Source organism: Patagioenas fasciata, chromosome W (assembly GCF_037038585.1).
Source record: "Patagioenas fasciata isolate bPatFas1 chromosome W, bPatFas1.hap1, whole genome shotgun sequence".
In the NCBI taxonomy this organism is placed as follows: domain Eukaryota; kingdom Metazoa; phylum Chordata; class Aves; order Columbiformes; family Columbidae; genus Patagioenas; species Patagioenas fasciata.
The window spans coordinates 62,026,068-62,170,246 of NC_092559.1; the positions used below are offsets into that span (position 1 = coordinate 62,026,068).

Genomic DNA, 144,179 nt, shown 5'->3' on the forward strand with positions numbered 1-144,179 from the left:
GGTCCCTTCCACCAGCCCATGGAATACACCTATTTTTACTATCCAGAAGAAATCAGGGAAGTGGCATTTGTTACAGGACCTCAGGGCAATTAATGCAGTAATGAAAGATATGGGGGCACTGCAACCAGGTCTTCCTACCCCAACCATGCTTCCAAAAGATTGGGATATAATTGTCATTGATGTGAAGGATTGTTTTTTCATGATCCCATTACACCCAGAAGATTGTGAAAAGTTTGCCTTTACTGTTCCAGTGCTTAATCATCAAGCTCCCATGAAAAGATATCATTGGGTAGTGTTACCTCAGGGAATGAAAAATTCTCCTGCTATTTACCAATGGTATGTAGATTTGGCTTTAAAGTAATTTAGGCAACAACACCCTCAAATGATCATCTATCATTATATGGATGATATCCTTTTGTGCAATGAAAAGGAAATGAGTGAGGATACAATAATTCAGTTGACAAAGCAATTAGGTCAGTGGGGTCTGGCTGTGGAATCAGAAAAGGTACAGCGAACCGCACCACGGAAATATTTAGGATATGAACTAACTCAGGCCATGACTAGACCTCAGAAACTTACTATGAAAGCAAAGGTAGTAACCCTTCACGGTGCAATTAAGTTGGTAGGGGACTTGCAGTGGATAAGAAATGTTGTGGGAATTACAAACCACAGAATCACAGAATCACAGAATGTTAGGGATTGGAAGAGACCTCAGAAGATCATCTAGTCCAATCCCCCTGCCGGAGCAGGAACACCTAGATGAGGTTACACAGGAAGGTGTCCAGGCAGGTCTTGAATGCCTCCAGAGGAGGAGACTCTACAACCTCCCTGGGCAAGTTGTTCGAGTGTTCTGTCACCCTCACCAAGAAGAAGTTTCTTCTCAAATTTAAGTGGAACCTTTTGTGTTCCAGTTTGTACCCATTACCCCTTGTCCTATCATTGGTTGTCACCAAGAAGAGCCTGGATCCATCCTCGTGACACTCACCCTTTAAATATTTGTAAACATTAATGAGGTCACCCATCAGTCTCCTCCAAGCTAAAGAGACCCAGCTCCCTCAGCCTTTCCTCATAAGGGAGATGCTCCACTCCCTTAATCATCTTTGTTACCCTGCGCTGGACTCTCTCCAGCAGTTCCCTGTCCTTCTGGAACTGAGGGGCCCAGAACTGGACACAATATTCCAGATGTGGTCTCACCAGGACAGAGTAGAGGGGAAGGAGAACCTCTCTCGACCTACTAACTACCCCCCTTCTAATACACCCCAGGATGCCATTGGCCTTTCTGGCCACAAGGGCACAGTGCTGGCTCATAGTCATCCTGTTGTCCACCAGGACCCCCAGGTCCCTTTCCCCTACACTGCTCTCTAATAGGTCATTCCCCAACTTATACTGGAACCTGGGGTTGTTCCCACCCAGATGCAATACTCTACACTTTCCCTTGTTATATTTCATTACATTTTTCCCCGCCCAACTCTCCAGCCTGTCCAGGTCTCTGAATGGCAGCACAGCCTTCTGGCATGTCAGCCACTCCTCCCAGTTTGGTGTCATCAGCAAACTTGCTGATAGTACACTCTATTCCCTCATCCAAATCATTGATGAACACATTGAATAATATAGGCCCCAGTACTCACCCTTGAGGCACTCCACTAGATACAGGCCTCCAACTAGACTCCACCCCATTGACCACAACTCTCTGGCTTCTTTCCTTCAGCCAGTTTGCAGTCCACCTCACTACCCGATCATCCAGACCGCACTCCCTCAGTTTAGCTGTGAGGATGCTATGGGAGACTGTGTTAAATGCCTTACTCAAGTCAAGGTAGACCACGTGCACTGCTCTGCCATCATCCATCCATCTTGTTATGTCCTCATAAAAGTCAATGAGGTTGGTCAAGCATGACTTACCCTTGGTAAAGCCATGCTAAATGCCCCTAATGACCCTTTTATCCCTGATATGCCTTGAGATGGCACCAAGGATAAGTCGTTCCATCACTTTCCCAGGGATGGAGGTGAGGCTGACCGGTCTATAGTTACCTGGGTCCTCCTTCTTGCCCTTTTTGAAGGGCAACCGTTGTTTAGTCTCCTTCGTGGGGGATCAGACCCGCAAGAACTACGGTGCCTTACACCAGAAGCACAAAAAGTGCTTGAGCAAATTGCAAGAAAAATTTCACAGAATACTGCTCAGCGGATAAGATCAGAATTGCCCGTTACTCTTTATGTCTATAATACAAATAAGGAGGTGGCAGGACTTTTGGTCCAGTGGAGTATGGAAGAAAAGGATTCGTTGTTAGTATTAGAATGGATATTTTTAAACAGTCAAAAACAAAAAACCATCATTCAGTTGTGGGAAGCCATTGCCCAGGTGATAGTGAAAGGACTAATCCGATATCTGACCTTGTCTGGATTGTATGTTGCTAAAATTGTGATCCCTATTTCTCTCAATTTGTTTGAACAGATCCTTCTCAAACATGATGATCTTGCTTTAGCTTTAGGTGGACAGTCATTATCCATTGCATCCCATATTTAAAACCAACCTCCCCTTGGAGCCTATGTCAATTGTTAGTGAGCGTCCATTAGATGCGATAACCATTTTCACGGATGCAAGTAGTCGATCACGCAAAGGAGGTTTTGTATGGTTTGAGAAAGGTCAGTGGCATTCACAGATTGTTGTAGCTGAAGGATCAGTTCAAATTTTAGAGTTGCAAGCGGTGATAGCGGCATTACAAGAATGACATAACTGCCCAATTAATCTGGTAGTAGATTCTCTTTATGTTGTGGGAGTTGTACAAAGAATACATAGAGCGCTTTTGCAGCAAGTTTCCAACTCCTTGTTGTTTGAGGCATTATTAGATTTGTGGAACGTGTTAGATTATAGGACAGTGCCAGTATTTATAATGCATATAAAAAGCCATTCTAACCTACCAGGTGGGCTAGTAGAGGGAAACAACATTATAGACAAACTCGTGGCAGTGACAGATGTATCTCCTTTTGAACAAGCCAGACAAGCTCACAAGTTCTTCCATCAGTCCTCAGCATCACTCCAAAAACAGTTTGGCCTTATCAAGGAACAAGCTCGATCCATTATCACAACTTGTCCTGATTGTGCTCGCATAGTGCCTCTGCAACAAAAGGGAGTGAATCCTTGGGGCTTGCAGACAGGTCAGTTACGACAAAGTGATATTACTGAATTTGCACCATTTGGCCGACAAAAGTACATTCATGTGTCCATGGATACCTGTTCAGGACTGTTGTGGGCTACAGCTTTGACCTCAGCAAATGCAAAAGCGGTAAAGTGTCATTTATTACAAGCTTTTGCTGTCGTGGGTGTTCCTACACAGATTAAAACAGATAATGGTCCTGCATACTGTTCTGTACACTTGCAACCTTCCTCGTCCAGTGGAAGGTACAACACCTGTTCGGAGTCCCTTATAATTCTACTGGCCAGGCAATTATTGAGCGTGCACACCGCACCTTGAAAAATCTTTTGTCCGTTTTGAAAAACCAAGGGGGAATTGGTGTGAGCCCAGAAGAGGTATTGATGAAGGCACTGTATGTGCTGAACTGGCTTAATCCTAAAAGTGAGACTGAAATGGAACCTGTTGTTATGCACCATATCAAAAATGTCAAAGATTTTTCCAAAAATGTACCTAAGGTTAGTGTGTTTAATCCGATAACACAACAATGGGAAAGTCCTATGTCATTAATAACCTGGGGAAGGGGATATGCTTGTGTTTCTACAGGTAACCATAAAAATTAGTGGATCCCAGCAAAGTGGGTGAGACCTTGGCAACCTAACAAAGAAGAAACCAATTGCAATGATGACAACCCTTAACCTCAGAGGTGTTATCGCTTTTAGCAACGGATGTAGCCAAAGTTGAGAATACCACTTTGTAAAAACAGAGCAGCAATTAATTTTTTGTTTTTTGGCCATGGTCACAGTTATGAAGAGTTTGATTGTATGAGTTGTTTAAACTTAAAAGATAAAAAGATAAAAGATTTGCAGAACATGAAAATAACAGAAGATGTTGGGTTTTTTGGGGTTGGATGCTTTGTTTGGTTAAAAGGAATATTGAAAACAGGTCTCTTCTTGTTAACTGTAATTGTATTAGCCTTAATGTTCTTACCCTGTATTTCGCACTGTCTTCAAAGTATGATACGGCGTATTGTTAACATTATATTAAATGAAAGAGGGGGAGATGTAGTGGCAGAGCCGCCCCCACCCAGGGGGATGGGGTTGTTGCCAGTCTGGCTGAGAGGTGAAGCCAGAGACAAAAGAAACAAAAGGAGCCCCATAAGAAGGTAACAATGAATGAGCAATCGCCGGACACGCACGTGCAGAGCGCGTGGACAGTGCACGCAGCCTATCGCGTTATTGTATAGCACATGTTGTAACCAGTCACAATGTTGCAAGGCACGTGGACAGGGCAGCTTTGGTATAAAGCTAGCCCGGTCTGACAATAAAGGAACTCTGTGAACATCACATTGGTGTGTCAGGTTCCATCTCTCGCATGGAAAAGCAACAACATGTAAAGAGAAAAAGAAGGGTAATTGTCATAGGCGACTCCTTTCTGAAGGGAACAGAGGGCCCAATATCCCAACCTGACCCAACCCACAGGGAAGTCTGCTGCCTCCCTGGGGCCAGGGTAAGAGATGTGGCTCAACAAATCCCCAGGCTGGTAAGGTCCTCTGATGACTACCTGCTATTGGTTTTTAATGTTGGCAGGGAAGAGATAGGAAAAAGTAGTACTAAGCAAATCAAAAAGGATTTAAGAGCTTTGGGGCAGCTAGTCAATGGCTCAGGTGCTCAAGTGATTTTTTCCTCCATCCTTTCAGTTGCGGGCAGGAATACAGAATGGAACAGACAGGCACAGAAAATCAACACATGGCTAAGCAACTGGTGTCATGGATGGAACTTCAGGTTTTTCGACCATAGGAAAGTCAGTCCTTCTCCAGCTATCTTAACACCTGACAGAACGCATCTCTCACAGAAGGGGAAAAGGGTGTTTGCTCAGGGGCTAGCAAGGCTGATTGATAGGGCTTTAAACTAGACTGGAAGGGGGAAGGGGGCAGTAGCAGGTGGGTCAGTGATGAGCAGTGGGATGGCACAGCAATGCTAGAGGAGGTGCTTGGCAGTGAGATTCCTCAGACTGCACCATGAGGTGAAGGACACAATCAGTCACACTTGAAGTGCTTCTACACTAATGTGCACAGCATAAGGAAAAAGCAAGATGAACGAGAAGCCTTGACCCAGTCCCAGTGATATGATGTAATTGGCATTAGTGAAACCTGGTGGGATGAATCCTGTGACTGGTGCACCATGATGGATAGCTATAGGCTATTCAGAAGGGATAGGCAGGGTAGGAGAGGTGGAGGGGTGGCCCTGTATGTAGCGAAGGGGCTGGAGTGCATGGAGCTGGCAGTTGGTGACAGCAAAGTTGAGAGCCTCCCAGTAAGGATTAAGGGTCAGACAAATAAAGCAAATGTTGTCATGGGTGTCTACTATGGGACACCCAGCCAGGATGATGACACTGATGAGTTATTCTTTAAAGTGAAACCTCCAAATTATCTACCCTTGTCCTTATGGGGGGCTTCAACTTGCCAGATGTCAACTGGGAATATCACACAGCTGGAACCAACAGGTCTAGAAGATTCCTAAAGCATCTGGATGATAACTTCTTGGTGCAGATAATAAGGGATCTGACCAGGAAAGGTGTCTTCCTAGATTTGATTCTCACTAACAGAGCTTGTGGGAGATGTGGTGTCCAGTGGCTGCCTTGCTCACAGCAACCACAAAGAAGGCAGGTTTAAAACCTTTGCTAATGGGAGGAAAACTTCCAGCAAGACCTTAACACTAGATATGAGGAGAGCAGACTTCAGGCTGCTCAGAGAAGTACTTAGTAAGATTCCCTGGGAAGAAGCTTTTGAAGGTTTTGGGGTCCATCAGCGTTGGTTGTTTTTGAAGTTCCACCTACTAAGAGCACAGGACCAGGACATTCCTAAATGCCAAAAATCTAGTATGCGAGGCAAAAGCCATCTTGCTTGAGGAGGGTTCTTCTTGAAATACAGCGAAAAAAGAAATCACATGGTCATTGGAAGCAAGGTCAGGCACTATGGGAGGACTACAGAGATGATACTCACCATTGTAGGGAAGAAATTTGCACTGCCAAAGCTTAATTAGAATTGAAGCTGGTCAGTACTGTGAAGGACAATAAAAAAGGCTTTTTAAAATATATTAACAGCAAAAGGCAAACTAGAAATAACATTGGCCCATTACCTGATGAGCATGGTCACCTTATTAACAGGGACATAGACAAAGCTGAGACATTTAATCCTTTCTTCACCTCAGTCTTCAATGCCGATGATGGACTTGGGGGTCCCCATAACCCTGGGCTAGAAAACCATGGCTGCAAGAAAGATAAACTCTCAATCAATCTGGATCTGGTATGGGATTTGCTACTCCAGCTAGATCCCTGCAAGTCCATGGGGCCTGATGGGATTCATCCAAGGATGCCGAAAGAGCTGGCTGACGTCATAATGAGACTGCTCTCCATGATTTTTCAGTGCTCTTGGGAATCTGGAGAGGTCCCGAAAGACTGGAAGCTGTCAAATGTTGTCCCAATCTACAAGAAGGGTACCAAGGATGACCCTGGCAACTACAGGCCTGTCAGCCTCACTTCTGTTCCTGGCAAAATCATGGAGAAGATTGTTCTGGGAGTTATTGAAAAACATCTGAATGACAACATAGTCATTGGTCCCAGCCAGCACAGGTTCATGAGCGGAAAATCCTGCTTAAGAAACTTAATTTCTTTCTATGACAAAGTTACCCACCTAGTTGACCAAGGGAAGCCTATCGATGTGATCTTTTTGGATTTCAGTAAATCCTTTGATACTGTCTCTCACAGTATCTTCCTGGACAAAATGGCCACCATACAGCTAGATAAATACACAATGCAGTGGGTGAGCAATTGGCTGACGGGTCAGGCTCAAAGGGTTCTAGTAAATGGGGTTATGTCAGGTTGGCGACCAGTCACTAGCAGGGTTCCACAGGGATCCATCTTAGGGCCAGCACTCTTCAGTGACTTTATAAATGACTTAGACTCAGGACTTGAGGGATTGCTTAGTAAGTTTGCTGATGACACAAAATTGGGAGGAGTTGTTGACACTCTCAAGGGCAGAGAGGCCCTGCAGAGGGTTCTGGACAAATTGGAGAACTAGGCAATCACCAACTGCATGAAGTTTAACAAGGGCAAGTGCTGGATTTTGCACCTGGGACATGTCAACCCTGGTTGTACATACAAACTGGGGGACAAGATGCTGGAAAGCAGATGTGTGAAGAGAGATCTGGGGATTCTGGTTGATGGCAAGTTGAACGTGAGATAACAGTGTGTCCTGGCAACCGAGAGGGCCAACAGTGTCCTGGGGTACATTAAGCACAATATTGCCAGCCTGTTGAGGGAGGTGATTGTCCCACTCTACTCTGCACTGGTGCAGCCTCACCTGGAGTACTGTGTATAGTTCTGAGTGCCACAGTATAAAAAAGATATTAAGCTACTAGAGAGTGTCCAGAAGAAGACTAGGAAGTTGGTGAAGGGTTTGGAGAGGAAGCCGTACGACGAACAGCTAAAGTCACTTAGTTTGTTCAACCTGGAGAAGAGGAGACTGAGACCTCATCGCCGTACACAGCTTCCTCACAAGGGGAGGAGGAAGGGTAGGCACTAAACTCTTCTCTTTAGTGACCTATAACAGAACCTGAGGGAATGGCTGGAAGATGTGCCAGGGGAGGTTTAGGTTGGACATTAGGAAAAGGTTCTTCACCCAGAGGGTGGTGGAGCACTGGAACAGGCTCCCTGGGAGGCAGTTATGGCTCCAAGCCTGACAGTATTGAAGAAGAGACTGGATAACGCCCTCAGACACATGGTCTGAACTGTGGGATTGCCATATGCCGGGATAGGAGTTGGACTTGATGATCCTTGTGGGTCCCTTCCAACTCAGTACATTCTATGATTCTAGGCTTGAAGCCACCTACGGAACTATCAGAAGAGAAAGCAAAACCAAAAAAAGTAAAAAATAAGGAGAAGAGGAAATTGTAAGGAGTTATTGAAGGAAGAATATTTTTTTTTTCAACTGTGAATCTGAAACCTGACCCAGCAGATAAGGACTGAGACACATCCAGGCTGTCAGACCTTGAATGTAGAACAAAGCTTCTTTGCAGAAATTGTGGAAATGTACTAGTGCAAACCAATTTCCGTGGTTAAAGTTTAAGCTAGGGGGCAGGTAGTAGTCAGAGGACTGAGGAATCATACCTTAAATGGAAATAAACAAATAAGGGGAAAGGGTCGTTAGAATTAGATTAGTGGGAGACGTGACAGATGCACTCGACCCCCCCAGCCAAACCAACAGCAGTTTGGTCCAGGCTCCAGAGGAGGTAAAGGTCTGAGCTGCAGCCGGGCCAAGAACTCCTTTTAGGAAACCCACAAGGAAGCAGAACAACACACTGAACACCAGTAAGTTGAGGGTGCAAGAAGTCTCGTGCATACTTTTCCTACTGTATGCAATTTGACTACGAGTCAACCACTTTATTCCATAAATACAACAGCCTGGGTGAGCCTACTTTGAGCTCTTTCTGCTAAATAAGCTGGCTGTATGGCAATGGTTTTACTACTCACAGGTCAGTGGATGAGCCAAATTTAAGTTTCATATTGATCATTTAGTTTAAATAAATGCACACTAAATATAATGAATCATCTGGAAGTATAAGGTTGTGTGATTTTTAATATACTCTCTGCTTCATGTTAGATTGGCTGAAATCTTAAACTGTGAAGTTCTGCTCATATTTACCGAAAGCAACTACAAACTACACTGAACACCTGCAAGATAAGATCTAGTTTGCACTTTGCTGGGAAGAATGGAATTGACTGGGGAAAAAATAAATAACTTAATGAATAATGTGAAGACATTACAGACATCTGCAAAATGGGGCCTGTTTTGCACTTTGATAAGAAAAGGATTTATTCAGGCAAAACAGCACCTGCAAGGCTATGGAGTATAAACAATATCTGCAGCTAAACAAAATATGATCTTGCATATGAGATCAGAGAAAAAGATCCAATGAGTAGCAAGAAGACCCCAAACTGAAATATTGCTATTGGACTGAATCATGGTATGAATGATCTGTAAAGACAGAAAAATCTATGGGTTTTTTTTATGTTTGGGTTGGACCTCTGCACAGGTACCCAGCTTGATTCAGCCCTCCCACTGTTCTACTCCATTAATTTTCTTTTTTTTCTGTGAATTTTGTTTCCTGAAAGTTTGCTCTGCGAACAGATATCAGGCTCCTGGAGAGAAGGTAAGCAGCATTTGCTTTGCATATTTCCTCCATGCAGTAAATAATGGAGTGAATCTGCCACCAAACCCTTTTAAGCCGCACTTTCCTTTGAGAAATCTAAACCTTGTTCTGCAGTAAGCAGAACTCTAAATCACTCCCTCATGACACAACTTAATGGACATCCGAGAAGTGTCAGATAGGCTGTAAACCCTGTAGTACCTAACCAGTGGGGAAACAGGAGAGGGAATTTGTGGCCGGGACTAGGGGAATATAAGCAGGGGCTTTAGCCCTGTTTGGGGTATTTGCCTTAGGTAGAACACCCAGTCTTGCAAAATTGTTAATAAAATATGCTTTGCTAAGGGATCTTGCCTGAGCCTATTATATTGGCAAGATAATAGTTTCTTACAGGTGGGATTTACCAGCACAGCCATGAGGATCCATCACTGCCCTTTCTCATACATCGCCTGTATGCAAGTAGCCTTTCATATGCCCTCAGTCAATTCCAAGAATCCTCTTATCCTAATGGTGGTGCACTCTCCACATTTCTTGATATCCACGCTGTTGTCCCAAAAGGTGGGATTGTTACCTGGCTTGCAGATACCCATTCACTCACAGGGTCGAGGTATTTGCTTTATTTACAGTTCTGCACAGAAAAGGGTGCAACATGATCCTTCACAAAGCTAGCACACCTGAAGTAGGCTAACTTACATATCTATACATTTCAACTTCTAACCACTCCTAACATCTTAAACATATTTATGCCTACTCAGAGTTCATTGGTCTAAACTTTGTTACTTCGGTTTAAAGGTACAGTCTGCTGTTATTCTTCTACACATGCTCAGTGAGTAGTGGGCTTTTCTGAGTAGGGGGCATTTTTTGAGTCAGAGGTGGCGATCTCCCCCTGCCACCTTTACCTTTCCCCTAGTTCCTAAACCCTTTGTTTCGATTTTGGCAATCTTCCATCCTTTGGCCACCAAAACTTTGAATTCCTCATTTATCTTCCTTTTTATCCTTCAGGGTTAAATTTCAACCGAAGGCCCAACCAAGCAAGCATCTCCACACAATACTAATCCTAAAGTCTAGGCAATAAATCATTGCATTTACAATCATATAGCAGCAAAAACAATTCAAATTACTTATTCAACTATATCAAAATTCAAGAACCGAGACATCATTTATATATCAATATTCAAGAACTGAGACATCAATGCCACCAGCCCAGTAAGCCACCCAAGATGTTATGGACTGATCACCAGCCGGTCTGTCACTTAAAAATACACTGGGCCCCCAAAATCCCCTAGCTTCATCATTACTCAGTAATATCTGATCACCCCCCATAAGTAAAACACGCCAAAGATACTCAGTTGCCATTTTGCCTGTCATGTGCAAGAATTTAGTTTTCAAGTCACTCTGCGTGGGTCCCATCCATGGAGTGGTACAAATGGCAGTTCAGGGGTTTCTGTGCTGTGGACATGTATATGTGTGCATTTTAATGAGACGTCTTACATCTTTTGCCTCCACCTCCTCCATTTCATCAACACTGTTTTCATCAGAATCTCCCCAGATGTCCCTATCCCAGTCCTCGGGGTCTGTGCCTGCAATTAATTTTCAAATTTGGGCAACGCTGCAGGGTGTTTTCAGTCAGATTAACATGAGGTCTATCTTTTGTTCTCATAAAAGCATCTGCTCTCTCTCTTACTGTAACTCCACTTTGAAACAATCTGTTTCCAGTTGTTTTGTAAGTCATGCCTCTCCGACTGGTTATATTATTTGCACTGGTCCCGTGCTTGCTTTGAGCAGATGTACAGGATGGCATAGAGAATAGTACAAACAATAGCCATGTGGTTATGGCCACTTCAGAACCGAACCACCTCTCTCCTACCCTTTGTGTGCAGGTCAAGGTGGAAGGATTACAGCTGTACCCCCATAATAATTCCTTCATATCCCATATATTGCTGACTATGCCAATTTAAAAATGTCACAGAGGCACCCTAAAATGACTCCAAGCAAATAAGCTTAAACCAACTTTAATTTGGAACTGAAACTGAAACCAAACATCAGACTGAAACCAAATACCAGAAACCAATGCAAGTGGGGGAGGAGGGGAGGGGTGTAATGCAAAACTAATCAGCACTCTGGCAACATTTAATAAACTGCAGGTTTTGTATGGCATTTGAGGGTATTATTACCATATGACCACACAAGAATAATCATTCATAGTGTGCACGCACTCACTCAAAAGAAGAGACCTCTTTCACTCAAGGGCACCCAGAAGAAATAAGCACTTGCCCAGAGGGGAGCAAGGGCTCACTCAAGGATATATCCAGAAGAAATAATCATTCACCAAGGAGAATGTGAGGGCTCTCAGTCCTAGGAAGTCTCCTTGGATGGCATCCCTGATCTAAGGGGAGGGCTCTGTTCACAGTCCCTCTGCTCTGAGAAGACCACTTGTGACAGATGCACTCGACCCCCCTCCCCCCCCATCCAAACCAGCAGCAGTTTGGTCCAGGCTCCAGAGGAGGTAAGGGCCTGAGCCATAGCCAGGTCAAGACATCCTTCCAGGAAACCCACAAGGAAGTAGAAAGGCACACTGAACGCCAGTAATTTGTGGTGCAGAGAGTCTCGTGCAAATTTTTCCTACTGTGTGCAATTTGACTACAACCCAACCACTTTATTCTATAAATACGACAGCCTGGATCATCTCACTTTGAGCTCTCCCTGCTAAATAAGTGAGCTGTATGGCAATGGTTTTACTACTCAGAGGTCAGTGGATGAGCCCAATTCAAGTTCAATATTAATCATTTAGCTTCAGTAGATGCACAACAAATGTAATGGATTATTTAGAGATATAAGGTTGTATTTAAATAAATAACTTACGCTTTTTCTATGGATAAACAACGTTTAATCCAATTCCTTAACTGTATTCCTTAAACACGTATTCATTAGAGCGTAAGCAAAACAGCGCTGGGTGCGCAGGGGATTCGCTCCGCCCAACACGCACACCTTTTAACAATAAGAAGTGTGCTTAAATACAGTAAGGTATTACATATTCACAATAACCCCAGGAATGCCTATACATATTCATAACCTTTCCCTGCTTCTTATTAAAATGAGTCTCAGATAACCATTTCCATAGTCTCCTCCTTGACCCTCCCCTGTTGCGCCTGCGCAGTGTCACTTGGTGATTTTGAGGAGGGGTCTTTGAGGGTCTTTGGATGAAGGCTCCTTCAGCTTCGTCACAGTGAACTTTTTACCTTTGGCTCATTATGATGAATTGGTTGGAACCCAAGCTGCCAAGTCGACCGAAACCAGACTGGCACTCCCTTTTTGCTGTAAATCTTGGCTATCTTGTCTCGTCAAGGTTGCAGCTGGTGCTGTAAAACTTCTTATCTCGGTATTCAATGAAGTCCTGCTTTTTTCTTAGCACAATTGGTTACATACAGCTCTAAACTAGATATTAATTATGTGGCTTAAAGTGTTAGCTTGTTAGTAGGCCCTTATTATGCAGTTGCTTAACCCTTAAAATGTTAGTTCCCTCTGTCAGTATAACTTCATAAACAAGTTTCATAACTTTTTACATAGAACTTAACCACCTTTTTCCTTTTTCCAGGTTCAGAGTTCGTGCCTCATTTGGTTATATCTGTAAACATTAAACATCTTAGTACGAATCACAACTGCATTTTTCACACCGCTAAAATTCAAAGAATGCTTGTAGCTTGTGTAAGCTCAAGTGAAGCTCTAGTGATATCAGTCACCAACATCTGGGACCAGGTCTGCAGTGTGCTCAGGCAACGCCTGCCACCAACTGCCATAAAACGCACAGGTTACGACTTGCGATTGTGGCCAGCCACCACCGGGACCAAAACCTGTAACCTGAGACTGGTGGACCTGAGACCAGCGGACCTGAGACGAGCCCTGTCAGCACTACCAGGACCTGGACTCTGATACCGGCACAACCTGAGACCTGCAAACTAACTGCCAGCACTACCGGGGCCTGAAACCTGACAGTTGCCTGATGGAAGAAAGTGTTTGGATCCCTGGTGGTAACAATCTCTTGCTTGTCTCTTGCTTATCTTCTCGCATACTTGCTTAACTTTCCTCCTAATTTTCACCCCCCTTTATTCTGTTGCTCTAGCTTTAGGTGTAAAAATAAAATAGATTGTTTAGCAGCATCTGACCTCATTTGTGTCTTAATCTCACTCTTGGGATCATTTTGAAACCTTCTTGAGCCCAAAATCAGATCAAGATCCCAGAGGGGGCCCTATTTTATAGTCTGGTCGGATCTAGCTGTGGTCATTACGAGCATGGTCCAGAAGCTTCTCTCGGCCTGGGCACCCCATTGGTTTAGGACCCTGTCTATCCTGTCTATTGACCCAGGGTCCCACCCCTCCTGCTCCCCCAGACAGGAATGTCCTGGTTTGGACTAGGACAGAACCAATTCTCCTTTCAGTAATTTTTCCTTCATTTAAGTTTCTCCTAAGTAACTGCATTTTCTGAAGTTAACTACATGTTTTTCAGGCAGTGTCTGTTTCTAGAATTGATGTTTATAGTTGTTACCAAGGTAACAGTAGGATTGGTATGCAGAGAGACTCATATTTGTACTTATCCCTATAGAGACCAAGGTCACTACTAAGTTTCTTATGTTCCACAAGTGAAAGGGTGTAAAAGGGTCGCACTGTGGGGAGAAGTGGAAAGAACAGGTGACCCAAAGTTGACCAACAAAGCATTCCATCCCATACATGTCATACTCAGTTTAAAGCTGAGGGATCACGAGGGTCGTGATCTCTTCTTTCATGGCCAGCATCTGAGGAAGACTTTGCTTTTCTGCCTCTGATCCCGATCCTGATCTATGCATTCCTGAATCCAGATCCCGTCTGCTGCTGAGTCCAGTCAGGGACTTCCCGGTGCCTGCCCTGTAGCATCAGTGGTGCAAGCCACGTGGCACCCAATTCCGTGATCATACTGTCATTGGGGAAGCCAATATATCTCTGCCACCACAAGAAACACCACACAAACAGCCGCTAGCCTCAGTCATTCACAAGATGGCGACCCCACTGATACCTAAAATCAGCAATTAGTAATAAAATAAGTCTATATGAATAAGGGTCATAGATTTTAGGCATTTACTAAGTTAATAAGAATAAGCTACACAGATGTTAGATTTCAGGCACTTGTTAGGCATTAAGTCACAAGAATGGTATTTGTTAAGATAAGCAGGAGAAGGGTAGGAGACAATGCCTTTGCTCTCAGAAGATAAGGTGGTGACACCAGCCACCAGCACCAGCGCAAACATGTTACAAGCCAAATAACAAAGGAATGTAATGCATATGCAAAACATTTCTTGGAAATGTAATTAATATGTATGAGCTGTGTGGATATAACCTGTGTCTGGAGCCCTCACTAGGAATAACGCTCTCCGTGGGTGTGCTGACACGTCAATAAAGGTGATGTTTGCTTTTAAAATTGCAAATTTTGGTTTTAGAAGTTTCTTCAATTAGCTAATTTATGGTATCACCACAACACAAGGCATTTCACATTCTGCAATCCATAATTGTAACATGTTGTCATCATTAAATATACTGCTTTGAAATTTGGTCCATCTTTTTGAAACACCCTGTATATTTTTCATGATTTCTATTATTATTATCAGTATTCATTCTTATTGTTTTATTAAAGCTGGTTTAATTTTCCAACCCATAAGTCTCTCTGCCTTTTCTCCTTCCCCTTTCTCTTCTGGGGAAGGAAAGGGTTAATAGAGAGCATCTGTTGTTCTGTTTAATTGCCTGCCCAGTCTTAAAGTGTGACAAGTCATTAGCTAAATCAAGGGCTAAATTGGCTAAGAATCTAGACATTTAAGAGCCGCTTACAAAATATAATAAATGGAATAAATAACCAACTATATTTCCAGACTTCTTGTTCTACTCATTTGATCCTGTGAAACCAGATACCAACTATAATAGTTTTCCTGAAGACAGCAGTGTTTCTTTGTAGATGACTTTTTAAATCTAAGGCTTAAAAAGGCAGCCAAATTGTGTTAACTGACATGACACTGAAAAGAACCCTGTGGTCAGAATAAGCTGTGAGCAGAACTGTCAGCATAAATATCCTATAAATATCTAATAACCTTCCCCCCTTCCCGATCCACATGGAAGGAATAACAGAGACCTTTCTCTACAAGGTTCAGGACCAAAACCCCATCAGAATAAAACAAGTTCTGATTACATCTTCTAACTATGATTAAGGGGAAGGCAGCAAGCATAGCTGCTTATAACCCAGCTTGAACAGCTAGAAAAACTCTAGAAAAGCATCATTCGTTGACCAAGCTGGCATAACTTGACATAATGACAGTTTTACCGTATTACACTGAATTTCTGACTACAGTGACAAGTTCTGTATTCTACCTTGGAGTAGTCTTGCCACAATAGAAAAGAATTTAGTGAACAACACTGAAAAGTAGCCTGGAAATGTCTCTTCAAAGATAAACTATTTTCTTAGAGGCAGAGAGTTATAGATTTTTGTTCTCTTTAAACACTATCTTCTTTTTCTTATAATTTCCCTTCTGTTCTCTACTTCAGACATGAAATCTTTTCAAGATAGGAATAAATATGGAATCTTGTAAACCTCACTTTTTAAGCTATTTCCACTTAAGAACAAATAGCAAAATGATTGTGTTTCTCCCCTGTGTTTGAAATCAACAGTACATGATTAATACAGATTTGCTTAATGAAAAAAACACTAAAACTGCTGGGGTAAATAATGAATAATCCATAGGAGCTGTTTAAAGCTGGGTGAATATATATAAAAATGTTATTAATATTATTTTATTTTTTTAAATCAAATCTGTTTCCACTCTGTTCACACCCATTTTTTCTTTTATTAATTATTCCCTTCGCTTTTTGGTTGATGAAAAATATTTGGTTTTTTTCATACTTGACCATTCCTTCTGAGTTTGTGGCAGTTGTATCCACTCTGATAAAGTCCAGAGTTTTAAATATGACAGCTGATGGCTCTTTAGCACTTTTCATGGCCCACTGTGGCTGTCCTCACATATGCACCGGGGTTAGATGCTGACTGTCACATCTCCCCCACACCGGGGCATGGTGACTCCAGTCAGGTATACCCCCTCTGGCTGGGGGTGCAGTGGGGAGGGACCCTGGTCAACAGACAGGGTCCTCAGCCAACAAGGCGTCCCGGGCCAGAGAAGCTTCTGGACCATGCCTATAATGACTACAGCCAGATCTGACCAGACAGGGGGCCCCTGAACAGAGAACCCCTTTGAGTGGTCTTCTTGGAGCAGCAGGACTGTGAATGGAGTCCTCCTCTTAGATCAGCCACGCTGTCTAATGAGACTTCCTGGGACTGAGAGTGATTTTCCTTAGCGAGTGATTATTTCTCCTGGATATATTGTTGAGTGAACCCTTGTTGTCCACCCTCCCCCTCATCCCGAGCAAGCAATTATTTCCTCTGAGTACCCTTGAGTGAGAGAGACCTCTTTTCTGAGTCAGTGCCTACACACTGTGGATCATCATTCTTGTGTGCTCATATGGTAATAATATTCCCAAATGGTATATCGAACCTGCAGTTTATTAAGTATTGCTGGAGTGCCGGATTTTGGATTACCCCCCCACCTGCATTGATTTGTCATTTGATTTTGATTTCTGTTCCGAATTAAATTTGTTTTAAGCTTACATTTGTTTGGAGTCATTTTGGAGTGCCTCCGTGGCAGTTATATTACGGTCATTACTAGTATTGCATTAGCACCCAAAGCCTCTAGCCTGGATTAGTGCTGACTGCTAGGCATTGTACCGACAGCCCGAGTCCTCTCCTGAGGTTTGAGAAGACAGGTTTGCTGAAGACTGACGGGAGACGAGTGTGATTAAAAATCGCGATGGTTAGAGACGGATTATAAACACGTTAATTCTATGTTTATTGTTTCAGTGGGCACGCATCCTCATCTATAGGACGGACGCGGAGGCAGGCAGGGGATGGCACTCTGGTAAGCATGGGCTGCCTGATTTTCCTGCCCGGGGATGGAGTCGGGGTGCCGCTTGCCGACGCCCACTCTCAGCGGCGGGTAGGAGCGCACCCGCCGCGGGGGTGGAAGGGCGCGGACGCAGGCAGAAGGGGAGCTGCGAAGGAGAGCCGCAGGGGGCCGGGGAGCTGCGGAGGAGGAGAGCCGCAGGGGCCCGCCCGCAGCGCCCGCCCCGCTGGGATCCAGACGGCGTGTCCCTGGGATAAAGGGCGAGCCCCTTTGCCGAGCCCCGCGGGGCCCTGCCCGTACGAGAAATGTCTCCCTCCCCCGTGTCCCGTCGCCGTCGGCCTTGTGCAGCACAGCGCTGCCCGCTTCCTCCCCGATGCTGGCTTGGGAGCCACCCTGCTGCCTAGATCACTTGCCATTTGCATTCCTCCGTTGCTCGTTAGGAGGCGAAAGCCTATGCCCGGGACCGGGGCGGGGGGAGGAGGCAAGGGCCGGCAGCGGAGCCGGAGCCATCGAGCCGCTGCCTCATGGGGCTGCTCGCAAGGCTCTGTGCATCCGGCTCTTCCTTCCCCCGCGCTGCCTCCGCCTGGGGAGCCGGCGGGGGCCGTACGTGCCGGGTCGGGAGCAAGGGGAGGGTCTGCGGCTCGGCGTCGCTGCAGCTGTGCCGGCCCCGCCGCACCGCCAGGGACCGGGTGCGGGCGCCGCTACCGGCTCTCCGCGCTGCTGCTGAGCGGCGATCGCCGCTACTGGCGGGAGGGGCAGGGATGTGAGTGGTCGGGTCGGCTTCCCCCACCTCTTTATTTTTTTTTCTTCCAAAAAAAGACCAAACCAGTCAACCAACCCCCAAAACCTAGAGGACGTGAGGGGCGAGGGGAACTTGTTTCGCCGCCACCACCCTTCGCTGGATCTATTGTGAGGAAATCGCCATTCGCCGGCGGCACATCTTGGTGGGCACATCTGGGGATGCAATATCGGCTCCCGCCGCCTTCCTTCCCAGTCCTCCAGCCGGCCGATCGGATCCCGCTGGGGCGCGGGGAGACTCCTGCTCGCCAGCCCCAGGGTCCGTCTTTCGGACTGAATATTAAAACTGGCAGCGCGGGGGGTGGGGTCGAAATAAAAGCTGCTTTTTATTTTTTTAATTTTTTTTTTTTTTTACCCTGGGATTTATTTCATGGGGATGTATTCAAGACAAGAGAGGATTCAGAAGGATATTAACGTTGTGATCCAAAAGTGCAAGGCGGAGAAGGACTGCCTGTTTGCAGGTGAGTTTCTGTCTCGGGCTCCGGGTTGGCGGCGCGGAGGCTGCCGCCGCCCGTCTGTCTCAGACACCGCTCCCGTTGCGGCGCGGCTTCCCGGGCTGTGCCCGTGACCTTCGCCGCCGTCCCCGGGATCAGGGGCCGTCGCCGAGCCGGCTTGTGCCTGCTCTCAGCTCCCTTCTTCCTCTTCCTCCTCTCCTTCCGAGGGTATTTGAGGGCAGATGAGACCAGGCGCCGGCTGGGAAAGGAGGAGGCACCCCGAGTCAGGGAGCGTGGCAGTGGCCACACGCAAAACCGGGTGGGTTGTGTGCGAGTGTGTGTGCTCCCCGCTGTCTGACGCAGCCCGCAGCTGCTGGGGCGAGCGCCCAGCCGAGCGCAGCCCTGATGCTTTTTGGTCCAGCGGACGCTACGCGGCTATTTTCCGGGCGGCCGGGCTTCTGCCATCCTCGGTGCATGCCTTTATCCCCCCACGCTCGCTTCAGGGCTGGGGGCATGGCAAGCGGTAAACGTCCCCCCTTCCGTGCAAAAAAACCGTTGCAGGAGCCCGGCTTGTGGCTGCCTGTTGCTGTTTCTGACGATGGAAATCCCTGCCGTTGCCATAGCACCGGACACTTGTTGCGAGGGGATGAGGGGGAGTTGCTGCATTTTCTTTCATTCATTATGACCCACACCACACCCCGTTTCGGTAGCAGAACGCTGGTCTGCAAAACCTCAACTACTTCTGCCAAAATAAAGACAAGTTGTAATAACGAAGCTCGTTGTATTTCAGATTTCAGGTACTCAGACTCCACCTTTACCTTCACCTATATTGGAGGCTCCAAAAGGTACTTTTTTTTACAGTAACAACTCCCTTCATTTCCTGCTGGCAGTGAGGTGCAGTGGTTCAATACTGTGTCAGTCCTTTTTGTTTCCTTTCCTTTTGCAAGGAGGGTCAATAAATCATCTGCCTTCACGCAAACATAAACTGAGGAGGAACTGTCGAGGGAGGTGATCAGAAAGGTGATCCTAGTTGTTCCTCTGAGTGCTGCCCTGTGGCCCTTCACAGTTTCCTTTTTTAAAATGGATGTGTATATGTACAATTTCTACTCTATGTAAACTTAACAGAAACACAGCAAATGCATCAACATATGAAATATAAAGCTAATTCACCTTAAAAAACTGATAGAAGTTATGATTTTAGTAACAAACAGGCCAATTTTCACATCAGCACCTTATTCTCTTTCATTTGAGAGCCATATTTAGTGCCATGACAGTTGTGAGACTGCCTGCAATTAACCACATTAAACTACTGAGACATTAAGTGAAATGTCAGTATAACTTCTAAGGCTAAAAAAATATATAGCAGTTTAAATATAATTTCTAAGTGGTTACAAGTTTTTGGTTATAAACTAGATTGTGCATGCACACATTTTTTATTATATTTCACCATTTGTTGTGTTTGTCTGTTTTCAAAAGGAAATATATGCAAAAGCTTGAACACACATCCTTTTTGTTTCCCTGGCTCTTAGTTACCTTTTACATAATATGGTATTTATAGTATATGCTAGGTTGCTAGGTCATCCTCTTTTAGCTGAATTTTATTAGACTTGGCAAGATGTCTTCTTTTTTTTTCCCCTCTTTTTTCTCAAACAGTTCATCTGCTATCTTTGGTGATTCTTTTTCTTTACTGGGGTGCGTCAGGTTAAAGTATTCTTTGCAAGCGAACCTTTCAGTGCAGGCAACGCTCCTACAGCCATTGGTTCTCCCCTGTGCATGCTTTGGGGTCTGGCTACAGGATCAGGCTCCCAGATGGTCTCCAGGCTGTAAGACTGCTCAGAAAAAATGCTTTCCTACCTCACCACCCTGCCTCTTCCTGCTGAAGGAAAAGACAACTTCTGTCATTTTTAGTGGAGTAGAATAGTTCAGTAGCTGAAAGTCAGATGTATTTTCAGGTTGCTTGTAGAATACTCTTTAATTTAGGGGTTGAATATATGTTTTGTTTTGATCTTGTTTTAAAAGACAGTTTTGAAAGGCTTGATACAGTAAAAACAATCTGACAAATATTATTTATCATGCAGTTAAAACAATCAAATTTGAAAGTTACTTTGCACTGTTTTCTAAACCAAATATTGCAGCAAGAAAATAGGAAGTGAAACCTGTCTATTGTTTCCATTTTCCAAGCTGAATAAAGTAAAAAGCCTGAAGGCATAACTGATGTAAAACGAACAGGTTTATAAATGTTGAAACAAAACAAAACATTTTCACTTCTACAAGGAGAGATGAAAGATGGCCTTACATCCCACAGCTTTGAATTTTATATGGAGTCAGCATTTGCTTAAGGAAACTGTTGACTGGAAACTAGTCTCAGGATCTTGAAAATTCAAACTGAATTGAGAAATAAAAGTTAGGCTTAGAGAAATTGGTGAAAGTGAGTTGTTACTTAGAGCATACTCAAATTTTACTTTCCTTTTGACATTTTAAGGACATTTAAAAAGCATCCTTTAAGAAAAGGGTTTCATGTTCTCTGCTTGTTTGTCTTTTGGTTTAGAAAGATATTTTACAATATTCTTAATAAATAGTAGTGCACTGAGTGTCAAGTTTATGGTAGTGAACTCTCTTGTGAAGTACATAAAATGAAAACCCTAAGCCTTGACCATTAAGGGCCAAACTTTTCTTTCTCACATAGAAGAAGAGTTAGCGGTTTCTTCTTAGAGAAGGTGCTTGCTGAGCAGCGGCTATGCTGTACTGTGTGCATTGTTCAGGTAGGTCTCCAGTACAGGCTCTACGAGGGTCAACAACAGTGACATGTATGTGGTATCAATTTAGGAGAGCACAAGGCTATCTAAGGATCTTTTTCTTGCATTTGGCCATGATTTTTTTCCTACTTCCGTTACTGCATCCATGGACTTCCTGAGTAGTGACCCCATTTTTTTACTGTTGCACTCAGGAATTGTCCCTAAATGACAAAACCTCTATCTATTAGCTTCTGATCATAGACTTGAGTATCAGCTGACAGGCCTTGTCCCGTTACTTCAGGTATTTAAGCCTGATGACTTTGTTTTTCGAACCAACAGGAACACAGGCTTTCGAGTAATGGGCAAAGGGGATGGATGTTCACTGGATGGATGTTCAAACCAAGAAACATATTTAAATGAGTAAGAGTTGAAATGGCATATAAGGAAGATTACAGTACTTTAGCACTCGCTAACCATGCTTGGAATGAAGTCTTTTTCATGCTTTATTTCCTTTAGACATTCCTTTAGGTCAGTGTGTAGCATGGCTTTATTTTAGCCATAGTGGTTAGATACAAGAGTAGAGACCTCTGAAAGAAAATACGTTTTCTATTTGAGAAGGAGGATTCTTTGTCTTACCCTTGTATAAAGGAAGGTTACAATACTAGCAAGTTAAACATCACAGGGGGTTTTCCTCTGTACACTGTAGTTGCCCCTAGTGCCCATTAAGTCCATTTATCAGTGGTCTTAATTTATAAACTCAGAGCCAGATTCTTAGCAAATCAGTGTAAGTCCATGGAAGTCAGTGTACCAGTATTATTTCAGATACAATGAGGAACTAAGATTTATTTGTGTTTTTTCTTTAAACTCATAAGTTTATCTGTGTGAGATTTTTCTTCTTGGGGCCAACTTCTGACTATCTGATTTTTCCCTGTTGCTTGGATCGATTTCACAGACCCTTCTTATGTTAGTACTACTCAATTATTGAAGTGGTACATAACCATGCTGCAGATCAATCCAAATAGATAGGTCTGATCTGGAGCACATTTATCATAGTTTCAGTGGAGTTAACTTGTATTCTCACAGTAAAGTCCTGAACCAAACACTGAGGGCGTGACTTTTAGCTTTTGTTCAGGTACAGAGGTTCCAGTGAGACCAACTGAGAACTATTATTTTTTTATTCATTATATAGACTTGTTCCAACATTTGACCTTTAGGTGATATTAAGCTATTATATTGTGTAAATAATATATGTGTAAATGTTTACTGGATGGGAATAAATACGCTTCAAGGAGATTCTGCGTTTGCAGGATTTTTCTTGAAATGTTAGAAGAATCTCTTTAAGTACCAACATATTTGTATTGTGTGAATTATCATAAGTAATCCTTTACCTATGTAGTTCAGTTATCCCTTTTGGACTGTATTTCATGTTCAGACTGTACTTTTTTTTTTAAATGCGCTCTGTTCACACATCTAAATTATTAGAGGTGTTTGACGCTGCAGAGATGCTTCCTGGTTTGGGAAGGCTGTAATTAGAAATTTATTAGTGAAGCACATCTTTGTGCATAATGTGGGCACTAAATATGGGGTAGATTGTTTATCGATTTAATAATTTTTAATTTCATTGTCAGAAAGCAATATGTAGGATGATAGATTTCTTATAAAGTGAGATGTTCATTTAGGTGCTGTGACTGTGCAAGATTTATTCTTTAACTACATCTGGCAGAATATCATAAATGGCTGGGTTCTTTATGCTTTTTACTGCAGGGTCTAAAAAGGATATTACAGTGTGAACACGTATGAAACATTGCTCTTCCAGAAACCCTGTAGACAGAACTGCTGAATCATCATCTTTCAAATAGATATGTGTGATGTCCTGAAGTTGATTTTACTTTATATGTACTTTGATATGGTTTACATAAAAACATTGCTTGGTTGTCCTGAAAAAAGATGTTTCCTTTTTTTAGTGTTTTCCTTGCCTTTTTTTTTTTTTCCCTGAGACTAAACAAGGGGATCATATCAGTTCTGAAATACCTCTTTAATCAAATATGTACTTAACTCTCGTTGGCAGTGAGGGACAGTGACAATAAAACTGTGCATGAGAACAGATCTAATACTGCAGCATATTGTAAAGAAACTAAATAAGACCTGTAAAAACTAAACACACAAATTAATTTTGTCAGCAAAATTCACTCTTGTGTTCTGCTTTCCTTACATGAGCACAATTATTATAATAATGGCAGTTCTACAGATGCAAGGAAAGTTGAATTTTAGTCTAAAGTAATTGTTTATATTTGCTTAAAATAATGACAAATAGTTAACTTACACTGTTTTTATTTTGAATATTTGGCTGTTTTTTATTCAAGGGGTTATATACATAGTGCTTAATCAGAAAATCTCATGTAAAATGATTGATTAATTAATTCCCACCTCGCTGTAGCAGTGACATATTTCACAGCTTGGGAGCTGTGCCACTGATGGGGTAATTAAATTGCTTGTGGTTTTCTACATTTAGAGATGAAAACCACTGTCTGAAGTCCTAGTGCATTATGTCCACCAGGTGTTTGAATCACTTGATGATAAATACATACAGATAATGTTTTTTTCCTCTTTAGTGGTATGCCCTATTGCTTCTTACATGAATTTAATAAAACTCTGCTTACATCAGAGATTCCATTTGGTGAAGAATTTAGAAATTCTGATGTCACTCTGATAACACTGAAAGTCTTCAATACACAGAAATGGTGAACAAAAATTGTTTCAGGCTAATTGATGTGTGTTTTGTTATTTGAAATTTGATGTTCAGTTTATATATACTGTAGCAAAAAAGGAGTGAGAGAATTGAAAACATTTTTTAAAGTGAAACATAAAAATGTTTCCATCTGAAAATATCAAAATTGAACATTTTCCTGAACATTTTCATTTTTTCTTTCCAAAATGAACAAATTTAAGACCAGCCTTTTTGGATAGTTTTAACCTGGCTCCTCTGTCTGGTTCATTGCATAGTAATGTGTTTACTGGCCATGCAAGGTTTGCAAAGAGAAGGTTGAACCGCTCCCTTTAGAAACTGTGCTAGCTTACATAAGATGAAAGTGTCCATGAAAGTATGACTTAAAAAGAGAAAACAATTTTTATGGAATCCATTGCTCTGAATGGTTTTAGTTTAGCTGGAATAATTTTTTACAGGGCTTAGGAAAGACTGGTGCAAGTACAGGTTATCTTCTGTTGCTGATGGCAGCACTTAACTGTGTTCAGGTTATTAAGTATGTAATTACATTCCCAAAACCTACTTTTACTACAGTAATATAGGGATGAAAACTAGATACACAGCTTGTACTTAGCCCTCTGTTTATTTCTGTTTCAGAATACCTGGAAGACTGTACATTGTCTTTCAATTTTAACTTCCCTATCAAATAGGGCTTAACAGTTTTGTGAAGATAGCACCATTTCCTTGAAGAGAAATCTGTGATATGAGGCAGGAATGCAATTTAGATACAACATGGAAAGCATTGTGCTTTTAATTTCTTCATTAAAGATTCTGCAGATGAAGTAATGTTGAATACAGCCTTGGGTACTTTTAACAAAATAAACAATGTTGAGGTTTTGTGTAAAGCAAAATCAATGCCATTCCACTCACAGTCTCACTGACATCACCTTTTTTGATTATCTTCTTTCTGACACATCTTTCTTGCCTTCCTGTTAGAAAATCAGCAGTGTCTGAAATAAACCCAGTCCCCATCAGTGCATCTTGTAAAAATTATATACTCTAGGAATATTAAGGACATGTGGAAATCTCTTTCCAGTCTGGTGAAGTGACGGGCTATCCTTGTTCAGCTGCATACTGTACTGATACTACGAACAATAACTTCAAGTTGTGAATGTCTACCTTTCCGGGAGAAAAATGGGGTTTTAGGCACTTAAATGAATGGCCTAGTTTTCGGAAGTGCTGAACTCCCACATCACATAGTGGTCTCAGTATTACTGTGCATTGCTTAGCAGTTTTAAATGTATGCAGAGCATCCTGATATGTAGGAAGTTAGGGAAGGGAGCCAGTAGAACTGCTTGGTTAAACAGGGAACTACTAGGCAAACTCAAGTGGAAGAGGAGAGTTCATAGATCATGGAAGGAGGGGCTGGCCACTTGGGAAGAATATAAGGCTGTTGTCAGAGGATGTAGGGAGGCAACTAGGAAAGCTAAGACCTCCTTAGAATTAAACCTTGCGAGAGGGGTCAAGGACAACAGAAAGAGCTTCTTGAAATACATGGCAGATAAAACTAATGCTAGAGGCAATGTAGGTCCACTGATGAACGAGGTGGGTGCCCTGGAGGCAGAAGACACAGAGAAGGCAGAGTTACTGAATGCCTTCTTTGTCTCTGTCTACTCTGCCGGAGGCTGTCTTGAGGAGCCCCATATCGCTGAGGCCCCAGAGGAAGGCAGGACAATGGAGGAATCTGCCTCGGTTGATGAGGACTGGGTTAGGGAGCAGTTAGGCAATCTGGACATCCATAAATCCATGGGTCCGGATGGGGTGCACCTGTGGGTGCTTCGGGAGCTGGCTGAGGTCATTGCTGGACCGCTCTCCATCATCTTTGCCAAGTCTTGGGAAACAGGAGAGGTGCCCGAGGATTGGAGGAAAGCAAATGTCACTCCAGTCTTCCAAAAGGGCAAGAAGGAGGACCCGGGTAACTATAGACCAGTCAGCCTCACCTCCATCACTGGGAAACTGATGGAACAACTTATCCTTGGTGCCATCACAAGGCATATCAGGGATAAGAGGGTCATTAGGGACAGTCAACATGACTTCACCAAGGGGAAGTCATACTTAACCAAACTCATAGCCTTTTATGAGGACATAACCGGGTGGACAGATGATGGCAGAGCGGTGGATGTGGTCTATCTTGATTTCAGTAAATCATTTGACACAGTCTCCCGCAGCATCCTCACAGCTAAACGGAGGAAGTGTGATCTGGACGATCAGGTACTGAGGTGAACTGTGAACTGGCTGAAGGAAAGAAGCCAGAGAGTTGTGGTCAATGGGACAGAGTCTAGTTGGAAGCCTGTATCTAGTGGAGTGCCTCAAGGGTCAGTACTGGGACCAATACTATTCGGTATATTCATCAATGACTTGGATAAGGGAATAGAGTGCACTGTTGGCAAGTTTGCTGATGACACAAAACTGGGAGGAGTGGCTGATATGCCAGAAGGCTGTGCTGCCATCCAGAGACCTGGACAGGCTGGAGAGTTGAGCAGGGAAAAATTTAAGGAAATATAACAAGAGCAAATGTAGAGTCTTGCATCTGGACAAGAACAACCCCAGGTACCAGTATAAGTTGGGGAATGACCTATTAGAGAGCAGTGAAGGGGAAAGGGACCTGGTGGTCCTGGTGGACAGCAGGATGACCATGAGCCAGCACTGTGCCCTTGTGGCCAAGAAGGCCAATGGCATTCTGGGGTGTGTTAGAAGGGGGGTGGTTAGCAGGTCGAGAGAGATTCTCCTCCCTCTCTCCCCTGGTGAGACCGCAGACTGCATCTGGAATATTGTGTCCAGTTCTGGGCCCCTCAGTTCAAGAAGGACGGGGAACTGCTGGAGAGAGTCCAGCGCAGAGCCACAAAGATGATTAAGGGAGTGGAGCATCTCCCTTTACGAGGAAAGGCTGAGGGAGCTGGGTCTCTTTAGCTTGGAGAAGAGGAGACTGAGGGGTGACCTCATTAATTTTTGTAAATATATAAAGGGTGAGTGTCACGAGGATGGAGCCAGACTCTTCTCGGTGATAACCAATGATAAGACAAGAGGCAATGGGTGCAAACTGGAACATAGGAGGTTCCACTTAAATATCAGAAGAAACTTCTCAGTGAGGGTAACAGAACACTGGAACAGGCTGCCCAGGGAGGTTGTGGAGTCTCTTTCTCTGGAGACATTCAAAACCTGCCTGGAAGTGTTGCTGTGTAACCGCATCTAGGTGTTCCTGCTCTGGCAGGGGAATTGGACTAGATGATCTTTTGAGGTCCCTTGCAGTTTCTAACATTCTGTGATTCTGTGAGTGATTCACCAACACGGAGCTGAGAAGAGTGCTCGAATGTCTTTACAGAAAATGTTTTCAGTAACTTCCTCTATTTCTGCTTTCATTACATATTTTAACATATTAAGTACCTAAAAGTAGCCCTGTAGGCTGTCATTGTTAAAGTGTTAATGTGATAAGAGAAATACATTTGAAAGCAGAGTTCACTCTGACAAAATTAATTTACATCACTTTTCTCTGTTTTGGGCCTAATGATATTTCTAATTTTTTTTCCTGTTAGTCTGTAACAATTTCCCATATTTTTCATTGCTCATAAATAAAGAGCTTAAGATACCTGTTGGCATGTTTTTTCCATGGATTACTTGCTGTGCAGAATATGAATTCTCATTTGAGTCAGAGTCTAATCATTCAGAGTCAAAATACTTTAATAAGCTTCAGCACCTAGAGGGAAAGTAAATTTTAAACTGCTGGGAGAGTTCAGTTTATTTACAATTAAAACTAAGAATGGGATGAAATGTGAGTAAATAATTAAAAAAAAAAAAAGTCTAATTTATAGTTCTGCCTTGGCATTAAAAAAATCCCACTTAACAGGACAGGACATTAATGTGAATATTTTTACAGATATTTCATTGAACTGGCCTCATCTGATGAAAAGTAGCTCATTTTAACAAGGTAAAAATGACTCATAAAGATAAGCCTACTATCCTGTGCAGCAGTAGCTAGAAAATCTCACTGAAAGACAAGGGACTAAACAAGGTACAGAAATACGTCTCCTTCCTGTGACAGCCTTCTGAATGCTCACACAAAATTGCATCCAGCCTATTTCTATGGGAGGAAGAGCAGGAAAGAGCCTTGCCTAAGGACTGTGAACAATTATAGCTTTTATGAGTCAGACTTCTGGGAGGACCCATTATCTCCAGGGAACTTTATGTCAGACATTGTGTTCCCCTACTGCAAGGGCTGAACATTATCATACGTGCTTTTGGCATTATGTAATCCTGTGGGAGTAAGTCATGGTCTTGCACATGGTCACACGAGGTAACAGGGAGAAAACAGTCTTGGGTAAAAGTTGAAGGGTAAGCATCTTTCTGTAGCTTAATTCAAGGCAGAGAACTTGCATGAGCCCTGTAGCAGGCTTTGGCTTCTCCTGGCTGTTGTAGAAGACCATGGAGTGTCCTGACAATTAGGACTGAGCTGAATCCCTTTGATGAAATTCTTCTGAGGGAGATTTCTGTGGTGTTCAGTGGGAGCCTGTCTAGAGCAAAGAACTGAGGGCAAAGAGGAAGATCAAATAAACTAGCAAGCCCTCTGGACATCTCCTTCCAGCCTCAAGGTGTTGATCAGAAATGTAATAAAAGGAGCAACAGCATGTCTCCTGTGTAATGAAATGTAGTGTTTGCCAAAAGAGAGTGCAAAAATGGTGATATACCATTTGTAAAAGGAAGTATATGGTTGTCCTGGTTTTGTTAAAAAGAGATTTCTCTTTTAGTGAATTTTCCTTTCAGTTGAAGTCTTCTTACTAACTACACTTTTCTGAGAGCTAGATACATGTTTTGGTAGACAAAGCAATGGAATGCAAGGTCACTGATAAGGATGCACATGCAAGCAGTGAACTGAACAGGTGACCAAAACTGACCAACTAAGTATTCCATCCCATTCACGTGATGCTTATACAAAAGTGGGAGATCGCGAGGATCTCATCCCTTTTCCCTATGACTGACATTAGGAGAGGACCTTACGAGTCGTCCCTGAAAACTGAGGCCCAGTGATAGAGGCTGCAGAGTCCAGTCCTGGACTTCCGGGTGTCGGCCCTACATCTGCTGGAGCAGTTGCCGGGATTTTCAAGATTGGTTTTGTATATTTTGTATTATTTTCTCTATTTTATTAGTAACATTAGTAAAATGTTTTTAATTTTTTCCAGCCTTTCCTCGCTGTCCTTCTTTTGCCTTCCAATCGCCTGTCCTTAGTGGGAAGAGGGGAGAGGGAGGGCTAAAAGGGGAAAAGGAGGGGAGAGGGAGGGCTAAAAGGGGAAAAGGGGGGGAGAGGGGGTTAACAATACATCTGCCATGGTTTATTGTCACCCTGCAATCAAACCTTGGCAATGGTTAAAGAATAAGTTCCTTCAAACTGTGTAGCATTCTTCATTTTATCTCATATATCACAGATTGCCATCTTGAAAACTTGTTGCTTTAAGTGAATGTTCCCTTTTATGTTTATAGGAATTTTTCATATTTTAAGAGCAAAGCTAGAAGTCAGGATAACTTTACACCGTTCTGCTGTCTGGTTTCTACCCAATAAGGTATTTGTGGCAGACAGCATCTACTGTCAAGTAGAAACAATAGCCTATGGTTTAGAGATGGCATTCCAGGTCATTAGCTTTTCTGCAAATTATAGATTTTTTTTTTTTGGGGGGGGGGAGAGGGAGGGGTTTTCTCATTGTTTTTCCTTTAATTTTGAAAAGTCCATCTTTGATGGGGAGTTCTCACCCCATAATAATCGTACATACAGCAAGATATGAAAATAATTAGGATGCATTTCTGTCAGATTAGAACCTGGGGTTGATAAAGGTATCAAAACCAGGAAGCACTTTATTGTCATAAAAGTACTTGCTGATAGTCAGTTGTTTGATTTTAACTACAGCTGTATAAATCTGGAGTAATTCCACTGATGTGATGGACTTACTTGGGTCCTCAGGGATATTGATGAATTTTTGATTTGGCCTTGACTACTCCTAGTGAACGGCAATCCAGGTGATTATTTTTTTTTTTCATCTGGGGTCAGTTACTAAGATCAGAGTTTTCTTTTTTGCCGTCTTTGCAGATATATTCTCATTTTGAGTACTTTCCCGGATGGTAGGAGAACTGCAGTTTATCCAAGGAAAAAAGCTTGCTTTCATGCATTCTTATCAAGTTGTTAGTGTTGCAAAGGGCAAAGACAGAAGGCCAATTGCCAAAGCCATGTTTTTCTTCCTGTGACATTTTAGCCTTAGCATCTGCAAACCTGTTTTTCACAGTCCTCTTTTAAGAATGCAATTTGCTAGGCCACATTAAAACCTCTTTACCTGTCACTCACTCAGAGTCAGTACTGAGTCCCAAAATGGTTTCAGAGCTTTTTGTAGATATAACCGTTAGTTCAAATAAAAATGGTGATTTCTCCAAGAGGAGTATTCTGTGAAAACACCTAAAAAGATTAAATTAATTTTGTCTGGATTAAAACTGTGGAATCTGGTCATTTCAATATATATTTGTATAAAACAGTGGGAATATTAAAAACAAACAAACAAAGCAAACCCAAACAAATGAACAAAACCACAAAACAAACAAACAAAATAGTTTTACAGTACTTTGGACCAAAAAATATAACCTTCAAGTATTAAAAACTTCTAGAAAACATATATTTGGTTAATGTCTTAGTATGTCAGTTATGGACACTATCAACAGCTTTCCCTTATAGATAGGGAATTATATAAATTAAGGCTGTCTACTGGCTTAATATAGTTCTGTGAATGACTTCTCTCCTCCCACATCAGGAGAAGAGTAACTCATGGCAGGCTGAAAGATAACATAGCTCCACAGGACTGTTTGGTAGGATTTAGTCAGGCCAAATAAATAATTAACTACTTTAATAAAATAATATGAGGGGGAAACCCTTTGTTGACAGCAAAAAGATCATCAGGCAAATTGAAGGAATTATGCGAAAACTGGAAAAAAAGAACTGAAGATGGATCACAGACCTTTCTCATTGCCTATGCTTCCCAGAGGCTCAGAATCCTTCAGGTTGAGCATAAAATATTTTCTCTTGGAGAGGAGCTAAGCAGAGAGCATTTCTTTTCCATTGCTGATTTTATATAGTAGTCTAGTGTGCAGAAACCTGCAGCATATGCAGTTATTTCAGATCATATTGAAACAAAGAAATAAACTTAACAGCAGAGTCAATTATACTGTTAAGCAGGCATTCTTTATTTTATCAGTGCTGGAAAACACTGGGGATCATCCTCCATAAGTGTGTAGGAAACAATTCTTTTGCAAATGTAATAGGCCCAGACAGGATCTCTTGGCAAAACATTTTAATAACTATTTTGCAAGACTGGGTGTTCTACCTAAAGGTAGGCACACCTAATAGGGCAAAAAGCCCCTGCTTATATCTCCCCAAAATCCCGGCCGCAATTTCCCTCCCCTGTTCCCCATTGGTTGGGTACTTCAGTGTTTACAGACTATCCCAACACACACAATACCCTTCCCCTTATCAATCTATTTAAGATATGGGTTCCTGGTACTTTGGCTACACTTCTCCCTAAATTAGCTTGTAAATACAGGTATCGGTATGTATACAGGTGTCAGTACATATTCTGGGAAAAGACTGTGTATTACATTAAGAATTCATAGTCTGATGTCTCTCGGTCCTTCCCCCCTGCTGGGGTCAGGCGCCAGGTCCTCAGTTATGTAAAAACAACAGTTCTTCGTTAAATGTTCCTCACAAGTGTTTCAATGACTGGACGCTCTTGCGTTGCTTATATTCACACAATTATTACACATACATTACGTTTTTTTAAACATACATCTGTACTAACAAATAATTGATGAAGTTAGTTATAATTGTTCAGTTTCTTACTTACAATACATCTATTATTAGTAAAATATAAGCTAAGCACTCTGCTTCTAAACAATGTATTACTTAATCTTCTGTCTCCCTATTGTAATGAAGAAGGATGTAAAACTTAAAAAATATCCCCTCATTTTGCAGGTGGTTAGAAAACATTTATCATGTCAACTGGTTAGTGATGGGTATGTCTTTTGTAACTTAATCACAGTATACATTAATTTAGCAACTTCAATATCCAGTGCATGCATGCACGTTTATTTTAGAGAAGTGGTGTCAGCTTTCTTTTTAGCATTCTGTCCTTCTTTCTCAGAGGTTTTATATCTGAATACATCTGTAGTGTTCCGTAATGAGAACTCTCTATTTGTCTTTTTGCTTTTTTTTTAAATCTAGTTCAAATATGTGTGCATTTTTAAAATATACATGCAAATGAGTTTTGCCCCTCAGTTTCCTGGTAAGTTGCCACAATGGCCAGGAGGGTGGCAGAGGTTCTGCACCATTGCTGGGGGGGAGGGGGGGGTGCTAATGTGTGGCAGAGCTGTGTCACAGGATGAGGTTAGCTGTTTCCTTTTTCTTGTTGCTGCTGTTGCATAAAGGACTATAGAAGAGAAATCTGGAGGGAGTGGTGAAAAGAAAAAGCATGGGTTGGCATTCGGCTCTGAGTTATATCACTGCAAAGTGGAAGTAATGAGATTCAGTTCAGCCTGACTGTGTGTGAAACATCTTTACTAAAGAGATTACGTGTTAAACACTGAAGACAGGATGTTGTTTATAGCCATCTACTTTCATCTACAATTAAAATATTTTAAAATACAATAACTACAATGTAAATATCTGTTTTCTCATTATCTGTTTACCTCTGTATTTCCTCCAACAGGTTTTTATCATTTATTTTTAATGACAATGAATAATTCTGCCAGGAGGTTGAACCTGGGCATGTTACATATTATGGTAGTGTTATTTCCTTCAGAAATACATTGCCAGGTTTTCTTTAATTTTATTTTGAAGGGCTGAGGATGATCAATACCATATCTTATTCTAATTTTCTAAATAAAATTTAAACCAATAATTTATGCATGTGACTGACATGCATTCAAGGCTCAGGCAGGTAACAGAATGAACCTGTTCTGCCCTTAGTATTTTGACGTTCCTTGTTGGATGCTATTCATGGCTCTGCAGTGATAGTACATCGATTGGGACATTAGCTGCTTGTCACCATTTATTGCAGGGCGACAATAAACTGTTGCAGATGCACTATGTTAACCCTCCTGCCCTCCCCACTAAGGAAAGGGAATAGGAGGAAAAGGGAGAGAGGCAAGTTGTAAAGCTAAAAATGCTTTACTAATTATACTAATAATGAGAGAAAATAATGCAAAATATACAAACCCAATATTAAATTTCCTGGTATAGTGCAGCGTTGCACTGGAGACTGAAGGGCAGGCACCTGGAAGTACTGGACTGGACTGGTCAGTAGACAGGAAATGGATTCTGGGATGCATGGATTGGAACCAGGACTAGGATTGCAGGCAGAACAGACAGGGTCCTCTTCAGATGTCAGCCATGGACAAAGAGACTGAGACCCTCGTGACAAAGGAAGGCTAAGGAGAATCTCCATCCTTTGTTTGATACAGGGGGAAACATAGTAACAGAGGCTGAGGTACTAAATGCTTTCTTTGCCTCAGTCTTTAAGAGTAAGACCAGTTGTGCTCTAGGTACGTGGCGCCCTGAGCTGGAAGACAGGGATAGAGAGCAGAATGAAGCCCAAATAATCTAAGGGGAAATGGTTAGTGACCTGCTACACCACTTGAACACACACAAGTCTATGGGGCTAGATGGGATCCACCCAAGTATATTGAGGGAGCTGGTGGAGGTACTCGCCAAGCCACTTTCAATTATTTATCAGCAATTCTGGCTAGCCGGGAATGTAACAGTTGACTGGAAGCTGGCAAATGTGACGCCCATTTACAAGAAGGGACGGAAGGAGAATCGGGGGAATTACAGGCCTGTCAGTCTGACCTCGGTGCCTGGGAAGGTCATGGAGCAGATCATCCTGTGTGCCATCACATGGCACATAAAAGACAACCAAGCGATCAGGTCCAGTCAGCATGGGTTTATGAAATTCAGGTCCTGCTTGACCAACCTGATCTCCTATGACAAGGTGACTCGCTTAGTAGATCAGGAAAAGGCTGCAGATTTTGTGTACTTAGACTTCAGTAAAGCCTTTGACACTGTTTCCCACAGCATTCGCCTGGAGAAGCTGGCAGCTCATGGCTTGGACAGGCATACTCTTTGCTGGGAAACAAACTGACTGTGTGGTCAGGGCCAAAGAGTTGTGGTGAACAGAGTCAAGTCCAGTTGGTGACCGGTCACGAGTGATGTTCCCCAGCGCTCAGTATCGGGGCCAGTTCTGTTTAATATCTTTAGCAATGATCTGGATGAAGAGATTGAGTGCACCCTTAGTAAGTTTGCAAACAACATTAAGTTGGGTGGCAGTGTTGATCTGCTGGAGGGTAGGAAGGTTTCACAGAGGGATCTGGATTGGCTGGATTGGTCAGCTGAGGCCAATTGTATGAAGTTCAACAAAGCCAAGTGCCGGGTCTTGCACTTGGGTCACAACAACTCCATGTAATGGTACAGGCTTGGGGAAGAGTGGCTGGAATGTTACCTGGTGGAAAGGGATCTGGGGATGTCAATCGACAGCTGGCTGAATATAAGCCAGCAGTGTGCCCAGGTGGCCAAGAAGGCCAACAACATTGAGGCTTACTGTCGCAGGGGAGTAATTTTAGGGTTCTGCTTGCTGCAGGACAATGTTTAGATTTCTTAGAGAGAAGCGCGACTTAAAAGAGTTCAGTGGCAGGTTCACTCTATTATTTACTGCATGGGGGAAATAGGCCAAGCTGAATGCTGCTTACCTTCTCTCCAGATGCCTGTATCCATTCACGAAGCAAACTTTCAGGTGTCTTCCCTCCCTGATAACCGTTTGCTCCAAGGGCTGTGTCTCGGAACTCCAGAGACAAACTTTCAGGCGAGGTCTATATCCATCACGGTGCAAACTGTCAGGATTCCTCTTTCCCTGATAACTGTTTGCTCTGGAGTCTGTATTTTAGAAGTTTAGCAGCAAACTTTCAGGTAAGGCCTGATAACCGTATGCAGAGCAGACTTTAAGGAAACAAAATTATCAGAAAATAAAAAATTTAATAGAGTAGAATAGAAGAAGGGTTGGCTCAAGTTGGATACCTGCACAGAGGTCCACCCAAGCATAGAAAACTACAAACGTTTATATCTTTACAGACCATTCACACCAAGATTCAGTCCAGTAGCAAAATTTCACCACCAGGTCCTTTGCTCCCTATTGGACCCTTTTTCCCTGGCTCCACGTGGGCCTCTGTTTTGTTCAGTTGTAGACATTGGTTTTGGTCCATATCCTTGAAGGTACCGTTTTGTCTGGATAAATCCTTTCTTCTCAGTGAAGTGCAAAATAGGCCCCGCTTTGTAGATGTTTGTGATGTCTCTGCGTTAGCTTTGTATCGTTGTTTTCCCAGTCAGTTCCATTTTTCCCAGCAAAATGCAAACTAGACTTTATCTTGCAGGCGTTTAGTGTAGTCTGCAGTTGCTTTTGGTAAATACGAGCTCAAAATTTTAGCAAATCTAGTCTACCAAGTAACATGAATCAAAGAGTATATTAAAAATCATACAACCATATATCTCTAAATAATCCATTACATTTGGTGTGCATCTATTTAAGCTAAATGACTAATATTGAACTTGAATTGGGCTCATCCACTGACCTGTGAGTAGTAGAACCATTGCCACACAGCTCACTTATTTAGCAGGGAGAGCTCAAAGTGAGCTCATCCAGACTATCGTATTTATAGAATGAAGTGACTGACTCATAGCCAAATTGCATACAGTAGGAAAAGTCTGCACGAGACTCCCTGTGCCCACAAGCCACCAGCGTTCAGTGTGTTCTGCTTCCCTCTGGGTCTCCTGGAAGGAGTTATTGGCCTTGGTCATGTTATCTGCTTCTTTATTGTTTTGAGACTCAAGTGAATAAACTTTATTGTGCTCTTCTATTAACCCTTCACAAGGGGAATCCTCCTCCACAAAAGGTGTAGGGATAAAAGTTCTCCAGTGCTCTAAAAATCCTAAAAAGGCATATAGTTGTTTTACTGCAGCTGGTACAGAAAACTGCTGGACTGTGTGCTGTACCTTATCTGGTGTTTCTCTAAGCTGTCCATGCCAAACTATTCCTAAAAATAGTACAGTAGCACTAGGGCCCTGCATTTTAGTCAGATTAATTGCCTGGTCCTGTAAATGCACCTTCAGAAAGTCGGCAGCTGCTTCATTTTCCTGTTGTGACACTGCCATAATCAACAGATAATCAATACAATGGCAATCAGAAAGGGTACCAACCATAGTGCTATATTAGCTACTATCATTTGGTGGCAAACAGAGGGAATGTGTTTGTATCTCTGAGACAATACTCAGCAAGTATATTGCTTTTGTTGCCAGGTAAAGGCAAACTGGTTTTGACTCCCTGGGGCAATGGTGACTGAAAAGAAAGCATTAGCAAGATATAGTACCACCTTCCATGGTAATAAATTTTTGCTAGTTTTTTCTGTAAGCGTAACCATATCCGGCACTGTAACTGCAAGGGGGATGGGGGGGGTAACTTTGTTCAGTTCTCTGTAATCTACTGTCATTCTCCAAGTGCCATCTGGTTTTCGAATAGGCCAGATAGAATTATTGAAAGCAGTCATGGTTTCCTTAATGATTCTCACTTGATGAAGTGCCTGAATAGTCTGGGTAATTTCTTCCTCCCCCCCGGAATGTGATATTGTTTCACAGTCACCACCTTGGCAGGTACAGGCAGCACAACAGGATCCCATTTTGGGAATCCATGCAAGAGAGTTATAGATCAGATAGCACATCCTGCTTGCTAAGTACCAAAAGAAAAACGACCATTTAAGGTTTCAGCCATCTGTCCTGCCAAGAGATCAATAACGAAGATATATTCTTTAATTGGGGCAATTAACACTGTTGCGGTAAACGGCTTGACATTTGTGATTTTTAAGTTAACATTAGCCTGGAGAGCAGGGGTCAGGTTTCCCCCCATCCACAAATCTGTGATGTAGTGTCTTTGTTCTTAATATCACTATGTAATACCGTAACCTCAGCCCCCATATCCACCAGAGTTAATACATGTAAAATCCCCCCGGACTGCCACTCTATAGTTAAAGGAACATAAGGGCATTGGTCCCCCTCACAGTAAGAAGCTACAGTGGCGGCAACTTCGGGGGACCTGTAAGATCTTCAGTCCCGCAACTGCCAAGCGGCACCTTGCTTTGAAGCAGCAGGTGGGTTGGAGGGAGGGTGTGGGAGGGCCAACGGGGCTTGAGGCAGCCAACTTTTTACCATAGGCATTAACTTTTGCCACTGGCAAAACATTTCTGATGTTGTAATCCCATTTAATTCTGATCGTGGAATGCCAGCTTGTATAAGATCATTCCACATTTGTTTCCTTTGTTTCTTATCAATACATGCTAGCAACTGGTCTACATTATCTTGCAGCTCATAACACCGCTCTGCTTGAACAGTAATTACTTCTTGCGTGATCACCTTGCATCCTGTAAAACCCCAACCTCCTTTTCCAATTCTCTTATTTAACTCTGCAATGCAACAATTTCATGATCAAGAGCTCTAAGACTGGTAACAAATAACCATCCCAATCTCCCCGCTAATTTGCAAGAAAAAGTAGATGCTGCGCTCCATGGAAACTTTAGCGAAGCTGTTTCAATTGCCTGGGGTGTAATCACTGCCCCACCATCAATCTCAGGCCATGCCTCCAGAGGAGCCAATTCAGACAGGAGAGCAGTCATGGGGGCCAAACACTCCATACTGGGCCATCCCGGAATATGGGGAGTCACCCTTGAGGCTTCCACTCTCCCCAGTGTTTTTGCAAACCAAAGCATGGCTGTTTCCAGCAAGTGCCAACCACTCCAAACGTGTGAGCCAATGCAGGCAGGTTGCAAGAAACAACCAGAGGCCATGAATGCAATTGCAAAGAGCAAATTATTTTAGTTACCTCGCTACTGGGGGATCTCCGAAACAGCATCTAAGCTCCTGGGCAGAGGTGGCAGAAGTGGAGATGCAGGCGCTGCAGAATTCAGCCCTGGTATCAGATCACTGGGCCTGTTGTGTTCTGTATTTCAAGTCTTCAAGCAGGCACAGCCGTGTGCTGTGCTCTGCTCTTTCTCACAACAAAGCAGGAATCTCAGGCATAATGATAAGGTGCCTTAGAGTCTCTCACAGGCCTGTGTTATCTAACATGGAGGTTCTACTTGTCAAGCACACAAGGTCAGTAAAACAATTAGTGTGATGTATGTGCTTTTTCTACACCCCAGCTGCAGTTTCTTGTGCGTATTTACAATGATCCTCCTTGCCATTCTTCCATTATATTCCCATACATCCCACCCCCTTGTTCAAGGGACTGCTTCTGCTGGGACCAGCAAAGCCAGAGTTTTTCATTTGTGCTTTTGAGTTATAGTACAGAGCAATTTACAGGGGTACACAATAAACACATACGGAAAAAGGAAAAAACATATTTCTACAATAATCAGGTGTCTCATTCATCTTGTCAAGGAATTAAATGAGTCATTCAGCCAGGCACTAACAGTAGATTACTTCACTTGCTGCATTACTCCCAAACATGTGAAATGTCATCTTCCATGCTGGCTGATTCATCATCTATGTTGAAGCAGCAACACATGCCTTCAAAATCAAAGCAGCATTTGCACCCACTACCTACTCAGAGGAAACAACAATAAGAAACATTAATGTCAGAATCCCTTAGCATAGCACAATTCTGTAATACAGATTCAGGGGTTGTCATGCTAATGACAAAAAGAGATCTGCAGCTGTTAATTTCTCCTAAACATCAAAGGCAAATTATTTTAGTACAGTAGAGGCTGAACAAATCTAAGTTCACCAGGACAAATGTAATTACATCAACAGAAGCGTTGTTGCTTTCAGCTAATACAGATGCTGTTGCTCCAGCTCCTTCAGCTGATATTACTCCGGGTTTAACAATCTGGTGTGGGTGTCGCTGGGGAGTAATTTAGGGTTCTGCTTACTTCAGAACAGTGTTTAGATTTCTTAAAGAGAAGTGTGATTTAAAAGGGTTCAGTGGCGAGTTTATTATTTACTGCATGGGGGAAATATGCCAAGCCAAATGCTGCTTACCTTCTCTCCAAGTGCCAGAAGACAGGGATGGGGAGCAGAATGAAGACCCAGTAATCCAAGGGGAAATGGTTAGTGACCTGCTACACCACTTGGACACCCACAAGTCTATGGGGCCAGATGGGATACACCCAAGGGTGCTGAGGGAGCTGGCAGAGGTGATCACTAAGCCACTTTCCATTATCTATCAGCAATCTTGGCTAATTGGAGAGGTCCCAGTTTACTGGAAGTTGGCTAACATGACACCCATCTACAAGAGGGGCTGGAAGGAGGATCCGGGGAACTACAGACCTGTCAGTCTAACCTCGGTGTCGGGCAAGGTCATGAAGCAGATGATCTTGAGTAACATCACGTATAGCACTTACAAGAGAACCATATCATCAGGCCCAGTCAACATGGGTTTATGAAAGGCAGGTCCTGCTTGACCAACTTGATCTCCTTCTATGACAAAGTGACCCACCTAGTAGATGAGGGAAAGGCTGTGGATGTTGTGTACTCAGACTTCAGTAAAGGCTTTGACACTGTAATCCATAGCATTCTCCTGGAGAAGCTGGCAGCTCATGGCCTAGATGGGCGTACTCTCAGATGGATAAAGAACTGGTTGGAGGGCCTGGCCCAAAGAGTTGTCATGAATAGAGCCAAATCCAGTTGGTGGCCAGTCACGAGTGGTTTTCCCCAGGGCTCGGTATTGGGACCAGTTCTGTTTAATCTCTTTATCAATGATCTGGATGAGGGGACTGAGTGCTCCCTTATTAAGTTTGCAGATGACACCAAATTGGGTGGGAGTGTTGATCTGCTGGAGGGTAGGATGGCCATACAGAGGGATCTGGACCAGCTGGATCGTTGGGCTGAGGCCAATTGTATGAGGTTTAACAAGGCCAAGTCCTGCATTTGGGTCATAACAACCCCAGGCAGCGCTACAGGCTTGGGGATGAGTGGCTGCAAAGCTGCCTGGCAGAGAGGATCTAGGGGTGTTGATTGACAGCCAGCTGAATATGAGCCAACAGTGTGCCCAGGTGGCCAAAAAGGCCAACAGCATCCTGGCTTGTATCTGGAATAGTGTGGCCAGCAGGACTAGGGAAGTGATTGTGCCATTGTACTTGGTGCTGGTGAGGTCCCACCTTGAATACTGTGTTCACTTTTGGGCCCCTCATCATAAGAAAGACATTGAGGCTCTAGAGAGAGTGCAGAGGAGGGCGATGAAGCTGGTGAGGGGCCTGGAACACAAGTCTTATGAGGAGTGGTTGAGGGAGCAGTTTTATCTGAGTAAATCATTTTCTTTTCAGCGAAGTGCAAAACAGGCCTTATCTTGCAAGTGTTCAGTGTAGTTTGTAGTTGCTTTTGGTTAATATGAGCAGAACTTTACAGCTTAAGATTTCAGCAAATCCAGCTTACTAAGTAACATGAAGCAGAGAGTATATTGAAAATCATACAACCTTGGACTTCTAAATGATTCATTATACTTAGTGTGCATTTACTTAAACTAAATGATTAATACTAAAATTAAATTGGGCTCATCCACTGATCTGTGAGTAATAAAACCATTGCCATACCGGTCAATTATTTAGCAGAGACAGCTGAAAATAGGCTCACTCAGGCTGTCATATTTATGTAATAAAGTGGTTGATTTAGAATCATAGAATGTCCTGAGTTGGAAGTGTCCCACAAGGATCATCGAGTCCAACTCCTGTCCCTGCATATGACAACCCCACAGTTCATACCATGTGTCCGAGGGTGTTGTCCAGTCTCTTGAACACTGTCAGGCTTGGAGCCGTGACTACCTCCCTGGGGAACCTTGTAGTCAAATTGTATACAGTAGGAAAAGTATGCACGAGACTCCCTGCACCCACAACTTATCGGTGTTTAGTGTGCCGTTCTGCTTCCTTGTGGATTTCCTAAAAGGAGTTCTTGGCCTGGCTGCAGCTCAGGCCTTTACCTCCTCTGGAATCTGGACCAAACTGCTATTGGTTAGGCTGGGGGGGATAGAGTGCATCTGCTACACAGTACTGGCCAGCCTCAATTCTAATTTAGCTTTGGCCACACAAATTTGCTCCCTATAGTGGCAAGCAGCATCTCTGTAGTCCTCCCATGACACCTGACCTTGCTTCCACTGTCCCTATACTTTCATTTTTCGCTGTATTTGAACAAGAAGATCTCTGCTCAACCAAGCTGGCTTTTTGCCTCACCTGCTAGATTTTCGGCATTTTGGTATTGCCCGATTCTGTGCTTTTAGGAGTTGGTACTTAAAAAGTGACCAACACTGGTGAACCCCAGCACCTTTGAAGCTTTTTCCCAGGGGACCTTACTAAGTAGTTCTCTGAGCAGCCTGAAGTCTGCTGTCCTCATATCCAGAGCTGAGGACTTGCTGGCAGCTTTCCTCCCATTAGCCAAGATTTTGGAGCCACCAGTTGCCACTTCCTCCACGAGACCCTCTTTGTTAGTGAGAATCAAATCTAGGAAGGCACCTTTCCTGGTTGGTTTCTTTAGTATCTATACCAAGAAGTTACTTTCCAGATGCTTCAGGAATCTTCTGGACCTGTTTGTGACAACTGTGTGATATTCCCAATTGACATCTGGCAAGTTGAAGTTCCCCATAAGGACAAGGGCAGATGGAGTGATTACAGGAGATGGAGTGATTACAGTGCTCATTGTCGGGATTGCAGTGACTGCTGTGTCTATAGTGGGGGGTGAGGTGACTGCAGTGCTTGTCGCAGGGGTTGCAGTAGCTGTTGTCAGAATTGGCATGACTGCAGTGCCTGTTGTCAGGGTTGCATTGGCCTCAGTAGCTGTAGTCAAGGGTGGCATGGCTGCTGGGCCCACGGTCAGGGTTGCAGTGGCTGCAGGGTCTATCACGGGAATTGCAGTGGCTGCAGGACATGTTGCTGAGGCTTCAGTAGCTGTAACACCTGTCATGTTCCACCCAGAGTATGGATGGGGGGACAGGTGACTCAGATTTGTTGGTCCCTTTGGTTGGAAAAGATTATACACAATATTTAAGGTCCGTAAACAAATACTTTTATTTTCTAACTTGGCCCAGTTGGCAAATGATTTAGTGGCAGAAGGATTTATGTTACTTTGGTTCAATTGGTAAACAGTTCAGTGGTAAAAGGGTTTACATAAAAGAGTTTTGGGGCACATGTGGGGCTTTAAACCTTTTGTTACTATATTACTTACTAAAAGAAAAGCAAGAGAATAGAAATTAAGGAAGGAAGGAAGGAAGGAAGGAAGGAAGGAAGGAAGGAAGGAAGGAAGGGAGTCTTGAAGAGTCCCAGGCGACCTTGAAGGGTCTTGAGCAGTCTGGGTTCTTCTTCCTTACTGCCATGCTGGGCCTATCACAACACAGAGCTGCGTGTTCTTCTACATGTCCCCCCCTCCTGTATCAGCTGGCCTTTTGTCTGTGGCTTGTTAGCATGTAAATCGCAATTCACCTTATCATGATGTCCCATCTCCTGTGACTGGATGTTGCAGAACTGTTTTTGCCAGTGTTTGAGACATTACCCTTTCAGTCTCTCACAAAACATGTCACATAAGTTAGAATACCTGCAAGAATAGCTGCAGTCCTCCTAAATAGTTTTACCATCAGCAAGGACTGACACACATTCCAGAGACTCAGTAACACCAACAATCTTTGCTCGATCTCCCAGGGATTTTCAAAATTCTCAAAAGCATCTGTAATTTGCCCTAATGAAAAAGGCAAGGTGTAGTTGGATAGCTCTTCTAAAAAATGGTTGCTCTGACTGAAAAAACAAAAAGGTACTCTTTAATTTCTCTAATTTCCACTGGAGAGCTCCAGAGATACTCCCAAATACACCATCGGCTTAACTATGTCTATATAGAGCAATGCTACACAACCCAGCAACAAAGCGATTATACCAACTTTATACCAACTTCTGGAGATGATGCGCTGCACATAAACACTAACAAGAAATATCCACCCCAAAAAAGGCATCACTGAATACAACCGAGAAAATAATACAAGTAATGCAAAATTTGCAACAGCATCATTCAAATCAAAATAATAACTGCAATCTGCTTTAATACCACCAAATGGCCTGTGAAACACACAGATTTGTTGTTTTCTCACCTCTCTGAAACTTTCAAAGAAAAAGCTGATACTCTCTTGAGTGAGCTTTCCGAGGTCTCCTTCCACCAGAAGCAGGATTAGAACTCCGATGTTCTCCCACTTGCACTACCCGGGAAGCTGTTTAGGCAGATAGTCAAAGACCCCTCTTAGCCCTCATCACTCGCCTCACATTGGGCGCCAATAAATCTGTCACTGTTTATTGCAGGGCAACAATAAATTGTGGTAGATGTTCTCTATTAACCACCTGCCCTCCCCACTAAGGAAAGGGAATAGGAGGGAAAGGGAGAGAGACAAGTTGGGAAGTTAAAAATGCTTTACTAATAATACTAATAATGAGAGAAAATAAAGCAGAGAGCTGGTGTTGTGCCAGAGGATGCAGGGCAGGCACCAGGAAGTCCTGGGCTGGACTCAGCAGTAGATAGGAACTGGATTCAGGGATGCACAGACTGGAACCAGGCCTAGGATTGCAAGCAGAACAGGCAGGGTCCTCTTCAGATGCCAGCCATGGGCGAAGAGAGAGAGACCTTTCTAATCTCCCAGTTTTATGCAGTGTATGACGTGGATGGCGTGGAATACCTAGTTGGTAAATTTTGGTCACCTGTTCTGTCTGCCCCTCCCTGTGAGTACACCCCTCTCACTTATGGGACATACAAAATTTATCAGCGACCTTGGCTGTCATAGCAGTAAGTATAAACCTGAGCCTTTTCTGCATACCATTCCTACCATTATCAGCTCCGGAGCAAACAGTGTCTGAAAAACATGCAGCCAACTTCAGAAAAATGCAGTTACTTAGAAGAACTTAGCTGAAAGGAAAATTCACTGAAAGAGAATTGTTCTTGTTTTAAACAAAACCAGGGCACTGCTACTGAGTGAGAATCCTTTACACCTCTCAAACTTCAATGTTCTCAGTGTCTAATGATTGCAATATGCTTGCTGTTAACTAGATCATATACTCTAGTGAAAAATTCTTGAATTGTGAGGTGAAGGTTGAGTGGGCTGTGGTGATGTTGGGACTTTCCTGTGCAGATTATTTCTATTTTGAAGTCAATTGGTCAGAATTGCTGAGGTTTTTATTGTTGTACTTGATAAGTTTGAGGAGATTATTGCATAAAGATTTTAATTTTGCTGCTGATTGGTATTTGGACTGAAATTAAATATATAAAAGGTTTCTACATTTAGGCTCTTCCTCTCCACCTCAAGACTATGTAAATTGATGAGATGACATAAGCCTAATAAAGAGAAAATGCAGTATAATTTTCTTTATATGGTCACTGATTTCAGTTAGACATTACTGGAGTAACTGAGGCAAATATTTAATGCTCGGCCAAATTTCATTTTGAAATAATTCTATTCATACTTTGAATTGCTTTGATGCATTTTGCTGTTTTAATACCTGTAGCTGCAGTCATCTGCATAAAACTGAAGCAATTATACTGGTGTTATTTACACTTGAAGAACTTAACCCTATGTATCTGCCTGGCCATCTAGCTACATATGTAATATTTATTTATTTACAGAGGCTTCAGACACTCAGTAATTCCTTTGTAAGTATTATTTTCATTAACATTGACTGTCTCACATGGTCAATGTCATGGTCAATAGCATTTTGAGAGAAGGATAAGTGGTCAGGGGACTATCCATTAATTAAACTTGTGAGGGATTTTACTTTATCTGAGATTTCTGTAAGGATTCTCTAACATGTAATGTCATGTTTATGTTCCTGATACAAGCATATCGTGTTGATAACAGGAAGTTGGATCACTGAATTTTCAGCTTTCATTATTTCATAACCACGTACTTCACAGTTAAACTAGTAAAATGGCAAATTATTCTGCAGAGGTGTAATGAGAAATAGCTTGGTAAAAACATTCATCTTTAAGAATAAAATCTAAAAACTTTATTTTCCATTGAAAGTGAAGATGGATGAACATACCAAGCAAGTGCAAGTGTACTAGTAAGAATGCAGTGGGGCATTTGCATCAGAGAAACTTATACTTGTTGGCCTTTTTAACCATTCTCAAAGTATCTGTGAAATGAAATTTATTCATTTTTTATAGCACCATTCTCACAACACGTACTGGCCCTGGATCTGGCTTCCTGTGCATGGGAGCCTGCCAGCTCCCGGGAGGACTGGCAGGCTGCTGAGAAGAGGCTTTGCAAAGCCTCAGCAAATGAAAAGGGAATGTTCTGAGGTGCCTGGTAGGAAAAGCTGCTAGACTTGTGTTGGGACATGCACTCTCAGGGAATTTAGGTACTTGCCTCCTCTCCAGAGTCTTGAAGCTCTAGCCCTTTTGTTCCAAAATACAGCTAAATATTTTGGGGCAGTGCTTCCCTTTCCTTTGGTAGTGTATTATCTGCTTTGAGAAGACATTCCTGCTCTAGTCCCTAGAATAAAGATATCAAGATGTTCAACTGTGAGACTCCACAGTGCTTCCAGATCCAAAATTAGGCTGCCCTGGCCTGAAAACAGAGCTAGAGGAACCCAGCACCTAAAAGTTCCTTAAAATCTCTGCATTGTCCAGACCCCTTCTCATTTGTCATTTAGCTGTGGAGGTTTCTAAAATTTGGTGTCACAATCCCCAGATCTTTTTGTATGCCTGTGACTAATTGTGTAAGACTGCTTGGATACAGGCTCTGGAGCAGAAATGTAGATGCTATGGGGACACAGCTGGTTAGGAATGGAGATGTCAAAAGACTTTATAATTAACATTCAATCTTCTGTCAGCCTTTTGTGAAGTGAAACTCATCTGATGTCAGCTGACATAGCTTCATGTATTTTTCAAAAGAATTTTGCTCTAAATCCATCTTTTAAAACAAAGCAGTTGTGAGATTCTTGCTTCACTCTGGTGTTTCAAATAAAATGACAGTTGTGGTTCCAGTGTACTGTCTGTGAGAGATTCCAGAGCCACTGAATTGTGAAGGATACATCAAGCCCTTGGCAACTAGGATATATTTCATCAGTAAAGAAAAATAACAGATTATTTTTTTCACTGGTAAAGTCTGTGTATTCTGATCCCTAAATAAATATATTTCATTCTTACAACTTAACCTCAAGGTGCCTTGGTGCAACATGGTTTATAACCAGTTTCTGTTCTTATGTGTTCTCCTTCTCATATGATATTTTTTTAAAAAGGTTAGAGATAATGGAGGAGAAGGTCTAGATTAGATTATTTTATCTTTCACAGATGGGTATTGCACTGATGAGACAATGTAATCCAATCATGATCTTATGAGCCCAAGGATCTGTACTGTATGAATGCGCATACTTGCATTCAGATATTTGAAATCATGTTTAAAGTGTTATTTAATGGCCTTGGGGAGGGTGACATATAGTTGCAGCAGCATGGACATTTGTGGATTTCAATGATTAGAAATGCTGTTAGGTCAATTTTAAAGCAATATGATTATGCAAATCTTTCCCTAATGTAGCTTTGGTGTATGTCTCGCAACTAAATGGATGGTGTTGTCATGTTTCATTATGAAGTCTACAAATGCAAAGGTTTTGTGACATCAGAGGAAGTCACTGGCTTCACTGGAATGCTTTGGGACATTGCAGGAATAATGCTTTCTCAATGTCCCTTGTCCAGCTTCATGCCTTCCAGTAGCTACATGGATTGAAAAACCAACTTCAGCCATATCTCAGCCAATATACAAAAAAACAATCCTCAGCTGGGTGTGCTGGAGCTGTCTTGCTCCAATCAGAGTCAGAATGGGTGTAGAGAAGGGTCTAATGAGGAGACAGTGGTGGAGAAAATGGTGGAGAACGGGGAGCAGAAGATAGCTGGATACTGATAGAAAGGACAGAGGAAGTGACAAGGAGATACACATGTACATTGGAAAGGGAAATTAAAAGATGTGTAAGAGCTTGAGTCAGAGATAAAATGCTGCCAATAAGAGCATGTGAGGAAAAGATCGTGTCTGTAATTAAAAAAAAAAAAAAAGAAAAAAGAAACCCTCTTAAGAAAAAAATAGAGGATTTTAAAATGTGTTATATTCTAAAGAAATGTACCATTCCACATCAAAATGATTGAAATAGGATAGGAATAAGAGTAAAGGGAAAAATACATTTTCTTGCTACATTTACAGGGGCAAAACAGGTTATAGAAAAATAAAATAGAGTGAAAATCCTCAGAGCTAGTATTTTTGTTTCAGGCAAACAAATTAAAACTGTGTTATAGAATAGCTTTTGGACATATATGTCCTAGGTTTGTTATCAGAAAACTTTTTGGCTGCAGTCTGAAAACTAAATACTTGCATACTTCTGTGTGTAAAGATGGAGAAGTTTGTAGCATCTGTCTAATTGTCAATGGGATGTTAAATAAATTTAAATTTACATAAATTTACTTGTATAAAGAAGTTACAGCAGAGGATGCTCAGATAAGGATTCAGAATGAAGTCTGCAGAAGTATGTGGGGACTGTGGTAGGTAGAGTTACTGACAGGAGCTGCAGTGAAGTATGGGTCTGTTGCTGGTACAGTTATGCATATTTTAAAAGCAGCTCATGGTATTCCAAAAGTAAAAACCTGAGACAAGACTGGGGAACCATTTAAAAGTTCCTTTTAAAGGGGAGATGTACAGTCTTGCTGGGACATATATGAATTAAAATGGAGAAGAGAGATAAGAAAAGTGGATCTGGATGAATTTGAAGATTTACAGAAATGTTTGAGCTTGGAGACATTTGTATTGCTACAAGAGATCAAAGTTCACAATATATACTGTTATGACCTGTCTCCTACCATTGTACCTGTTGTGGGTTAACCCTAGTGGGCAGCTCATCCCCACACAGCCACTCACTCACTCCCCCCCAGTGAGAGTCCAGCTGTCCCAGCTGTGTCCTCTCCCAATTTCTTGTGCACCCCCAGCCTACTCACTGTCAGGGCAGTGTGAGAAGCAGAAAAGGCCTTGATGTCATGTAAGCACTGCTCAGCAATAACTAAAATATCCCTATGTTATCAACACTGTTCTGGTCACAAATCCAAAACACAGGACCATACAAGCTACTATGAAGAAAATTACTCTATCTCAGCCAAAACAGTACAGTACCGTACTTTCATACTGATAATTCAAGAAATATCTAACACCTAAACTAAGATGATGTGTGCCAGTATGCACTGACACTGGCATTTATGGGAATTTTTCCCCCTACAGGAAGAAGGAAATAAGGAAATAATCTCTCACTGCTTACTGCAGCAGCAGGAGCAGGCACATCCTTGCTACATGCAGACCAGTAAAGGATTCAGGAGCAGTTATGCTCCTACTGGGCTCTGGTTATAGCTAGCAGGTTGAGAATTAGCTATCAGAAAAATTTCTTAGCCTTAATATTAATGACTGTAGAGCAGCAATGATGGTATTATGACTTAAAACTATCTGCATCTGCTAAAGCAGGTAACTGTGATAACTAGGCAGCCACTTCCTCATGCTTGAAGAACTGGGAAAGGAATAGGCATGTGTTAGACATGCTTTGGGGTTTGCCTACCAAATAATACTGAGAATGAAATGGACTTACTGAAGATGATGTATTCTGGTGAGAGACCTGGCTGAAGCTTTGAATATAAAATTGAACAGATTTTGTAGCATTAAATCCAAAGTACTTCTGACTAATCCTGTTGTAGAATCCACTTGGTAGAAGTAGAAAGGTCAGCACCCACCACAAGTGATGCAGCTGTCCACACCGAGACCCAGTGGGAAGTCACTGCCACCTAGGCACCAGGCTGCAGGGTGTGCCCTGCTCTTACATCAATACTGGATGGCAGCAGCAATCACAGATGTGGGAGGCATGCCCAGGTGGAGGAACTCCTCCACTTAGTGACAGAGGTCTGGGAGGAGATGAGTAGGTTGAGGAGAATCAGGGAGTGTGAGAGGGAGATAGACTACTGGAGTTGTACCCTACCTTCTGAGGCAGGCCCAACAGGTAGACAGGGCACATGGTTCAGAGGACTCCCTACCCTCTCTCTGCATCAAGGGGTAGGGGGAAATGGCAACATGTTCCTGCCCAGTGCAGAAGGAGGAGGGTCTCTGCTGTGACTATCCCAACCTACTTCTTAGGGAAGTCTGCTGCCTCTCTGGAGCTAGGGTTAAAGATGTGAAGAGAAATCTTCCTGCCCTGGTAAGGCCCTCAGATTATTATTCATTACTAATTTTTCAGGTAGGCAGCAATGAGACAGAAAAAGGAAATGCAAAGGCAATTAAGAGGGACTTAAGGGCCTCGGGATGACTGGTTAAGGAATCGGGAGCACAAGTAGTGTTCTCTGTTACCCCAGTTGCAGGATATGATGAGGACAGATGCAGGAAGATCCAGCAGATCAATACCTGGCTGTGGGACTGGTGTCACTGGCAGAATATTGGGTTTTTTGATCATGGGTTGGTTTACATGACACCTGGCCTGCTGGAGACAAATGGGACACACCTGTCTCAAAGAGGGAAAAGGATCCTGGAGCACAAGTTAGCAGGGCTCATTGAAAGAGCTTTAAACTAGATTTGAAGGGGGAAGGGGAGAAAACCAGGCACAGCTGAGACAAACCCAAGGGCAGCATGCCAATATTTGAGGGGTGGGCTGCTAGTGAAGCTTTTTGGTCTGCCATCTCAGTGGAGGCAGGGAAGGGAGAGCTGTATGATAGAAAAAACACAATGTTATAGATGCGTTAGAAACCACGGAAGCACCTGAGAATAGCCACAAAGGAATTAGGGCTTCTCACTGGAGAAAAGTGGTGGGATCAATAGCCCCACCGACATGCATTTATAGAAATGCATGCTGCATGCGCAACAAACAGGAGGAGCTGGAAGCCATTGTGCAGCAGAAAAACTACAATGTCGTTGCCATCATGGAAACATGGTGAGATGACTCTCATAACCAGAGTGCTGTATTGGATGGCTATAAACTCTTCAGAAGGGATAGGCAAGGAAGGAGAGAAGGTGGTGTAGCCCTCTATGTTAGGGAGTGTTTTGACTGTCTGGAGCTTGATGAGGGTGATGATAGGGTCAAGTGTTTATGGGTAAGAATCAAGGGAAAGGTCAACATCCTGGTGGGAGTCTGTTACAGACGGCTCAACCAGGATGAAGAAGCAGATGAAATATTTTACAGGCAGCTGGCAGAAGTCTCAGGATGGCTAGCCCTTGTTCTTGTGGGGGATTTCAACTTTGCCAGATGTCTGCTGGAAATACAACACAGCAGAGAGGAAACAGTCTAGGAGGCTCCTGGAGTGTATGGAAGACAACTTTCTGACACAGCTGGTTAGTAAGCCAAGTAGGGAAGGCACTCCACTGAACCTGTTGTTTGTGAATAGAGAAGGGCTTGTGGGTAATGTGTTGGTTGGAGGTCACCTTGGGCACAGTGATCATGAAAAGATCAAGTTTTCTATTCTTGGAGAAGTAAGGAGGGGGATCAGCAGCACTGCTACCTTGGACTTCTGAAGGCTAGACTTTGACATGTTTAGCAGGCTGGTTGGCAGAATCCCTTGGGAGGCAGTCCTGAAGGGCAAAGTAGTCCAGGAAGGCTGATTGCTCTTCAAGAAGGAAATCTTAGAGGTGCAGGAGCAGGCTGTCCTCGTGTGCTGAAAGACGAGCCAGTAAGGAAGAAGACCAGCCTGGCTGTATAGAAAACTTCGTCTGGAACTCGGGAATAAAAGGAAAATTTATGACCTTTGTAAGAAGGGGCAGGCTACTCAAGAGGAATACAAGGACGCTGTGAAGTTATTCAGGGAAAAAAATTAGAAGGGCCAAAGCTCAACTAGAGCTCAGCCTGGCTACTGCTGTAAAAGGGAACAAAAAATGCTTCTGTAAATACATCAGCAACAAAAGGAGGGCTAAGGAGAATCTACACCCTCTGGTGGATGTGGGGGGAAGCATGCTAGGGAAGGTCATGGAGCAAATTGTTCTGAGTGCCATCACATGGCACATAAAAGACAACCAAGCGATCAGGCCCAGTCAGCATGGGTTTATTAAAGTCAGGTCCTGCTTGACCAACCTAATCTCCTTCTATGACAAGGTCACCCACTTAGTGGATGAGGGAAAGCCTGTGGATGTTATGTACCTAGACTTCAGTAAAGCCTTTACACTGTCTCCCACAGCATTCTCCTGGAGAAGCTGGCAGCTCATGGCTTGGATGGGTGTATTCTTTGCTGGGTAAAGAACTGGCTGGAGGGCTGGACCAAAAGAGTTGTAGTGAACAGAGCCAAATCCAGTTAACATCTGGTCACAAGTGGTGTTCCCCAGGGCTCAATATCGGGGCCAGTTCTGTTTAATCTCTTTATCAGTGATCTGGATGAGAGGATCAAGTGCACCCTCAGTAAGTTTGCAGACAACAAGTTGGGTGGGAGTGTTGATCTGCTGGAGGGTAGGAAGGCCATACAGAGGGGTCGGGACAAGCTGGATCATTGGGCTGAGGCCAACTGTATGAGGTTTAACAAAGCCAAGTGCTGGGTCCTGCACTTGGGTCGCAACAACCCTATTGAATGCTATGGGCTTGGGGAAGAGTGGCTGGAAACTTTTCAGTGGACAATGATCTGCGGGTGTTGTCCCATCCCAACAGATGGGATGAATTAACTCTAGACACCACATGTGCCCTGACTCAACAGATGAGACCACGTGTGAGTTAACTCCGGGTAATTCTGCGCGGTTATGTGAAGTGAATGACAGACAATCACCTCCGGGGTCCAATTCCATTGTGAGTTTTACTAAAAGTACTTGTTGGAATATTGGTTACAGCGAATGGTGACTTGGCAAAAGTATAACAGAACTTATCAACACATTAACAGCGAAAGTCCTACTACGAGCGATATATTGGCAACCATCAGTAGCTATAATATGAAATTTAACCAGAAATCAACAGCAGATCTTAAAGATGGTGTTATCCTTATATGTTCAAAAGGGAAAGAGAGGAAGAGAGTGGTAGGGAAGGAAGAAAACTAAGGTATAAGGGAGAAAGAAAGAGAGTAATATATATATATATATATACACTGAAGGAGAGACAGAGAAGTGGGGGTATAGAAAAAAGGAGAGAAGAGCGGAGAGAAAGGAAGAAAGAAAAGAGGGATCCAGTCTCTTATGGCCCCGCAGTGTGGATGACAGGACTTGTATGATGATGTGTGACCTTGGTGTTCCATGGCGAGGATGCTGGGGTCAGGAGCGCAGCGTCCTCCGATGTCTGATTCACAGTGAGGGTCCTCAGGGTGCTGGTATTCTCTTGGTGAGGCCGAGCTGGTATTCCCTTGGTGAAGACTGGTAGGCCCTGGTGAAGCTGGTGTTCCCTCCCAGATCATGCTGGTTTTGGTGGGCTTTTTATAGCTCTCAGAGTAGAGTAAAGTCCGGGGATGGGGGTTGGGGGAAGTGGTGATTGCGAAAGAGGGACAAGTCCTGGGCCATGATAAAGGGTCTCAACTTTTCCCCTTTGTTTGCCAAGCTGGGCATATCAGGAGATGGGGCTATGTGCCCTCCAGCATATCCTCCATCTCTGGTTGATCAGCCGGCCTGATCTGTGGCTTGTTAGCTCGTTGTTGATATGAAGATTGCAATTACCCCTGCTCTGAATGTGTCTTCTCCTGGCTGGACTAGTCACAATGTTTTCAGCCATGATCCTTATCAATGCTTAACACCACCCCGTGGCAGAAAACACTGTCCATTGCCCCCCCAGGGCAGAGATTTTGTCATGACAGATAAAGGACAGAAAAGAGATAAAGGACAGAAAATATGAGAGGAGAAGGGAAGAGAGTGAGAGAAGAAGATTTCACGCATTGTTTATGTAGTCTCCAACTAGTCTAGTAGAGATACAATAGCAATGCCAAGCATCGAAAGTAAGAAACCACAAATTAACATCATAGCAATATCTATTGCCATTTTCACCAATCTGTAATTCGCAATGATTCTGGGAGAGAGTTGAATCAAGGTCCAGGCCTCAAGCTGTCAAACCAGTTTGATGGTTGCATTGCCTGGAAAAGCTCTCCAGTTTGGTACTATAATACAAAGAATAGGAGCAAGGGCAACATTAATAACGTTTGATTACACAATTTTCCCCAAGTAGTATTACTCAGGAGTTGATGCAAAGTTTTGAACTATTCAGTCAGGATCCCACCAAGAAAGGGACTTGATTATTTTACACATTGTGTTTCCCACTGATTTAGGTATGGGTTTTGGTTTTTGTTTCTTTGCCTTAAATAATTTTCTAATATTTTCTAAGATTCAAAATCCAATTATTGCAAATTTAGTTCCAAGTATATATGAAACCTTGCATCATTTCCTGGGCTAAATTAGGTATATTTCTGGTTACACACTAGCAAAAACAGTGATAACCCTATACAACATATGAATGTACATTTGCACCACACCATTTCTCTCTTATAAGATAAAGAAAGCTATACAAAGTAAAAATCCCCAAACATAGTAAAATAACAATATTACTAAAAGGGCAACTTTTACTTCTCCCCAGGATTTTCACGGGTGCTAATCTGATGCTCTTTCCTGTGGGTGTCAGTAGCTTTCCATGCATAAATGTTCATTGTTGTCTTTAAAATGAGGGGTACAGTGCCAGTGGTGGGTAGTTTCATGAGGGCAGGTTGTCCAGTTTCATGGAGTGGGGCTGCTGGGTCCTTGTTTTTCCTGTTTCCTGGAAGAATAGCAAGGGTCTTGGGGACAGAGAGCAGTAAGTGTGAGGCAAACCATTAAACTCATTTTCGGCTGAGTCTTGGACCACCCCGGCAGTGGGGGATTGGTTTTTAAAGTAATTCAAGGGGAAAGGTGATCCACAGATCCCCTTGACAGTTTCTGTGAACCTCTTTAAATGAACGCACTGGCCGCCCCCCGGCTCACTGACTGGGGGCGGGAGGTCTGTTACCCGCCCTCAGAATAGCGGGCGTCTCAGGGACAATTGCTGTCCCACCGGCTCGGGGCTCTGCTTTCATGCACCCCCAAGCAAGCAGTTCATTTTTATGGGATGCCTTCCATGGCCTAATAAGCTTTTCCAGGGCCACGGTAGACATTCCATCTATTACATCTTGGGGAATTCCTTTCTCTATTGCATCAAGCCACAAAAGATTTCTCTTTGTCTCCAGAACACCTAGGGGAGGAGTTTGATTTACCTGCTGGTCCCCTCTTGGAACAGAAGTTTCTGTTTCTGTGACTACCCCCATCAGACCCATGCTACCACAATTAAGCTCCTGAGCCACCTCACCCCAAGCGACGGCTCGACCACCCCGGGGATCGCACCCCCCACCCCGTGGAGACGGCGCAACCCCCAAAAGGTCCCGCAGCTGCGCTGCACGCAGTTTGAGTGGGTCAGGAAGCCCGATAGGATCTGCATTTACCAATACTGGGGGAGGCTCTTGGGGAAGCAAGCCCGTGTTGTGAATTAACTGGGGACAGGCAGATTTCTGTAAATTTTCAGCTAGATGATTTACAGTGGGGGTTTCAATGCATTCTGGTTCTCCCCTTTCTAAAGGGTCCAGCTCCCCCGCCCACTAGGCGGCTCATTGAGTTAACGACTCTTTGATCATTAGCAGTCAGAAGCACACTAGGCTCTGAATGCCCTTGTGCTTCCTTCTCTGAGAACAAAATTTCATCGCCACCAGTTAAAACACATTCTGTTTTCGTTTCTTGGGCTAAGTTACTATCTTTCCTCTGAATCTCTGATAAGTTGGCTGCAGGGAATGATATTGTTTGGGTGGCAACTTGCAGAGCCACCCCTGCTTGGCTGTTACCAGTAGACTCAGTTTTCAATGAGCGGCCTCATTGTTGCCTGCTTGTTCTTGGGGTAAGATACTTCACGGATAATTTCCACTTCTTTAGGTGGATGCAGGGTTTTAAGACCCTGTTCCTCACCCGCTTGTGCTGGACTGGTAAAACCGGGCTCACTGCCTAGAACAGAATCAAGATTTGTCTGGTAATATTTTACCCACTTATATTCTTCCAATTCAGATGGTAAGATTTTGTCCTGGTCTAATGCATCTAACAGAACTCTGAGAAGCTGCTGAGCGATACTGCGTTCGGCAACTAACTGGTCCTGTAGGACCTTTACCATTTGTTGCTCAGTTTGTTTGTCCAGGTGCTCGGTGCTTTGAGCCGCCACCAGGCCCTTCAGTAAATCCAAATCCAGAATATTTGTGGGAGTCCCAGTTACTAGCAGATCCCCCTTATTTTCAATGAGCCGTCTGAAATATATCCATTCGTCGTCCCCCGGCTCACTTACTGGAGACGGCGAAGGAAGTTTCCCGGCTTTGAGGGGCTGTTGAATTCCTCTCTAGGAACAGTGGGAATGACTGGCACAGCTGACACCCGAGTTACAGGGGCCGTGGGAGTGTCTTGCTTTCCTGGTTGATCTATATTTGCTGGTTTCCACATCTTTACAAGCAGCTGTAAATTGGGGAGGGGCAAACGATCCATCAATTCCTGGGGAATACCTTTATCCAGACCTAATTTCCAACACTGATACCTCGAACCTACCCCTGTAAAATTCTTATCTCGGGGGCGAGGGAGTTTTACCTGTGTTTCAGTTCGGCGCACCGCCACTTGAGACTTAACCTCTTTACCCACGAACCCCATACGCTGGCCATAATTAATTAACTCCCGTGCAATCTCTCCCCAAGAGAGACCCGGTCCAGCCTGAGCCCCCCCGCTGCGGTGGCTCTCTGACAATCCTGGATTTGTATGGCATAGACTTTTAACGAGTCAGGTAACCCTCTAATTAAAGGGGTCATCCTGTCAGGGTCAGCATACAGCAACATTGGGGAGGGCTGGCGAGGAACCAAACGCCTATCATGCGTCAGTTGAAGACAAGCTGCTTTCTGAATGCTCTCAGTAAGCTGGCTTACCCCAGAGGTAGGAATAGCAAACGGGTCTCCCCTCTCCAAAGGGTCTAAACCACCGGCCCAATACGCAGCTCTCTGGGTCAGGGACCAAGGCTCCCTGTCATCTTCTACTGTTAGAAATACGCCAGGACCCCAATATCCTTGAGATTCTTCCTCAGAAAGCCTTATTCTATCACCACCAGTCAGAGAAACTCTCCACACATATTCCGTCTCAGTCTCCGTAGCCAGCCTGGTATATTTTTCCTGTAGCTTTGCTAGTTCGGTGACTGTATACGGTATTTCTTTAGTGACAATGGCGGGCTCAGCTTCCCCGCCGTCATGTACAATTTCAGTTTTAACAAGTGGCCGAAGCTCGGGAGGAGGATCACATTTTGACACAACCTTCAATTCTCTCCACAGGTAAAGAGGAGTTACCTCCCTTGCCGTAAGAGAAGTTTCTTTTACTGGGTTGGAAAACCCCGGATCACTTTCCAAATCTTCATAATTAGCCAATTTCAAACTTATCTGCCTTTCTCTTGAAAAGGCATCTCGCAAACTGTTCTGCAAGTTTTCTATGATTCGTTTGTTATCAGCCAACTCCTTTTCTGCTTGTTGCCGCTTAGAACACTCTACTGCCAAATCTGTCTGCAACGACTTAATCACCGCCTGATCAGTTTCTTTGTCTTTCTGATCAGCTATCAGTGCTGCACCTAATACAGCACACATGATTGCTTTACCTTTTCCGAGCTTAAACCTGTTTTCTTTTGCCAAGTCCCTTATTCGCTGAGTTACAATATCTGGAGACGACCAACATCCAGAGGCCCACTTAAGACCCTCAGGGGTCGGGCAAGCCTTATAATCTTTTAGTAAATTCAACAACAGGGAACAGTCCAGGTCTGGCTTAACCAGGGATGCCATGACCCACTGCTGGAGAACGCGGCACAGACCGATCAGTCCTCCTTTAAAGCCTCTGGCTTCTATCACCCCCTTTTAAACCACTTCTCACAGAATATCCCACTTCTGACACCAAATAAAACTGTCCCGTCCCAACAGATGGGATGAGGCATGAGTTAACTCTAGACACGACACGCGCCCTGACTCAACAGATGAGACCAGGTGTGAGTTAACTCCGGGTAATTCTGCGCGGTTATGTGAAGTGAATGACAAGACAATCACCTCCAGGGTCCAATTCAATTGTGAGTTTTAGTAAAAGTACTTGTTGGAATATTGGTTACAGCGAATGGTGACTTGGCAAAAGTATAACAGAACTTATCAACACATTAACAGCGAAAGTCCTACTACGAGCGATATATTGGCAACCATCAGTAGCTATAATATGAAATTTAACCAGAAATCAACAGCAGATCTTAAAGATGGTGTTATCCTTATATGTTCAAAAGGGAAAGAGAGGAAGAGAGTGGTAGGGAAGGAAGAAAACTAAGGTATAAGGGAGAAAGAAAGAGAGTAATATATATATACTGAAGGAGAGACAGAGAAATGGGGGTATAGAAAACAGGAGAGAAGAGCAGAGAGAAAGGAAGAAAGAAAAGAGGGATCCAGTCTCTTATGGCCCCGCAGTGTGGATGACAGGACTTGTATGATGATGTGTGACCTTGGTGTTCCACGGCGAGGATGCTGGGGTCAGGAGCACAGCATCCTCCGATGTCTGGTTCAGAGTGAGGGTCCTCAGGGTGCTGGTATTCTCTTGGTGAGGCCGAGCTGGTATTCCCTTGGTGAAGACTGGTAGGCCCTGGTGAAGCTGGTGTTCCCTCCCAGATCATGCTGGTTTTGGTGGGCTTTTTATAGCTCCCAGAGTAGAGGAAAGTCCGGGGATGGGGGTTGGGGGAAGTGGTGATTGCGAAAGAGGGACAAGTCCTGGGCCATGATAAAGGGTCTCAACTTTTCCCCTTTGTTTGCCAAGCTGGGCATATCAGGAGATGGGGCTATGTGCCCTCCAGCACATCCTCCATCTCTGGTTGATCAGCCGGCCTGATCTGTGGCTCGTTAGCTCATTGTTGATATGAAGATCCCAGTTCCCCTTGCTCTGAATGTGTCTTCTCCTGGCTGAACTAGTCACAATGTTTTCAGCCATGATCCTTATCAATGCTCAACAGGTGTTTGTTGCTTTTTCCATGCGAGACACGGAACCTGACACACCAAATGATGTTCACAGAGTTCGCTTTATTGTCGAACCGGGCTAGCTTTATAGCAAAGCTGCCCTGTCCACGCGCCTTACAACAATATGATTGGTTGTAACTCCTGCTATACAATAACATGATAGGCTGCATCTACTGTCCAGGCACTTTGCACACGTGTCCCGCGATTGCTCACTCCTTATTACCTTCTAATGGTGCTCCTTTAGTTTCTTTTGTCTCTGGCTTCACCTCTCAGCCAGGCTGGCGACAACCCCATCCCCCCGGGGCGGGGGTGGGCTCTGCCACTACAGGTGTTTATTGACAGCTGGCTGAACATGAGCCAGCAGTGTGCCCAGGTGGCCAAAAAGGCCATCAGCATTGTGGTGTGCATCAAGAACAGTGTGGCCAGCAGGACTAGGGAAGTGATTGTCCCACTGTACTTGGTGCTGGTGAGTCCTTACACTAAATACTGTGTTTGGTTTTGGGCTTCTCACTACAGGGAAGACATTGAGGTACTGGAGAGAGTTCAGAGGAGGGTAACAAAGCTGGTGGGGCGTCTGGAGTACAAGTCTTATGAGGAGTGGCTCAGGGAACTGGGGCTGTTTAGCCTGAAGAAAAGGAGACTGGGGGGACACATTGCTCACTACACCTGTCTGAAAGGAGGTTGTAGCATGGAGGGTGTTGGTCTCTTCTCCCAAGTAGCAAGTGATAGGATGAGAGGAAATGGCCTCAAGTTGCACCACTGTTAATAACAGAATCAATTTTACAAGATGTTCCCTTCTGGAACAGGTGCAAAACTGATTTATGCAATGCAAAACTGATTTATCCTTTGCATATTGTGTTTTACCTAATAAGGGATTTGAGTATATTCTTATCAACCTAGCATTTATCTTAGCCCAAATATGCCTAGAATGAGAAGAAATATACACAGTATCTCTGGAAATTAAGCTAGTCAGCAGTTATGCAATTATAGAGTAGTGCGCATGTGTAGTACCCAAAGGTGAAAAGGACAGAAGCGATGAAGACTACTTACTTCATCCTGAAGACCCCCTGAAAGACCACCAGGGGACACTGCGCATGATCAAAGTAATTCCAAGGTGTTGCAATCGATGTTGCAATAAATGTTGAGTAACTATTACATATTCTAATGATCCTAAATGAATATATGAATATGTATGTGAATGGACTGTATAAATACAGTGTAACTTAAACTGACCGGGGAAGCCAGCTTTGGGTGCGAACCCCTGGTTTCCCAGCGCTGAAATAAAGCACCGCATATAACTACACCCGTGGTTATGTGTCCTGATTGCTAACATTTTTGGCGACCCCAGATGGGACCTCGCGAGCACTGAGGCGGATCGCGTCTCGATCCTGCTCCAGCTAGCACCAAGGTCTTCTTGGGGAGTGCATCGGATGCGACCGACCCTCCGCTGCTCACGACGGACCTCTGACTGGTAAGAAGGTGCTTTATCTGTTGTTTTATCTGGATTATTTGGTACCCTTCTGGTCTGGTAGCCTGCTGGTCAGGCATTTGGTAGCCTGCCGGTCAGACGTGGCAAAAGCCACGCTCGGTTGGGCAGGGAACTCCCGGGGATTGCCTAGGCAGCCGTCCGTTAGACAGAGGGAAACCTCTGCAGGTTCGACATCTGGTTTGGTCTGGTTATCTATGCCGCAGGCTCGGCACCTGGGGTCTGGTTATTTGTGCGCACCTGGTCTGTTATTTGTGTTATTCAGGCTCACCACTTGGTCTGTTTATTTATCTGGTTATTTATGCTGTTCAGCACCTGGTTTATCGTTCTGGTAATTTGATCCGTATTCACTGTTGAAACTGGTGATTTCAAAGTTATCCGTGTGTTATCTTTCTGTATTAACCGTCTGTGTGTTACTCTTTTGTGTTGATGTGTGGTACAAAGATTTCACCATTAGATTGTTTGTTGAAACATTGGAAGGAGGCTGGATTTGGACAATCAATGAGCAAAAAGAAATTAATTGAATATTGTACTCGCTGGTGGCCTGAATATGACTTGCCTAATGAAGTACGTTGGCCACCGGAGGGTACTTTAGAACATGGAACTATTGTTGAATTAATGAGGTTTTGTCAAAGGGAAGGTAAATGGGATGAGGTACAGTACGTGGATCTCTTTTTCTATCTTGAACAAAAACAGGACTGCAGGAAGGAATGTAGGTTAATGTTAGTCCGGAGGAGCGGTACTAATGATAAATGTATGGGATGTACGGCAGAAAAGAAATGCATGACGTGTTTGGCTGTAGAGAACAGTAGCGGTAACGCTTTAAAATTAGATCTGCCGTGTCTCGATGTTGTGCCTTCAGAAACTGAACCCTCTGCACCTAAACCCCTCAAACCCTCGGCACCTGCGCGTCTTACTGAAAGTGATGTCGATTCCAGTGGGGATGAGGGGGTAGCAGCTGGTGTAAAAGGAGTAACAACTACACCAATATCCCACAGGACTAGGAACAGAGAAGAGGGAGCCCAAAAGGGGGGTGGACCATCAAATGTAATAGCACCCCTAAGACAAGCGGTAGGAGTAGGGGGGGAGCCAGTTTATGTAAAAGTCCCGTTTTCACCAGGAGATTTAGTGATCCAGAAAGAATCAGCTGGTCCTTACCGGGAAAACCCAGGCAAGGTTGCAAGGGTAATTAAAATGATAATTAAAATGCAGAATCCTGATTGGGATGATTTGCAAGTGATTCTTGACACATTAATGGATTCTACAGAAAAAGATATGGTTATACGGGTAACAAGAGATAAAGTAAGGGAGGATATTCGGAATGGAACAGTGGGCGGTAATGTTGATGAAAATTTCCCAAAAGAGGATCCCCGGTGGGATTATAATACTGGAGGTGGTCAGCTTTGCCTCCGGAGGTATCAGGACTGGTTATTAATCGGTGTTCAGACTGCTATGCCAAAACAAATGAATTGGTCAAAATTGTATAGTGTTAAGCAGGAAAAGAACGAATCCCCTTCAGCCTTTTTAGAAAGATTAAAGGAAACTGCAAAGAGATATACGGATTTAGATATTGAAACAGAACAAGCAAAGGTTCAGTTGGCTTTAATCTTTTTGGGACAGTCTCAGGATGATATTCGAAAGAAATTACAGAAACTGGAGGGGGCGCAATTACGAGATCTGGATGTTATGTTAGAAACAGCCTGGAAAGTTTATAATAATAGAGAAAAGGAACAGTTGAGGCGTCATCAACAAGACTTGTTGGCCCTGGTCCAAGGACAAGGCAGGGGAGTAGGAATGGGAGTCCATGGTAGAGGAACTAGAGACAGCCGAGGGCGCGGTTTTCGGAATGTTCAGGGAACTCCTCTGAGGCCTGTTGTAAAGCTTGGTTTAAATCAATGTGCTTATTGTAGGGAGGAAGGACACTGGAAAAATGAATGCCCAAACCGTCCGGGTCCTGTGAGTCGGGTACCCAATACAGTAGGAAATGCAGTACAAACTATGGTGTTGGGAGAGTATAGTAACAACAGCTGACTATATGGCAGCACGAAAACAGATGCCCAGAATAAGGAGCCCCTGGTGACAATACAAGTGGGGGACCAGGATGTGAGATTTTTAGTGGATACAGGGGCTACCTATTCTGTGCTAAATTCTTTACAGGGAACAGTAAGTCATAAAACGGCAATGATTGTTGGTGCCACAGGGAAGGAAGAAGTACGGCCATTCCTGCAACCCTTAGATCTGTGTTTTGGAGAAAAGGAATTAACCCATGAGTTCTTATATGTTCCAGACTGTCCAGTTTCCCTTTTAGGACGGGATTTATTGACCAAATTGGATGCTGTAATAACATTTGAGGATGGAAACCTGGTAATGAAAATTCCAGAATCTAAGGTAGGACAAGTTCTGCTATTAAAAGAAAACCCGGTAGTGAAAATACCACAAGCTGTGGGGGAGGCTGTGATCCCTAAGGTATGGGAGACTGACATACCTGGGAAATCGAAAACAGCCCAGCCCGTTAAAGTGGAACTGAAGGAAGATGCCAAGCCAGTACAGTTGAGGCAGTACCCACTGAAACTAGAAGCTAGGTTAGGAATAGTGCCTTTAATTGAAAAATTCTTGAGATATGGAATTCTAGAGGAATGTGAATCAGAATATAATACTCCAATTTTTCCAGTAAAGAAACCTGATGGTAATTATCGATTAGTCCAAGATTTGCGGGCTGTAAACCAGATCACTAAGGACATTTATCCAGTAGTTGCAAATCCATATACCTTGTTAACATCTATGAAAGAGAAATATAAATGGTTTACTGTACTTGATTTAAAAGATGCCTTCTTCTGCATACCCCTCGACCAGGAAAGCAAAAAGCTATTTGCTTTTGAATGGGAAAATCCACACAATGGAAGGAAAACTCAATTAACCTGGACACGCCTTCCGCAAGGATTCAAGAATAGCCCAACCATCTTTGGAAATCAATTAGCCAAGGACCTCGAGGAATGGACTACGAAAGGTCACATCGTGATCCCTCGACAACGGTACCTGTTGCTACAATACGTGGATGACATTTTGATTGCAACTGAGACACGAGAACTCTGCATCCAGGTAACGACTGAAATACTGAACCAATTGGGAATGAATGGGTACAAAGTATCGAAAAATAAAGCTCAGATTGCATCCGAGACTGTGATCTATTAAGGATGCGAACTCTCTCAAGGACAGCGAAAATTGGGTACAAACCGTGTGCATGCTATCTGTGCTATCTCAGAACCACGAAACTTACGTGAATTAAGATCTTTTTTAGGAATGACAGGATGGTGCAGGCTCTGTATCATGGACTATGGACTTATTGCCAAACCTTTATATGAGGCACAGAAGAATAAGACCTTAGTGTGGGGAAAGCCACAACAAGAAGCTTTCCAAAAATTGAAACAAGCTTTGATGCAGGCACCTGCTTTGGGCCTGCCGGACTTGAGCAAAGATTTCCAGTTGTTTGTACACGAGCGACAAAGACTTGCCTTGGGAGTATTAACCCAACGACTGGGATCTTGGAAAAGACCTGTTGGCTATTTTTCTAAACAGCTAGATCCGGTAAGTGCTGGGTGGCCGGCATGCTTACAGGCGGTGGCTGCTACAGTAGTACTGATCCAGGAAGTCCGAAAATTAACTATGGGAAAAAGGATAGAAGTGTTTGTATCCCATATGGTGACAACAGTATTGGAACAAAAGAGGGGGCATTGGCTTTCCCCAAGCAGAATGATGAAATACCAGGTAATTCTGACAGAACAAGATGATGTTGTTCTAAAAACTACTAACTTAATGAATCCTGCTGAGTTTTTGGGTGCAGGTACTGAAGAAGGAGACCTGGAACATGATTGCGTGGAAGTCATCAAATACACCCACGCAAGTCGCCCTGATTTGAAAGACGCTCCGCTGGCAGAAACTGACTGGGAACTTTTTACTGATGGCAGTAGCTTTGTGGAAAGTGGAATATGGTATGCAGGATATGCGATCACTACTGCCAAGACAGTAATTGAGGCTAAACCCTTACCGTCAAACACCTCAGCACAAAAAGCGGAGTTAATCGCCTTAACCAGGGCATTTGAACTCAGCGAAAACAAGAAAGTTAACATATGGACTGACTCAAAATATGCTTTCGGAGTTGTTCATGTGCATGGAGCCCTTTGGAAAGAGCGGGGACTGCTCTCTTCACAAGGAACAAACATTAAGTACCAGGAGGAGATACTGAACCTGATCAATGCCGTTCAAAAACCATCACAAGTTGCTGTAATGCACTGTAAAGCTCATCAAAGTGGAACATCAAAACTCATCGAGGGAAATCGGCTTGCTGATCAAACAGCTCGGTCAGTAGCACGGCAAGTGAGAACAATGGTGGGTCTTGTCTCCCAGAAGGTAAGAGCAATTGATTTATTACCTTCAGAACCACCTAAATATTCTACAGAAGATGAAAAATTGGCAAGTCTAGTAAGAGTCAGCAAGAACAATTCTGGGTGGTATGTAACCACCAATGGACAAGTTGTGGTACCAACCACTATTATGAGAGGAATACTTCAGACGGAACACCAGAAGTGTCACTGGGGTGCAGAAGCATTGGTAGTTTATCTAAGAAAACAAATTATCTCGGTCCAGATGTTAACAATGGCAAAGTCTATCACAGCTAAGTGCGAAATTTGCTTGAAAAATAATCCTTTAGTAAAAAGAAAAATAGAAATGGGGTGTCCTGGTTTTGTTAAAAAACAAGTTTCTTTTTTAGTGAATTTTTGCCTGTCAGCTAAAGCCTTCATATTAGCTGCATTTTCCTGGAGAACCCAACACATGTTTTGGTTAAACCTAGCGATGGAATGCAAACTTATTGATAAGCACGGATGGACATCTCGCGAGAGGGGCAACGAGAAACTGGTGATCGAGAGACTGACCAATGGTGTATAACATGCCATTCACGTGAATACTTCATATAAAAGTGGGAGATCACGAGGATCTCGTCCCTTTGCCTTTTTTTTCCCTTTTTCCTCATGGCTGACATTAGGAGAGGACCTTGCTGGTCGTCCCTGCGAACTGAGGCCTAGTGAGAGACTGAATCCAGCTCCGGTTGGCTACAGAGTCTAATCCAGGACTTTGGGTGCTGGCTCTGCAGTTGCTGAGACTTACAAGATTGGTTTTGTATATTTTGTATTATTTTCTCTATTATTATTAGTAGCATTAGTAAAACATCTTTAACTTTTCCAACTCTTCTCTCTCTGTCCTTCTTTCCCTCCCGATCGCCTGTCCTGAGTGGGAAGGGGGGAGAGGGAGGGGCAAAAGGGGGAAGTGGGGGGGAGAGGAGGTTAACAATACATCTGCCAGGGTTTGATTGTCACCCCGCAATCTTAACCCTCGACATGGGGAAAATTAAGACAGGCATACAACCTGGGGATTATTGGCAAATAGATTATGCGGAACTCCCCAGAACTCGAGGATTTAGGTATATACTAGTTGGGGTAGATACCTTTTCAGGATGGCCGGAAGCTTTCCCTTGTCGCACCAACCAGGCAAAAGAAACTGTAAAATGGTTACTAAAGGAAATAATCCCTAGATGTGGGGTACCACTGGGGATATCATCCGATAGGGGACCGCACTTTGTTGCACAATTGGTAAAGGAAGTCAGCAGATGTTTGGGAATTAAGTGGGAGTTACATACCCCATGGAGACCCCAGTCTAGTGGACAAGTGGAGAAAACGAATCAAACCCTAAAAAGGCAACTTAGCAAGATCTGTCAGGAAGCAAAAATTCAATGGCCTCAGGCCTTGCCAATAGCATTGTTGCGTATTAGGATTAAACCTAGGAGTGGGATGTCAGTAAGTCCATACGAGATTTTGTATGGCAAACCATATGAAGCACCAAACCCAAACCCAGAGGTACATGTGAAAGGCAATCAGGACTTGTACAATTATGTGTTGTCTCTTGGCAGGACATTAAATCGACTCAGATCCGCACTAGTGTGGAATCGTCCACTAGCGCTTGAGAATCCGGTACATGATATAGAGCCCGGAGACACGGTGTATATAAGAACTTGGAATGAAGAACCCTTAAAAGAGCGTTGGGACGGACCCTATCAAGTACTCCTAACTACATTCACCGCAGCCAAAGTTGCTGGAGTAGACTCCTGGACAACACATTTACCAATAGCAGGACCAGTAAGGGAAATTACTTTGGGACTGCCAACCCTGTGTCCTATTTGGAAAAAGTCACCCTTGAAAAATAGGCAAGAACTTCTACAGGTTAGGCACAAATGAGAGATAGATGAAGACAATGTGTGGCACGAACCATCAAACAGTGTTAAATTTGGCTGGGCACTAGAATCTTTCTTTGCACCAATTGCGGCATACAGAAACTGAGAAATGATTGATAAATTGATCGGGCAAATGGATCGATTGGCCAGAATAACTAAAAAAGGTTTTCGGGAACTTAATATACAATTACAGGCTACAACTAAAATGACCTTGCAGAATAGAATGGCACTCGGCATAATGTTACTGAAAGAAAATGGTGTCTGTGGATATTTGAAAGACAGAATTGATCATTGCTGCATCTATATTCCAAATGTAACTTCAGAGGTTGAGAAGGACATTTCCCAACTGACCCAAACAGAGATGGAGCTGCAAAAAGAAAAGCAGGATGCAGAAGAGAGCTGAATAGGAGCTCTGTTGAATACATTTGGTTTAAATTTGGGAGGATGGGTACATTCACTACTAGAAAGTGTAGTTGTACTTGCAATTGTGATTGTACTTCTTTGCTTATTGTATGTAGGTATTAAGCGTGTAATTAGTCAAACAAGTACTAGGAATGATCGCATTTTCAGTGTCCTGAGTAGGAATTATGTTAATCCTATATTTGATAACCCTCCAGCTTATAAGTAGTTGATTGAGGTGAAAATGCATTGTCTAAAAATAGAAAAGCATTTTCAAAGGGGGGAAATGTTAATAACAGAGTCAATTTTACAAGATGTTCCCTTCTGGAACAGGTGCAAAACTGATTTATGCAATGCAAAACTGATTTATCCTTTGCATATTGTGTTTTACCTAATAAGGGATTTGAGTATATTCTTATCTTATCAACCTAGCATTTATCTTAGCCCAAATATGCCTAGAATGAGAAGAAATATACACAGTATCTCTGGAAATTAAGCTAGTCAGCAGTTATGCAATTATAGAGTAGTGCGCATGTGTAGTACCCAAAGGTGAAAAGGACAGAAGCGATGAAGACTACTTACTTCATCCTGAAGACCCCCTGAAAGACCACCAGGGGACACTGCGCATGATCAAAGTAATTCCAAGGTGTTGCAATCGATGTTGCAATAAATGTTGAGTAACTATTACATATTCTAATGATCCTAAATGAATATATGAATATGTATGTGAATGGACTGTATAAATACAGTGTAACTTAAACTGACCGGGGAAGCCAGCTTTGGGTGCGAACCCCTGTTTTCCCAGCGCTGAAATAAAGCACCGCATATAACTACGCCCGTGGTTATGTGTCCTGATTGCTAACACCATGGGAGGTTTAGATTGGATATTAGGAAAAAGTGGAACAGGCTGCCCAGGGCAGTGGTGAAGTGACCATCCCTGGAGGTGTTTAAAAAGTTTATAGACGAGATTCTTAGGGACATGGTTTAGTGCTAGAGTTAGGTTATGTTTGGACTCTGTGATCTTAAGGGTCTCTTCCAACCAAAATGATTGTATGATTCTGTCATAAAGCTCCATATAAGGTAAATTAATTACATTAAAAGACAGTTTCAGCCACCTTTCTCTTGATTAGTAGAAATTTTTCTCATTTCAAACCTTACTAGGTAGTTGTCGAGGGTTTAGATTGCGGGGTGACAATCAAACCCTGGCAGATGTATTGTTAACCTCCTCTTCCCCCACCTTCCCCCTTTTGCCCCTCCCTCTCCCCCCTTCCCACTCAGGACAGGTGATCGGGAGGGAAAGAAGGACAGAGAGAAGAGAGTTGGAAAAATTAAAAATGTTTTACTAATGCTACTAATAAGAACAGTGAAAATAATACAAAATATACAAAACCAATCTTGAAAGTCTCAACAACTGCAGAGCCAGCACCCAAAGTCCTGGATTAGACTCTGCAGCCAACCGGAGGTGGATTCAGTCTCTCACTAGGCCTCAGTTTGCAGGGACGACTAGCAAGGTCCTCTCCTAATGTCGGCCATAAGCAGAAGGGACGAAGAATAGCAAAGGGCGAGATCCTCGTGATCTCCCACTTCTATATGAAGTATTCACGTGAATGGAATGTTATACACAGTTGGTCAGTTTCTTGGTCACCTGTTTCTCGTTGCCCCTCTCGGGAGATGTGAATCTGTCCTTATCAATAAGTTAACATTCCATTGCTATGTTTACCAAAACATGTATCTGGTTCTCCAGGAAAATGCAGCTAATATGAAGGCTTTAGCTGACAGGCAAGTTCACTAAAAGAGAAACTTGTTTTTTAACAAAACCAGGACAGTAGTGAAGCAGCACCGACTCACCTGTTCTTGCAGAAACATTTTCTTTTATTTTAAGTAGATGCTCTTTTTTTTTGAATGCTGTTAGAGACTAGCCACACTGATCTCAACTTTATTTTCTTTGCCTCCCTGGTTGGATCCCTCTTGTAAGGACAATTCTCCCTTTGCCTGGTCATTCAATTTGGGAAAGGCTGTGGAGAACCTGGGACATGAGGTTTGATTTCAGACCACAAAATAAACTCCCATCTGCATCTTTGCACTTCGGCTTATTATGTTAGGTAGGGCCTAATCAGTAGTAAATGTTGATGTGTACACATATGCAGACACATCGCAAGAAGAGCCAGAGGCCACAGATGCATTTGCAAAGAGCAAGTTTTATTTTAGTTACCTCTCTACTGGGGGATCTCCGAAGCCACACCTAAGCTCCCATGCAGAGGTGACACAAGCGGGGATGCAGGCGCTGGTCAGTTCAGCCCTGCTGCAAGATCGCTGGGCCTGCTGAGCTCGCCTGTATTTCAAGGCTTCAGGCAGGCGCAGCCTCCCACTCTTTCTCACAACAAAGCAGGAACCTCAGACATAGTGATAAGGTGCCTAGAGTTTCTCACAGGCCTATGTTATCTAACACAGAGGTTCTACTCATCAAGCACACAAGGTCAGTAAAACAATTAGTGTGATGTATGTGCTTTTTCTACAGACAGGTGCAAGTCACTTGAGCGTATTTACATTTGACTAACCTCCTTGCCAAATCTTCCACTATATCCCCGTACATTCCACCCCCTCGCTCACGTGACTTGCTTCTGCTGGGGCTGACAAAGCCAGAGTTGTTCATTTGGGCTTGTGAGGTGTAGCACAGAGCAATTTACAGGGGCACACAATAAACACATACAGAAAAAGGAAAAAAAAAATTTCTACAATAATCAGGTGTCCCATTCATCTTTTCAGGGAATTAAACGAGTCATTCAGCCAGGCATTAGTTCCAAAGATGCAAGATGTTGTCTTCCATGCTGGCTAGTTCATCATCTGTGGTGAAGCAACACATGACTTCAAAATCAAAGCAGCATTTTCAGCTACTACCTACTCAGAGAAACAACAATAAGAAACATTAATGTTAAAATCTCTTAGCATAGCACAGTTCTGTAACTCAGCTATGGGGGCTGTCACCTTCCAGTAATACATACGCTGCTGCTCCAGCTCCTTCAGCTGGTATCACTGGGTTTAACAACCTGTTGTGGGCTAATTGCCTACACAGACTGGAAAGTCATGGCCTGCACTTTTTCAGATTGGACTTCAGTTGGATGTTGAGTCTGTGACACCAATGACATTGTTCCAGTGCTGTCTCCTCTAGATAAAACACAGGTGTTCACTGAAGATACCTGAAATACAAGAACTCGAGAATCTGATATTAGTAAAGGATGTAACATAAGAAGAGAAGTCAGGGTACAAAACCATACAGCATTCTCTGGAGTCATATGAATTTTTACATCTAGATCAATAGGCTGCAGTCCCACTTCACAATCCATTGGTGTGAATAATTTCATTTCCCCTGTAGTTAGTGCTGACACTGTATCCACAGAAGTGTATACATATTGCCACCCCCTAGATGGGGGTACTGGGCCAATATAATCAACCTAACAGGTATTCAAGGCCCACTGACCCCGTTTTACCTTTCCCCGTGCTCTTAAATGTAGCTGTGTACAAGCAGCACAATGATGTGAGCATATTTTACAAGAATATAACAGCAAAGGGGTTTGATTGTGATCAATGTCCCATGTGTGTGCAGCATAAGCTGATCCATGTCCACAAGCTATATGCACATAAAACTAATACCAGAGGCAATGTAGGCCCACTGATGAATGGGGTGGGTGCCCTGGTGGCAGAAGATACAGAGAAGGCAGAATTACTGAATGCCTTCTTTGTCTCTGTCTACTCTGCTGGAGGCTGTCCTGGGGAGCCCTGTACCCCTGAGACCCCGGATGAAGGCAGATCAATGGAGGAGTTTGCTTTAGTCGATGAGGACTGGGTTAGGGAGCTATTAAATAGTCTGGACATCCATAAATCCATGGGTCCAGATGGGATGCATCCGTGGGTGCTGAGGGAGCTGGCTGAAGTCATTGCTAGGCCGCTCTCCATCATTTTTGCCAAGTCTTGGGAAACGGGAGAGGTGCCTGAGGATTGGAGGAAAGCAAATGTCACTCCGGTCTTCAAAAAGGGCAAGAAGGAGGACCCGGGTAACTATAGACCAGTCAACCTCACCTCTGTCCCTGGGAAAGTAATGGAACAGCTTGTCCTTGGTGCCATCTCAAGGCATATCAGGGATAAGAGGGTTATTAGGGGCAGTCAGCATGGCTTTACCAAGGGGAAGTCGTGCTTGACCAACCTCATATCCTTTTATGAGAATGTAACAAGGTGGATGGATGATGGCAGAGCGGTGGATGTGGTCTACCTTGACTTCAGTAAAGCCTTTGACACAGTCTCTCACAGCATCCTCACAGCTAAGTTGAGGAGGTGTGGTCTAGACAATAGAGTAGTGAGGTGGGTTGCAAACTGGCTTAAGGAGAGAAGCCAGAGAGTGGTGGTCAATGGTGCGGAGTCTAGTTGGAGGCCAGTATCTAGTGGAGTGCCTCAGGGGTCAGTACTGGGGCCAATATTATTCAATATATTAATTAACTATTTGGACGAGGGAATTGAGTGTACTATCAGCAAGTTTGCTGATGACACTAAGCTGGGAGGAGTGGCTGACACGCCAGAAGGCTGTGCCGCCATCCAGCGGGACCTGGATAGGCTGGAGAGTTGGGCGGGGAAAAATTTATTGAAATTTAACAAGGGCAAGTGTAGAGTTCTGCATCTGGGCAGGAACAACCCTAGGTTCCAGTATAAGTTGGGAAATTACATATGAGAGAGCAGTGTAGGGGAAAGGGACCTGGGGGTCCTGGTGGACAGCAGGATGACCATGAGCCAGCACTGTGTCCTTGTGACCAGGAAGGTCAATGGCATCCTGGGGTGTATTACAAGGGGGGTGGTTAGTAGGTCGAGAGAGGTCCTCCTTCCCCTCTACTCCACCCTGGTGAGACCCCAGCTGGAATATTGTGTCGTGTTCTGGGCCCCTCAGTTCAAGAAGGACAGGGAACTGCTGGAGAGGGTCCAGTGTAGGGCAACAAAGATGATTAAGGGAGTGGAGCATCTCCCTTATGAGGAAAGGCTGAGGGAGCTGGGTCTCTTTAGTTTGGAGGAGACTGAGGGGTGACCTTATTAATGTTTATAAATATATAAAGGGTGAGTGCCACGAGGATGGAGCCAGGCTCTTCTCAGTGGCAAACAATGATAGGACAAGGGGTAATGGGATCAAGCTGGAACACAAGAAGTTCCACTTAAATTTGAGAAGAAACTTCTTCTCAGTGAGGGTGACAGAACACTGGAACAGGCTGCCCATGGAGGTTGTGGAGTCTCCTTCCCTGGAGACATTCAAAGCCCGCCTGGACACATTCCTGTGCGACCTCACCTAGGCGTTCCTGCTCCAGCAGGGGGATTGCACTAGATGATCTTTTGAGGTCCCTTCCAATCCCAAACATACTGTGATACATTTAGAGCTTGAGCATGCAGCTCAACAGAGGTCATATTATCTGCTTTCTTACTGTTTTGAGACTCAAATGAAATCAACTTTATTGTGCTCTGCTATTAACCCTTCACAAGGGGAATCCTCCTCCACAGAAGATGTAGGGATGAAAATTCTCCAGTGCCCTAAAAATCCTAAAAAGGCATGTAATTGTTTTATTGCAGCTGGTACAGAAAACTGCTGGACTGTGTGCTGTACCTTATCTGGTGTTTCTCTAAGCTGCCTATGCCAAACTATTTCTAAAATTAGTACAGTAGCACAAGGGCTTTGTGTTTTCATCAGAGTAATTGCCCAGCCTTGGTCCTGCAAATGCACCTTCAAAAATTCAGCAGCTGCTTCACTTTCTTGTTGTGACACTGCCATAATCAACAGATTATCAATATCATGGCAATCAGTAGCAGTACCTGACCATAGTGCTATATCAGCTACTATGATTTGGTGGCAAACGGAGGGACCGTGTTTGTATCTCTGAGACAATACTTGGCAAGTATATTGCTTTTGTTGCCAGGTAAAGGCAAACTGGTCTTGCACTGAGGTGGCAGGTGGGGTGGAGGGTGGGTGCAGTGTTGGCGGGGGGGCTAGGGCTGGTTGGCTTTTCTGCATAAGCATTAACCTTTGCAAGCAGCAAAAAATTTGTGATGGCATGATCCCGCTTATTTCTGATTGTGGGATACCAGCTTGTACTAAATCATTCCACATTAGTGTTCTCATCACCTGTGCTGTAACTCTTCTCAGTTTTACCAGATTTCCATTATGCACCACCCAAACAGAGGGTCCTGAAATTACAGCCCCAATTCCCCTCAAGACATTTGCTAGAGTGCCTGCATTACCTGTAGCACTTGTCACTGCTACCCTGTCCGAATCGGGATCCCATAATCAATGCATACACCACCCCCATCTGCTGCACTAAATCAGTACTTTCCTCCATTGTGCACCAATTTCCACAGGACAACACAGATTCAACAGGTTCAGCATATGCTGTTAAAACTGCTGCACACAAACATTGATACAGCAGAGGTGCAATAATATCTTGCCTGTCCGGACCTCTGACAGTTTGCAGCTGAGCATATTGTTGTTGTATCTGATCATCATAGGCTATAGGGCTTAAGAAATTTTTTTCATCTGCTAATAAATGGATAGACACAGCTCCACTATCCCAAGCTGGCAAAATCTGTGCCGGAATTCCTTCCCTGCTTGTCTGCTGAGAGATCTCTGAAAAAAACGTTAATTCCTTCGGAGAGTGAGTATGTGCTATCTACCCCCCCTCATCTGCTTGTTCCTGCTGCTGCATCATTTGTATGGGGGGTTGTGCTCCCACCACTTCCCTGCCATTTAAGTCAGGATCAAATTCAGACTCAATATTGGAGTCCGAGGATTCACTCCAAATATTTCCATCCCATTCCTTGGGATTTCAAGAGTGTTTTGTGGTAAGAGCACATACCTGAGAACACAAAAACTCACTTTTGGCATATTTTTCCTTTTGTTCCTTAGCAATACATGCTAGCAACCGGTCTACATTATCTTGCAGCTCATAGCACTGCTCTGCTTGAACAGTAATTACTTCTTGTGCGATCGCCTTTGCATCCTGTAAAATCTCAACCTCCTTTTCCAATTCTCTTATTTTACTCTTCAATGCAACAACATCACGATCAAGAGCTCTAAGACCGGTAATAAATAACCATCTCAATCTCCCCGCTAGTTTGCGAGAAGCAGTTGATGCCGCTCTCCATGGAAGCTTTAGCATAGCTGCTTGAATTACCTGGGGGGTAATCACCGCCCCATCATCAAGCTGAGGCCATGCCTCCGGCAGAGGGAATTCAGACAGGAGAGCAGCCACGGGAGCCCAGCGCTCTGTACTGGGCCATCCCAGAATTTGGAGAGTCACCCTCGAGGCCTCCCCTGTCCCCGGTTTTTTTGCAAACCACAGCATGGCTGGTTCTAGCGACTGCCAACTAACGCCAAATGTGTGCACATATGCAGGCACATCGCAAGAAGAGCCAGAGGCCAAGGATGCATTTGCAAAGAGCAAGTTTTATTTTAGTTACCTCTCTACTGGGGGATCTCTGAAGCCACACCTAAGCTCCCAGGCAGAGGTGACACAAGCGGGGACGCAGGCGCTGATCAGTTCAGCCCTGCTAGAAGATCACTGGGCCTGCTGAGCTCGCCTGTATTTCAAGGCTTCAGGCAGGCGCAGCCTCCTGCTCTTTTTCACAACAAAGCAGGAACCTCAGACATAGTGACAAGGTGCCTGGAGTTTCTCACAGGCCTATGTTATCTAACACAGAGGTTCTACTCATCAAGCACACAAGGTCAGTAAAACAATTAGTGTGATGTATGTGCTTTTTCTACAGACAGGTGCAAGTCACTTGAGCGTATTTACATTTGACTAACCTCCTCGCCAAATCTTCCGCTATATCCCCATACAGTTGATAAACTTTTACTTTGACAAGTATATATGATTTAAAGAAAGACACTTCTAAATTAGAGGTTTGTAACTGAAGGCCATAGCTTCTTGTTCATGGCTGCATTTCATTTATCCTGGTCAGCTGGAAAAGATTTCAGCCATTTAAAAAGCAGTAGCTGTTAACCTGGCATCTCATAAGGGAACATTTGTATATTTGTGATTGCTTGTGAAAATTTTTGTCTCTGCCTGAAAGCACCTGTCCTCTCTCTTTGTATGAGATTCTTTCCCCTTATAAATCTAAAATCAAAGTCGATTTTCAAGACTGTACTATCTCAGATAGAGATCTATGAATTGTGTCAAATATTTGTTATTGGACAGGTTTAACTGGACACGTGTGTTTTTAATGGTTGTAACAGAGCATGTACCTGGTGCTGTGAAATGTTTAAAATGGAATAAATAAATAAGCTTATCTAGCAAATAAGAAAAGAGCATGGGAAGGAATGCCTGAGTCGTCACAGGCAACCCTATAATGTAATGACTTTTGTAACTGTTGTGAATGAGTGATTTAGGGTCCTGCTTGCTGCAGAACAGTGTTTAGATCATTTAAAGAAAAGCGCAATTTAACAGAGTGCGATGGCAAGGTTCACTCCATGACTACATGGAGGAAATAAGCCAAGGAGAATTGGGTGAGAGTTGTTTTAGAATGATTTATATGGGGACAAGACATGCAAAAGGGTACAGGGACTCAACAGGGACTCCTGTTAAGTCATGAGGTTCAAAATGGATCCCCTTGTTTTTTAAATTCCTTCTCAAAGAGGAGTCTAGGTGCGGCTGGATCCAAACTTAGCCCCAGACTTGATCAACAGTTCATCTCTAAGAGACATAGAGGGTAAGGGAAAACAGGTAAGGGATTATATGTATTTATGGCCAAAGGATTATATGTACACACCCAATTCTTTATATCACTTGGCTAGGATTTCAAAGTTTCATCATGCTGCATCTCAACCTCCTTACCTCCCCTCTAGGGGTGTGGTGTTAGGTCGCTTTGAAATCTGTATCCTGGGTCTATCAAAGCAAGCTCTCAGGCATCAAATTTCACAGAAATAAATAATTTAATGGAGTAGTAGAGCAGCAGGATCCACTTGAGTTGGGTGCTTTTGCAGAGGTCCCAGCTGAGCATTGAAATCCCTGGGTTTTTATACCCTTACAGACTATTTACCCACTCCTCACACCATGATTCAGTCCAAAAGCAGTATGTGAGTCTGGGGTCTTCTTGCTTCTCATTGGATCCTTTCACTGACCTCAGACAGGCCCTTGTTTTGTTCAGCTGTAGACATTGTTTATAGTCCATAGCTGCTTCATGCCAGCCTTAAAGGTGTTGTTTTGTCTGAATGAATCCTATTTTGTTCAGCGAAGTGGAAAACAGGCCTTATCTTGCAGGCGTCCATGATGGTCTGTAGCTGCTTTTGTTTTCGTTAAGAAGATACAAGTTTGGTGAATGTGAGCAGAACTTAACAACATACGGTTTCAGATTTCAGCAAATTTATGTGAAAGAGCAACTACAATGTATTGAGTATTGTCCAGGCACGGATGAGGAGCGAGTTGAGAGTCTGTGGGTGAAAGTTAAGGGGCAGGCTGGCAAGGGTGATACTGTTGTGGGCATCTGTTACAGGCCACCAGATCAGGCTGAGGAAGTTGATGAGGCCTTCTACAGACAGCTGAGAGCAGCCTCACAGTCACAGGCCCTGGTTGTGGTGGGGGATTTTAACTTCCCTGATGTTTGCTGGAAGGACTACTCGTCCGGCCATCCACAGTCTAGGAGGTTCCTCCAGTGCCTTGATAATAACTTTCTGATCCAGAGGGTGGAGGAGCTGACTAGAAGAGGTGCATTGCTGGACCTCATCCTCACTACCAAGGAGGGTCTGGTTGAAGTGATAAAGGTTGAGGACTGCCTTGGTTGCAGAGACCATGAGATGGTGGAGTTCAAGATCTCATGTGGTAGGAGCAGGATAGCAAGCAGAATTGCAACCCCGGATTTCAGCAGGGCAAACTTTGGCCTTTTCAGGCAATTGCTAGGGGAAATCCCATGGGCAAGGCTGCTTGAAGGTAAAGGAGCCCAAGATAGTTGGTTAGTGGTCAGGGACTGTTTCTACCAGACACAAGATCAGAGCATCCCGACATGTCGGAAGTCAAGAAAGGGAGCCAGGAGACCTGCGTGGTTAAACAGGGAACTGCTGGGTATGCTCAAATGGAAGAGGAGAGTTTATAGATCATGGAAGGAGGGGCTGGCCACTTGGGAAGAATACAAGGCTGTTGTCAGAGGGTGTACAGAGGCAACTAGGAAACCTAAGGCCTCCTTAGAATTAAACCTTGCGAGAGGGGTCAAGGACAACAGGAAGAGCTTTTTCCAATACGTGGCAGATAAAACTAACACCAGAGGCAATGTAGGCCCACTGATGAATGAGGTGGGTGCCCTGGAGGCAGAAGAGACAGAGAAGGCAGAGTTACTGAATGCCTTCTTTGTCTCTGTCTACTCTGCCGGAGGCTGTCTTGAGGAGCCCCATATCGCTGAGGCCCCAGAGGAAGGCAGGACAATGGAGGAATCTGCCTCGGTTGATGAGGACTGGGTTAGGGAGCAGTTAGGCAACCTGGACATCCATAAATCCATGGGTCCGGATGGGGTGCACCTGTGTGTGCTTCGGGAGCTGGCTGAGGTCATTGCTGGACCGCTCTCCATCATCTTTGCCAAGTCTTGGGAAACAGGAGAGGTGCCCGAGGATTGGAGGAAAGCAAATGTCACTCCAGTCTTCCAAAAGGGCAAGAAGGAGGACCCGGGTAACTATAGACCAGTCAGCCTCACCTCCATCACTGGGAAACTGATGGAACGACTTATCCTTGGTGACATATCAAGGCATATCAGGGATAAGAGGGTCATTAGGGGCAGTCAACATGGCTTCACCAAAGGGAAGTCGTGCTTGACCAACCTCATTGACTTTTATGAGGACTTAACAAGATGGATGGATGATGGCAGAGCGGTGGACGTGGTCTACCTTGACTTGAGTAAGGCATTTGACACAGTCTCCCACAGCATCCTTACAGCTAAACTGAGGGAGCGCGGTCTGAATGACCGGGTAGTGAGGTGGACTGCAAAGTGGCTGAAGGGAAGAAGCCAGAGAGCCGTGGTCAATGGGGCAGAGTGTAATTGGAGGCCTGTATCTAGTGGAATGCCTCAAGGGTCAGTACTGGGGCCTATATTATTCAATATATTCATCAATGATTTGGATGAGGGAATAGAGTGTAGTATCAACAAGTTTGCTCATGACACCAAACTGGGAGGAGTGGCTGATACGCCAGAAGGCTGTGCCACCATCCAGCAAGACCTGGACAGGCTGGAGAGTTGGGCAGGGAAAAATTTATTGAGATACAACAAGGGCAAGTGTAGACTATTGCATCTGGGTAGGAACAACCCCAGGTTCCAGTATAAGTTGGGGAATGACCTGTTGGAGAGCAGTGTAGGGGAAAGGGACCTGGGGGTCCTGGTGGACAGCAGGATGACCATGAGCCAGCATTGTGTCCTTGTGGCCAGGAAGGCCAATGGCATCCTGGGGTGTATTAGAAGGGGGGTGGTTAGTAGGTCCAGAGAGGTTCTCCTTCCCCTCTACTCTGCCCTGGTGAGACGACACCTGGAATATTGTGTCATGTTCTGGGCCCCTCAGTTCCAGAAGGACAGGGAACTGCTGGAGAGAGTCCAGCGCAGGGCCACAAAGATGATTAAGGGAGTGGAGCATCTCCCTTACGAGGAAAGGTTGAGGGAGCTGGGTCTCTTTAGCTTGGAGGAGACTGAGGGGTGACCTCATTATTGTTTACAGATATATATAAAGGGTGAGTGTCACGAGGATGGAGCCAGGCTCTTCTCGGTGACAGTCAATGATAGGACAAGGGGTAATGGGTACAAACTGGAACACAAAAGATTCCACTTAAATTTGAGAAGAAACTTCTCAGTGAGGGTGACAGAACACTGGAATAGGCTGCCCAGGGAGGTTGTGGAGTCTCCTACTCTGGAGGCATTCAAGACCTGCCTGGACACCTTCCTGTGTAACCTCATCTAGGTGTTCCTGCTCCGGCAGGGGGATTGGACTAGATGATCTTTGGAGGTCCCTTCCAATCCCTAACATTCTGTGATTTTGTGATTCTGATGAATTGTCTGGAACCCAAGCTGCCAAGTCGAGCGAAATTAGACTGGCGCCCCCTTTTTGCTGTAAATCTTGGCTATCTTGTCTCCTCAAGGTTACATCTGGTGCTGTAAAACTTCTCATTGCGGCATTCAATGAGGTTCTGTTTTTTTCTTAGCATAACTGGTTACACACAGCTCTAAACTAGATATTAATTATGGGGCTTAAACTGTTAGCTTGTTAGTAGGCCCTTATTATGTGATTGGTTAACCCTTAAAATGTTAGTTCCCTCTATCATTATAACTTCATAAACAAGTTTCATAACTTTTTACATAGAACTTAACCACCTTTTCCTTTTTCCAAGTTCAGAGCCCATGCCTCATTTGGTTATATCTGTAAACATTAAACATCTCCTCAGCACGAATCACAACTGCATTTCTCACATGCTGGTTTGGTTGCTGGGGGGGTGTTGGAATGATAAAGGACTCAGCATTCCGATTCAATGTGAATCATGAAAGCCATTTATTACAGAAAGAAGTCTCCTTATATATGCAACTATTCTGTGATCACGTATCCACGCTCCAAGCATGCATTCTCTAATTGGATATCATCTATATTCACGAGCTGTCCACGCGCTGAAGTCTCACTGCTGATAGGTCCGTTGATTTACACCACGTTGGGGCCTTGTTATTGTGGAGTTGCTTCTCTCCCATGGCAGGTCCTGTTCCCAGCCTTGAAATTCCTGGCTGGTTCAGTAACAAATCTCCGTCTAACAGCAACCCCTCCACAGGGGGGTGGGTCAAGTGCATCTGTCACACTCATCTGTTCTTAGCATCAGACAGTAGCCTAAATTAAGGAACTTGGTGTTCTCCAGTATTGTCTAACAATCTCATTTGTTGGACTTGGCTGTTCCATTGTAACAATTTAAAATAGTTTGATAAGTTGTAGATTCACATATGGTAGAGGTGGGAGGAAACGTGTGTGAAGAAGTACTTTAATGCAAGCGTATGTTGCATTGGGTTCTGCTAATAAAAATTGTATCTAGAAAAATTGTCCAAATGATTAATGGGATAGCTGTCACTTTCTTTTTCTTTAATATATATAAAAAAATGGAAATATTAGGATAAAATTAAAGAAGGTGCAAATATATATGGATGTTTTATATTTCATGTAGTTGGTGTTCTGACCTTTGTGGAGAGCCTCAATACATGCCATATAGACATAGCTCAAAAATAATTGTAGAAGTACTTTGTTTTTCCCTGAGGCTAAAAAGATAAAAGCTCCAGCACCATTTTTTTTCATTGGTGTGTATTTATTACTTGCACCTGATATGCTATATATAATAAATCTAAGAATAGTTTTATATTTACTTCTACTTTGCATATTAAGGAATGGCATAAGCTAGTTCTTGCATTATTTCCTAGAGCCACAGCAATGTATGAGCTGCAGACCGGGCCCTCAGCCAAGATTTATTTCATATGTGTACTTATTTGTGCAAGGGTATGCCTTCATTTCTCAGTGAACGTCTTCAAAGTTTGTAGGGTTTCTTCACACACAGATGCATTCCACCTAGCTTTAGGTATTTACCTGGAACCAATGCTTCTGCTCCAGTAGGTGGAATTGATGTGAAGGCTATTTTATTTAATAGAACTCTTTCATTAATATCACATTTTATTCTTTCTTACATTTACTCTCTCATATTTTTGCCTTCTGGTTTTGGTTATTTCATTCTGTGATATTCGACTGTGTGAAGGGTGAATGTCATAGTTTAGCCCTGGTTCCCCCAGCCGGCAGCTAGAACCACGGGCAGGTCACTCACCCCTCCCCCGCCCTCGGTGGGATGGAGAGGAGAATTAAAAGAAAACCAAACACACAAACAAAAAAACCCACCAACCAACAACAACAACAACAAAAAACACCAAAAAACCCAACAACAACAACAAAAAACAAACAAAAAACCAAAACCAACCAACCAAAAAACACGCACACACACACATAAAACCCACAACCCCCCCTAAACAATAAAGGCAAAAACTCGTGTATTGGAATTAAAAAAAAAAAAAAAGTTTAACATGGCAGCAAGGAGAAAACAAGGGAGAACGAACAAACGAACAAGCAGTAACAGCAATGATAAAGGAACCTACAAAGACGGCGCCCTCCCTTGCCCCGAAATCCTGACTCGCACCCGCGATACCAAAAAGAAGAGAGAAAGGAAGAAAACAAAACAAAACAAAAACCAAACAAACAAACAAAAAAAACCCCGTGGTCCACCGGAACCGCGTGATCCCTGCCGGAGCGGAGCGGAGCCGAGCCGAGCAGCGCCATTCCATGCCATGCCACCTGCCTCCTGGCTCACCCCCATCCCGGAACCGCAAACCCCCCAGGCCCCAGAGAGAGACCGGATATGGTATACAATACCCGGATGTCCTGGCAGAGTAGAAATTAACCCCATCTTGACCGATCCAGCACAGTGAATTATCAAAATAAGCTGGTTTTCTTTGTGCATTCTCTCTTCAGCTCTTCTGTTTTCCTCAGAGGAAAAAAATAAATAAATAAATTTCCCCCATTTGCACTCTAAAGAAAGCAAGGAGTTACAAATCTCTCTTTTTGTTTAAGCCTTTCAGATTCCTGTATTACATCAATAGATGCTCTTCTCTTTGAAATCCATGATTTCTAGACTGAAGTAGGGCCATTTAGCCTGGCATGCCATAATAAATGATGCAGTGCTGCATTGCTATGTAATTAAGATAATTTAGCACTGTTGACACAGTATATGCTTGTGTTTGAGTTGTGTCAATAATATATTTCCAACATATTTTGTAAAAAGATTAATTCAGAAAGGAATTTTAGTAATGTGTGGAGAAGGTAGGGGTTCTGCTAATTAACAGACTCCAAAGTAACCTAAGCAATAATTTATCTAGGATCCATTTTAGTGTATTCATAATTAGGCAAAATGTGAAACTTGTTTGGAACTCTAGGAGGATTATATTAAATGGCTTTAATAGCTTTGCACTAATATTATAATTTAGTCATTATGGGGAGAGTGGGATTTGGGGTTGTGCTATTTCCTTACTTGACCAATATAGCCTATGTGGCAAGTCTCAAGGGAATAATAAATTGTCACCATTTATTGCAGGGTGACAATAAACTATGGCAGATGCTCTCTGTTAACCCCCTGCCCTCCCCACTAGGAAAGGTAATAGGAGGAAAAGGGAAAGAGACAAGTTGGAAAAGTTAAAAAGGCTTTACTAATGCTACTAATAAACAGAGAAAATAATACAAAATATACAAAACCAATCTTGAATTTCCCAGCGTAGTGCAGTGCAGTGGCGACCTGCGGTGGAGCTGGCGTTTCTCTAGTGGTTTTAGGGCAGGCACCCAGAAGTTCTGGGCTGGACTCCACAGTAAACCAGAACTGGATTCAGGGATGCAGGGTCTGGAACTAGGCCTTGGATCGCAGGCAGAATTGTCAGGGTCCTCTTCAGATGCTGGCCATGGTCAAAAAGAACGAGACCCTCATGATCTCCCGCTTTTACAGGGTGTATGACGTTTATGGGATGGAATACTTAGTTGGTCAATTTTAGTCACCTCTTCTGTCTGCCCCTCCTTGCAAATACGTCACTCTCACTTATGGGACGTGCAAAATTTATCAGTAACATTGGCTGCCATAGCAATAAGTCTAAACCTGGGCCTCTTCTGCATGCCGTTGCTACTGTTATCAGCTCCAGAGCGAACAGTGTCTAAAAAAACATGCAGCCAAATTCAGAAAAGTGCAGTTATTTAGAAGAACTTAACTGAAAGGAAAATTCACTGAAAGAGAACTGGTCCTGTTTTAAACAAAACCAGGATATAAATATACCTTCTATACCCTCAGGTTGCAGAGTGTTTCCTATGCTCACACCAGAATTGCTATTATTTTTTTATTATTTATTACCACTGACACTTAGATGGGAATTGTTAATTCTTTGTCCTAATATTAATGGAGAAAAGAGGGAGAATATTAACAATACAGAAGTCTCTGTATTCTCTAATGAGGCTTATGCATCTCATCCCTTTTAGTGTTTTTGAGTAAATATAATACTTGGAAGTATAGCCCATGGAGGATTTTAGTAGTGAAGTACAATTTACAGTTGAAGTTTGTGTTTCTCTCCCACCAAGAGACAAAGAAGTCCTTGGTAGAAATGGTGCTGAGATAAGTTTTAGAAGGACTGAATAAACTGAGGAGTGGTACTAAGCCTCCCTGACAACTTAGTTCAAACTTTCTTTGCTGTACACCTACCTTATTTCTCAGTCATCAGCATCTACTAAGGATTTGGGGAGAACTGGTCCTTGTTGCATAGCAGTTTTTATTATGTATAGAAATATTCACTGAAAGCTACTACACTTCTTTCACTGTTTAGTCTCCTAAGGTATTAATTACTGTGGTGAGGATTTATCAGTGGTTTGAAAAGATCATCTTAGTGCCTCCTGCCAGAGCATAGGGTCTCACTGCTGGCTTTTATGGCTGTCTCCATCAGGCCATCCACCTTACTGGGCAGGAGAATAATTGGAAGGTCTAGGTCAGTCATCTGTCCAACACATACAGGTGAACCTACATTAAAGTCAGAAAAGTCACATCGTCTTATGCATTATATATTTTCAAAGCCCTGATATGGACATTCCGTCCCTGTTTACATGCAGCATCTCACATCTAAATCCATGAGCTTTAGTCTAGTTTTGCTGTGTATTTGTGTGTTTCTGTAGTATGAGATCTTGATTGAAATGAGATTATAACTTTGCTTGGATAGGTACTCTTGTAATATATATCTGTGAAAGGCACAGGGAGCCCTACTCTTTCCTGAGTTAATGTTGTACAAGTAATTAATTTAAACTGTTCATAATTAAATTCAATTAAAGTGATTTTTCATAATAAATTGTCTAATTGTAAAAGTTTGTAAACATATCATCTTAGATACTGGCTTAATATTATTTCTTTTCTTCCTTATGGTGTTACTGGCAAGGAAATTACAAAACAAACAAACATTACTGTCGTGGTTGAGACGGACAAAAGACATAGACCAAGTTCTTCCAGGATGAAAGCAGTAGATGCCATTTATTGCCACAAGTGCATTTTTATACAGTTTTTCCGATTCATGTGTCTCTTCACTATTGGTTACAAGTTACAGCAGTAACATCTCATTGGCTATTTTTGCTATCATCAATGTTACTCTTTTACTCCCTTCTCTCTCACGGGTACATCCTTAACATCTCCAGATACTCCTTTACTCCCGTCTTTCTCATGGGTAGGCCTTCATATCTTCAAGGCTAATTTCTGTTCCCGTGCCCTCCATCAGGGAATCCACGGACCCACCGTAGTCCCCCACACATGACTATTCCTGGTGACCCCTGGGCTGTTCCTATGTCCTTTATGCTTGTCTTACCTGGCAGCTCAATGCAGCAAAGTTGCCCCAGTGTAAACTTATTTCGCCCAAGACATTTTGCACATTAGCTCCCATGGAGCTTCCACTCCTGTTTTCCTTCTATAGTTCCTTTTATTACATCTTTGCAATGAAATGTGTGGTTGGTTGGTTGGTTGGTTATTTGCTTTAGGTGATGTATCATGTGCAAGAGGGTCTGCCACTGTGTTAAATATGGGATACTTAATCTGCTGAGGACACAGAGACACAAGGTTCCTCAACTACAATTTCCAAGATGCACTGAGACCATATAAAATATTTCATTTGGAAGATATTTACCATTTTGATTGAAAACTCATCTGTAGGAAGCATATGCATCTCATGAAATTTTTTGGTTTAGTGGATACACGATTTTCAATGTTTAAATAAATGATGTTTAATTTTTAAACCATTTCTATTTAGCATAATGAACTGTAGCCCTTTTAGAGCTCTATGCAGAGCAAGAGAGGAGAAATGGATGTGACAGTAAGGTGAGAAAATAAAATGCAGAAGAAAATTGGGAAGAAGGAAGAGAATCTGATAGGCAAATCAGGAAGAAAGATGTCTTGGGGAAGAGGGAGGATGGAGGGTTTGACTGTCTCACCAAATTAGTTTGTCTGTGTAAGAAACAATTATCTTGCCAATATAATAGGCTCAGGAAGGATCTCTCAGCAAAGCATATTTTATTAATGATTTTGCAAGACCAGGTGTTTTACCAAATGGTAGGCACACGGAACAGGGCAAAAGCCACTGTTTATATTCCCCTAATCCCAGCCGCAAATTCCCTCCCCTGTTCCCCATTGGTTGGGTACAAGGTTCACAGACTACCTGATGCTTCCTGTATGTCCTGCCTCAGTTTACCTCTCTCACTACTCCAGTTCTAACAACCCTCCCCTTATTTATTTATTTCCATTTAAGGTATGGTTTCTTGGCTCTCTGGCTAACCTTCCCCCCAGTTTAACCACAGGAATCAGTTTTCATTCCCAGATTAGTGCAAAGAGGCTTTGTTTTACATTCAAGGTCTGATAGCCCCATGTCCCTCAGTCCCCACCTGCTGGGTCAGGCCTCAGATCCACAGTTGCAAAAACAACATTCCTCCTACAATGGCTCCTTACAGTCTGTATATCAGTAAGTGATTAAAAGAACAGAAAAAAGAGAAACAAAATTATCCCTTCAGTAATTTTAAAGCAATGTAATTTAAAACGCAGGAATCCTTACCAAAAGTCTTTTAATTGCTTTCATAAACAAATGTGCACTTTAAAATTGTAAACATAAATTATAATGATAATGCTTTGGAAATCTTAGCTTTACACAAAATCAGCAGGCTTCTATTTTCATGGGCAATGATGTTTTCCTAGCGTTATTTTATATTTGAAATTTAAAATTTAGAAACTGTCAAATTAATGCAGCCAGATTTTATTTGCATGCTGAAAATATAGTAACATACACATTTTTAAGTTTAAAACAGTCCTTAATTTATCGTTGCTTAGATTTTTCTACAGGATAGAGAAGCAAGTTGGCATGGAATATGAATAGTATTTTTTCAGGCTGCTCAGTCCTGAGAATTAGATGAGGTGGGAATGTGGAAAACAAGTATTCTTCTATCTCCTGGTTGAAGGTGGCAGAGGCCCCCCCTGAGTAACCGGGGAGAGCTCAGTTGGCCAAGTGTTGCACTTAATCTAAACAAAATACTTTATACTGGGGGAGAAGGACAAGTATTTTTTTTCTTTTAATATTAAAAATAATCTCCGAGGCCCCTATAGAATTGTGTGTCGTGTTTGCCATTGTTCTATTTTTATTTCAGTGCCTTTTGTTTCCTTTCTGTTTCTCATATTGTTCATTGTGAAATATGTATCAGCAAAGATATTTCTGCCAGACTTCTGACCTCAACATATCTAAATGAAGTGCCAAGGGTGAAAAGTTTATCTCTGCAAAGGAGGTAACGAGATATCTCTGAAAGTACAAGATTGTCAACTAGATCAGTTTGAAACTGAGGGAAAGAGAAAGAAACCATTCTCCATTCTTGTTTGTGTTAGGGTCTAGGGCATGAATGGATTGAAAAGCCCTCTGACATAAGAATTTTCAGATGTTTCATATTTTGCTTGAGGGTTCTGTTCTGACTTGTGCATTAAAAAAATAAAGTATAATACAATACCTTGACAGACAGACGAATCTTTAAGCCCTGTGAGGACAAATCTTGTGTTCTTCAGTAATTTGGAGACTCACAAGTAAGGAGAGATTGATAAGCCTGCAAATATTTTAGATGAGTTATGACTACTCATGAGTAACATGGAATTTGAATCCTGAGTGAAGACATTTTTCTTGGACAATGGTCCAGTGAAACCTGAGCTCTCTGAAGTTCTATAGATCTTCAAAAAACAGTTGTCTCTTGTTTGGCAGATGATCTGTGTTTTGCCGTTATTTCTGTACCACAGACTTGGACAGATGTGGTCAGCATACAGCCCATGTTTATGACTCTAGGCTTACACGGTGAATGTACTCTATTTATTGTGGCTATATCCTGGAAGATACATCTAGGGTAGTTTCTTCACTGGGGTCAATACAGAATAGTAACTCATACTAGTGAAACGGAGAAATAAACTTAACAATTATAATGTTAAGTGGCATTCTTTTTCTGATAGCACAGGGGAACACTGGCGATCATCCTCCATAAGTGCTCCAAAGACTGGATGCTCTTGCATTGCTTATATTCACATAATTATTACAATTTTTGAAAATTTTGACATACAATACATCTATACTAAGAAATAATTGATGATGTTAGTTATAATTGTTTAGTTTCTTACTTACAATACATCAATTAATTATTAGTTAAATATAAACTAAGCACTCTGCTTCTAAACAATGTATCACTTAATCTTCTGTCTCCCTCTTGTCATGCAGAAGGATCTAAAACTTGAAAAATATCCCCTCATTTTGCAGGTGGTCAGAAAGCATTTATCATGTCAATTGGTTAATGATGGATATGTCTTTTGTAACTTAATCACAGTACAGATGAATTTGGCAGCTTCTCTTTACTAGATTTTCCTGGCATAGCACCTGCATGTGTCAAGATTTCAGAAGTGAAAAGGTTCACCAAGAGAAATAACCATCCATATACAACAGTTGTTAGTTCTTTGACTGTGTCAGCAGGTTTCAAGAGAATCATAACTGAATTGGAAATCCAGTGAAAAGAAAACCTTAGTGTCTCTTTTGATGCACTGTTTTGCAGTTTGGTAGTGTTTGAGCCTCTGTTGTTTTCTTTTTTTTTTTTTTTCATCATCACATCATACAAATATTATTGAATCCATTTGGTGTTACCCACCTTTGGGTCTATCATAGAGGCATCCCAAAATGACTCTAGGCAAATGTAAGCTTAAATCAACTTTAATTCAGAACCTAAATCAAATGACAGACCGAAACCAAATGACAGAAACCAATTCAAGTATGGGACAGGGTAATCCAAAATCATTTAGCACTCCAGCAACATTTAATAAACAGAAGTTCGATATACCAGTTGGGGATATTATTACCATATGAGCACATGAGAATGATGATCCACAGCATGCATGCACTCTCTCAAAAGAGAAGCCACTCAAGGGTACTCAGAAGAAATAATCACTTGCCCAGGGGCAGGGGGCAAGGGCTCACTCAAGGATATGTCCAGAAGAAATAATCACTCACCAAGGAGAAGGTGAGGGCTCTCAATCCTAGGAAGTCTCCTTAGATGGTATCCCTGATCTAAGGGGAAGGCTCCATTCACAGTTGTGCTGCTCCAAGAAGACCACTCAAGGGGGGGTCTTTGACGGGCCCCATTTTATAGTCTGGTTGGACATGGCTGGGGTAATTACAAGCATGGTTCAGAAGCTTATCTGGGCCTGGGGCACCTTGTTGGCTGAGGACTCGGCCTGAGTCTTTTGACTGGGTTCCTGCTATTCCTGCTCCCTCAGCCAAGGGGAGGGGGGGAGGTGTAAGTGAGGAGTCACCATGCCCCAGGGTGGGGGGGACTTGACAGTTGGCATCTAACCCTGGTGCATATGTGAGGACAGCCACAATGGGTGCTAAAGAACCATCAACTGTCATATCGAAAGCTCTGATCCTCATTGAGGTGTGCTAAATGATTAATATAAAATTTAAATTGGGCTCATCCAGTGATCTGTGAGTAGTGAAAGATCATTGTCTTAGAGCCACGCTTATGTAGCAGGGAGAGCTCAAAGTAGGCTCATCCAGACTGTCATATTTATGGAATAAAGTGGTTGGCTCATAGTCAAATTACATACAGTGGCAAAGGTATGCACAAGACTCTTTGTACCCAGAACTTATTGGTGTTCAGTGTGCCCTTCTGCTTCCTTGTGGGTTTCCTAAAAGGAGTTCTTGGCCTGGCTACAGCTCAGGCCTTTACCTCCTTTGGAGTCTGCACCAAACTGCTGCTGGTTTGGTTGCCAGAGGGGTCGAGTGCATCTGTCACAGCAATACAGTAAAGCATTTGAGAAAATGGTCTCAAAATAACAAGAGAGAACTCCATTTAAATTAATATATATTCGTATGTCACTGAAAATGACCATAAATGCCTTCCCTCTTAAGCTAAAGCAACTCTTGAGTTATCTTTATGTACAAAGTGTAGGACTTGTTGCGGCAATCTGCATTTTGATCACCTCCTGTACAGAGAGAGTTCCTCTGTTTCCTTTTCCAAGCAGAAAAGTTTATTCTTTTAAATGCTTTCTTCTTCCATGGTGAAAAGGAACAAAGTGTATTGGCCTCCCGCTTGGCCAGCCTCAGCCTCTCCCCTCTGCAGCAGGCAGGGGGGTACACAAGGGTAAGGGCAGAATGAATGCTCAGTGCATGGGAGGCAGAGTGGCTCTTTGGGTTGCAGACAAAGTGTTAGCTGGAGTCCCCATCTCTCTGCTGGAGGAAAGAGATACTGGAGGACAAGAGGTACCTGCTGCTGCTTACCACTTGATGAGATGATGTGGTTTAACCTGAGCTAGCAATTCAAAACCGTGATAGCCACTCACTCACTCCCCCTACTCCCAACCCAAATGGGGGAGAGAATTGAAAGGGCAACTTGTGGATTGAGATAAACACAGCTGAACAGAATAAAAAAAAAATACTAATATACCACTAGTAATTATAATATATATAAAACGGAAAATAGAATATAAAGTAAAAGATACTCAATGCAATTCCTCACGAACTTCGTTTGTGCCAAGTAGCCAGTCCTGGGAAGAGAGCACCCTGGTCCTGAACAGATGATAGCAGGGGAAGAGGGAAGAAGTCAGAAAGGCCCAGAGGCCTACTGCAAAACAGCAGGATGGCAAACGGCCAAACTAAAAGAACTCCTGAACGAAACTCAACCAAAACAGAACAGAAACCAGAATGGGTCTCGGTCTCTGTCGACTAGCCAGAAAAACCCAACTCTCATTAAATATGAAGCGTGATGCTAATGGCATGGAATATTCTTATTGATCAGTCTGGATGTCAGTCAAGGTCTGCCCCATCTATGCCCCTCTTCCTAGCTGCCTCACATGTCTGGGCAGAGAGCTCAGAAAAGTCCTTGGCTCCCAGACAACAACTAAGGTAACGGCAAGCTCTTACATTCTCTTTGTTCCAACTCAAAACCACTGGAAAGTCACTTGAAGAAAAACAGTAACTCTGTCCAGGGGTGTTATCTTGTTGTTCTCAAACTAAATCCAAACAACAACCATGCTAGCTACAAAAAAGAAAGGTTTCTAATTGCATGAAGAGAATTAACTCGCTTTCAGTCAAACCAGCATGAGAGCTTTCTGATCCCTCTTGAAACTAACTCTTCCTATCTTCCTACCTTTCAAAAAACCCCACTTTTTCTGTCATCCCCTTTTGACCCACTGGAATTCCATTACAGCTATTCCAGTATATATGCTTTGCCATTACTGGGAAAGACTCTGTGTCTGTGCTACTGAGGAACTGTGAGTCAGCTTGCTCAAGGGAAGGAGAAGGAGGTGAGGAAATCTCCTTTTATGATAAATCTTCCCACACTTCTTGCTGTTTCTGGTTTGGGCACACTGGTTCCAGAATCTGTAGGCTGTTTTCTGCCCAGCTTCTGAGTGTATGAAAATTGTTTCTTCCCTATGAGGATGCTGGGATCACCCACTTCTCCTGATTCCAGGTGTTAATATCCCACATCTTTTGTCATCTATAACAAAAGGGATTATGTTATCATCTTCACTTGTAGTGTAGTAGGAGGGTGCTGGAACAGGAGGCAGAAAGCCCTTGCCAAGCTCTGTAGAGTTTCAGAATCCAGTGATGTTGCAGAGGTTTCCTGAGGCACTCCTTACTCCGAGAGGCTATTGTTTGGAGTCTAATCCTATGGGATAAATATATTCTCATTAAATTCATTAATCCCTAACTTAACTAAAGAATGACTGGACTCACAACACTAATAGCAAAGAAGTTTTTGCAAAAAATGCAACATCCATTTGATGGATGCAATAAAAACCCCACTTCTGCCTCTCTGTTTGGAAGGTCATATTCTGAGGGCGAGCATAACAGTGCTGAAATTATTTGAATATAATATGCATCTAGATAAAAATGATGACAAAAGAGGTAACAAAATAGTATTGTTCAGTTCACTTGCTGGAAACAACTTTCAAGTGCTTCATTTCTATTTCATGCTGGAGTTTAGAACAGCTACAAGAGTGACTGGAGGAAAAAAATAAAGAATTACTTCAGCTCTGTTCTTCCACCCACAGACATTCTTTAGTGGGAAAATGAGTCATCAAGCAAAGATATTTTTACTTTGCGACAAACATTAGAGAAATGTTGATCTTCAAACTGTATGTCAATTGATTTACCAGTCAAAAGGTCGGATCCTGCTTGCATCCCCTTACACAGATCTTCTTTTATTTGAAACTGCTGGGAAGTCACAGCAAGTAGTGACCAGCTTGAGCTGCCCAGAATTCACACACAGCTCAGATGTGGCTCCCACTTTGGCAGTTGTATGACATGGCTGACTTGAGGGCTGTTCCAGGCTGCTGGGCTGAGTCTCGGTGTTTGGAAGAAACTGGGGCAGAAACTTGTCAGAGATTGATTGTCCCAGGCCCTTTTGCAAACGCTGCCTCAGCCCACCCTGCAGTGGCATGATGGGGCTGCCAGGACAGGGCTCACTTGCCAACTCTGTTGCATGCGGCCAGGGATGTTATGCATGTGGAAGCTTTGACATATCACAGTGTGCTGGTGATAGAGGGAACTAACATTTTAAGGTTTAACTAAACATAAAATGGGTGCCTACTAATGAACTAACACTTTAAGGCTTAGCCACACAATAAGTGCTTAGTTTAGAGCTTTATGTAAACTTATGTTAAGAAAAACAGAACCCCATCGAATGCCAAGATAAGAAGTTTTACTGCACCTAGCTGTAAACTTGAGGAAACAAGATAACGAAGATTTACAGCAAAAGGGGGTGCCAGTCTGGTTTCAATCGACTTGACAGCTTGGGTTCCAGTCAGTTCAACATAATGAGCCAAAGGTAAAAAGTTCACTGTGACGGAGCTGAAGGAGCCTTCATCCAAAGACTCCTCCTCAAGACCACCAGATGGCACTGCGCAGGCGCAACAGGGTGGGGTCAAGGAGGGGACTATGGAAATGATTAGTGGGGAAAGGTTATGAATACGTATAGGCGTTCCTGGGGTCATTATGAATATGTAACACCTTACTGTATTTAAACACACCTCATATTGTTAGAAGTTGCGCATGAATGGTGGAACGATCCGCCTTGTGCCCGACGTCGAAATAAACATACCTGCTTTATAACCTTGTGAGTTGTAAAGTTTTATGACTTTATAGGTTGTAAAGTTGTTTCTGCGCGTCACTGGATCGGTCAAGATAGGATTAATTTCTACACTGCCGGCACCCAGACCCAGCCAAAGGAGGGTATTCGATGCCATGTAAGGTTATAAGTTCATGCTTAGTTACAAGGGGGACAGGTCAGGGGGTGTAGTCGCTCTCTCGCGCTCTGGTGGTCAGGACCAGGGCAGTCTGGGATGCACTCGATTCCCTCTCGACCATGCAGTTTGGTGCTTTTGTATTTCGGGTGCGAGCCGCGGTTTGGGGTGGGGGTGATTTCGGCACAAGCGGCGGCGGGGGCAACGGGAGAACTTGGTGTGAGCTGCTGCTCGGAGCCCCCGCTTTGGAGGGGAGGGAGGGGGTTGCCATGTGGTGGACTGCTACTTGCAGTGTGTGTCCATTGCTTAGTAGGTACTTTCGTTCTTGTTGTTAATGTTTGTTCGTGTTTTCTTCGCTGTTCCGTTAAACTGTTCTTATCCCAACCCACGAGTTCTGCCTTTGTTTTCTGATTCTCCTCATCTCACCAAGGACGGGGGAGGGGTGAGTGAGTGGCACGTGGTTTTAGATGCTGGCTGGGGCTAAACTACGATACACAGCTTTGCATGCAGTTTTTGAGAAGTCTTCTGTCACAGGTGAAAAGTGAAGTGAGAACTGATTTGTGAGCTGGCCTCTTGGTTTGAGGAAATTATCAACTGGGATTGGGGGAGGCTGCTGTTTACCATCTAAGAATTTGGCTGCTAATTTACTTGATCACAGAATCACAGAATGTTAGGGATTGGAAGGGACCTCAAAAGATCATCTAGTCCAATCCCCCTGCCAGAGCAGGAACACCTAGATGAGGTTACACAGGAAGGCGTCCAGGGGGGTTTTGAATGTCTCCAGAGTAGGAGACTCCACAACCTCCCTGGGCAGCCTGTTCCAGTGTTCTGTTACACTCACTGAGAAGAAGTTTCTTTTCAAATTTAAGTGGAATCTCTTGTGTTCCAGTTTGAACCCATTACCCCTTGTCCTACTGTTGGTAGGGCATAGTTATATGCGGTGCTTTATTTCAGCGCTGGGAAAAAAGGGGTTCGCACCCAAAGCTGGCTTCGAACAGTTGATTCAGACTACACCTTATTATACAAGTTAGTTACATACATATTCATTACAACCCCTGACAACCATTAGCATATTCCACACCTATTCTAACACAAACTTCCTATCTAAAAGATGCTATGTTTATCAGTTATTTTCTAAGGTACCAACTTTAAAAGAATATATTGTAAATCTATGTCCACCTTAAGAATAAGGCTCGGTTACAGTTACCTGCCTTATAAGAATATACCATAAACCTATGTCAACTTTAAGAATAGAGTTTGGTTACTGAATACAAGAATTCTATGGTTACAGGGCTGGTTGCTATCTTAATGTTGATCCAACTGTAACAGATCCAGCGATATCCAGGGTAGAGCCAGCAAAGGCCCATTCTGTCCTGTTCCATAAGGGAACATGGAAGGAAACATCTTGTAAAGTTGTTTCTGTTACTATCATTGGTTGTCACCGAGAAGAGCCTGGCTACATCCTTGTGACACTCACCCTTTATATATTTGTAAACATTCATAAGGTCACCCCTCAGTCTCCTCCAAACTAAAGAGCCCCAGCTCCCTCAGCCGTTCCTCACACGGGAGATGCTCCACTCCCTTAATCATCTTTGTTGCCCTACGCTGGACCCTCTCCAGCAGTTCCCTGTCCTTAAACTGAGGGGCCCAGAACTGGACACAATATTCCAGATGTGGTCTCACCAGGGCAGAGTAGAGGGGAAGGAGAACCTCTCTGGACCTACTAACCACCCCCCTTCTAATACACCCCAGGATGCCATTGGCCTTCCTGGCCACAAGGGCCCAGTGCTGGCTCATGGTCATGCTGCTGTCCACCAGGACCCCCAGGTCCCTTTCCCCTACACTGCTCTCTAATAGGTCATTCCCCAACTTATACTGGAACCTGGGGTTGTTCCTACCCAGATGCAATACTCTACATTTTCCCTTGTTATATTTAATTACATTTCTTGTATTTTTTCATATTTTATTTTGGAGTGTAAGACTTCAATACAATGTGTAATAAACATAGGCTTTTCATAGCATTTTGCAGAAAGGGGACAGGAAACATAAGGCTCAAAGCCATGTAAAGGAGTTTATAAGTTTCCAGGTGCAGAAAGTCAGAACTCATCCTCATTTGTTTTCACTGGGCCATGTTTTTATCAGTCTCAGCTGTTCAAAGATGCCTATGGCTCTGCTGAATGTAAAGCTCTGAATCTGCAACCACAAACTGATATTTATCACCTCAGACTTGTTTTCTGGCAAGATAATGTGACTTTTGAGTTAATATTTTCCCGCAGTAGAAGTGTTGATCTTTTATTACAGTTTCTACATCATTACATTTTTTATTAGATTTGTTAGTATTTACTCTCAGATTTCAAGTTTGCACAGGTAAACCATCTGGAAAGCTTTGTATATTTTTCCATGATAACTGGTCTTTGTAAGTTTATGAACTGTGAGGATTATAGTTAGGATATCCTTAATCATACTTTAATTGTTTTTTTGGTTCTTCCTGTTTGGATATGAAATGAGGAGTTCATAATTATTTATGTAAATCCTGTGCAAAGATGGTATCTGCTAGGAGTTGCTGACCCTGGTAGTCTGCCAGAGGTAAGGCTGCCACAGCTCCATGTCCCCAAGCCCACCTGGTAGCAAGCTTGAACATGTTTTCCCAGTAGGCACAATATGGGGGGGGCTGTATATATACATATTTAGACACCCCAGCCTTCTACCCTACTCACTAGCTAGTCCATCTTGGTGCTTATGACAGGCCAGCCTGCACCGAATGGGCACAAGGCATGGCCAGACAAGCGTACTGACGTGTTGACACAGCACCGGCCTCTTTTATCCCCCTGTACCTCTGGTTTGTTCCCCTCAAACCACATTTCCCAACCTTTGGTTCTTCCCTTAAGCAACCCATCATAATTCCCAGGCAGTTCCGAAGCGCTCTTCCCCAGCACCCCATAATATGTCTCATGCACCCTGTCAGTAACCTCTTAGTTTGTAGGGTGCTGTGGGGGGCCTCTCCTGTTGACTCTCCATACTGGTTGTCAGCCCCAGCCTATGGGACTGATGGCTCCCTTGGTCAGACCTGGCTATCAGGATTCCTCTGCTGGCCATCATGCCTGCCTGCTCCTAGGTGTGTGTGTGGAAGTGATCACTTAAACTGCCAGTGACCTGTGTGAAGTGCCAAGTGCCTCTGTTTCTGTTACACCCTGTTTAATGCTTCCCACCGCCAGCTCCAGAGAGCTGCTCACTGCTGCCGGCAGCTTCAGCTGTAAACTTTGTTGTCTCAGGCACTCATCATATGAAAGCTGTGGAGATCTCCTTCAGCTGCTGAGTCGTACTGACTCATCAGGCCATTTCCATATGGTTTTATCTGTTTGTTAATAAAACAGCTTGCATTACTTTCACTTAGGCCTAGAGCTGAACTCCTTGATCTCTTTTGTCTATTTAAATTAAGTATGATTTGAGGGCGTACTGATTTGGGCAAACTATTTTTTTTTCCTTTTTTTTCTCTACATGCTTAGATCCCTTAATGGATCATATAGCAAAGAGCCAGTTCACTTTCATCTCTCATACTGGATGATTACTTATTGAAACCTCTACTTCCCTGATACTGTATGAAGTTTTTTAACCACATGGAAGCAGTTCTTCCCCTATGGAAATGGATGTCGGGGCTTCTACTTGTTTTAGGGGCAGTTCAGTTCAGAAATGTAGTTGCTAAGCATTCACAGTTCAAGTCACTCTCCATATCTTTTTCAGCCCCACACATTCTATAGGTTAAAGCATACCCTCTCCTTGCCCCTCTCTTCCCCTGTCGTCTTCTATAAAAGAGGGACTGGTATGTTATTTTCAGTTTTTTTAAGGAAAGGAGGAGGTTCACTTATGCCTGTGGATTTGAAAGAAGATGCTGTAAAAGGAGAGGCAAACAAACTTTGACTCAGAATTCTATTTTTCTGACAGTGTAAGATTGATCAGGGTCAATGGTGGGATTGCATGATGCTGAAAAGAAGAATAGACTCCTAGATTAAATAGTTGCCTGAATGAGCTGTGCCCTTTTTTTTTTTCTTTTGAGCTTTAGATTTAGACTGTAGTTTCTGCTTACACAAATATTTTGATTAAAAACAAATATAGCTCACTGGAAATACATTGTCTTTATTAGGCACATTTACAGTACGCTGCTGCATTTTCACTTCTTTCCTAATCTAATAAAGTAAATATAGTACAACAAATGAAATTAGTTTCATTTCATACTTACTCAGTAGTGGATCCAGTGCCCTGCAAGATCTGCTTTTTATTTTTAAAACAAATCAAGGAAAATGTCATTTCTCTATAATTCAATTTCTTTCTAATTATTATTTTAGGAGGCAAGCGGTTTTGATGTTAGAAAGATGTAGTATGTATTACACTGATGTTCATTAGTTTAAAATGACATGGTGAATTCATAGAGGGTGAGGAACAACAAATTGTTTAAGAGAATGAATTTGAATTATAGTAATTTCTCATTAAAGCTAGGATTCATTAGTGAAGAATAACAAGAAGGGCTTTTACAGGTATGTCAACCAGAAAAGGAAGGTCAAAGAAAGCGTACCCCTCGATGTGCAAGACTGACAAACTAGTAAAAATGGACAAGGAGAAGGCTGAGGTACTTAACAACTTCTTTGCCTCATTCTTCACTAGCAAGCTCTCTTCCCACAACTTTTGAGTGGATGAACTGCAAGACAGGGACTGGGGAACAATGTCCCTCTCACTGCAAGAGAAGATCAGGTTTGTGACCACTTGAGGAACCTGAACATACGTAAGTCCATGGGACCTGATGAGGTGCATCCCAGAGTCTTGAAGGAAATGGCTAATGTAGTTGCCAAGCCTCTCTCCATGATATTTGAGAAGTAATGGCAGTCAGGTAAAGTCCCTGGTGACTGGAAAAAGGGAAACACTGCACCCATTTTTAAAAAGGGTAGAAAGGAGGACCCTGGGAACTACCGACCAGTTGGCCTCACCTCTGTGCCTGGGAAGATCATGGAACAGATCCTTCTAGAAGCTATGCTTGTCCCATCCCAGCAGATGGGATGAGGGATGAGTTAACTCTGAATGCGACACGCGCCTAGACTCAACAGGTGAGATCAGGTGTGATTTAACTCGGGTATTTCTACATGGTAATGCAAAGTGAATGACAGACAATCACTCCAGAGGTCCAATTCAACTATGAATTTACTAAAAGCACTTGGAGGAATACAAATTACAGCGATTAGTGACTTGGCAAAAGTATAATATAACAAAACTTATCAATACATTGACAGCAAAAGTCCTTCTAAAAACAGTGGATTGGCAATGATTAGTAACTATAATGTAAAACTTAACAAGACTTTAGCAGCAGAACTTACGATGATATTACCCTTGTATGTTCAAGAAAAAAGAAAAGAGAGAGAAGGAAAACTAAGATATAAAAGAGAGTAAGATATCACCACTCCACAGGTTATCAGTCCAGCGATGATGTCCTATGGAGGGAGGGTGGTCGCAATGAAGACTTCAAGTCACGCTGCACAGCATATACACACCACGCCTGATGCCATGCACGAGGTCATTTTATAACTCAGTTCATTCACATGTGGGCGGTTAATCTCCTCCTGTTGTTTGCTCTTCATGCTAATTGGGAAGACTCTTCCGGAAATGGGTCTGGGGTCTTCAAACTAGGGAAAAGTTCACGGTACTGACCAGAAGTGAGTTGTTTTGCCTGTCAGGAGTAGCTGTTGGTTCCTGGTTTCTTCTGATAATTGGTCTTCTGACAGGTGGTTCACCTCTGTCATTCCAATTGTCATCCCAATTAGGCCATGGGGCCTTCACTGATTAAGGTGTCTGACACCACAACTGAACACAAAACCTTGGGAAAGATGAGATGCCTGCCTCCACAGCCATCTACCTAATCCTCCCAAAGTAACAAAATGTATATGTTTAAGGCATAACATGGTCCTTTGTTCTGCTAAAGATGGAGGGGGGGGGTGCTTCAAGGTTGTCACAATGCTAAAGCACATGGAGAACAGGGAGGTCATTTGAGACAACCAGCATGGCTTCACCAAAGGCAAGTCCTGTCTGATCAACCTAGTGCCTTTCTGTGATGGAGTGACTGCATCAGTGGACAAGGAAAGAGCCACAGATGTCATCTGTCTGGACTTCTGTAAAGCCTTTGACACAGTCCCCCACAACATCCTTGTCTCCAAATTGGAGATATATGGATTTGATAGGTGTACTGTTCAGTGGATGATGAACTGGCTGGATGGTTGCATCCAGAGGGTAGTGGTCAATGGCTCAGTGTCTGGATGGACACTGGTGACAAGTGGTGTCCCTCAGGGGTCCGTACTGGGACCAGTACTATTTAATATCTTCATCTATGACATAGACAGTGGGATCAAGTGCACCCTCAGCAAGTTTGTGGATGACACCAAACTGAGAGGTGCAGCTGACATGCCTGAGGGATGGGATGCCATCCAGAGGGACCTGGACAAGCTCAAGAAGTGGGCCCATGCAAATCTACTGAGGTTCAACAAGGCCAAGTGCAAGTCCTGCACCTGGGTCAGGGCAACCCCCTGGCATCAATACAGTATGGGGGTTGAAGGTATTGAGAGCAGCCCTGCAGGGAAGGACTTGGGGGTACTGGTGGATGAAAAGCTGGACATGAGCTGGCAATGTGTGCTTGCAGCCCAGAAGGACAATTTTATCTTGGGCTGCATCAAAAGGAGTGTGGCCAGCAGTTGAGGGAGGTGATTCTGCCCCTTTGCTCTGGTGAGACCCACCTGGAGTACAGGTCCAGCTCTGGAGCCATCATTACAGGAAAGACATGGACCTGTTGGAGAGGGTCCAGAGATGGGCCACAAAAATTATCAGAGGGTTGGAACACCTCTCCTATGAGGACAGGCTGAGAAAGGTGGGGTTGTTCAGCCTGGAGAGGGCTCTGGGGTCACTTTATTGCAGCCTTTCAGTACTTAAAAGTGGCCTGTAATAAAGATGGAGACAGCCTTTTTAACAGGGCCTGTTACGATAAGAAAATGAGTAATAGTTTCAAACTATTGAGGGGAGATTCAGGCTAGACATGAGGAAGGCATTTTTTACAGTGAGGGTGGTAAAACACTGGCACAGGTTGCCCAGAGAGATGGTAGATGCCCCATCCCTGGAAACAATGAAGGTCAGGTTGGATGGGGCTCTGAGCAACCTGATCTAGTTGAAGATGTCCCTGCTTATTGCAGGGGGGTTGGACTAGATGACCTTTAAAGGTCCCTTCCAACTCAAACTATTCTATGATTCTGTGATGTAAAGTATATTGTACAAGAGCAGTTTTCATTCCCATATTTCAATGTGCTTCATATGGCAAAGAATGTTTCAAAATAAAAATTAAAAAAAAAAAAAGGAAAATCTATAACACAAGTTTTGTTTGTCTCTGGAGTCACTTGACTGGCTCTGTATGATTTTCTTCCGAATTTGCTTATCAGTTTTCTATAGCATTGGTATATCTGTGAACTCTGTATTGACTTTGGCACTGCTGTAAAGCTTATGGAAATGATTGGATCGGTCCTTTAGGTAGGACTGTGCAAGAGTGCTCATCCTCAGTAAACTCTTGTATAAATTCATTGTCTTAATTATAAGAGATATAGCTGTACCTCTGGAAGTACCTCTTGTTCCCATTGCCTCTTATGCTACTTACAGCACATAATGTTTGTAAAGTTTTCAAGCTGTTAAAACTGATTACCAGTCATCTAATTCTATTTGTAGACTGTTGGAGAATGGCTTAAAAATAAGGGACATGGGTCTGCAGAGCAGTTGTACGAGCAGAGCCTGTTCTGAAGGCCTTAGCATAAGTAGCAAGACTGTTTCAGTAAAATCAGCAAGGTCACTGCGACCTTGGCAGAGTCTCACAAACAGCTTTCAACAGCACAAGAATGTAGAATAAGCATAGCTAGCAACTGCAAGTAGGAGGACCATGCAAATGTGACTATTAGAGCTTAAGCCAATTAGTAGGTGACAGGTATGCATAATTATCGTGAACTGCATATGCTGTTTGGGCTAATAAATCGAACTATGCTTTATCACTCATATTGAGTCGACCTGCGTGTTCCACCGCCGCCCGAAAGTGGCGCCCAGATGGGGAGGTGAAGTTTCCAGTCAGAGCGGCAGATGCAGAAAAGCACTGGTTAGCAGCGAACTGGAGGGCAAAGATCGACTGAACGCTGTTCGATGCGGTGTGTCGTTTCAAAAGCCCGGACCATCCGAGAGGGGTCTGCCATCTGCAGGGGCTACTGGAAAGGCTACCACAAGGTTAACGAGGATAATAAGGATAACAAGGATAACGAGGACAATAAGGATAATAAGGACAATAAGGCTAATGAGGACAATAAGGATAACGGGAAAGGTTGAAGCGCCGGCCGGCGACATGGATTTTGAGGTAGCCCTAAATTTATTACAGAGCTTTTTAGAAAAGCTGAGTGTAGATTCTATCAAGCAGCTATCGGGGTTAGTTACGTTAGGAAGAGTGAAGTTATGGAGCGAAACGTGTTTTCTGAAGAACAGGCCGCGGTTGGGCTCCTCCTACGTATTCTCTCTGTGGGGGGACTTGAATGGGAAGCAAGTAACATTCATAGACTGTTAATTTGGGAGAAACCGAGAAGGCTTTTAAACGTTAACTTTGGGATGATAAAGGGCAGAAATTATGAAATAAGGTCAGCAATGGAGATGATAAAGAAACTAAATCATTAGTAACTACATGGAAGCTTATAAAAGATTTTAAGGCTGAACGGTCTGCTGCTGCTGGAGTTTTTGTAGCGTTGCGGCCTGATAAGAATCCTCAAAGTCGCAGTGAAGTTTACCTGATTCGTGTCTTTGATACCCTCCCTACTCCATCCCCTGCTGTGCTTTCAGCACCCCCGATAGCTCAGCAGTCCAGGGTGAGGGGAGGAAAAATGCCGAGTGGGTGGCCTCCTGTAGCATTGCCAAACCCTGGCGAGAACAAGTCCAGAGGATTGGAGTCAGACAACTTGCCCAAGGAAACTGTGAACGCTGAGAACGCCAAGGTCGTAAACAAGTGTACTATCAGTCCTTTTACCAATTTGTATCTGCCTTTAGCATCTTTTAACCCTCCAACTTCCACGAGAGAGCAGTAGGAGTCACTGGATAAGAACTGGACAAAAGAACTGTGTGACAGATTAGATCAGCTATTAGTGAGTGAATCCAACAGTCAGCAATACTAAGCTATGAGAGAGGTGCCTGAAACCAACAAAGCAGCCAAATTGTTTGCAATTATTAATCAGGGTCCCAATGAGAACTACATGCAATTTATTGACCATCTTCAAGAGACCATCAATAAGCAGGTTGAAAACTTAGAAGTTAAGGAAGCACTAATGTTGAAATTAGCAGTAGAGAATGCTAATGTTTGCTATCAGCACGTTATTTGCGAGTTTTACAGTACATATTATGTGCTCCTGTGTACTGTCTCTCTGCAAATCAAGCAGCTTGTCAGGAACGTGAGTTAATTGTTTTACTAGTTATTTTTAAGTGCGTCGTAAAACCTTCTCCCCACTCACGCTGCAAGCAGCCCTGTGCTCTCCCCCCCAGCTCTTCTCAAGGTTTTTACTTGCAATATGGGGTCAGGAATGACTGTTTTCAGTTGTGTTCCTAAAAAATCGGTATTGGGAGGTGTTTTAAAACATAGGAAAGCACTCGGACAAGAAATCATTAAATCATTTCAGACAGTTTTACAGGCAGGGCGATTTGAACTTCAACAAGCTGAGAGAGAGTTAACTGATAACACACAGGTCAGAAAACTTGTTAAAGCCTGCAAGATGCTTTCCTTATTAACCTGTTTTCTTTGTGGGTATCTGTTTAAGCATGTTGCCATTTTGGTAGGTCTTTGTTATATGGTATGATAAGTTCTCAGTCTGTTAAATCAGGAGAATCCGTTGACTCAAAAAGTGCATTTTGTGATAATACAGAAGATCATCACAGTATCACAGTATGTTTGGGATTGGAAGGGACCTCAAAAGATCATCTAGTCCAATCCCCCTGCTGGAGCAGGAATGCCTAGGTGAGGTCGCACAGGAATGTGTCCAGGCGGGCTTTGAATGTCTCCAGGGAAGGAGACTCCACAACCTCCCTGGGTAGCCTGTTCCAGTGCTCTGTTACCCTCACTGAGAAGAAGTTCTTTCTCAAATTTAAGTGGAACCTCTTGTGTTCCAGCTTGATCCCATTACTCCTTGTCCTATCATTGTTTGCCACTGAGAAGAGCCTGGCTCCATTCTCATGGCACTCACCCTTTATATATTTATAAACATTAATAAGGTCACCCCTCAGTCTCCTCTTCTCCAAACTAAAGAGCCCCAGCTCCCTCAGCCTTTCTTCATAAGGGAGATACTCCACTCCTTTAATCATCTTTGTTGCCCTACGCTGGACCCTCTCCAGCAGTTCCCTGTCCTTCTTGAACTGAGGGGCCCAGAACTGGACACAATATTCCAGATGGGGTCTCACCAGGGCAGAGTAGAGGGGAAGGAGGACCTCTCTCGATCTACTGACCACCCCCCTTGTAATACACCCAAGGATGCCATTAGCCTTCCTGGCCACAAGGGCACAGTGCTGGCTCATGGTCATCCTGTTGTCCACCAGGACCCCCAGGTCCCTTTCCCCTACACTGCTCTCTAATAGGTCATTCCCCAACCTATACTGGAACTCGGGATTGTTCCTGCCCAGATGCAGGACTCTACACTTTCCCTTGTTAAATTCCATCAGGTTATCCCCCGCCCAATTCTCCAGCCTGTCCAGGTCCCGCTGGATGGCAGTACAGCTTTCTGGCGTGTCAGCCACTCCTCCCAGCTTAGTGTCATCAGCAAACTTGCTGATAGTACACTCAATTCCCTCGTCTAAATCATTAATGAATATATTGAATAATATTGGCCCCAGTACTGACCCCTGAGGCACTCCACTAGATACTGGCCTCCAACTGGACTCCGCACCATTGACCACCACTCTCTGGCTTCTCTCTTTAAGCCAGTTTGCAACCCACCTCACTACTCTATTGTCTAGACCACACCTCCTCAATTTAGCTGTGAGGAACTGTGTCAAAGGCTTTACTGAAGTCAAGGTAGACCACATCCACCGCTCTGCCATCATCCATCCACCTTGTTACATTCTCATAAAAGGATATGAGGTTGGTCAAGCATGACTTACCCTTGGTAAAGCCATGCTGACTGCCCCTAATGCCCCTCTTATCCCTTATGTGCCCTGAGATGACACCAAGGATAAGCTGTTCCATTACTTTCCCAGGGACAGAGGTGAGGCTGACCGGTCTATAATTACCCGGGTCCTCCTTCTTGCCCTTTTTAAAGACTGGAGTGACATTTGCTTTCCTCCAATCCTCGGGCAGCTCTCCCGTTTCCCAAGACTTGGCAAAAATGATGGAGAGCGGTCTAGCAATGACTTCAGCCAGCTCCCTCAGCACCCGCGGATGCATCCCATCTGGACCCATGGATTTATGGATGTCCAGACTATTTAATTGCTCCCTAACCCAGTCCTCATCGACTAAAGCAAACTCCTCCATTAACCTGGCTTCATCCAGGGTCTCAGGGGTACAGGGTTCCCCAGGACAGCCTCCAGCGGAGTAGACAGAGACAAAGAAGGCATTCAGCAATTCTGCCTTCTCTGTATCTTCTGCCACCAGGGCACCCACCTCATTCATAAGTGGGCCTACATTGCCTCTGGTATTAGTTTTATCTGCTATGTATTTGAAAAAGTTCTTCTTGCTGTCCTTGACCCCTCTCGCCAGCTGTAATTCTAAGGAGGCCTTGGCTACCCTAGCTGCCTTCCTGCATCCTCTAACAGCAGCCTTATATTCCTCCCAAGTGGCCAGTCCCTGCTTCCATGACCTGTAAACTCGCCTCTTCTGCTTGAGCATACCCAACAGATCCCTATTCAACCACGCAGGCCTTCTGGCTCCCTTCCTTGACTTCCTACATGTGGGGATGCTCTGATCCTGAGCATGGAAGAAGCAATCTCTGAATGCAATCCAGCTCTCTTGGGCCCCTTTTCCTTCAAGCAGTCTTGCCCATGGGATTTCCCCCAGCAATTGCTTGAAAAGGCCGAAATTAGTCCTGCCGAAGTCCAGGGTTCCAATTCTACTTGCTATTCTGTTCCTGCCACACGAGATGCTGAACTCCACCATCTCGTGGTCACTGCAACCCAGGTAGCCCTCGACCTTTACTGCTTCGACCAGACCCTCTTTGTTAGTGAGGATGAGATCCAGCAGTGCACCTCTCCTGGTGGGCTCCTCCACCATCTGCATGAGGAAGTTATCATCAATGCACTGGAGGAACCTCCTGGACTGTGGCTGGCTGGCTGAATGGTCCTTCCAGCAACCATTAGGGAAGTTAAAATCCCCCACAACAACCAGGGCCTGTGACTGTGAGGCCACTCTCAGCTGCGCATAGCAGGCCTCATCAACTTCCTCAGTCTGATCTGGTGGCCTGTAATAGACACCTACAACAGTATCACCCCTGCCAGCCTGTCCCTTGATCCTGACCCATACACTCTCGACTCGTTCCTCATCCGCTCCTGGGCAGAATTTAGTACATTGCAGTTGCTCTCTCACATAGAGAGCAACTCCACCACCACGCCTGGCTGGCCTGTCTTTCCTGAAAAGGGCGTAGCCATCCATGACCACATTCCAGTCATGTGAACTGTCCCACCATGTTTCTGTAATTGCCACCAGATCATAATCTCCTGACCGAACATAGGATTCTAACTCCTCCTGCTTATTCCCCATGATGCGCGCATTGGTGTACAGGCATTTCAGGGAGCGAACAGAGCACACCAATTTCTCCCTAGGGGCACAGGAGGCCACCCGGTCCTCATCTGTTTTAGAATGCTGCCCCACTGGGGCAAGCCCAACTACAACCCCATCCCCCTTCGAGCCTAGTTTAAAGCTCTCCAAATGAGCCCAGCTAATTCCTGCCCCAGCATCCTTTCGCCTCTGCGAGATAAGCCTTTCCCGCATAACACTGTCCAGACTGGAGTCTTATAAAACCAGCCATTATCAAAAAAAACCAAAGCCCTGCCTGTAGCACCAGTCTTGGAGCCAACCATTTAGAGACTGAATTTTCCCATTCCACCCCACATCGTCACTTGAAGAGGGAAGGAGTGAAGAGAAGATCACTTGAGCCCCTGAATCTTTCACCATCCTTCCCAAGACCTTGAAGTCATTCTTCATTCCCCTCAGACTACGGGAAGCAACTTCCTCCCCATCTGTCTGGAAAACCAGCAGCGGGTAGTAGTCTGTCGGGTGCACCAGTCTGGGGAGCTCTCTAGCAATATCCTTGATCCGGGCTCCAGGTAGACTACAGACTTCCCTAAGATGAGGGTCAACCCTGCATATTGGGCCCTCTGTTCCTTTCAGAAGGGAATTTCCTATTACAATCACCCTTCTATCTTTCTTATCAGAAGCAGTCTTAAGTTGTGTAGTCAACCACCTCTTCCTATGTGATCTTGTAGGCAGGCTTGGCACCACCTCCTCACCTACCTCTTCTTCAAGATCCAGGGCCTCAAACCTATTACGGAGGGGCACCTGGGGAGGCAAATCAGGCAGGGAGGGGGGCTGCCCGTGATGCCGAACTGGAATAAGCTTCCAACCCTCATCTTCTTTTAGGTCATTTACCTCTGCCCGACAGCGACAAGGGTGGGGCTGTCTCAGGACCTCCGCCTCTGTCCAGGAGGGCAGGAGGTCCATCTCCTTTTCGGGGGTACCTCCCTGGGGCCTTTCCGACCGGCACGTAAGGGTGTTACTCCACCAGTCGATCTCCCTTTCACACTCCCTGATGGACCTCAGCGTCTCAACCTCCTCCTTAAGCTTCACAACCATGTCGAGCAGATCTTGCACCTGCTCACACCTCACACAAGTAGAGTGCTGGCCTCCCTCCTCCGGCAGCAGCAGGCTCTGGCACTCCTTGCAGCCGGAGACCTGAACAGCCACCGTTTGGGACAGAACCTCAGTCTGCGTTGCCACAGTCTTTTTGAGACATGCTCTCCTTCTGGAGACGACCATGGTCGTCAGCGGTCTGGGACGCTCTCAATAAGTCGGTGGGAATGACAAACAACAAGTGCTCTCTGCACCCCGCTGCGCTAGTTACCACACCCGCTGCGCTAGTTACCACACCCGCTGCGCTAGCTAGTTGCTCCTCTCTGCACCTGGTGAGCAGCGACTAGTCTCTGCCCTCCCAAAGGTTTTTTTAAGGCAAGAAGAGGAGGTGTGGTCGCCGTCACCGTGGGAACGCCCCCCGCCACGTCAGCCGCTCTCTCGCAATGGCTGCCGGGGCTTCGGGGGGATCAGGACCGCCTGGAGTCACGCTGTCCCTGTACGTTTCCCTCTGGGCTTTCTAATCTCGGCTAAACCTCGTAGTCGACTGAGCTTCGCCGGCTCTGGCTCTCGCTGCGCTGGCTCCGATCAGCTGACTCAATGCTAGTCGCGAGTTTCAGCCGCTTTTAAACCTCCCGCCGCCACCCTGGGAACGCCCCCCGCTACGTCAGCCGCTCTCTCGCAATGGCTACCGGGGCTTCGGGGGGATCAGGACTGCCGGGAGTCACGCTGTCCCTGTACGTTTCCCTCTGGGCTTTCTAATCTCGGCTAAACCTCGTAGTCGACTGAACCTCGCCGGCTCTGGCTCTCGCTGCGCTGGCTCCGATCAGCTGACTCAATCATGAGTAATTTAGCTCTTTACTGCGTGAATGTGATGGTAAAATTTTTGTGTGTAGTAGCTGTTATTTTTCTTTCTAGCATGCTAGCTTTATTCCAATATCCAGACTTGTGCAACTCTGTGATAGGCTGTGTCTCATCTCGATGTGCTGGATTTGGCTCTTTTGTATGCACACCATGTAAAGAATCCTGGGTTTGGGATAACAGTTGTAGTGCACCAGATGAGACACTAATAAAAACCTTGCCCGGTCCAGCTTGCTGCGGTGGCAGGGGGACGGGTGCCGGTTGGGCTCCAGTGCACACTGACCTGTTTTGTCAGGGAGACCCAGCAGTACCTCTGCCTGGCTGAGCAGTAAGCAGTTCAAAGGTGCAATGCAAAAACTGAGAGGTTGTCTTAAATTAGTGTAACTGTGATCTATCTGCATAATTGAACTTGGTATTTGGTTTTCATATCTGAGCTCAGTATTTTAATTTGCATATTTATATTTGGTATCAAAAGAATTTTGTTTGGGGAGATATTTACAAAATGGGAACCGGTTCCACTGCTAAAATTTCACTGCTAAAATTCCACCTTGGTCCCCCTTAGGATACATCCTTGCGCATTAGAGTAATTGCTTATATTGTTAGCTAGTAATTTTGAGACCAGAAAAGAATTTAAATTGTTAAATCTGCTTTGCAAAAAAAAAAAAAAAAAGAGAGAGAGAGAAAAAATGCTATGATGGATGTGAACTTGCTATTGTATGAGGTTGTATTTAAAAGTTGCTAGAATATGAACTGATTTGGAATCTAGGAAAATGGAATAATGCATTGATGCTTAATATACTGTGTTTTGACATCTGTAAATTGTAAAAGGTAAATGGGACTGATGAATGTAACAACTGTTGAGCTGATTGGAGTTGTGTATAAAACTCAGCTCATTGTAACCAAGGAGATTGCCAGAGTGCCAGAACCTCCCACTTCGTACCAGTGATTATGCCAGCTGTGTGGTCTTGGTACATCTGAACTGCAGCAAGAAGAGAGAGAAGAAAAAAAAAAGGAAAAACCTGTTTTCCCGCTGCTAAGCGGAGAAAGGGGGGCTTTACTCCCCTCGCTCTGTCTTTTTTTTCTGGAGTATTGTCATCCATCCTTGTTGTGGCACTGTGTTGCTTCTCAGCTTTGAATCAGGGGTTGTTGGTGATGTTTCTTTTTGCTTCTGTCTTGTTTCCTAGGTTTTGACACATCTGGGAAGAGAGCTCATCATTTTACCTCCTTGCTGAAGTCAGTCTTTTCACACTGGTCAGCTTTGGGGAGGTCAGAGTGCTCAGTGCTTCTCTGAGTCAGACTGGTACTGATTTGGGTGTGGAGTGCAGCCAGGTTGGTTTGATGTGGAGTTCGAACTGATTTGTTTTCATGCTGGGCTGAAGATTCTGCCATCCCAGATCGGGGCGAGAGGGAGGTTTTATTTCCCTCCTCCCAGCAATGTTACTGCTAGAGAACTGTAATACTGCATCAAGGAGTCTGAGGGTGAAATTTAAAGGCATTACCAGTGAGTCCATAGTTCTAATGAAGCTGGGAAATTAAACCAAATTTTTTTTTAATAGACTTATTCTGTGGTAACTAGTTGTAAGAGACTTCTTAGTAAATTCACCATGCTAGTTTTTGAGGTCATGGGAGAGAACGAAAGAAAGGCTGTTTTTTGAGACCAATAGAATGCCAAATCTGGAACAAAGTTTTAATACATGAATTCTTGTAGTTGCCAGAAAGTCCTATACCTCTCTTGGGTCAAGATTTGTTAAGTAAATTGTAAGCTCAAATAACGTTTTCTGAGAATTCTGTTTAGTTGCATGTCCTACAAGAAGGTGCTTGGATGGTGCAGATCTGCTCATGCAAGTGAGAAATCTCCAAGGAAATTTCGAATGCTGTATTTCCACTACTGTTAACAGCCAATGTTTCGATAAAGCAAATACTACACTGATAGATCTGAAACAGGACTTCGATCCGGTAAGGGAAATCAATATCCAATAAATATGACAGCCAAAATGGAGTTTGAAACTTTGAGGAATAAATTTATGACAACCTTACAGGCTGACTGCATTCAATTGGACTTGCAGATTTGTCTATGAAATAACCTGTGGCTATTGTGGGACAGTATGCTGAGATTGCTAGCAGATTGATATACCGACTGTTATATACCAATTGTCACTCTGATCAAGAAAATGCAGGGAATGAATTTAAGTCTTAATAGGCCATGATCCTTTTGTCATATATGTACCAGTTGTGAAATTTAATTCTGATTTTTATTTTTATTTGTAATCTATGTCTTTGTAAATTACACTAGCTGGTTTTCTTAACAACACAGCTTTTGTCATGCCTAAATGTAAATTGCTGCAGAACCTGCAAGTCTTTAACATCAGGTCATAGACCATACTTGTATTTGGTCTGATTCTACATACTTGCACAGTTTTTGTTGATGGTTCTGGGAAGTCTCATAAAGCTCTAGTGGTCTGGTGTGAAGATAACGATTGGCATCATTCTGTAAAAATTATTGAAGGTTCAACCCAATTAGCAGAACTTGGTGCAGCTTTAAATTACTTAGAGCTTTTTAAGGAGGAACCTCTAAATTTGATTTGTGATTTTGAGTACATAGTCAAGATCCAACACATGCATCTGATTCCAAACTTTTGTTTGTTTGTTTGTTTGTTTGTTTGTTGGTTTAAAAAAAAAGGGTGGGGGAAGTAGGGGAAACACCACAAAACCAATTGTCACAAGCATTGTATGTGATGAAATACTTTGCAATTATGACCCAAAACCATGCTAAGTCAGAAAGAAGCTACATTAGTTATGGTCAAATCACTTGTCAATGGAAAAGACCACATCAATTGATAACCTGGGGAAAAGTTTATGTTTGTGTCATTACAGGCCAAGGATTGAAGTGGATTCCCACGAAATGGGTCAAGCCATGGTTGAATAAAGACAATAGAGATTTAATGGATGCAGATGGACAGGAGGGAGATAAGTTGTGAGGACTGTTTCAGATGTAAACCATGGATCCTAATTCAGTGTTATAGGTGCTCACAGACCTGGAAGATAAATGGAAGTCAATCCATAAGGAAATTCAGCAACTTATGGACCACACCCAGAAGATTAAAGAAGATATAGGGCTTTTCGGCTTGGAGGGGTTAACAAATTGGCTAGGATTAGAAGGGTGGTTTAAGAGCTTTTTACCAAGTGTGTTGCTTATCTTAGTTATAGTAGCTATAGGGTTATTGTATCTAAGCTGTGCTCTCTCTTGCTTTAAAAGAATGTTTGAGCGAATAGCGAATCAGGCTCTACTCGTACAAAAAGAAAAAGGGGGAATTGTTGGAGAATGGCTTAAAAATAAGGGACATGGGTCTGCAGAGCAGTTGTACAAGCAGAGCCTGTTCTGAAGGCCTTAGCATAAGTAGCAAGACTAGGCTGTGGTGGGAGCCGCTGACTGTTTCAGTAAAATCAGTAAGGTCACTGCGACCTTGGCAGAGTCTCACAAACAGCTTTCAACAGCACAAGAACGTAGAATAAGCATAGCTAGCAACTGCAAGTAGGAGGACCATGCAAATGTGACTATTAGAGCTTAAGCCAATTAGTAGGTGACAGGTATGCATAATTATTGTGAACTGTATATGCTGTTTGGGCTAATAAATCGAACTATGCTTTATCACTCATATTGAGTCTACCTGCGTGTTCCTCCGCCGCTCAAAGTAGACAGTTTAGCAAATGTGAGTTCAGTAAAATCCCATTCCTCTGGGAAGCCTTGGCAATTGAATGGTCAACTGCTGTGACTATGTTTGGTCGAAGTTTGGTAGAAAATATATAGTGGGTGTTCCAAAAGTATAACTCAAAATCTTTATTTTATTGAAAATGTATCACAGGTTCCTTAATGTAAGCCTTTCTACTTTGTTATTTCAGAAAGGGAAGTGGCAGGGTTTTGTATTTTGCAGAGGATCAAAGTAGCATTGTCTGCATTGGAATTTCATTGCACAACTTATTCATGGTTGGATATACCTAGCTAAATTAGGTAGATAATAAACATATGTCGTAGTTTAGCCCCAGCACCCCCTAGCCGGAAACTAAAACCAGATGCAGCTCCCTGACCTCTCCCCTGTCCCTGGTGGGATTTATGGGTTGGGAGAAGAACAGTTTAAAGGAACAGTAGGGGGGAAAAAACAAACACAAAACCCCCCAAAAAACCAACAACCCACACAACCCAAAAAAACCCCAACAAACAGACCCCTCCCCCCAAAAAAACCACCCCACAACAAAACAAACAAACAAACCAAATAAAATTGTAATAATGAAAGGATATGCAAAGTGAGGGACACACAGCACAATCTCTTACCACATGGCAATACTGATGTGCAGTCCACCTTTCCAAGCAATGATTCACCTGAGCAGCGATTGTGAACTCCTGACCACAACTCATGCTGAAACCTCCCCCCGGACAGCAGCTCACACTTGAAACACAATATCACCAAACCACGTGGTCCAGAGAGAACAAAGAGTGTTCTGGACTGCCAGATTCCCCAGCATTGACAAAGAGAGCTTCCTGCCCAGCCAGCCCCCAGTTTTACAACTGAGCATGAACATATGTGGTATCAAATATCCCTTTAGCTAGTTTGGTTCAGCTGTCCTGGCTGTGTCCTCCCCCCAGTCTCCTGTGGAAACTGACCCTATCTCAGCCAACCCAGGACATTCCACCCCTTATTCCATACTATGTATGTCATGCTCAGGTCTTACACTTACCAATACATTTAATTGCTACCACATTTCCTATTGGTATATATATGCACACAAATATTATTCCCTTAGTCCATGGCACCATCTCATCCCTCTAAAATGTTCAGAGTCCATTTAGTCCATGACTTTGAGTTCTGTCTGTCAAAATGGCCTCCCAGGGCAAGAAAGATGGTGTGTCATGTTGGAGTGTTGCATTGCTGCATGCTGCATCCAGAACTCATAGCTGGTGTATCTGGCACTGTTCGTGCCCACAGTCTGCAGGTTAAAGATATTGACCTCGAGGAGATGGCTGAATGCCAGTTGTTGAAAGCAGCTCTGGTTCCATCATGGCTGCACTTTCTTCAGTTTTGTTGAAGTTAATTCTTCATTAACTTGAAAGGTACTTAATGAATACTGTTAGTATGGCATATATTGTTAAGTAGCAATTACCAGTAGCAATTAACATTGTACAGTTCACATCATGGAGTATTCTTACCTTGAATCAAATCCCTTTGAGGTACGCATCAGACTCCTCCATCCTTCAGCATTACCTGCTAAGTGCACCCAGGTCACTGAGCAAAGGCAATCCCACAGATGGATTTGCCTTTGCCTGAAGCAAGAGTAACTCAGACACATTCTTCTTGTGCACTACATGGACTTTATCCCCTTCTATAGTATGTGGAAGCTTTGATTGGGCAGGGCCAACTCAGTTGGTAGATCCCCTAGTGTTGACAAACCAGGTGGCTTTTGTTAAATTTTAATCCCAATTTCTGAAGGTTTCACCAGCCATTGCTCTTAGTGTAGTCTTTAACAGTTCATTGTACCGTTCAGTTTTCTTGGAGGCTGGTGCAGGATAGGGGATGTGATATGCCATGTTCTTTGGCCCAGGTGTTTATGAGGTGGTTTTGGAAATGAGTTCCGTTGTCTGACTCAGTTTGTTCTGAGGTGCCAAGTCAGCATAGGACTTGCTTTTTAAGGCCCAAGATAGCGTTCCGGGTGGTGGCATGTGGCACAGGATATGTTTCCAGCCTTCTGGTGGTTGCTTCCACCATTTTAAGCACATAGCACTTGTTGTGGCGTGTGGCGATTAGGAACGACACATACCAGAACGCAGACAGAAATTCATGCAGAGGCAGAGATCTTGTTCATGAAGGAGCACAGAGCCTGGCCAAGCAGAGAGCTGACCTAGGCCTAGGCTTAGGCTCCCTTCTTTATTCACCATTGACAATTTATAGGATTTACAGGTACAGGCCTGGACTAAGATGTTTACAAAAAGGTGCTTTTCCACTAATTGTTATTAAGAACACACTGAACTCATGTGATATTTGTCTCACTTGTTTTTCCACTCATTCACAGACCAGGCCCAAGGACATTCACACATCCCATGCACTTGGGGGCAGTTATCCGGTCCGAGATGCCATTCTCACGAGTCTGGGCTATAACTTTTTACAATTACAAGAAACGTACTTCAAAGTAATCTCTCCAAGGTCCTTATATATTATTATGTTAGTATTATGTCTTCGACCATCCGGATGGTCATGTTAGTATTGATCTTCCTTTATCATCCAGGTGGCTGGAACCGCACATCTTGCTTTCCCACATCTTACTTTCCAACAGTGGCGGGTTTGTGGAAGTGTAATATAGTCAATCTGCCAGACCTCCCCATATTTATATTTTAGTCATTGTCCCCAATACAATACAAGCTTTAACTACTTGGCTTGTTTGATTGCAGGGCATATTTCACATTCATGGATAACCAGTGTAATGGTGTCCATGGTTAAGTCCACCTCTCAATCACAAGCCCATTTGTATGTTTCATCTCTTCCTTGATGATCTGAAGCATCATGGGCCCATCAAGATAGAAATAATTCACCTTTATGTTGCCAGTCCAAATCTACCTGAGCCACTTTAATCTTAGCAGTCTGATCCACCTCTTGGTTGTTTTGATGTTCTTCAGTGGCCCTACACTTAGTTATGCAGGTATCTATGTGACGTACTTTTACAGTCAGGTTCTCTAGCCAGGCAGCAATATCTTGCCACAATGCAGTAGCCCAGACAGACTTGGCTCTTCACTGTCAGTTGCTCTACTTCCATTGCTGTAACCACCTCTACAGGTCATTTGCCACCATCCATGAGTCAGTACAGAGATAAAGCACTGGCCATTTTTCTCTTTCAGCAACATCTAAAGCCAATTGGATGGCTTTGACCTCTGCCAACTGCCTCAATTAACCTTGTCCCTCAGTGACTTCTGTGACTTGTCATGTAGGACTCCACACAGCAGCTTTCCACCTTCGATGCTTTCCCACAATTTGACAAGACTCATCAGTGAACAGGGCATACAGCTTCTCATTCTCTGGTAGTTTATTGTACAATGAGGCTTCTTCAGCATATGTCACCTCCTCTTCCTGCTGATATTCTTAAATCATTGCCCTCTGGCAAGTCCATGATCACTTCTAAGATTCCTGGTCGATTGGGGTCCCCCATTTGAGCCTGTCATGTAATCAGTGCGATCCACTTACTCCATGTAGCATCAGGTGCATGATGTGTAGAGGGGGCCCTCCCTTTGCATAACCAGCCCAGCACCAGCAGTCAAGGTCCAGGAGAAGCTGTACTTCAGTACCAACCACTTCTGAAGCAGCTTGAACCCTTTCATATGCTGCTAGTATCTCTTTTTCAGTTGGAGTATAGTGGGCCTCAGATCCTCTGTATCCCCAACTCCAAAACCCCAGAGGTTGACCTCGGGTCTTCCCTGGTGTTTTCTGCTCCAGGTAGGGCCGTTCTCCCAGATGCAGTGTAAAGCACATTTTTAACACCTTGTCCTGCCTGGACTGGCCCCATAGGTACTGCATGAAGAATCTCTGGTTTAATTTGTTCAAAGGCTTGCTGTTGCTCAGGGTTCCACTCTCAATCATTCTTCTGGGTTACTTGACAGAGAGGGTTTACAGTCTGACTGTAGCTTGGAATGTGCATTCTCCAGAGACCCACAAGCTTGTGTTTCCTTTTTATTAGTTGGTGGAGACATAGTTTCTATTTTGTTGATCACATCCATTGGGATCTGACATTTGTCTTGCCATTTTACTCCTAAAAACTGTATCTTCTGTGCAGGTCCCTTGATCTTACTTAGTTTTATGTCAAAAGTGGCTTTCAGAAGAATTTGGATTATTTTCTTTCCTTTCTCAAAAACTTCTTCTGCTGTGTTGCCCCATACGATGATGACATCAATGTATTGCAAGTGTTCTGGAGCTCTACCCTTTTCAGTGCAGTCTGCATTGATCCATGGCAAATGGTAGGACTGTGTTTCCACTCCTGGGGCAGTCAATTCCAAGTGTACTGGATGCCCCTCCAAATGAAAGCAAACTGTGGCCTGTACTCTGGTGCCAAAGGAATAGAGAAAAATGCATAAGCGATGCCAGTTGTGGAATACCACTTGGCTGCCTTTGATTCCAGTTCATATTGAAGTTCTAGCATGTCTGGCATGGCAGAACTTAACAGTGGTGTGACTTCATTCAGGCCACGATAGTCTACTGTTAGTTTTCACTTTCCATTGGACTTCCACACTGGCCATATGGGGCTGTTAGTGGGGGAGCAAGTTTTACTGATCACTCCTTGGCTCTCCAGTTGATGAATCAACTTATGGGCAGGAATCAGAGTCTTGGTCAGTGCGATTTTGCCACTGGTGCACCATCGTGGTAGTGATCAACACTTGTTGTTCTTTGCCTCAGCAACCACACAACAGAAGGATCCTTTGAGAGTCTGGGCAAGGTAGACAGCTGTTTAATGTCCTCTTTCTCCATGGCTGCTATGCCAAAAGCCCTTTTGAGTCCTTAAAATATCCTCTCCTGAGGTAGCCTATACCAAGGATGCATGGAGCATCTGGACCAGTTACAAGGGGATGCTTTTGCCACTCTTTCCCATTTAGGGTCACTTCAGCTTCTAATATAGTCAACTGTTGGGATCTCCCAGTCACTCCAGAGATTTTTATAGTTTCTGCCCCTTCATAGTTTGATGGAATTAGGGTACATTGTGCACCACTGTCCACTAGAGCCTTATACTCTTGTGAGTCTGATGTACCAGATCATCAAATTTGCACAGTCCAATAAACTCGGTTATCCCTCTCCTCCACCTGACTGGAGACAGGGGCCCTCTAGTCCTGGTTATAGTATTCATTGCTCGCTTCTTGTAAAGATGAATCAGAAGTCCCTTCAAGAGGATGAGAGCTAAGACCAGCTCTTCTACTCTATGTGGGGAACTTCTCACTGGAAACTGGAGAATAATTTCTTCTGGCAGAATCCCCTCTTGTAGTTGTTTTTCCTTGCAACTCGTACCCGTGCCTCTAGGACTGAGGTAGGTTTTCTATCCCACCTCCTCATGTGTTCTCCATCGTCACGCAGGAAAAACCACAGGGTGCCTCATTTTGTATACCCTTTATATCCTCTCTCTTGAGCTGAGGAATGCTCATTCCTAATAGGCTATTATATATATAGATAATGGTCCGTACAGGTGGGGAGCGGAACTTATCCTCGAATCGCTGGAGCTCTTGGGACGGTTTCTCAGCTAGCATGTCTGATTGTTTCTCCACAGCCAAGATGCAGGTTGTATTCATTGGGGACCCCTCTGGGGACCCCAATTGAATTGAGATAAACTCTGTCATCAAAAGAAAACCCTAAACTCCTTTTTCTGTTGCCCTGATGAATCACAGTGTTCAAATGCCAGGGTCAAAGGATTTGCCAATTGAACAATGTCACAGGTACCTTCCCAGTGGGGGATTAAATGGAATGAAGTGTCATCTTCCCACAGTACCACCAAAGATCCATTCAAGAAGCATTTGAGGACATGTGAGGACCAACTTCCCGTGTCTCTACACACCTACTCATGTTCCCAGGAACCTGGTATCATTCCTGCCCCGTCGTGAGAGACAGGCAGTATGATTTCCAATGATTCCTGAAAATGCCGGGGGATTTTTGATATTTTTCCCTGCAAGGCTGGAAATAGTAGGGAGAGAGTATGACACGACTTATTTCCCCATGCCGTAGAGTTTTGGTATAAAGCTAAGTGTTGGAGAATGGCTTAAAAATAAGGGACATGGGTCTGCAGAGCAGTTGTACGAGCAGAGCCTGTTCTGAAGGCCTTAGCATAAGTAGCAAGACTGTTTCAGTAAAATCAGCAAGGTCACTGCGACCTTGGCAGAGTCTCACAAACAGCTTTCAACAGCACAAGAATGTAGAATAAGCATAGCTAGCAACTGCAAGTAGGAGGACCATGCAAATGTGACTGTTAGAGCTTAAACCAATTAGTAAGTGACAGGTATGCATAATTATCATGAACTGTATAAGTATATGCTGTTTGGGCTAATAAATTGAACTATGCTTTATCACTCATATTGAGTCGACCTGCGTGTTCCTCCGCCGCTCAAAGCTAAGATGCACTCCATCCCCTGTCAATCTTCGCCCCATCCCAGAGGGAAGGGTACCACTTGGGCCACAGGCCTTCCTGGTTCACAGGCATAGCAATTGCTCTTGTTTAGGCTTTGCACCATATATTTGATCCATTCTACCCAGGCATTTGTATCTCCATATCCTGTTTCTACGTCAAAGGTTTCTCTTAAATCTGATATTTAACACTTATATTTTGAACCTTCCCAGGGCATCTTTTCTACTACTGTCTGTTCGTGATCCATAAACCCCACTTACTGAATCATCTACTCCCGGTATTGTAATTAGCAAAGGGTTGCACTGCAGGGACTCACATCCCAGGAGAGATTGCCTTTTAGATAGGGTCATTTTTCTTTTCAGCTCTGTAACTGTTCATTGCTCACTGTCCATCCCCTGAATTCTGTGGTCCAGATAACACTATGCACTTATTTAAATCATCCTTAGACTCAGTCCCCTTGGACACGTGTTTGTTTTCATAACTCAATTCTCTCTAGCTCTTTACATCCCCACAGTTAAGGATCTGGCAAGCGTCTACTCAAATTGTTGGGGAACCTTCAGTTTCAGTGATGTTTATGTTTAGTACAGGATTAATAATCCCCAAAAGTTCCATTTCATTTTCATCTCTGTATCTTTAGTTGAAGGGGGTTGTCAGTTGTCAGTACTTGCCACTCGTCATTGTCCTTTTGAGGTTCGATTGGCCCTTTAATCCATGTGTAATGAGTCCACCCTTTCTCAGCTGGTCGTACTGCTGTCTCGGTGATCAGCAGAACTTGAAATGCTCCTTCCCAATCTGGCTGAAGCTTAGTTTCTTTCCAGGATTTTACCAGGACCCAGTTTCCAGGCTGAAACTTCTGAGCTTCAAACTCTAAAGGCAGAGTTTGTGCTAGAAGCCCTTGGTGCCTGAGAGAATATAGAAAAGAAGACAACCTGAGTATACAGTTTTTGAGAAACAAATCCTTATTTTCAAACTGTGGGGGTCCATCTGTTATTTCACTTTTGCTACCACTGCCACCATGGCAGTGCTCAGGGGGGAAGCTTCTCCCCACCTGCTAAGGTGATCAACCAACACTAGTATGTATTTAATTTGACCAGCTACAGGTAAATCAACTTTAATATTTCGAAAAAGTTGTAAACTTGGACTCCGCCCTCCTGCAGGTTAGTTTCTAAGTGCCTTTTTTTTAATTCTTTTACAAACCACCCATCTTTCACAAATTTGCTTGGTTATAGTATAAATTCCAGTATTATGTCACACATTGCTTGTGTTCCCCAATGGCTCCCCTGATGTAAAATTGCTAATACCTCCCTCGTGATTTGCTTATTTAGCATTTCTCTACCATCTGGGAGTACCCACTTCCCACTCTGTTCCCTGGCTCCTAATTCTTGGAGGACTTCTTTTTATTTTTCATCAAAAACTGGAATTTCCTGCAGGGCCAGGACCTTAAGTGTGAGATAACTTAGAGTTATTACTTCAGGTTTTAAGGCTGCTTATCAGGCCATTTCATCTGCTAACCAATTTCCCCCGGCACAAAAGGAGTTTCCCCTCTGATGTCCATTAACATGTACTACAGCCACCTCTATTGGTGACATCAGATTATGTAACACTTGTCCAACTAGTTTGTCATGAACCAATTAATTCCCTTTGCTATTAATTAGACCTCGTTCTTCTCAGTTTTTCCCAAAGGTGTGCACTACTCCAAATGCATATCCAGAATCATTACAGATGGTACCTTCTTTTCCTTCTAACGTTTGCAGTGCCTGATTGACAGCTTATAGCTGGCATGTTTGAGCTGACCAGTTATTAGGCAACCTTCCCGTTTCTCTTATTTCACCACTCACACCTTCAATGATGGCACACCCATTGTGTCTTTTCCCCTGAATTACCCTTGAAGACCCATCTATGAAGAGGTGCAGCCCATTGTCACCTCTCCATAGGAAAGCAGGGTTTAATTTCCTGCTTTCTTCCACCAGAAGAGTGATTGCTGCTGCAGTTTGCACACACTCTGGCTTTTATCAGATTTTTAACCACTGTTTGGCAATTATCTCCATTTGTTTGATTATTATAATCTCAGTTAGAATTACCTTGGGGCCCAGCAGTCCAGTTTCCCCCTGTCTTTAGGGTTAGTTCCACATTCTTTTAAATGATCTTTCTGGACAGACCAACTCTCTCAATAACAGGTTAACATCAGCTCAAGATGGATTATATCCTGAAAAAAAATTAGAAAATAATGATCGATCCCCATCTTCCCTTAAGAGTTTGATTTCCTCACATAATCGAATTCCCAGGGTGCCAGGGGTGATGGGTGCATCCATGTAACACTGGAGGGCATTCACATGTACATCCCCCCCCTTTCACACATCTTCACCTACACACACATCTGCTGCTGGCTGCACTGCAAAATAACTTCAGCAATCCCAGGGTAAAGCCCAGCAAAAGCAGTAAGGACAACAAAGACAATTGGGGAGGGAATCAAGAGGTGATACAGAGAGCAGAGACCAGGTCTGCAAGTACCTTAGTTAAATTACTCCCAACTGTAGCTAAAATTCTTTCTCTAGGTTTTTATACTTGTTTTCAACCATCCTCTTTATGGTGGTCATATGCCAAATCATCCTATACATACCAGTAATTAATTTGTCCAGGACATCTGTTTTCTAGGTGATTTTTAGTTACAATTTGCCAATCATCTCAATATAAGGTCATTGCATGCTTTTCTTGACAAACTTGCTGTACCATAAATATTTTCCCAAATTTGCAATACCTCGCCCAAGGGTGTCCCCTTTTCTATGCCGAATTTTATTTCCCATCACTAAAAAAATTCAGGGAGACCCTCCTGTTGAGTCACAAGGTTCAGAAAGGACCCCCTTGCTTTCTAAACTCCTTCAGAGAGGAGTTTAGGTGTGGCTGGATCCAATCCTAGTCTCAGACTTGGTCAACGGTTTATGTCTAAAGGATATTTTCCCATTCTCAAGAGACACTTGTGTTAGAAATAGAATCAATTTTATAGGGGACTATACTAATACAATCAATACAGTCAATTTTAACAGGAAACTAACAGGATCAATTTTACAAGATGTTCTCTTTTGGGATGGGTACAAGACTGACTCAACCTTTGCATACCGTGTTTTACCTAATAAGGGAATTGAGCATACTTTTATCTTATCAACCTAGCATTTATCTTAGCCCAAATATGCTTAGAATGAGGAGAAATATATACAGTATCTCTGGAAATTAAGCTAGTCAGCAGTTATGCAATTATAGAGTAGTGCGCATGTGCAGTACCCAAAGGTGAAAAGGACAGAAGCGATGAAGACTACTTACTTCATCCTGAAGACCCCCTGAAAGACCACCAGAGGACACTGCGCATGATCAAAGTAGTTCCAAGGTGTTGCAATCGATGTTGCAATAAATGTTGAGTAACTGTTACATATTCTAATGATCCTAATGAATATATGAATATGTATGTGAATGGACTGCATAAATACAGTGTAACCTAAACTGACCGCTGAAGCCAGCTTTGGGTGCGAACCCCTGGTTTCCCAGCGCTGAAATAAAGCACCGCATATAACTACGCCCGTGGTTATGTGTCCTGATTGCTAACACTTGAACCCCCTTCTATGTGCACTTTACACTGATCAGGCCACACACTTTATACTCATAAACATGCTGCAGCAAGGGAGGGACTCGAACCCACCCTGGTATGGAGGAAGATTTAAACCCCCTACAGTATTTTTTTATGTACCAATTTACATCTTGGCATAACCAATTGTCATTGGATCTGTATTTTGACCAGAATACCTTCCGCTCTATTATGGGCTATTTTGTCCAGACAAAACACAATACTTTATCATTTTCTATTAATCCTTCCTTTCTGTACATCACACGTTTCCCCAATACCTTAACATCCTTGCTAAAGGACTGTATGGAGGAATGTTAACATTTTTCCTTTACATTTCCCATTCTGAGTCCCGAGCCTTCTCCTTCCGCCTCATCCCTCCTCTCAGAATGCCCCCGACCACGAAGGTAATACTTAACAGTCTGTTTTCTTACCTTAGTCTGTGCACAGAGTTGCCTGGTCGCTTTTATTGTGCCTACCACTTTTTCCTTTCCCCTTTCCCCTATGGTTTGCAGAGATCCGCCTTTTTCAATGCAGTCTCAGGATTTCTGTCTGTCTCTCCTGGAGTCCCTACCGATGATCCACAGGACCACTGAAATCAACGGGGCGCACCTTCCTGTCCTTCAGTGATAGGGATCCCCGAGATGACGACGTCTATCCCAGACAAGCCCCCAAATCTGTAGGAAACAATTATTTTGCAAATATAATAGGCCCAGGCAGGATCTCTCAGCAAAGCATATTTTAATAATGATTTTGCAAGTCCGGGTGTTCTACCTAAAGGTAGGCCCACCTAATAGGGCAAAAAGCCCCTGCTTATATCCCCCCAAAATCCTGGCCGCAATTTCCCTCCCCTGTTCCCCATTGGTTGGGTACTTAAGGGTTTACAGACTATCCCAACACACACAATACCCTTCTCCTTATCAATCTATTTAAGATATGGGTTCCTGGTACTTTGGCTACACTTCCCCCTAAATTAACTTATCAATACAGATATCGGTATGTATACAGGTGTCAGTACATATTCTGGGAAGAGACTGTGTATTACATTAAGAATTCATAGTCTGATGTCTCTCGGTCCTTTACCCCTTCTGGAGTCAGGGACCAGGTCCTCAGTTATGTAAAAAACAACAGTTCTTCGTTAAATGTTCCTCACAATTTCTATAGTCACCAAGGTTAGCATTAACATTTTGCAGTTTTATCCATTCATGCTTTAGTTTATTGTCCTGACACTTGTCACAAATCAGCCGAATACGAGCATCCACGGGCACAGATCCCAGCAATTCCAGTTCCCATGGTTCAATATCTATTTCCAGGAGACAATTAATCCAAAGTGTCATGTTGGTATTATTACAGTTTGTTGCAATGCCTTTGCACTGACCACTATTTTGAAACAGTTGTGTGATGCTGCTGTAGTCATCAAGGGGGATGCCAACCAAGCATGTGTGGAATGGGTTTTCCGGAGATGCCGTAGCTAGGCATATAGAGTCCTGGTCAGTTGTGTTGGCTAAAGTAATCCACATGTTAGTCTTTGTCTGTGCAGGCATCCAAGACGTAGCAGCTGCAGCAATCATTGTCAGGAAGATAACACAGGTTTCACATTTCACGCCGGCAACCATTGCGGCCCTTGATCTGTAAAGACACAAGCATAGCCTCTCCCCCAGGTTATCAATTGATGTGACCTTTTCCATTGGCCATTAACTAGTGATTTGACCATAACTAATGTAGGTTCTTTCCGATTTAGCATGTTTTTGGGTCATACTTGCAAAGTGTTTCATCACAGGGCAAATTTGGGCTGCACCAGTTAGATATAAGTGATTCATCACATAAAATGCTTTTGATAATTGGGTTTGTGGTGTTTTCCTTACTTCTCCCCCCTTTTTGTTTTGTTTTGTTTTGTTCAAAAAAAAACCAAAAAAACAAAACAGTTCAGAATCAGATACGTGCATTGGACCTTGACTACCTACTCACAAATCAAAAATCACAAATCAAATTTAGAGGTTCCTCCTTAAAAAGCTCTAAATAATTTAAAGCTGCGCCAAGTTCTGCTAATTGGGTTGAACCTTCAATAATTTGTACAGATTTATGCCAATTGTTATCATCACACCAGACCACTACAACTTTATGAGACTTCCCAGAACCATCAACAAAATCTGTGCAAGTATGTAGGATCAGACCAGATACAAGTATGGTCTGTGACCTGATGTTAAAGACTTGCAGGTTCTGCAGCAATTTACATTTAGGCATGCCAAAAGCTGTGCTGTTCAGAAAACCGGCTAGTGCAATTTACAAGGACATAGATTGCAAATAAAAATAAAAAACAAAATTAAATTTCACAAATGGTACATATATGACAAAAGGATCATGGCCTATTAAGACGTAAATTCATTCCCTGCATTTCTTGATCAGAGTAACAATCAGTATATCAGTCTGTTAGCAATCCATCATACTGTCCCACAATAGCCATAGCTTGTTTCTACGTTGTAACTATAAACAGACAAATCTGCAAGTCCAATTGAATGTAGTCAGCCTGTAAGGTTGTCATAAATTTATTCCTAAGTCTCTAAGTCCATTTTTGTTAGCAATCAGGACACATAACCACGGGCGTAGATATATGCGGTGCTTTATTCCAGTGCTGGGAAACCAGGGGTTCGCACCCAAAGCTGGCTTCCAGCTGGCGTGTCCAGGTTAATTGAGTTTTCCTTCCATTGTGTGGATTTTCCCATTCAAAGGCAAATAGCTTTTTGCTTTCCTGGTCGAGGGGTATGCAGAAGAAGGCATCTTTTAAATCAAGTACAGGAAACCATTTATATTTCTCCTTCACAGATGTTAACAAGGTATATGGATTTGCAACTACCGGATAAATGTCCTTAGTGATCTGGTTTACAGCCCGCAAATCTTGGACTAATCGATAATTACCATCAGGTTTCTTTACTGGAAAAATTGGAGTATTATATTCTGATTCACATTCCTCTAGAATTCCATATCTCAAGAATTTTTCAATTAGAGGTACTATTCCTAACCTAGCTTCTAGTTTCAGTGGGTACTGCCTCAACTGTACTGGCTTGGCATCTTCCTTCAGTTCCACTTTAACGGGCTGGGCTATTTTCGATTTCCTAGGTACGTCTGTCTCCCATACCGTAGGAATCACAGCCTCCCCCACAGCTTGTGGTATTTTCACTACCGGGTTTTCTTTTAATAACAGAATTTGTCCTACCTTAGATTCTGGAATTTTCATTACCAGGTTTTCATCCTCGAATGTTATTACGGCATCCAATTTGGTCAATAAATCCCGTCCTAAAAGGGAAACTGGACAGTCTGGAACATATAAGAACTCATGGGTTAATTCCTTTTCTCCAAAACACAGATCTAAGGGTTGTAGGAATGGCCGTACTTCTTCCTTCCCTGTGGCACCAACAATCGTTGTCGTTTTATGACCTACTGTTCCCTGTAAGGAATTTAGCACAGAATAGGTAGCCCCCGTGTCCACTAAAAATCTCACATCTTGGTTCCCCACTTGTACCGTCACCAGGGGCTCCTTATTCTGGGTATCCATTTTCGTGCTTTCATATAGTCAGCTGTTGTTACTATACTCTCCCAACACCATAGTTTGTACTGCATTTCCTACTGCATTTGGTACCCAGCTCATGGGACCCGGATGGTTCAGGCATTCATTTTTCCAGTGTCCTTCCTGCTTACAATAAGCACATTGATTTAAACCAAGCTTTACAACAGGTCTCAAAGGAGTTCCCTGAACATTCCGAAAACCGCGCCCTCGGCTGTCTCTAGTTCCTCTACCATGGACTCCTATTCCTACTCCCCTGCCTTGTCCTTGGACCAGGGCTAACAGGTCTTGCTGATGACGCCTTGACTGTTCCTTTTCTCTATTATTATAAACTTTCCAGGCTGTTTCTAACATAACATCCAGATCTCGTAATTGCGCCCCCTCCAGTTTCTGTAATTTCTTTTGAATATCATCTTGAGACTGTCCCAAGAAGATTAAAGCTAACTGAGCCCTTGCTTGTTCTGTTTCAATATCTAAATCCGTATATCTCTTTGCAGTTTCCTTTAATCTTTCTAAAAAGGCTGAAGGGGATTCATTCTTTTCCTGCTTAACACTATACAATTTTGACCAATTCATTTGTTTCGGCATAGCAGTCTGAACACCGATCAATAACCAGTCCTGATACCTCCGGAGGCGATGCTGACCACCTCCAGTATTATAATCCCATCGGGGATCCTCCTTTGGAAAGTTTTCATCAACATTATGGCCCACTGTCCCATTCCAAATATCCTCCCTTACTTTATCTCTTGCTACCCGTATAACCATATCTTTTTCTGTAGAGTCCATTAATGTGTCAAGAATCACTTGCAAATCATCCCAATCAGGATTCTGCGTTTTAATTATCATTTTAATTACCCTTGCAACCTTGTCCGGGTTTTCTCAGTAAGGACCAGCTGATTGTTTCCAGATCACTAAATCTCCTGGTGAAAACGGGACTTTTACATAAAATGGCTCCCCCCCCACTCCTACCGCTTGTCTTAGGGGTGCTATTACATTTGACGGTCCACCCCCCTTTTGGGCTTCCTCTTCTCTGTTCCTAGTCCTGTGGGATATTGGTGTTGTTGTTACTCCTTTTACACTGGCTGCTGCCCCCTCATCACCACTGGAATCGGTATCACTTTCAGTAAGATGCACGGGTGCCGAGGGTTTAAGGGGTTTAGGTGCAGAGGGTTCTGTTTCTGAAGGCACAACATCAAGACATGGCAGATCCAATTTTAAAGCGTTACCGCTACTGATTTCTATAACCATACACGTCATGCATTTCTTTTCTGCCATACATCCCATACATTTATCATTAGTACCACTCCTCCGGACTAATATTAACCCACAATCCTTCCTCCAGTCCTGTTTTTGTTCAAGATAGAAAAAGAGATCCACGTACTGTACCTCATCCCATTTACCTTCCCTTTGACAAAACCTCATTAATTCAACAATAGTTCCATGTTCTAAAGTGCCCTCCGGTGGCCACCGTACTTCATTAGGCAAGTCATATTCAGGCCACCAGTGAGTACAATATTCAGTTAATTTCTTTTTACTCATTGATTGTCCAAATCCAGCCTCCTTCCAATGTTTCAACAAACAATCTGATGGTGACATCTTTGTATTGCACGTATCAACACAGAAAGATAACACACAGATAACTTTACCAGAACAACAGTAAATACAGATCAAATCACCAGAACTACAGACCAGGTGCTGAGCAGCACAAATAACCAGACCAGATGCCGAACCTGCAGAGGTTTCCCTCCGTCTGACGGACGGCCGCCTAGGCTGTACCCCAGGAGCTCCCTGCCCAACCGAGCGTGGCTTTCGCCACGTCTGACTGGCAGGCTACCAGACCAGATGGGTACCCAATAACCCAGATAAAGCACTTTCTTACCAGTCAGAGGTCCGTCGTGAGCAGCGGAGGGTCGGTCGCGTCCAATGCGCTCCCCAAGAATACCTCGGTGCTATCCGGAGCAGGATCGAGATGTGATCCGCCTCAGCAGTGCTCGCGAGGTCCCATCTGGGTCACCAAAATGTTAGCAATCAGGACACATAACCACGGGCATAGTTATATGCGGTGCTTTATTTCAGCGCTGGGAAACCAGGGGTTCGCACCCAAAGCTGGCTTCAACGGTCAGTTTAAGTTACACAGTATTTATACAGTCCATTCACATACATATTCATATATTCATTAGGATACGTAACAGTTACTCAACATTGATTGCAACATCGATTGCAACATCTTGGAACTACTTTGATCATGCGCAGTGTCCTCTGGTGGTCTTTTAGGGGGTCTTCGGGATGAAGTAAGTAGTCTTCATCGCTTCTGTCCTTTTCACCTTTGGGTACTGCACATGCGTACTACTTCTCTAGTTAGATAACTGCTGACTTACTCAACCTCTGGAGATACTGTATATACTTCTTCTCATTCTATGCGTATTTGGGCTAAGATAAAAGCTAGGTTGATAAGAGTATACTCGAATCCCTTGTTAGGTAAAACACGATATGCTTGAACATACTTTCAGGGACATTTTACAAAACTGATTCATCCTTTCAGTAACATTTTGTAAAACTGATTCTGTTACTAACATTTTGGCTGTCATATTTATTGGATATTGTTTTCCCTTACCGGATCAAAGTCCTGTTTCAGTTCTATCAGTGTAGTGTTGGCTTTACCGAAACATTGGCTGTCAATACTAATGGAAATACAGCATTCAAAATTTCCTTGGAGATTCCTCACTTGAAGCAAGCAGATCTGCACCATCTAAGCAGTTTCTTGTGGGACATGCAACTAAAGAGAATTCTCAGAAAGTGTTATTTGAGCTTACAATTTACTTAACAAATCTTGACCCAAGAGAGGTATAGGGCTTTCTGTCAAATACAAGAATTCAGCTGGTAAAACTTTGTTCCAAATTTGGCATTCCATTGGTCTCAAAAAATGGCCTTTCTTTCATTCTCTCCCATGACCTCAAAAACTAGCACGATGAATTTACTAAGAAGTCTTTTACAACTAGTTACCACAGAATAAGTCTATTAAAAAAATTTTTCTTCGTTTAGTTTCCTAGCTTTGTTAGAACTATGGATCCACTAGCGGTGCCTTTAAATTTCACCCTCAGACTCCGTGATGCAGTATTACAGTTCTCTAGCAGTAACATTGATTGGAGGGGGCGATGGGGGGAAATAAAGCCTCCCTCTCGCCCCTGTCTGAGATGGCAAGATCTCCAGCCCAGCATGAAAACAAATCAGTTCAAACTCCACATTAAACCAACCTGGCTCCACTCCATACCCCAGTTAGTACCAGTCTGACCCAGAGAAGCACTCAGCACTCTGACCCCCCCAGAGTTGACCAGTGTGAAAAGACCGACTTCAGCAAGGAGGTAAAATGATGAGCTTTTTCCCCAGATGTGCCGGAACCTAAGAAACAAGACGGAAGCAAAAAGAAACACTATCGACAACACCTGATTCAAAACCGGGAAGCAACACAGTGCCACAACAAGGATGGATGACAACACTCCAAAAAAAAAAAAAAAACAAGAGATGGGGGGGGGGATAAAACCCCCCTTTCTCCGCTTAGCAGCAGGCAACCAGGTTTTTCCATTTTTTTTTCTTTCTCTTCTTGTTGCAGTTTAGATATAACCAAGGCCACGCAGGTGGCCTAATTGCTGGTATGAAGTGGGAGGCTCTGGCAAACTCCTCAGTTACAATGAGCTGAGTTTATCTTGCAGCTTGACATAGGCCCAAAATTTATGTTAAAGTTGTACAGCACAGGCCTGGGATATTTTGCTTTTTTGTTTTCCCATTTCATTCCAAACATAATACACTTTATATGCAATTCCAGTTAGCTCAGCAATAGCTACATTCCTTAGCTCCATTTACCTCTTACAATTTACAGATGTCAAAAACCAGCATATTAAACATCAATCCATTATTTCCATTTTCCTAGATCCAAATCAGTTCATATTCTAGCAACTTTTAAATACAACCTCATACAATACCAAGTTCACATCCATCATAGCATTTAGTTGTGTTTTGTTTTGTTTTGTTTTTTTTAATGCGAATCAGAGTTTAACAATTTAAATTCTCTTCTGGTCTCAAAATTATTAGATAACAATAAGAGCAAATTAACTTACAGTACCGTACTTCATCCCATTTTTTCCAAAGTTCTGCAGAACATTAATTGCAATACAGCACTAAAACCCAGAATTCCACATTCAAGCCACATTCGAGTACAATATCGTTTCAAGTATTCTTTTATCAGAGTATTTTCTCAAAAGTTACTCTAATGTGTAAGGATGAATCCTAAGGGGGGAGCAAGGTGGTAATTTAGTAGCAGAACCGCTTCCCATTTTCTAATTATCTCCCCAAACAAAATTATTTTGGTAACAAATACATATATATATACAAAATAAAATACCGAGCTCAGATATGAGAACCAAATACCAAGTTCAAATATGCAGATGGATCACAGTTACACTAATTCAAGACAATATCTCGATTTCTGCACTGCACCTTTGAACCGCTTACTGCCCAACCAGGTGGAGGTGCTGCTGGATCTCCCTGACAGAACAGGTCAGTGCACGCTGGAGCCCAACTGACACCTGTCCCCCTGCTGCTCTAGCAAGTTGGACTGGGCAAGGCTTTTATTAGTGTCTCATCTGGGGTACTACAACTGTTATCCCAAACCCAGGATTCTTTACTTGGTGTGCATACAAAAGAGGCAAATTTAGCACACCAACATGAGACACAGCCTATCACAGAGTTGCACAAGTCTGAATGCTGGAATAAAGCTAGCATGCTAGAAAGAAAAGTAACAGCTATTACACACAAAATTTCACCATCACATTCACACAGTAAAGAACTAAATTACTCATGGTCTTCTGTATTATCACAGAACACACATTTTGGGTCCATGAATTCTCGTGATTTAACAGTCTGCGAACTCACCATACCACACAACAGACAAAAGACCTCCTAAAACTGCAACACACTTAAACAGATACCCACAAAGAAAACAGGCTAACAAGGAAAACATCTATGATTGCTGTGTTATACTGAAAGATACTTAAAGGTTCTATTCTCCGGACAGTTTTCCTAGTCATCTGACTTATACAGCAGCCACCACTGATTTCAATATTTCACAAGATCCTCTTTCCTCATATTTTGAAGTACTTTCCGATGTTTTAAAACACCTCCCAATACTGATTTCTTAGGAACACAACTGAAAATGGTCATTTCTGACCCCATCTCATAAGTAAAAAAAAAGTGAGAAGAAGGAGGGAAGGAGGGGAAGCAAGACTGCTTGCAGCACAAGTGGGAAAAGCGGGGAGAAGGTTTTTATGGCGCACTTATACAAACAATACAACCAAGAAACAACTGCAACAACAACCAGTGAAACAATTAACTCACATTCCTGACAAGCTGCTTGATTTTCAGAAAGGCAATACACAGAAGCACGTAATATGTACTGTAAAACTCGCAGGTAAGACGTTGATAGCAAACATTAGAATTCTCTACTGCTAATTTCAACATTAGTGCTTCCTTACCTTCTAAGTTTTCAACCTGCTTATTGATGGCCTCTTGAAGATGGTCAATAAATTGCATGTAATTCTCATTGGGACCCTGATTAATAGTTGTAAATCATTTGGCTGCTTTGTTGGTTTCAGGCACCTTTATCATATGCAAGGTCTGCTGACTGCCTCAGGATTTCAGAAACTAATAGCGCCTGTAATTGTGGTGTGCCAATTAGTGTCTTTTCCAAGAGCTGGGGGATACCCACTCCTTTCAACGAATCCCCATTGTTCTGTCCTAAATGATCTATAGCTGTTACATTGCATAGGTCTAATTTTGCTTGAGTCTTTCATGGTTTTTATCTGACCTCAGGGCAACACTCCTTTTCTTTTCCTTTTAACTTTTCAAGAAAATGCTGTGGACCCTCATCCTCATCCTCGTCATCAGATAACATGAACTTGAACGGTGCTGGAGAATCATTAGTAACAGGGGGGTTCGGAACAGTGCACTCTTTTTTTTTTTTTTTCAAAATCTAGCCCATTGAAGCCACCCCCCTCCACTGTCTCTGCCTGCTCCCGTTGCTCTTGTAATCCTCTCAAAGTCTCTAGCAACAAGTGCCATGTCGTTAACAGTTCAGTTGTTTCTTTGGATCTTTGAGTAGTGCTTTTCCCCATAGTAACATAGTCCTTCGTAAAGTGAATTCCAGAAGGCTAATACCCTGCTTCTTCAGAAGCAACTTCCATGTAGATAATGTAACACCCTCTTCTTTAGATAAGTTCCCCGCCATGTTCCCGGTAGCTCACCAACTCTTGGCGTGGCGTCATTTCAAGGATCCGGATCTTTGGCAGCTCCCCTCTGCTGCTCTATCAGCTCTACCGGGCTCCGTCTCCACGGCTTGTCTTCGGCTGTCACAGCTTCACCACTGTCTCTTCTTCATGCAAGATCCTCTTCATGCAGGATCATGTCGGGGTCACCATATGTCGCGGTTGAGACGGACAAATGACATAGACCAAGTTCTTCCAGGATGAAAGTAGTAGATGCCATTTATTGCCACAAGTGCATTTTTATACAGTTTTTCCGATTCATGTGTCTCTTCACTATTGGTTACAAGTTACAGCAGTAACATCTCATTGGCTAATTTTGCTATCATCAGTGTTACTCTTCTACTCCCTTCTCTCTCACGGGTACACCTTAATATCTCCGGATACTCCTTTACTCCCGTCTTTCTCATGGGTAGGCCTTCATATCTTCAAGGCTAATTTCTGTTCCCATGCCCTCCGTCAGGGAATCCACGGACCCACAGTAGTCTCCCACATGCAGGGAATATGTAGAGCATGTAAGTATTTAAATAACACAACCATGTGGACAAACAAATCAACATTGTGACTAGTGACTATTTAACTAATAAAATAAATGTTTTAACATGTTCTGATCAGATCTGTCACTATCCCAACCTTTTGTGTCCCCACCTTGGGCACCAAAAAGGATCGTTGTGGTTTAGCCCTAGCCAGCAACTAGAACCATATGGCCACTTGCTCTGTCCTTCCTTCGCCAGCTCTCCCAGTTTTATAATGAGCATGACATCATATGGTATTGAATATCCCTTTGGCTAGTTTGGGTCAACTGTCCCTGCTGTGTCCTCTCCCAGCTTCCTGTGAAAATTAAGTCTAACCCAGCCGAGCCAGAACAAACCCTTTCTATTATTAAAATAAGCAGCACACACTTATCCACCCTCCAAATGTCTTTGATTTGCTTATTTCATAAGTGCTATTTTTATTTTTTAGGAATGCCCTCATGTTTGTTGGAATGATGATGAATCTGCAGACTTATGTGCATTTACTAGAAGTTGTCATGTGTTTTTCATTGGAAGCTTTGGAAAAGGAAATGGTTCAGTTGCAGTCTTCTGCATACCCTTTATTTGAATAACATGCTAAATCAAGCGGGGCTTTATGAATAACATTCACCATTTGATTCAGATGCATTTTGTATGAAAGGACCAGTAGCACAATTATTCTTAGTGACAAATGCAAATATAATAACTTTAATTCAGCACTTCTATTCCTCCAGGTTATGTCAAGAAATAAAAGCAGTGCCATTTTTTATATATTGACACTGCTCATCTCTCTTTGGAATAATGTTCATTTGTCATCACTAGATTTGCCTGAGACTTTTCATCACACGTGCATATTCTCCAACATCCAGAGGAAAAGATTACTCAGAATCACTTGTTATTTTCTGTATAATTGCTGGTGCACCATGAGGAGTTTTGATGTAAAGTGAAAGGAAGTGTGTGTGGAGAAATTTCAGTTCTTTGCAAGCCACCTTGCTCTTTCTCGCAGCAAAAAATAGCTGTGACTGATGCTGAGTCATCAGTTACTGGTCACAGGGGATACAGAAACTCATTGAACTGATATGTTTCGGAGAGAGATTTAAGGTGGCCTATATATCTGAAAACAAATCGCCAAGATGCAGACATGCATTCAAAACATTTTAAAGGGTACTTAAAACGATGTTTAGAAATCCATGATTGCATTGGAGTTATGGAAAACTAAATGCTATGATGGATGTGAACTTGGGAGAGGTTGTATTTAAAAGTTGCTAGAATATGAACTGATTTGGATGTAGGAAAATGGAAATAATGTATTGATGATTAATATGCTGTTTTTCGACATCTGTAAGAAATTGCAAAAGGTAAATGGAGCTAAGCAATGTGACTGTCTCTGGGCTAATTGGAATTGTATATAAAGTGTATTGTGATTGGAATGAAATGGAAAAACAAAAAAGCAAAATATCCCAGGCCTGTGCTGTACAGCTTGAACATAATTTTCAGGCCTGTGTCAAGCTGCAAGATAAACTCAGCTCATTGTAACTGGGGAGTCTTCCTCGGTCTGGCAGCTCCCACTTTGCACCAGTGATTATGCCACCTGTGTGGCCTTGCCTGTGTCTAAACTGCAGCAAGAAGAGAAAGAAGAAAAAAAAAAAAAAAAGGAAAACCTGGCTGCCTGCTGCTGAAGCGGCGAAAGGGGGGCTTTATTCTCCCCTTCTCCCCCCCCCGCCCCAGCAATGTTGCTGCTAGAGCACTGTAATATTGAAACAAGGAGTCTGAGGGTGAAATTTAATAGACTTATTCTGTGGTAACTAGTTGTAAGAGACTTCTTAGTAAATTCACCATGATAGTTTTTGAGACCATGGGAGAGAAAGAAAGGCCATTTTTTGAAACCAATGTAATGCCAAATTTGGAAAAAGTTTTACCAGCTGAATTCTTGTATTTGCCAGAAAGTCCTATACCCTCTCTTGAGTCAACATTTCTTAAGTAAATTGTAAGCTCAAATAACATTTTCTGAGAATTCTGTTTAGTTGCATGTTCCACAAGAAGGTGCTTGGATGGGGCAGATCTGCTTGCTGCAAGCGAGAAATCTCCAAGAAAATTTCAAATGCTGTATTTCCACTAGTATTGGCAGCTGAAGTATAGGTAAAGCCAACACTACACTGATAGAACTGAAACAGGACTTCGATCCGGTAAGGGAAAACAATATCCAATAAATATGACAACCTAAATGTAATTAGAGACTAGCACTAGCTGATTTTCTTAACAGTATAGCTTTTGACATGCCTAAATATAAATTGCTGCAGAACCCACGTCTTTGACATCAGGTCACAGACCATACTTGTATTTGGTCTGATCCCACATGCTTGCACAGGTTTTGTTGATGGTTCTGGAAAGTCTCATAAAGCTGTAGTGGTCTGGCACGAAGATAACAACTGGCATCATTCTGAAAATATTATTGAAGGTTCAACCCAGTTAGTAGAATTTGGCACAGCTTTACATTACTCAGAGCATTTTAAGGAGGAACCTCTAAATTTGATTTGTGATTCTGAGTACGTAGTCAAGCTCCAACAAATGCATCTGATTCTGAAATGTTTTTTTGTAAAAACAAAAAGGCCCCTCAGTTCAAAAAGGACAGGGAACTGCTGGAGAGAGTCCAGCGTAGGGCAACAAAGATGATTAAGGGAGTGGAGCACCTCCCTTATGAAGAAAGGCTGAGGGAGCTGGGTCTCTTTAGTTTGGAGAAGAGGAGACTGAGGGGGGACCTTATTAATGTCTATAAGTATATGAAAGGTGAGTGCCATGAGGATGGAACCAGGTTTTTCTCAGTGGCAAACAATGATAGGACAAGGGGTAATGGGATCAAACTGGAACACAAGAGGTTCCACTTAAATTTAAGAAGAAACTTCTTCTCAGTGAGGGTGACGGAACACTGGAACAGGCTGCCTGTAATACTGTGAATTCTCGGGGACTACGGTGGGTCCATGTATTCCCTGACGGAGGGTATGGGAACAGAGACTGGCCTTGAAGATATTAAGGTGTACCCATGAGAAAGAAGGGAATAAAAGAGTAACATTAATGACAACAAAATTAGCCAATGATATGTAATTATTGCAGCCTGTAACCGATAGCAAAAAGACACATGAGCTGGTAAAGACTATATAAAAAAGCATTTCTGGCAATAAATGGAGACTGCTGTTTGTACATAAGAAGAACTTTGTCTGTGTTGTTTGTCCGTCCCAGTCGTTGATGAGGCCTTCTATGTGCAGCTGAGAGTGGCCTCACAGTCACAGGCCCTGGTTGTTGTGGGTGATTTTAACTTCCCTGATGTTTGCTGGAAGGACCATTCAGCCAGCCAGCCACAGTCCAGGAGGTTCCTCCAGTGCATTGATGACAACTTCCTCATGCAGATGGTGGAGGAGCCGACTAGGAGAGGTACACTGCTGGATCTCATCCTCACTAACAAAGAGGGTCTGGTCGAAGCAGTAAAGGTCGAGGGCTACCTGGGTTGCAGTGACCACGAGATGGTGGAGTTCAGCATCTTGTGTGGTGGGATCAGAAGAGCAAGTAGAATTGCAACCCTGCACTTCAGTAGGGCTAACTTCAGCCTTTTCAAGCAATTGCTAGGGGAAATCCCATTGGCAAGACTGCTTGAAGGAAAAGGGGCCCAAGATAGCTGGATTGCATTCAGAGATTGCTTCTTCCGCGCTCAGGATCAGAACATCCCCACACGTAGGAAGTCAAGGAAGGGAGCCAGGAGGCCTGTGTGGTTGAATAGGGATCTGTTGGGTATGCTCAAGCAGAAGAGGTCTTCAAAAAGGACAAGAAGGAGGACCCGGGTAACTATAGACCGGTCAACCTCGCCTCTGTCCCTGGGAAAGTAATGGAACAGCTTGTCCTTGGTGCCATCTCAAGGCATATCAAGGATAAGAGGGTTATTAGGGGCAGTCAGCATGGCTTTACCAAGGGTAAGTCATGCTTGACCAACCTCATAGCCTTTTATGAGAATGTAACAAGGTGGATGGATGATGGCAGGGTGGTGGATGTGGTCTGCCTTGACTTCAGTAAAGCCTTTGACACAGTCTCCCACAACATCCTCACAGCTAAGTTGAGGAGGTGTGGTCTAGACAATAGAGTAGTGAGGTGGGTTGCAAACTGGCTTAAGGAGAGAAGCCAGAGAGTGGTGGTCAATGGTGTGGAGTCTAGTTGGAGGCCAGTATCTAGTGGAGTGCCTCAGGGGTCAGTACTGGGGCCAATATTATTCAATATATTCATTAACGATTTGGATGAGGGAACTGAGTGTACTATCAGCAAGTTTGCTGATGACACTAAGCTGGGAGGAGTGGCTGACACGCCAGAAGGCTGTGCTGCCATCCAACGGGACCTGGACAGGCTGGAGAGTTGGGCGGGGAATAACCTGATGAAATTTATCAAGGGAAAGTGTAGAGTCCTGCATCTGGGCAGGAACAACCCCAGGTTCCAGTATAGGTTGGGAAATTACATATGAGAGAGCAGTGTAGGGGAAAGGGACCTGGGGGTCCTGGTGGACAGCAGGATGACCATGAGCCAACACTGTGCCCTTGTGGCCAGGAAGGCCAATGGCATCCTCGGGTGTATTACAAGGGGGGTGGTTAGTAGATCGAGAGAGGTCCTCCTTCGCCTCTACTCCGCCCTGCTGAGACCCCATCTGGAATATTGTGTCCAGTTCTGGGCCTCTCAGTTCAAGAAGGACAGGGAACTGCTGGAGAGGGTCCAGCGTAGGGCAGCAAAGATGATTAAGGGAGTGGAGCATCTCCCTTATGAGGAAAGGCTGAGGGAGCTGGGACTCTTTAGTTTGGAGAAGAGACTGAGGGGTGACCTTATTAATGTTTATAAATATGTAAAGGGTGAATGCCACGAGGATGGAGCCAGGCTCTTCTCGATGGCAAACAATGATAGGACAAGGGGTAATGGGATCAAGCTGGAACACAAGAGGTTCCACTTAAATTTCGAGAAGAAACTTCTTCTCAGTGAGGGTGCCAGAGCACTGGAACAGGCTGCCCAGGGAGGTTGTGGAGTCTCCTTCCCTGGAGACATTCAAAACCCGCCTGGACATGTTCCTGTGCGACCTCACCTAGGCGTTCCTGCTCCAGCAGGGGGATTGGACTAGATGATCTTTTGAGGTCCCTTCCAATCCCAAACATACTGTGATACTGTGAAGCTTCCTGCCCTGGTTAGGGCCTCGGACTACTACCCACTAATAATTTTTCAGGTGGGCAGTGATGAAACTGAAAAAGGAAAACTAAAGACGATCAAGAGAGACTTCAGGGCCTTGGGATGACTGGCCAAGGGATCAGGAGCACAAGTAGTGTTCTCTAACCCCACAGTTGCAGGGTATGATGAGGAAAGATACAGGAAGAACCAGCAGATCAATACCTGGCTGCAGGACTGGTGTCACCAGCAGAATTTTAGGTTTTTTGATCATGGGTCAGCTTACATGGCACCTGGTCTGCTAGCAACAAATGGGATGGGCTTGTCTCAAAGGGGAGAAAGATCCTGGAGCAGGAGTTAGCAGGACTTATTGAGAGGGCTTCAAACTAGATTTGAAGGGGGAAGAAGGCAGATGTGGCAGAGGCACACTCAAGGACAATATGCAGGCATCTGAGGGTAGTGCTAATGAGACCCTTCAGTCTGCCATCCCAGTGGAATCAATGGCTCATCTGAAGTGCTTATATACAAATGCACGCAGCATGGGCAACAAACAGGAGGAGCTGGAAGCCCTTGTGAGGCAGAAAAACTATAATTTAATTGCCATCACAGAAACAAGGTGGGATGACTCCTATAACTGCAGCACTGCAATGGATGGCTATAAACTCTTCAGAAGGGATAGGCAAGGAAGAAGAGGAGGTGGGGTAGCCATGAATGTTAGGGAGGGTTTTGATTGTTGGAAGTTGATTGTAGGGTGCCTATGGGTGAGAATCAAGGGGAAGGGCAACAAGGTCGGACATCCTGAAGAAGGAGAAGAAATATTTTGCAGGCAGCTGGGAGAAGTCTCCCGATCACTAGCCTTGTTCTTATGAGGGACTTCAACCTACCAGATGTCTGCTGGAAGTACAACACAGCAGAGAGGAAGCAGTCTAGGAGGCTCCTTCAGTGCATGGAAGACAACTTCCTGACACAGCTGGTTAGTGAGCCTACCAGGGAAGGAGCCCCACTAGATCTGTTGTTTGTAAATAGAGAAGGGCTCGTGGGCAACGTGTTGGTTAGAGGTCGCCTTGGGTTTAGCGTTCATGAAATGATGGAGTTTACTATCCTTGGAGAAGTTAGAAGAGTGGTCAGCAGAACTGATACTTTAGGCTTCGAAAGAGCAGACTTTGACCTGTTTAGAAGGCTGGTTGGCAGAGTCCTTTGGGAGACAGTCCTGAAGGTCAAGGGAGTCCAGGAAGGCTGGTCTCTCTTCAAGAAGGTAATCTTAGAGGCGCAGGTGCAGGCTGTCCCCGTGTGCCGGAAGGTGAGCTGTCAGGGAAGAAGGCCGGCTTGGCTGAATAGATAGCTGTGGCTGGAACTTAGGAATAAAAAGAGAACTTATAACCTTTGGAAGGAGAGGCAGGCCACTAAAGAGGAATACAAGAATTCTGTGATGTTATGGAGGGAGAAACTTAGAAGGGCCAAAACCCAACTGGAGCTGTGCCTGACCACCTCTGTGAAAGGCAGCAAAAAATGTTTCTATAAATATATTAGCAACAAGAGGAGGGCTAAGGAGAATCTCCATCCCCTGATGGATGCAGCGGGAAACATAGTGACAGAAGATGAGGGAAAGGCTGAGGTACTAAATGCCGACTTTGCCTCAGTATTTAATAGTCAGAACAGTTGTGCTTCAGGTACCCAGCCTCCTGAGCCAGAAGACAGGGATGGGGAGCAGAATGAAACCCCAATAATCCAAGGGGAAATGGTTAGTGACTTGATACACCACTTGGACACCCACAAGTCTATGGGGCCAGATGGGATACACCCAAGGGTGCTGAGGGAGCTGGCAGAGGTGATCACTAAGCCACTTTCCATTATCTATCAACAATCTTGGCTAATTGGAGAGATCCCAGTTTATTGGAAGTTGGCTACTGCGACACCCATCTACAAGAAGGGCCAGAAGGAGGATCCGGGGAACTATAGACCTGTCAGTCTAACCTCGGTGCTGGGGAAGGTCACGGAGCAGATGATCTTGAGTAACATCACGCAGCACTTACAAGAGAACCATACGATCAGGTCCAGTCAACATGGGTTTATGAAAGGCAGATCCTGTTTGACCAACCTGATCTCCTTCTATGACAAAGTGACTCACCTAATAGATGAGGGAAAGGCTGTGGATGTTGTGTACTTAGACTTCAGTAAGGCCTTTGACAATGTATCCCACAGCATCGTCCTGGAGAAGCTGGCAGTTCATGGCCTGGATGGGTGTACTCTTTGGTGGATAAAGAACTGGCTGGAAGGCTTGGCCCAAAGAGTTGTGGTGAACGGAGCCAAAGCCAGTTGGCGGCTGGTGACAAGTGGTGTTCCCCAGGTTTCAGTATTGAGGCCAGTTTTGTTTCATCTCTTTATCAATGATCTGGATGAAGGGATTGAGTGCAGCCTTAGTAGGTTTGCAATGACACTAAATTGAGTGGGAGTGTTGATCTGCTGGAAGGTAACATGACCATACAGAGGGATCTGGACTGGCTGGATCGTTGGGCTGAGGCCAATTGTATGAGGTTTAACAAGGCCAAGTGCCGGGTCCTGCACTTGGGTCATAACAATCCTAGGTAGCGCTACATGCTCAGGGAAGTTTGGTTGGAAAGCTGCCTGGCGGAAAAGGATCTGGGGGTGTTGATTGACAGCCAGCTGAATATGAGCCAACAGTGTGCCCAGGTGGCCAAAAAGGCCAACAGCATCCTGGCTTGTATCAGGAATAGAGTGGTCAGCAGGACTAGAGAAGTGATTGTGCCACTGTACTCGGCACTGGTGAGACCCCACCTTGAATACTGTGTTCACTTTTGGGCCCCTCATCATAAGAAGGACATTGAAATACTAGAGAGAGTGTAGAGGAGTGCGATGAAGCTGGTGAGGGGCCTGGAGCACAAGTCTTATGAGGAGCAGTTGAGGGAGCTGGGGCTGTTTAGCCTGGAGAAAAGGAGGCTGAGGGGAAACCTTATCACTCTCTACGTCTACCTGAAAGGAGGTTGTAGCATGGAGGGTGTTGGTCTCTTCTCCCAAGTAGCAAGTGATAGGACAAGAGGAAATGGCCTCAAGTTGCACCAGGGGAGGTTTAGATTGGATATTAGGAAAAAGTTCTTCATGGAAAGGGTTGTCAGGCATTGGAACAGGCTGCCTAGTGAAGTGGTGGAGTCATCATCCCTGGAGGTGTTTAAAAGGCGTTTAGACAAGGTTCTTAGGGATATGGTTTAGTGCTAGAGTTAGGTTAGGTTATGGTTGGATTCGATGTTCCTGAGGGTCTCTTCCAACTGAAATGATTCGATGATGCTATGATTCTACCTTAAAAAAAATGACAATGCAATATAATGTAGTTTCCACTTCAAATATAAGGTAACTAAATTCTAACCAGTATTTCCTATTACACAGCTCTTTTACACCTTGCAAAATGATTTACTGCTCCCTGTGTTCATATAACATAGGCAGGCATCCTTTACTAAATGCATTTGCAGTGATTCCAAAAGTAGGCACTCTGCAGAGTTGAAAAATGAAGCCAGTACACACAACTCATCAGTACAGGGCAAAATCGGAAGATTTTTCATTTCAGAAAGATTGAAGTAAGATACCGGTCTTTGCACTGAAGTATGTGTACATGATCTTTCCCAGCTCTCCGCTGGGCCGTAGGAGTCAGCAGCTGAAGGGAGGCTGTATGGGAATATAGTGGAAGATTTGGCGAGGAGATTAGTTAAATGTAAATACGCTCAAGTGACTTGCATCTGTCTGTAGAAAAAGCACATACATCACACTAATTGTTTTACTGACCTTGTGTGCTTGATGAGTAGAACCTCTGTGTTAGATAACATAGGCCTGTGAGAAACTCTAGGCACCTTGTCACTGTCTGAGATTCCTGCTTTGTTGTGAGAAAGAGCGGGAGGCTGTACCTGCCTGAAGCCTTGAAATACAGGCGAGCTCAGCAGGTCCGGCGATCTTCCAGCAGGGCTGAGCTTACCAGCGCCTGTGTCCCTGCCTGTGTCACCTCTGCCTAGGAGCTTAGGTGCTACTTCGGAGATCCCCCAGTAGAGAGGTAACTAAAATAAAACTTGCTCTTTGCAATGCATTCGTGGCCTCTGTCTCTTCTTGCGACATATCTGCGTATGTGTACACAGAGGCATTTCCTGCAGTCATTTTTGAAGTGAACATGAGTCAATACCCCATGTCAGTTATTTTCTAACACTGAAAATACATTCTTTCAGTTCACGTTTCAATTTCACTTTTAATAGCTTTTTTGGGACATGCTTTTTTTTTTTTAGAATAAACCACCTCAGCGTGTATTTTGTGTTCAAACCCCACCATGCTGTTGGCTCTTCAAGAGAAGAGGCTCGGCAATGTCCTGTTCAACAGCATCTCATGCTCTCTGCACCAACTCAGTCAGCTGGCACACTCCAGCAGCCACAGCTCTGCACACCTAGGGCATGGATGGCTTCAGCCTCAAGGCTGAGGCAGTGACAACTTTAATAAACAGCAACTGTAATTCATTAAAATGTTCATAGAAATAAACAGTTCTAATAATATAAGCGAGGAATTATTTCTTTGGAGCAATAGACTAAAAAGATAAGAAAAATATGAATAAAGAGACTAGCAGCATGAAGCACTCCATTGACATTGCAAAAGGAAAAGGTATGAAGAGATTTTATTTCCCAATACATAAGAGAACGTAATAATTAATTCTGCTGAGGCAACAAGAAGTAAAGACAAAGAGCAGTACTTTAATCTAAAAATATACAGCATTTTCCAAGGTGAATTTAACTGTAGAGCTCAGAAAAAGAATGGACTATTGCCTAGATCAAAATTATTTTGTAATAACCATTAAATTTCAGTGCTCTTGACTTTATAAAATGGCAGTCCTCCAGAAGGAAGTAGATTTTGATCCATCCTTACTTCCCATTTGTATCAATAATGGGATGTGCTTTAAAGAGTGAATATCTATTTCATCATAAGCAACTGGTTTCAGTTTTCAAATGTCCTGAAGAGCACTTGGTTTTTCTATTCTTACGGTTTTACAAATGTAAACAAACTCATTTTAAATTTTATACAATTACACAGTATAAAATATTCAATAGTTCTACTATAAAATGCTATATGTATATATACACAGCATTCTATTCTATGTTGAATAAACATAAGAAATTAATTATTAAAATAAATTTATAATGTCATGAACAACATAATCTTTATAATATTAATTTCTTGAAATGCGCAAAAATATCCTTCATTACCTGTCCTCCATAATAAAATTCCTCAGAATCATTATCACCTTCAGAGTCTTCTTCAGCTGTGCTGTTGTGCTGTGACTCCTTAATGGAAAAGGAGAGTTAACAATGATACAAGCAATACATTTATCTTGCATTTATAGTTCTAATTCTAACTACAGTAATTATGTTTTTACAAATAAGCTCTAAGCACCCTTTATTAAGAGATCCCAGACAAAACACTACCTAGGTACATAAAAACACCCTGAATTTAAGTAAGTTGGAAGAATAATACTTTGGGTACAGACACAGTGTGGTATTTTATGGAACTGGAGAATTCAGTAGACTATGCAGGGATACTTCACTCTATGCTTCTGCTAAACAAAACATCATTTACCCACCAAGAGAGTTTCTGGACTTAATTCATTTGGCGTTTAAGTGACCTAGAAAAAATTACTTTATTCTAGTAAATCAGTTCTAATAGTTTAAGGAAATAATTGAAGCCTGAGCATGGGATCTCTTAAGTTCCTTTATTTAAAAAACTCTCTGACACACTGCTGCTTAATTACTATCTTTAACAGAAGTACCAGCCTGTTGCCAGAAAAGTTCAGACTTAGTTTTCTGACTAGCTCTGTTCTGTCTTTGAAAATTAAGGATTAGAAAGTAATATGCTTACCCAAGTAAAACCTGCTCTAAATAGGCTTCTCTGTGAATAGTTTCACTCAGGTAAATAGAACTGATCATGGTACAGACTGCACCTGAGTGTTACATTCTGCTTCCTACCAATGGAACCTTTACTTATAATTATGTAATTGCTTGAAGATATTAATTCATAAAAGTCAAATATACTCATCACTGATTTCAGTGGTCAGACATTTAAATCCCATTTCCTTACCTTTGTCTCTAAATTCCTGCTCTATTCACTGTATATATGCATAGAATAAATTTCACAGCAATTCTCTAAGACAAGGCAAAAAATAATTTCTGCTTCTACTTTACTGAAAAGAAACAAATTTACTTAAGTTGTCTTTGTCTTATAATAACCTTAGTTCAAGGGGAAGTCTGTTTTAAAAGAGTACTCAACTGAACAAAAATTCAACACAAAGCAAAGAGAAATTAAACTCTCACACTACAATAGTGATGAACCCATCCTATCCTAACCAAAACCTCTAACTATATAGACAACAGAAATGGACAGTATTTTATTTAAAGTTTTTTTCCAGTACTTTCATACTTAAATACTTAATTCAACTGGAAAAATAAATAAAAACTCAGACTCTGTCTGCTAGAAGCTAACTGTATCTCAGGCTTTTAATCAAAAGGATAAATTCTTGTTGCACTTGAATTTCTAACGTTTACAGAGCATTGAATACAATTATGAGGCAGCTGAAGCAAAATATTTCCAGTGCAGCTTTTTACATCAAATCAGGTTTTATCTCAAAAAAACCCAGTCATACCCATTATCGTATCTGAACATGCTTATCTGCCTTTTCCAGGATCAAATACAGAACGGAGACTAAAAAGCAGTTGTCAAGAAACAAGTATTCCAAACAAAGCAATCACCCTTACCAAAGGAAGTCTTTAAGTCAAACACTTGAATTCTTGATCCAGTGTTCAATTTCTTGCTTGGGCTGGAAGCCTATGTGGTACTTACTTTGAGCCCATAACACTTTCAGCCCCTCTACACCTTATGTTAGTACCACTTCTTTCTTGAGTTAGTGTCTCAGTGAGACTGGTCAGAGACCCATGCCAGAGGTACAGCACAAATACAACCATGACTGGAAGGGCTTAATACTCCAGATGCTCCTTATGGTGAATAGTGTCATGCGGAGGTCCAGAGACTCCAGCAGGACTACTGTAGGCCACATGAAGAAGCAATGAGCTAATAAATGGGATGTGGTCCTTTGTGCAAGACCAGGTTAAAAGATAGTGGCATCAAAATCTACTTCTCCAGGAGAGCTGTATTTTTAGGGTAGACAGGGTCTATGCCACCGCAGAACAAAAACTAAGCGTCAAAACCATATCTCCTAGGATAACGTGAGTAAACCTATAATTTGGGTAAGCATAGATTTGACAGAAAATCTATAGTAAATATTCATATTTTATTATTTTCTGTTGTTTCTTAAAATAACTTGTTTAAATATACATACCTCTCTCTGTAATTTTGATTTTATGGTTAAGCAATAGTTGACATCACTGGTTTTTCTTAATTCTTAAAAGAAACAGGAAAATAGGGAACATATGTGAAAAATGTGAAAAAAAATTGCGTATGCAGACTTGAAATACTTGGAGTAGTAGAGAAAATAAGGAACAAAAAGTTACACATATGAAAAACACCAAAGAATTTACAATACAACAGTTTAAAATTAAGAAGCCCCAACATCTCAGAAGACTCATGTTTTTAACTGTGAAATGAAACTCAGCTGGTCCATCTAGGAGATTTGCTTTTCCTAGTCTGTAATTTACACTTCAATGTCATTCATTAATTTTGTATACTTCACATAAGAACAAAAAATCAAAATCCCTCTGCAAAATTAAATGAGATCATCTTCTATATAAAATATAGGGTTTTATTCTTTACAGAAATATTTGCAAGTAAAATTTATCTTAAACTTTTGACTATAATGGCCAGGTTTTGTTTGGGTGCCAATCCACTAACTTCAATAAAAATATTTTTTATTTACATCAATATAAATGAGATCAGAGACTGAAGATCATATTGGTTTTCCAATGGAATTCAAAGTAATTACGCAAAGTAGTTACACAGAAAAGCCCTTAAGTATTGTAATAATAATAAAAAGTCTGCAAAGTCAAGTGTTCCTATCTGAAAAACTGCCAGAATTAAGACTGTTCTATGCAGTTTCTCCTGCAGCCTGAAATCATCAGAGAATTTGGCTGCTTTTTAGCATACTCCATAGAGTATGCACAAATCTTGATCATGTATTGGATAAATGTGACTAGATGTCTGAAAAGCATGCCCTTTCATCTATCAAAAACTTTTTGAAAGTATGAAAATAATTTCAAATGAAGTTTTCCAAAATCACTGGGAAAAAAATATTTTCTTTCTATAGTCTCATTTAGTGAAACAGGAACTATTTTGTTTGAAATTTCCTGAAATAGTTCACCAGAGGCAATGGTAGTTATATATTTCATCCCCAATGGTGAAGATTTAGCAAAGTTTTAAGCAAGTGAGCATGAAAACTTATAATTGGGAAGTATTAAGCATGTCTAACTGTATTCAGGGACAATTGCTTCAGCACAAACTGTAAGACATTAAGAGA

At 43.2% G+C, this 144,179-nt stretch overlaps 2 long non-coding RNA genes across 2 annotated transcripts in view; one reads left to right on the top strand and one right to left on the bottom strand.

The window, feature by feature from the left end:
* The first annotated feature begins 18,415 nt into the window (after positions 1 to 18,415).
* On the top strand, positions 18,416 to 109,995 carry LOC136114592 (uncharacterized). Its single transcript, XR_010653098.2, has 3 exons — positions 18,416 to 18,559; positions 19,323 to 19,377; positions 107,539 to 109,995. It is a non-coding gene; the product is annotated as an uncharacterized lncRNA (long non-coding RNA).
* A 30,927-nt stretch (positions 109,996 to 140,922) lies between these two features.
* LOC136114516 (uncharacterized) overlaps positions 140,923 to 144,179 on the bottom strand; it is a 9,635-nt gene continuing 6,378 nt past the window's right edge. Inside the window, exons 3-4 of the long non-coding RNA XR_010653090.1 lie at positions 143,049 to 143,110; positions 140,923 to 141,003 (exon numbers count right to left, since the gene is read on the bottom strand). This is a non-coding gene — a long non-coding RNA (uncharacterized lncRNA). The remainder of the gene's footprint in view (positions 141,004 to 143,048; positions 143,111 to 144,179) is intronic.